The sequence below is a fragment of the Pongo abelii genome, chromosome 3, assembly GCF_028885655.2.
Source record: "Pongo abelii isolate AG06213 chromosome 3, NHGRI_mPonAbe1-v2.0_pri, whole genome shotgun sequence".
Lineage (NCBI taxonomy): Eukaryota > Metazoa > Chordata > Mammalia > Primates > Hominidae > Pongo > Pongo abelii.
The window spans coordinates 205,912,409-206,056,587 of record NC_071988.2 but is presented as its reverse complement, the minus strand read 5'-3'; the positions used below and the strand labels follow the sequence as shown (position 1 = coordinate 206,056,587).

Here is a 144,179-nt window from a genome sequence, read left to right as displayed (position 1 = left end):
GTCTAACGATTCATGCTTTAATCAAAAGCACAGGAGTAAACCCACTTTCAGGCCTCAGGTTTCAGTTAAAAGCTTCACTTGAAATCACTGTAAGTCTGGACCTACTTAATTGGATTTGAATGCCATTTATGAAATAAATTTAATTCTGAGGACCTTAGGCTCCTGCCCTGTGCTTGGTTGAAGGCCAGTCTGCACTCCTCTCTGATGACCCTATGACCTTGAACCGACCTGTTCCTTCCTTCTGAGTCCCCAGCTGACAGCAACTCTTTCCACAAGTGCCTTCATTTCATTAGTATTTTACTACCTTCTCAATTTCCATTTTTTTTTTACATTTTGCTTTTGAGTTCAGTTTTTCCTCAGCAAAAATACTTTCTTCCCAACATTCATGAGGGAGTTTTAAGTGTGATTCCAAAGTTAGACCCCAAAAAGGCACAAATTGATCAAACTAACATCAGAAATATTGGCTGAGTTGTCCTGAATCAAGACAGTTCTTCATATACCACAGCCACAGTAACATCACACACACACACGCACACACACGCACACACACAGACACACGCATACACACATGCACGCACACACACATGCACACACACACGTGCGCACACACACATGCACACACATGTGCACGCACACACGCACGCGCACATGCACGCACACACACGCACACACGCACACACACACCTCTGTTCACAAACACTAGTATACAATACACTTAATATAAAGCGGATACAATCCCCATCATAGGAGTATATGGTCTAATTAGAGGAGCAAAAATAAAATGTTCTACACATTTGTAGCAGGACTACATCTCAGTATGCTGTTTTCTTGCACACTGGGATACGTACAAAATACAGCTTTATTTTTCTTTAGCTCAATTGTTTTATCTTTCAAGCCACCATTACACCATCACCATTACATCAGAGTGATAGAAACGACATCTCATTCTTTTTCTCCCCCACCAAGAAGGAGTTTTGCTCTTGTCGCCCAGGCTGGAGTGCAATGGCATGATCTCAGCTCACTGCAACATCTACCTCCCAGGTTGAAGCTACTGTCTTGCCTCAGCCTCCAGAGTAGCTGGGATTACAGGTGCACACCACCATGCCTAGGTAATTTTGTATTTTTGGTAGAGACAGGGTTTCACCATGTTGGTCAGGCTGGTCTTGAACTCCTGACTTCAGGTGATCCACCCGCCTCGGCCTCCCAAAGTGCTGGGATTACAGGCGTGACCACCACGCTTGGCCATTCTGCCCTTTGTCTGGGGTTGTACCCAGGTTTTGAGTGGGGTAGAGGGGTCATGCCAAGGTATCCTGAAGTGGAGGAGAGTCCACCGGGCCCTCACTGTCACCTGTCCACACAGACATCAGCCTAGACATGTGTTTCCCTGCCAGGCCCTTGGTCTCTGGTCTACACAGGTCATCACAAAGACCGCGTCCCTTTCAATCCACTGGCTCCTCCAGGTTTTGAGGCTCTTCTCCTATGACTCCTGGGGCCCTCATGGATACACAAGAATTCTTCTGCGGTTTCCATGACATGCTGAGGTGCAGGAAGCTCTTTGCTACTAAGACCCCTCTGACAGCCATTTCTTCCCGGAAATCTGGTGATCCCCCTGGGAGCACAAATCCTCCCTGTCCTCTGACACACAGACTTGGGTCTGGGCTTGCTGCTGCCCCGAACTCTGATCAGAGAAGCAGAGCGGGGCTCTCCTTTTTGAAACCCACCAACCACAATGCTCTCCCTGCTCCCTGTCACCTTCATTCTACTCCCGTTAAGGATAAACTTGATCTTGTACTTTTTAAAAAATAACTGAAGTAGACATCACATTGCAATGCTATTTCTATTCCAGTGATACATTTAAAAGAGAAATACAATTGCTGTATTTGTAAACTACCTGGAATACTTTTACAATACTCTGGAAATCAAATCGTATACAACTACTCAAACTTTAAGAATATTGGGAGTGTCAGCTTAATTATCTGCAAGAGGCGAAATAGTTTTCCCAAATAATTTTAAAGGTTATTTGACCAAAAAGTGTGAAGACCAACTACTCTGGAAACCAAAGGAAATTATTAATTATGAATGGAAGTTAAGGAAGACTTGCATTTGAGATGGTTCTTGAAAACTGAGTCAGACACTGCAGGCTAGACATGTTTGGGAAGAGGAGGTCAAGAGAGCCGACCTTCAGAGTGTCCAAGGAATAAACAGCCCTGGTGCAGGCCGGGCACGGCGGCTCACGCCTGTAATCCCAGCATTTTGGGAGGCCGAGGTGGGTGGATCACCTGAGGTCAGGAGTTCAAGACCAGCCTGGTCAACATGGTGAAACCCCATCTCTACTAAAAATACAAAAATCAGCCTGGCATGGTGGCAGGTGCCTATAATCCCAGGTGTTTAGGAGGCTGAGGCAGGAGAATCAACTTAAACCTGGGAGGCGGAGGTTGCAGTGAGCCGAGATCGCATCACTGCACTCCAGCCTGGGTGACAGAGTGAGACTCTGTCTCAAAAAAAAAAAAAAAAATGGTAGCTAGTGTGACTGCCGGGTGCATAGTACCCACATGGTCAGGTTTTGCCACACTGATGAGCCTGGACTTGTTCCTTGGGCAAAAAGGAGAAATGACTATATCTTATCAAGATGGGTAACCCTGGGCAGACTCTGAGAGGACACAGGTTAACACTTCCGGAAATGTAAACCTCTTCCTTTAGATACTGGAAGAGCCCTGCCCAGGCTATGCACAGAGGCCTAGCTCATTGGCTGGCCCTATGCAGTGCTGTGGCCACGCCATCCATATTCGTCTCTTGTCCCTGATATCCTCCTCCTCCACCTGCTCTTCACACCATCCAGCCATGCTCACTACACACAGAGCTCAATAAATTCTTTGGGGAAAACAAATCCATATTCTCTGTTCCCAAGACTGGGTCATTCCTTCTGCAAAAATTCCCTCTGGCTGCCTTCCAACCTGCTTATGCCCGTCTTAACTGCATTGAAGTCTGTTTCCTCTCTTCCTCAACAGTTGCCAAAGCATCTCATTTACCTCTCTAAATAAGACAAAAGCAAAAAACAATTAAAATTAAATCAAACCCTGCTACGGTTTATTCCACATACATTTAAACTTAACTACATCAAGTTAAAGTTCAAATCTTTGTAACTAAGTTTCTTTCTTTCTTTCTTTTTTGAGATGGAGTCTCGCTCTGTTTCAAGAGTGAAGTGGCGCGATCTCAACTCACTGCAACCTCTGCCTCCCACGTTCAAGCGATCCTCCTCTCTCAGCCTCCCGAGTAGCTGGGATTACAGGCATGTGCTACCATGCCCGGCTAATTTTTTTGTAATTTTAGTAGAGATGGGGTTTCACCATGTTGGTCAGCCTGGTCTCGAACTCTTGGCCTCAAGTGATCTGCCCACCTCAGCCTCTGCGTCTTGTCCTTGTTTCCTGTTGAGCACTCCCTATCCTTTATTGAAATGCTGGTCCTCGACCAAACACACACACACACACACACACACACACACACACACAGATGGACCTATAGATAGATCACGCACATTTATGGGAATGTTTTAAGTTTTTGAATGTAAGTGGTAGATATCTGGGTGATCAGTACACTTTTAATTTTTGAGTGTTTGGAAATTTTTATAATTAAAAATTAGAAAACAGGATTCCCACCCTCCATCCAGTCTTTGATCTGTGATCTGGGATGTTCCCTCCATGCAGGGCACCTTTTGAGTCCTGTACTGTTTCATACCACCTCTTCCTCCAATAGCAAATCTTCTCGAAAGTGGAGAGCTGCCTATTACAGCGCCTCCTTAGCTTGGGGGATATTTTATACCTCTTACCCTTTTTTTTTTTTTTTTTTTTTTTTTTTTTTTTTTTTTTTTGAGACGGAGTCTCACTCTGTCGCCCAGGCTGGAGTGCAGTGGCGTGATCTCGGCTCACTGCAAGCTCCGCCTCCCGGGTTCACGCCATTCTCCAGCCTCAGCCTCCCGAATAGCTGGGACTACAGGTGCCTGCCACCACGCCCGGCTAATTTTTTTGTATTTTTAATAGAGACGGGGTTTCACCGAGTTAGCCAGGATGGTCTCGATCTCCTAACCTCGTGATCTGCCCACCTCGGCCTCCCAAAGTGCTGGGATTACAGCCACCACGCCCAGCCTATACCTCTTACCTTTCTAAGAATCATTCACGTCTTATCTCCCACTGTGACATAAAGATTTTGTGCCCTCTTAATGGGTTTCAGGATGAACAAATGAGAGAGGAATGGAGGGGTTGGGGAGCTGTCTCCCCAGAGCTACAATAAGCAGATAAAAGAGGCTGTGTCTGCTCTGTCTACACCCACGTTTGGACAACATGGTGTCCCTCTTTAAGCCACGTCTCAAATGGGCTCTGCTTTCAATCTGGTGCTGTTCCGAGTCCCGTGGCCTCTCCAGTCCAGACCACTCCTCGATGAAATGAGGCCTCTGTACCAGCTGGTTACTGGGCCAGCTCTCCTGGGCCACTTACCAAGTACGTGGATTCCCAGGCCTCACCTCCTGGGGCACACGGTCAACAAGACGAGAAACCCTGGACTGGGCGGCCTCCAGGACTCCCTCGAGCTGTGATACACCACAAATCTGTGGCAAAACAGTGTGGGCTGTGTCATCAGAGCAGAGTGCCTCTCTCATGCCTTCTCTCTCTCTCGACCCCCTCACAATCCCTCCTCCCGGGCCGCCATCCATGGCCTGGCCGGGATGCTGTCCCCTCACAAGGACGAGCTCTCCACGACACTGCTGACATGGGAGCCTGAAGCAGAACAAGAGAGTTCAGAAAGAAGCGGAGTCAAGGCTGACATTCCAACATCCGGAAGCATTTTCTTGGTCCTCCTTTAAAATAAAACAAAATTGCCATGTATCAATAAAAATAAATAAATAAAAACAAACCAAAGTGTCTTAGCTCTTTGTCAGTGCATTAAAACGTATTTTATAAGATAAACTACCTTAACTATGCGTTAAGATATATTTTCTATTGTTTGGAACATTCCTTTTTTAAATGTGTTTTTGGAGAAAAGCTTTGTAACAGCCTATTTCAGTCTAAAAATATAAATACTTTCCTTTAGGAAGTCACCGCTCCCTTCCCCTCACATATTTGAGGAAATACTGCAGATCTAACTGCAATCATGCTAAAAAAAAAAAAAAAAAAAAAAAAAAAAAGAAACCCAACCACAAAACAAATCCCCTTCCAATGTTTCCACGGGAGCCAGTAAACAGCTAAGGCCACGACGATGTGAGGTGGGCGGGGGCCTGGTTCCCCCCAGTGTCACGCACTACCTTCCGTTTTCTGCTGGTTGAATGTTAAATAAATCTACATGCAAATTCACAAAGAGCCCTTTCATTCTTGGGGCATACAAAAACGCAGAATTAGGCCTGAAGTTCTGGGTCCCTTCTACCTTCCATCGGCTGAATGAGCTACAGGAATTCACTTAATAGGCCTTTGGAAGGATCCTTCGTGGCAAACCCGACCGTGACTGCCACTGGGCCAGCCTTAGCGGGACCCCTCTGTCTTCCCGACTGCTCCCGTGCCCCAGCTTGTCTGAATTACGTGATGATCTGAGGCCAGTACAGAGGTAGGTCCTGGAGGGAGTGCCAACTGCTTTCTCTTTTCTTCAGCACATTTCAAAGAATGGCAAAGCACTTTAGAAAAAGGTTTCTTTCAAACTTAATGCTGCTTAGGCCACAGGTACACATGCCTTGCTGTGTGATTGTTCAAGCCCTTAAGTCAACACAACAAGAATTTACAAGGCACTGGCTGAGTGCACAACACTATTAACAGCCGAAGCGAACACACACACACAATGTTCATATTGTCGATCAAAGAGTTTTATATCCAATTAGGTAAGTCATTATTAATAAGTACAACACAATTGAAGGATAAAATAGTATGAATGCAATAAACTAACAACATCTGCAATATCACCTGAAAGTATCCCGTTTGGGTTGAGTGTTTGGGGAAGGCTACTGCAGAATGAACAAAACAGAATAGCAATTAGTATACATTGGAATTTGATTGCAAACTGCCTTGTCCAGAGCTTTGCTCTGACACTTACGAGCTACAGGACCTAGGGCAAAATACTTAATCGATTTTGGCCTTAGTTTTCTCATCTGTCAAATGGGGATAAGACACATTCCTATCTCAGAAGGTTCTTATAAGAAATACACATACACACGTACGTATTTACTCACTTATTGATAGACCCTTTCCTCACTAGAATATAAACCCCATGACAATAGGAAATACTGATTGTTTGCTGCTTTGCTCAACTTAGCCAAGCTGGGACTGCATTTCCAGCATTCTCTTCCCTGCATGTTGCTGGGTTAGGGCAGACCACAAGAGAATTTTGCCCAATATTTGGGAGACAAAAGCAAGGGCTCTGCCATAACTTTATGTTCTAAAGGTCAGTGCAGGCTCCAGGCAGTGTGGGAGCCACACACGTTGTCACTGATGTGCAAGCACATCCTGTCCCATGGCCACCAACCAGGTTCCTCCTTCTCCAGTTCCCACCAGAACGTCCCTGCAGCTCCTCTGCGTCCCAGGCCAGGTGTATGTGCAGCTCCTCGATGAAGGCTCCACAGCTCCTCCTGTTCAGTGTCACCATGTTGGAGCCAGTGAGGCAGACACAGGTTCCAGTTTGTTCTTGTGGGTCCCAGTTATCCTTGTGGGTTCCAGTGTGTTCTAGTGGGTTACAGTCTGTCCTAGCTGATGCCATTTCATATCTGGCTTTTCTTCCCCAAGTGGGTCTAGTAACCTACAAAGATTTCATCACCAGACGAAGAGGCAACAGCCTTGCACTGACTCCTCCAGCAACTCCCACAATTGTGTAACGTCTAATCCCCAAAATGAATCCATTATTCCGTACCACTTACAGTGATTCAGCATCTCTGACTGAACCCTGCCTTCTATGGAAATTCATGCCAGAAATCGTTTCAGAGGATGTGCCCTTGGAACCAGTTCTAGGCTACCTGAAATTGGTTCTCTGATCTGATTCAATTTTAAAGTGTTAGTGATTCTGTTTCCATTGGTAAAGAGAATAATGGTCATGTATGAAACAAGATGGCAAAAGTGATTTTAATGATTTACCTGTAGAGACCTGTCATCAAGTGCCTATAGACAGCAAGGCTTCAGGCTGGGCGTGGCGGCTCACGCCTGGAATCCCAGCACTTTGGGAGGCCAGGGCGGGCGGATCATCTGAGGTCAGGAGTTCAAGACCAGCCTGGCCAACATAGTGAAACCCGTCTCTGCAAAAATACAAAAAGTAGTTGGACATGATGGTGGGTGCCTGTACTCCCAGCTACTCTGGAGGCTGAAGCAGGAGAATAGCTTGAACCCAGAAGGTGGAGGTTGCAGTGAGCCAAGATCTCGCCACTGCACTCCAGCCTGGGTGACAGAGTGAGATTCTGTCTCAAATAAAAACAAAGGCAAGCAAGGCTTCAGGTGACTATGTGTAGCTCCTGCCATAGAACACTTTACACATAATGGGGTTGCTTGCTGATTTTGAAGTGTTCTGCAATACCTGGAGAAAGAAAATGATGAGCTTAGGGCTTTAAATTCCCAACTCAAGGTCTGGCTAAAGGACTAGAAATCTTCTATGACTGCCCTCCCCCTTGCCAAAAAAAGATTCTTTTCTTGTAGCTATAGAGTCAAGATTTCTGAAAACCAAACCCAAAGTTCAATTCAATTGAATTTAACCTTACAGGATCTCCTTTGCTAAAGTTAAGGCAATGATTGGAAAGGAGAGGGATTCATAAAAATTGGGAAGGGAGTACGTAGGCATATTCGATGTGGCAGGGGGCCTTAAGTCCCCAGATCTGCCAAGTCTTCTTTGCTGGTAGAAGCAGCCCTTTTTAGCCTGGTTAAGGAGATTATCGTCCTCATGGCTGAAGGTCCTGCAATGGTCTCTTCTGAAGTGGTTGCCTTACAAAGGACTTCTGACCCTCCTTAGGAGGAGCAGTGGGTCAGGGTCAGCCCCACCCCCACCCGTTTCTCATTGATTCTAGAACAGACACAAATCTCAGCAGGCCCCAACAGGTACGAAATATAAGCCGTAAGATTATAATACACCAATTTATATCAACAGAAACCAGAAGGACATGTGTGGAAGCCCAATAAGGATGTTGGATCAGAATGGAAGGAACACAATGTTGGACTGGACTAAATTTTTTAATATAAATATAGAATAATGTATGTTACATAATATAAATTGAAACAGATTATTGATTCAATGCATTAGCTCAAGTGGCTGGGAGTGGTGCTAATATTTTTCTTACTTGATTGACTGAAACTGGACCCAAGGGGCTACACTAAAACTTTAAAGAAATAGCAAAGAGAATACTTCTGGTACAGAATGAACATTAGAGGGGGAAAGGCAATATTTGTTTTAAACATGTTTGGTCTTTAAGAATGAATGAAAAGAAATTGGTTACTTTCTTACCCACAAGCAGGAGATTTAGCTCTAGTGAAGTTCATCTCACTTTCTACACTAATTCCAAGTAGATCATGGATCCAACACCACGGATCATTTTTTTCCCAGCCTTGTGCATCATTTTCCAATATTCTTGCCTACTGAAGTCTGTGAAATGTGGTTAATTTTAATGAGAGATTCTAATTAAATCATTTAGCCATGCCAACACAGACTTTCTCTTTCCAGGTCTCCCTCCTTTGGAACTAGTCTCTTGGGTTGAGTCCAATAAGCACATCATCTTCCCCAGCTCTACAGACTGTCTCCAGTTTTGAGACCTTTCAGACTTTTCCATTTTGTGATTTCTTAGCTTTGTGTGTTAGGGAAGTTTGGACTTCTTCATTTGTATTGTCGCCTTAATTAACATGGCTGGGACCAGAATCCAATAGACCACATTAGTCAACACTAGACAAGGAGGAAGAGTCGGAGGTGCATGATCTCAGCTCTGAGGGTTATATGCATTCTCCCTGCTCATGTCCCAGAAACGCTTCATTCCTCAAGAGTTTCAGCAGAAAAAAGCCCTCATGAATCTAGGGAATAGCATTAGCTACATGAGTGTTTTTAAGTGGATTTTTGTCTCCAGATACTGCTCAGCCTCTTCAATTCTACTTCTTAACTTTAAAAAATTACAAACTCTTTTTTTTTTTTTTTTTGAGACAGTCTCACTCTGTCACCCACGCTGGAGTGCAATAGTGCAATCACAGCTCACTGCAGCTTCCAACACCTGGGCTCAAGAGATTCTCTAGCTTCAGCCTTCTGAGTAGCTGGGACTTTAGGTGCGTGGCACACGGCTATTTTTTTTTTTCTTTTCTTTTCTTTTTGTTGTTGTTGTTGTAGAGATGGGGGTCTCACTATGTTACCCGGCTGGTCGCGAACTCCTGGCCTCAAATGATCCTCCCACCTTAGTCTTCCAAAGTGCTGGGATTACGGCCGTGATCCTGGTTTGGCCAACTTTCTTTTTTCCACAACTATTTTTTATATGAAGATTTGGCCGTTAGTATTAGAGCCTGGAAAGGGCAAGGGGGAAGGGAGGATGGGGAGAAGTTGGTTAATAGACACAGAATTACAGCTAGATAGAAGAAATGAGTTCCGGTGTTTTGTAGCACTGTAGGATAAATATAGTTAACTATCATTTATTGTATACTCTCAAAAAGCTAGAAAAGAGGATTTTGAATGTTCACAAGACAGAGAAATGATAATTGTTTGAGGCAATGGATATTCAAATTAGCCTGATATGATCATTATACATTGTACACATGTAACGAAATATCACTTATATCCTATGAGTATGTACAATTATCATGTGTCAACTAAAAATAAAACAGCATGTTAGCCCTCAAAATGAAATTTTTAAAAGGAGAACAATTATGCCATATCCTCTTAGGATCTGAATCTCAATGTGTCACCTACATGAAGGATTTTTTACAACTCTAGGTGTAAGTTGAAAGAGGAAAGTATCCTGAAAATCGTTGCCTAATGTTGGCATCCCTTATGTTCCATATAAGCACTGAAATTACTCAGGGGGAAGGATTTGGTCTCTTTCTCTGAACCTACATAGAACTTGTCGATTTAATTTAATTTAAATTTATTTTAACCTATAATTTTTATTTTAATTCATTATCACACCAATATCATAGTGAGAGATTTGAGCTATCAGAGTGTGTGAAGGTTAATTCTGTATCTATTATATGTTTAAAATATTTAATCAGAAATCTAAGGCTTGGTTAAATGTTGCAGCATGTAACTCCAACACATTCTAATTCCAACTGGTCCAATTATTAAAATCAGAGAAACGTATTGCAGTTTTATGTTTTTCAATTTATAAAATAAGAAAAATAATATTGACCTCTTTTACCCCTGTACTAAAAGTGTGAACAGAGTTTTACAGACACAACCTGCTAGTTAATTGCTTAATAATCTTGCATTGATTTATGCCACTGTAGCAATTTTATGCTGGTTTTTCCAGTATCAGAGCAGAGGTGTGGCTATTCTGTTAAAATGACCTTTATGCAAGTTCCAACTTTAAACAACTCTGCTTACCAGTATTTGCAAACTGAAACATCCCATTAAAACCAAAGCAAACATCCAGGGGAGGATGTTGTATATATATAAACTTTACTTGAAGAGATTTTCATTTTCTCCCATAAAGTGTAACAATAGTAAATCCCATTGTTTGACAATCACTATACAGTAAATATTTATACTAATTTCTCATGTACTCAAACAAGCCAAAAATTTTTTAAAGTTCCACACTCTTGAACTTCCCCATAATGTTTCTGATTTAATGGCAAGATTATAAGCTGTAAAGATTAGGAGGATCTTATAAAGTATCCAGTCCTTCTCACCTCTCAGCATTTTCTATGATTTTCTGTAAATTTTTTTTTTTTTTTTGAGATGGAGTTTTGCTCTTGTCACCCAGGCTGGAGTGCTATGGCTCAATCTTGGCTCACTGCAACCTCTGCCTCCCGGGTTCAAGGGATTCTCCTGCCTCAGCCTACCAAGCAGCTGGGATTACAGGCACCCACCACCAAGCCCAGCTAATTTTTGTAATTTTAGTAGAAACGGGGTTTCACCATGTTGGCCAGCCTGGTCTCGAACTCCTGACCTCAGGTGATCCACCCACCTCAGCCTCCCAAAGTGCTGGGATTACTGGCGTGAGCCACTGCACCCAGCCTGATTTTTGGAAATTTTTAATAATAAAGCTTAAAAGCTATTTTTTCCACCTTGGTGGCTACAAGTAGAATTTTTTTAATTAACATTAAATCAAGAAGTTCTCACTCTCAGTTAATTAAGCTTTTTTGATGCCCAAAGTATATAGAAGTCTCTTTAAATCTCATTTAAATGACATCACATGAACTATTTCTTCTTACTCTTGCTGTAGATTGATGCTTTCTGAGACATTTAGAAGCATAAATAGAGTTGCCAAATAAAATACCAGACACCCAGTTAAATTTGAATTTCAGATAAACAATGATTTGAATTTCAGATAAACAATGAAAATATTTTTAATATAAATATGTCCCAAATATTGCTTGGGATATACTTATACTAAATTTCTTTTCATGATTTATCTATTCATAAAACTCAAATTTAACTGGGTATCCTGTGTTTTATAAAACAGCTTTAAAATACTCATGGATTATAAAATTCCACCACGTTTAGTGTGCAGTTCAATGGAGTTTAGTATATTCACAGAGTTACTCGACCATTACCACAATCTAATTTTAAAACATTGTTATCACCCAAAAAGACACCTGTGACTGTTATCAAGTCACTCCCCATCCCTGCTGCGTCATTCTGCAGCCCTGAATGGCCAATAGTTTATTTTCTGTCTTTATAGACTTTCCCATTCTGGACATTTCACATACATGGACTCAGGCGGTATGTGGTCTTTTTTGTGACTGGCCTCTTTCACTTAGCAGGCTTCCACGGCTCACCCATGTTGTAGCATGTGTCGGTGTGTGCTGCACTTCTATTTGCGAAGCCTGGCACCCCTAATCATAGGCAGACAGAACAGAAGCCTTTTGCCTACAAGAAGGCCGAGGACTGATCTTTACCACCAGACTCAGAGCCAAACATCCCGGAAGCTGCTTCCATATCTCTTCCCTCTCCTTTGCACTCTCGGAGTTTCTCATTCTGGATTTGGAGACCTGGGCTCAAGAAAAGCCCCAAGGAAACAGCACTGGGGCGGTTAGTGAAGTCGCTGGGAGGCCGAGGGAAAGGGTGGAGAAAGGCGGGCGCCCCAGTTCAGGACCTGAAGCGGCCTGGGTTAATAAGCGGTCCGCCTTCCATACTGCCCTGGGGTTTTGGGGGTGGCTTCTGCCCTCCTCTTTTAGATCTCCCCTTGATGTCAGTGTCGCCAGATTTTCCCTCTATGGAATGTTAGGGAGGAAGGGTAAGTAACACGGTGGGACTGCCTCACCATCCGGGCTTGATTTCGAATCCGCCACCGTTGCTCTTTCCCTGCCCTGTCCCCAGCCTTCCCCACGCCCCGTCCCCAGCCTTCCCCACGCCCCAGCCCAGACTCCCCACCGAAGCTCCCTCCCTGCGGATGTCAGCGACTCTCACGGATGTGGCCATGAAGACCCACGGTCCCGCCTTTGATCCTGACAGCGCCTCCTGCTCACGGTCTTGGGAACTGCAGCCCACGCACAACCAGCCACCGCTGTCACCGCGCCAGGACGTTGCTTTCAGGTTCAGGAGGACAGCTTTAAAACCTCAGCAAACAGCTCACCCAAATGATTTCTTTGTTTTTTGTTTGTTTGCTTATTTGGTTTTTTTTCTTTGTGTGACTTGACTTTTTGCTTTCCTCAGAGTTAGAGACATTCACTGTCTTCGCCTGGGCAGAAGGTAGGTGGCTTTGCTCCTGAGGAGGCAGGCGAGAGGCCTTGCCTGGCAGAGATTTGAGGTGCAAGGCCAGCCTCCCCTTCTGCCTTGTGTGACAGGACACTTGGTGCGGGCTCGGCAGAATCCAGGACACCGCCCCACACCCTCCACTTGTAAAACATGTATTTCAAATTCCATGTCGCTTTCCGTTTAAGCCTTCCGCAAAGCCATAGCCAGCATCCCCAGCTCCCCCGGGACCCTCACTCTAACATATCTGTCTCCCGCAGAGAAAGTAACCTGCTCTCACCCCAAACTACATGCTCAGCTGATGGAGTGCATTGCTATCAAACTAAAAGAAAAAAAAAAAGAAACCACTAACTATAGGTCTTATAAACTCTTTTATTTTTTTCCCCCGAGATGGAGTCTTGCTCTGTCACCCTGGCTGGAGTGCAGTGGCACAATCTGAGGTCAGCTTTCATGCAATGCTTATCGAATGCACTTCATGGGAGTCCCGGCTTGGCTAACTTGTTCCCAAACTTCAGTTTGTTTGTTTGCTTGCTTTTTTGAGACAGGGTCTTACTCTGTTGTCCAGGTTGGAGTGCAGTGGCGCGATCTTAGCTCATTGCAGTCTTTGCCTCCCGGGTTCAAGCGATTCTCCTGCCTCGGCCTCCTGAGTAGCTGGGACTCCAGGCGCCTGCCACCATGCCTGGCCAATTTTTTTTATAGAGACAGGGTTTCACCATGTTGGCCAGGCTGTTCTCGAACTCCTAGCCTCAAGCGATCCGCCCGTCTCAGCCTCCCAAAGTGCTGGGATTACAAGCGCAAGGCACTGTGCCCAGCCCCAAACTGTAGTTTCTTAAGGTGTTGTGTTTTTAGTTTCCAATCCACTTCAGATTCCAAACATTTGTGGTTCCCAGGGAGCGGGCTGTCATGCTTTGTGGCTTGGCAGCCTGGAGGCAGCATTCTCACCTGTCAGCATTCTAGAAGTAAATGAAAGACTGAGGAGTAGGATCCACGGTGGCTGAGTTTGGGCTAAAGGAAGTGTAGTTTCTTCTGTGCCATGGGAACAAGACCAGCAAGCCATGCCACGCATCTGACCCCACGGGGCCACAGAAGCCTCGAGGTTCTGCAGAGAGGGGCTGCCGTCCTGCGTTCATCTCTCCCCAGCCACAGGACTCTACCCTCAGCTTACTCCTCAGAGTCCTGCCCGATTAAGTGAAGAAAACGCTAGCATTTCAAAAGAGTTCATCAGGATCACAAATTAACAACCACAAAATATATTGGGACTACATGCATATTGTATGGGTAAAAACGAAAAAACCCAAAAACTTAAAAGTGAGAAATGCATAGAAAACAAGACACAAAGACACTGAATTATCTAGATTTACCTTCTTTTTCTTTTTTTTTTTTTTTTTTTTTTTTTGAGACGGAGTCTTGATCTTGTCACCCAGGCTGGAGTGCAGTGGCTCAATCTCGGCTCACTGCAACTTCCGCCTCCCAGGTTCAAGCAATTCTCCTGCCTCAGCCTCTTGAGTATCTGAGATTACAGGCGCCCGTCACCACACCCCGATACTTTTTTTTTTTTTTTTTTTTGTACTTTTAGTAGAGACGGGGTTTTGCCGTGTTGGCCAGGCTGGTGTTCAACTCCTGACCTCACGTGATCCACCCGCCTCGGCCTCCCAAAGTGCTGGGATTACAGGCGTGAGCCACCGTGCCCGGCCGATTTACTTTCTATCCATGGACCCATATGTAAAGATATATATATGCATATATGTATCTCAGTAATTTCCAAACATATTATAATGAACCCTTATGTAGTTGTCTCAGTAATTCCTGAACATATTTCCCTCAAAAGCCCACTTGTAAGGCACAAATTACAGTTATTTTACCAATCTACCCATCAATCGTTGTATACTGAACATGCCTACAGTTCGTAAGGCACTGTGAAACTAGTACCTGAATTAAAAGTACTAAATGCATTTCTTGCAAGTACATGTAATTCTAAACTATCTCAAAATAAAAATTTTAATTAAGGCCAGTGCAGTGGCTCATACCTGTAAGTCCCAGCACTTTGGGAGGCCAAGGTGGGTGGATCACTTGAGCCCAGGACTTTGAGACCAGCCTGGGCAACACAGTGAAACCTCACCTCTACAAAAAATGCAAAAATTAGCTGAGCGTAGTGTGCGAGCCTGTAGTCCCAGTTATTCAGGAGGCTGAGGCCAGGGGATCGCTTGAGCCCAGGAGGTTGAGGCTGCAGTCAACTATGATTGTACCACTTCACTTCAGCCCTTCACTCAGTGACACAGAGAGACCCTGTCTACAAAAAATTGTTTTTAACTAACAAATACCGAATTCCAACATTTTAAAGAAACCAGTGGCCTCATAAATAAACAGTGAATTCTCATAGCAAAAATTCCTGAGGAAGATAATGGCTCACTAATCCCTCCTATTTGGTAGAATGTTCTAACTTGGGCTCCGCTCACTGAACCAAAAAGAGAAGATCATTTCAGCTGTGTATCATTTACTGGACAGATCGTATGAGACAGTAAATCTTGGATATGGAGTGATTGGGGGGACTCCCCCAAAGCACCTCTGTTGGATATTACTGCGTCATATGCTGCATAATGACAGGATATGTTCTGAGAAATGTGTCTTTAGGCAATGCCGTTGTTGTATGAACATCGCAGTGTGCACTTATACCCCTAGTTGGTACAGCCCACTACACTCCTGGGCGATACGGTGGAGCCTATTGCTCCTAGCTACAAATCTGTACAGCATGTGACTGTACTGAATATCACAGGCAATCATAACACAACGGTATGTATTTGTGTGTCTAAACCTAGAAAAGGTACAGTAAACACACAGTATTATAATCTCACGGGACCATTATTGGATACGAAGTCTGTGGTTAATCAAAATGTGGTTATGTGGTGCATGACTGTACATGTGTGTTCACAAGCATATATACACGTATACTCCCACACCAATGCTAACACATATGTGTACACACAGACCCCTTCTCCCGCTTTTTACTAAAATTAACTCCTCTAATTTATCTGTAGAGCTCTTTCAGCTTGAAAATCCCAGGAAAGGCCAGGCACAATGGCTCACGCGTGTAATCCCAGCACTTTGGGAGGCCAAGATGGGCAGATCACCTGAGGTCAGGAGTTCGAGACCAGCCTGGCCAGTGTCATGAAACCCTGTCTCTAGTAAAAATACAAAAATCAGCCAGGCCTGGTGGCGGGCACCTGTAATCCCAGCTACTTGGGAGGGGGCTGAGGCAGGAGAATTGCTTGAATCCCAGAGGTGGAGATTGCAGTGAGCCCAGATTGCACCACTGCACTCCAGCCTGGGCGACAGAGCAAGACTCTGTCTCAAAAAAAATAAGTAAATAAAAATTAAAAAAATCCCAGGAAGCTGTGTCAGGCTAGTCGGGGTCCCGCTCCACCTTGAGGAAACAGAACGCAGGACAGGGCAGATCCTTTAGAAACAGGACCCTCTGCCCGCCGGGTGCGGTGGCTCACACCCGTAAACCCAGCACTTTGGGAGGCCGAGGCAGGCGGATCACAAGGTCAAGAGATCAAAACCATCCTGGCTAACACGGTGAAACCCTGTCTCTACTAAAAAATACAAAAATTAGCCAGGCGTGGTGGCGGGCACCTGTAGTCCCAGCTACTCAGGAGGCTGAGGCAGGAGAATGGTGTGAACCCGGGAGGCGGAGCTTGCAGTGAGCCGAGATCGCACCACTGCACTCCAGCCTGGGCGACAGAACGAGACTTCCTCTCAAAAAAAAAAAAAAAAAAAAACTAAAGCTAAATTCCACAACTATAGCAAACATGGAGTTCTGGTTCCTAACTCACAGAAATTTAGAAATGAGAGAGAGGCTCTACGCTAACCCAAATGGCCACAGCAACAAGAAAGGACAAGTTATAGCCATAAATGGAAAGAAAACAGACAAACTCTAGTATGCCAATCCAAGAACCAGAGAGCATGGGTGCTTAAAACCTTGTCACAGACCTCTGTGCCAGATGACTGACAGCCTAGGTCTATAAAGGAAGTGCGACTGGAATTGGTATCTTTGATTTCAAAAAACTGAAAAGTGAGCAAAGACATTTGGAAATATTTTTGGCCAAAGGGTCAAAGAAAAATAATTTGTGCCTTCTAGAAAATTGGCTATCTAGAGCAAGTCGTCAAGGAATGTGGGCAATTGAGATATGTACTGGGCTGAATGAAGACTGTCCCCTCCCACCAAATTCATGGCCAGCTGGAGCCTGTAAATGTGACCTTATTTGGAAATAGGGTCATTGCAGATGTATTCCAGTTATGATGAAGCCATACTGGATTAGGATGGGCCCTCATCTAACTACTGATGTCCCCATAAGAAGAGGGAAATTTGGAAACATCACATAGAGGGAAGACAGCTGAGATTGTGGTTATGCTGCCAAAAGCCAAGGAACACCAAGAATGGCCAGCAACTATCAGAAGCTAGGAGGAGTCCAGGAAGGATTGCCCACAAGAACCTTCAGAGAGACTGTGGACACTTTGACTTCAGACTTCTGGCCGCCAGAACTGTAAGAGAATAAATTTATGTGTTGAAAGTCACCACATAAAAGGTACTTAGTTTTGGCAGCCCCTAGGAGACTAAGACAGCAAGGTGCTATTCTGCCTGGTTCATTCAATTAATTCTGACAGTTGCTTTTGAAAAAAGTAGATTTTGTTTGTTGAGTGGTTACCATTCTAAGCACTTTTCATGGGTCAACTCACTTAATCCTTACAATAACCCTCTGAGCTGATATTACTGTTATCAGATGAGAATATTTTCATCTATTTTTGAAACTCTGTTGTGACAGATGAGAACACAAGGCAGAAGGGAGTTGAGGAACTTGCTCAAGTCCACTCAGCTAGTACATTTTGGAAAAAGAAATTGACTCAGGCAGGCTGACTGCAGATGACGCTCCACTGCCCATGTGACACACTTTGCAGCCTAAGTCATCTAGATTTGTTGTTTCCAAAGAGCAAATGATCCAGATAATTCCCTTCGCATCCTTGTGGATAATTCAGGTCAAAGGTTAGCACAACAAAATATAGTGGATTTTATGGCTCATTGGTGATTCTCTCCTGCTATCTTCATATGGTGCTTATCATTCATTCCCTGACCATGCCAGGCCCTCTCATTCACTGGTGCCTTTAAAATAGTTATGCCTATTTCCTGGAATGTTATTCCTGGCTTTGGCATTTTAAAATTGCATCTTATCTTTCAGGTCACAGCTCACAGGCAATGGTGTGGTTAAAAGCATATGCATCTAACAACAGAACTTCAAAATACATAAAGCAAAACTAACACAGCTTAAAGGAAACTTGAGCAAATCCACAATTATAGTTGGCGATGTTAACATGCCTCTCTTAGTAATACAACCAGCAGACAGAAAATCAGCAAGGATTTAGAAGAATTGAACAATACTATCAATCAACTGGATCTAGCTGACGTTTATAGAACACTCCACCCAACAACAAAATACACATTATTTTCAACTGCATAGGAAATATTTACCAAGATAGACTATATCCTGAGTCATTAAACAAACATTTACAATTTTAAAGAATTTGTGCGTTAATTGTATAGATCAAAGGGAAGAAAAATAAGAAAAAATAAAATAAAATAATCTGTGGCTGGGTGCAGTGGCTTATACCTGTAATCTTAGAGCTTTGGGAGGTCAAGGTGAGAGGATCACTTGAGACCAGGAGTTCGAGATCAACCTGGGCAACAAAGTGAGACCTCATCTCTATAAAATTTTTAAAAATTAGTTGGGAGTGGTGGTGTGTGCTTGTAGTCCCAGCTACTTAGGAGGGTGAGGTGGGAGGATTGCTTGAGCCCAGGAGTTTGAGGTTACAGTGAGCTATGATCACACCACTGCATTCCAGCCTGGGTGACAGAGTGAGACCCTGTAATCCCAACACTTTGGGAGGCCAAGGTGGGCGGATCACCTGAGGTCAGGAGTTCGAGACCAGCCTGACCAACATGGTGAAACCCTGTCTCTACTAAAAAATACAAAAACCAGCCGGGCATGGTGGCAGGCGACTGTAATCCCAGCTACTCAGGAGCCTGAGGTAGGGGAACTGCTTGAACCCGGGAGGTGGAGGTTGCAGTGAGCCAAGATTGCGCCATTGAACTCCAGCCTGGGTGACAGAGCTAGACTCCATCTCAAAAAAAAAAAAAAAATTAAAAAATGAAGGTAAAAGAATAGAAGTCATACAACATATGTTCTTATGTTCTTGGACCATAATGGAATTAAACTAGAAATCAATAACAGAAAGATACCGGGAAAATCCTCAGACTGTTGGAAATAAAATAATTCACTTAATCCATAAAATACCCATGTGAGGTGGATATTATTGTTATCTTCATGTTAGAGATGAGAAGGTGAGGCAGAGAGAAACTGAGGAACTTGCCCAAGTTCACTCGGCTAGTGAGAGCTGGCGTCAGAAATTGGACTCAGGCAGGCTGGGTCCCGATCATACTCTGCTGTCCCTCTGACATATGTTGGAGCCTAACTTATCCAAACCAGTGCTTCCACAGATCAGATGATCCAGGTAATTCACTTGGCTTCATTCGGGACAATTCAGGACACTTTTACTAGTTATGAAATTCATGTTGACAGGTTTTTCCTCCCCCTATAAGCACTTTAAAGATGGTTTTCCATTATCTTCTGCCTTGTTTCTGATCTTTGTTCTCCTCTATGTAATGTGTCTTTTTACTTTGGCTGCTTTATCTCTGTTTTTTAGCAGTTTGCTGATGATTTGCCTAATGGTAATTTTCTTTAAATTTATCCTGTTTGGGATGTGCTGAGCTTTGTGGGTCTACAAGTTGAATTACTTTTTCTCAGTCTTGGAAATTCTGCCATCATTTTCCTCAAATAAATATTCTGCCACATTCTCTCTCTCTGCTTCTTCTAAGATTCTAATTACATGTTAGATATTGTCCCACAATTATTGAGGCTCTGCTCATTAAAAAATATATATTTTTGCTCAATGTGCTTCAGCTTGAATGATTTCTTTTCATCTGTCTTCAAATTCATGTCCTTTCTCCTGAAGTTAAGCCTATACAATTTTTAAAATTTTTTCAGGTATGTATTATTCCATCCTAGAAGATCCATTTGGTTCTTTTAAAGAATCTCTTAGCAGCCATTAGACTATAACCTCCATAAGGGCAGAGCTTTTTATCCATTTTGTTCATTGCATTATCCCTGTTCCCTAGAACTGGCATAATATCTGTTCACGGACGAACGTGTGACTCCATCTCCCTGGCTGTGACTGATGGGCTAAGGAACATGTGGATGTAGTAATGATTTGGGAACAAATGAGAGTGGCCCAGCTCTTCTTCTGTTCACTTCAAGGCCTGATGATCTCAAAGTCCACCAATCCTTCTCCTCCTGAAAATCTGTATTTCAGATGATGCCGATTGCCTTAGTTCGGGTTCCAAAGAAGCAGACCTTAAGAACCCCAACACCAAGATTCAAGTGCAAGTAGATTAGATTATTTTGGAAAGGATCCCAGGAAATATCTATTGGTAAGCTGGGAACTGAGACAGGGTAAGAAGGGCAGCTGATAAAGGAGGTATTATCAAAAGTGTCATTAAGTGGACAACTGGAGCCTAATCCCAGTGTAGAATTCTGAGAGTCAATGCAGGGTTTTCCCTCATGACACGAAAGGGAGCTGCGGCTTTTATACACCCATTCCCATCAGTCACTGGTTGATGGCTACTGGGGTTGGGGTGGGAGAGTTAATGTTCCCATGCTTTTGAAACTGACCCATGGATAGTTTTTAAGATAAACATAGAAATTGACCCTTCTGGTCTTAAAAAGCTTGAAACTTACATTTGTCTTCTGTGAGTTCCTTCCTCAGGAAATGACCTTCAGACCTTTCAAAAAAAAAAGTTATCAAAGAATTGAAACTCACCAGTTACCCACATCCAGACAACGAGATGCCAGGCCCCTCACTCCTCATGGGATTGCTTCCTTGCCCCTCCCGTTACTGTTTTCTCACACATTGTTATATTCCTTCCCTGCTATATACACCTCTAGTTTTAGTCAATCAGGGAGATGGATTTGAGCCTGAGCTCCCACCTCCTCAGCTGTAGCACCCGATTAAAGCCCTCTTCCTTGGTAATACTGTTGTCTCAGTGATAGGCTTTCTGTGCGGTGAGCAGCAGGACCTAGACTGAGCCCCCCAGTGTTTCTGTAACACTTTCAGTCTGTCATGTTAGTGTCGCTGGAGAGAACAGGAGCCAGAGATTTGACCTCAGGCAGTCAGAAGCCTTGCGAGTGCACTGCAGTGAGCCATAAGTTGATATGGATAGGGAACTTTCATCAGGTGCTATGCTGATTTGCCCTGAGAACAAGTATCCAGTAAGACAAATACTTAATGCAGTGCTAGGCCCTCATAATTATTAGCCTAGAATGGTAGCTAAATCACAGATTTGGGAGTCAACCCAACTTGGGTTCAGTTATTATATCTTCTATCAACCTGCCTTGTGACCCTAACAAAATTACTTAATTTCTTTGAGCTTTGGTTCCCTCACTTAGAAAAAGGTGTAATGCAGAAGAACGATGGAGAGTCAATAACAGATGCCTGGCACCCAGTCAACACTAGGAAGGAAAGCATGTGCATGGCTTCCTGGCATCCCTTCTCCTGGCTGTGAGCCAAAGCAATAAATGATGGAATTTCAGGCATCAGTGAGCCAGGAGGGATTTGTATGAAGGGCATGAGGAAAAGAGAAGACAATTTTCTGGCATTCCTGAATTACAATGTGGAGGGAACACCTCTTTGCCCTGCTTCCTGGTTTCCAGCTTGAGTACCCAGGAGAGTGGGGTACTATTTACAAAAAGGGAGAGACTGGAGAGAGAAGATGCTTCAGTGCAAGGGTGACTAAGCAATTCAAATATTGGGATATTTAGTCCATTAGAGGTCAAAACTCTGAATATTGCCCTAGATTTTGATAAAATACTAGCTCAAATTAAGCATTCTTTGCAAATGTATTTATACTTTAATGTACATCACTAGATTTGAGTTAGAAACTTGAGTTTAAACTCCAGCTCTGCCATTTATTAGCTATAAATGGACAAATTATTTAACTCTTATAGACCTGTTTCCTGGTCCACAAAATGAAATTATGCCTGCTCTGTCTCATAAAGGGATTAAGTGAACTGTGAAGTGCTACTATAAAAACATGACAATGTTACTTATTACTGTATCATAAAGACATGAGCACTGTTACCAATCACATTCCAAAGGATTTCCACAGGCTTCCAGTCCAGGTAAGACCATTACCAGTTTTTCCAAATATCCACAGCAATAGGATGACAACATTTAAACAACTCTCAGACAGTATTTTTAATAAAATTAGATGACAAAAGTTTCCCCAGGAACTCCAGAATAACTGTGAGGAGGATCAAACCACCACTATCAACAAAACCGGCTTGGAACCCTTGCAGTGTTAACACCTGTGTGAAGAACCTAAGGGAAGAAAGGAAGCGGAATCCTGATGGGGCTAAAAGCCAGTGAAAGCAGCTCTCCAAGACAAACAAACACAACACAACCAACCTTGACTTGTAGCGTTGGCTGGGGTTTGTGGTCTAAATACTCCCAATACAGCTCATGTCACTGGCTGCAGATCTGAAGCCAGCAGCACATGATCACCTCTTTTGGGCCAGAGTAAGCTGAGAATTTAGTCAGCCTGAGAGTCTCGTAACACAGCCCTTGCCAACAGCAACTCACCCTACATGAGTGGGCTCTGCTCAGAGGAAACTAGTGAGAGGTGACAGCGTGCTGGTAGCCCTCGCTCCCTCTCGCGCCTCCTCGGCCTCGGCGCCCACTCTGGCCGAGCTTGAGGAGCCCTTCAGCCCGCCCCTGTACTGTGGGAGCCCCTCTCTGGGTTGGCCCCCTCTGCTTGCGGGGAGGTGTGGAGGGAGAGGCCCAGGCGGGAACCGGGGCTGCGCGGAGCGCTCGCGGGCCAGTGCGAGTTCCAGGTGGGCGTGGGCTCGGCGGGCCCTGCACTAGGAGCGGCCTGCTGGACGCCAGCCCCGGGCAGTGAGGGGCTTAGCACCCGGGCCAGCAGCTGCGGAGGGGGAGCCAGTTCCCCCAGCACTGCCGGTGGGCCCGTGCCACGCTCAAATTCTCACCCAGCCTCCGCGGCCTCTGCGTGGGGAAGGGCTTGGGACCTGCAGCCGGCCATGCCCGAGCTCGCCCCTGCCCTGCGGTGGGCTCCAGCAGGGCCCAAGCCTCCCCTACAGGTATAGCCTGCTGCCCAGTCCCAACAACCGCCCAAGGGCTGAGGAGTGCAGGCACGTGGCATGGGACTGGCGGGCAGCTCTGCCTGCGGCCCTGGCGCAGGATTCCCTAGGCAAAGCCAGCTGGGCTCCTGAGTGGGTGGGGACTTGGAGAACTTTTATTTCTAGCTGCAGGATTGTAAATGCACCAATCAGCACCCTGTGTCTAGCTCAAGGTTTGTGAATGCACCAATCAGTGCTCTGTGTCTAGCTAATCTAGTCGGGACTTGGAGAACCTTTATGTCTAGCTAAAGGATTGTAAATACACCAATCAGCACTCTGTGTCTAGCTCAACGTTTGTAAACACACCAGTCAGCACCCTGTATCTAGCTCAAGGTTTGTAAACACAGCAGTCAGTGCTCCGTGTCTAGTTAATCTAGTGGGGACTTGGAGAACTTTTATGTCTAGCTAGAGGATTGTAAATATACCAATCAGCACTCCGTGTCTAGCTCAGGGATTGTAAACGCACCAATCAGCACTCTGTCAAAACGGACCAATCAGCTTTCTGTAAAATGTGCCAATCAGCAGGATGTGGGTGGGGTCAGATAAGGGAATAAAGGCAGGCTGTCCAAGCCAGCAGTGGCACCTGCTTGGGTCCCTTTCCACACTATGGAAGCTTTGTTCTTTCACTCTTTGCAATAAATTTTGCTGCTGCTCACTCTTTGGGTCCGCACTGCCTTTATGAGCTGTAACACTCATCGCGAAAGTCTGCAGCTTCACTACTGAGCCAGCAAGACCATGAACCCACCGGGAGGAACGAACAACTCCAGACGCGCCACCTTAAGAGCTGTAACACTCACCGTGAAGGTCTGAGGCTTCACTCCTGAAGCCAGCGAGACCACAAACCCACCAGGAGAAAACTCTGAACACGTCCGAACATCAGATGGAACAAACTCCGGGCACACCATCTTTAAGAACTGTAACACTCACCGTGAGGGTCCGTGGCTTCATTCTTGAAGTCAGTGAGACCAAGAACCCACCAATTCCGGACACACTAGGATGACCTAGGTCCTGGAGGACCTCAGATGTACTCAACAAAAATCCTCTGCTAGGAGGGAAAGAACCTACCCTAAACTGAAAAAAAAAAGACTTCTGGTAGTAGAATCTAAATTGATCAGATCAGGGCATCAGGTATAAAGAGAAAGACGATACAAAGGAGAAAGATCTCATAGCTGTGGAGGTGCAGACAGAGAATGGCCACTTTTGGGAAAACTTTGAAATAACAATAGAGAAGGGAGTTTTCAAGCCAGAAATCTACCTGGGCCTATCTCCTACTCTCTATGTGACAATACTGTCCTCAAATTACAGGAAAAAACTGTCTCATATAAGTATAAACATTATGGCCAGGCATGGTGGCTCAAGCCTGTAATCCCAGCACTTTGGGAGGCCGAGGTAGGCGGATCACCTGAAGTCAGGAGTTTGAGACCACCCTGGCCAAAAGGGCAAAATCTCGTCTCTACTAAAAAAAAACACAAAAATTAGCCAGGCGTGGTGGTGCACGCCTGTAATCCCAGCTACTACAGAGGCTGAGGCAGGAGAATCACTTGAACCCAGGAGGCAGAGGTTGCAGTGAGCCAAGATCACGTCACTGCACTCCAGCCTGGGCAACAGAGTAAGACTCTGTCTCAAAAAAAAAAAGAAAAAAGAAAAACTGAAAAAAAATATTGATTGTGCTAACAGATAAAAATGCACAGGAAGGGCAAGAAAAATATGTCCACAAAGCAAATGAAAAATGTGTCCTAATATAAAATGAACCCAAAGTAATTCTAAAAACTGCAGAAACTACAGAAACATATCATAAATACATTAAAAATTAGCTGAACAATAGAAATGTGTCAAAAGAGCTCAGAAAAAAATTAGAAAATAATATTTTATAAATTAAGACTAAGCTAGAAGTTACACGAGAGCAACAGGCATTACAGAAAGCATAGCAGGGACATTGAGATTAGAAAGGAGGAACCAAATATCAAACGGGACATTTTTTGGTTGTTGTCTCTTGTTTGTTTCTGAGACACGGTCTCCCTCTGTCGCCCAGGCTGGTGTACAGTAGCGCTATCACGGCTCACTGCAGCCTCAATCTCTCGGCCTCGAGCAATCCCCCTGCCTCAGCCTTCTGAGCAGCTGGGACTACAGGTGCTCGCCACCACACCCAGCTAATCTTTTTATTTTTTATAGAGATGGGGTCTCACCATGTTGCCCAGGCTGATCTCAAACTCCTAAGCTCAAGCAGTTCTCTCACCTCAGCCTCCCAAAGTGCTGGGATTACAGGCATGAGCCACCAAACCCAGCCCAAACAGAATATTTTTAAAAATATTTTTTAAAAGATAGATATAGAAGATTGGCAAAGGAAATCTATGACAATATGACATAGGAGTTTTTTTAAAAAAGAAATCAAATAAATACATCAGAACAAATAATAATGTAAGTAATCTTTTGACAAATAAAAAGATACTTGAGCTGGGCATGGTGGCTCATGCCTGTAACCCCAGCACTTTGGGATTCTGAGGCGAGAAGCACTTGGGCCCAGAAGTTTGAGACCAGCCTGGGCAGCATAATGAGAACCCATCTGTACAAAAAAAAAAAAAATTAAAAAGTAGCCAAGCACAGTGGCACATGTCTATAGTCCCAGCTACTCAGGAGGCTGAGTTGGGAGGATGGCTTCGGCTCAGGAGATCAAGGCTGCAGTGAGCCGAGATCAAACTACTGCATTTCAGCCTGGGTGACAGAGTGAGATCCTGTCTCAAAAAAAAAAAAAAAAAAAACTTGAATCTACAATTAAGAGGATATACTATGTACCTAGGAAAATCACTCAGAGATACATTTCACACTGAGATATTCTTGTTAAACTACCGGGAATTAGAGAGAAAGAAAAAATTATCTGAGTATCTAAACAACAACAAAATGAGAACTACAATGGCAAAAAGATAAAATTTGTATCCGACTTGTTAATAATAACACTTCATAATGGAAGACAATGCAACAATATATTTACAATACTCAAGGAAAGAAAATGTGAGCCAAGGATTTTACATCCAGTCAAACTCATCAACAATAAAGATCACCGCTATAAACATGCAAGACTGGCCGGGTGCGGTGGCTCAAGCCTGTAATTCCAGCACTTTGGGAGGCTGAAGCGGACGGATTACCTGAGGTCAGGAGTTCTAGACCAGCTGGCCAACATGGTGAAACCCTGTCCCTACGAAAAATACAAAAATTAGCCAGGCATGGTGGTGGCAGACTCCTGTAGTCCCAGCTACTCGGGAGGCTGAGGCAGGACAATTGGTTGAACTCCGGAGGCAGAGGTTGCAGTGAGCTGAGATGGTGCCACTGCACTCCAGACTGGGCAACAGAGTGAGACTCCATCCCAAAAAATAAATAAAAATAAATAAATGAATAAACAAACAAACAAACAAACATGCAAGACCTCAGATAATATTGTTCCCACATGCCTTTCCAAGAAATCTATGAAAATGAGCTCCAAACAACCATTCAAAATAATCATAAGAAGCTTCAGCACAAAGTCTTTGCTGAGCCTTAAATATATTTATCCGTAGAACTAAGAAAAAATAATGAGAATAAAAATGGAAGAAGGGTAGGCCCTGCATGGTGGCTCACGCATGTAATCCCGGTACATTGGGAGGCCAAGGCAGGAGGATTACTTGAGTCCAGGAGTTCAAGATCAGCCTGGGCAATATAGTGAAATTTTGTCTCTACCAAAATTTTCTCTTTTAAATTAGCTGAGTGTGGTGGCACATGCCTGTAATCCAATTTACTCGGGAGGCTGAGGTAGGAGGGTAGCTTGAACCCAGGAGGCAGAAATTGCAGTGAACCATGATCACACCACTGCACTCCAGCCTGGGTGACAAAGCAAGACCCTGTCTCAAAAAAAAAGAAAAAAAAAGGAAGAAGGTATTTCAATATTATATACTCTGAAAATATGGAAATAATAGAACTAATAAAAAATTGAGTTTGGGATGAACGAAGTACTTGGAAAGTAGAATAAGCTCAGTAAGTAACTTGCAGATATTAACTGTGAGTAAAAGGCTATCACTTTAATTTGGAAGCTGGATGAGAAAGAGTAGAGGAAAGAGTGGGTATTAGTTAATTTCATTATTACCCATACTTGGGAGCAAATAGACAGTGTATTAAAAAAAGGAACTCAAAGCTCTTATACAAAGATATGAATACCAAGATAACAATTAGAACAAAAATACAAACCTTCCTAAATATTAAGACATACCAAAAATTTTAAATCTACATTGTAAAAGAATATATATTGAGATATATGACATAGCTATCAAAAAGTAGTATAATAGAACTGAGACCTTTTGTATAAGAAAAGAGAAATAAATATAATTAGACATTTGCCTAAATTTGCAAAACAAAAATAAAAACAAAGGACGCAAAAACCAAAAACCAATAAAAATGGTTCCCTGTGGGAGTGGAGGTTAGAACACTACGGACAGCTGGGAGGCAAGCAAGGCTTCAGTGAAACTTACCAAGTGGTGTCATTTAGAAACTTCAGGAACATTACATGGTTCACTTGGTCAAAAAAATAAAATTAAATCACCAATTAAAAACAAAGCAAAACCAAAAATGGAAAACAAACTGAAATATAGCTGCCGTACATATAAAGCTGGTAGCACAAGCAGACAGAGAAAGGAATTATTTAAGTGAAACCATTAAGTGAATTAATAAGGTGAATTAACAAATTAAGTGAAATTATTAAGTGAAACAGAATTTTACTGTATATCCTTAGAGATGTATAATCTAAGGACACAAAGCCCCATAGAAATCTGAAATGCAGTTAATAGCATTTTAGTAATAATAGTATTTTTATTTTAAAACTATTTTAGGTGTTTGTAGAATAAAGCCAATAAGTAATTGCGTTATTGTCATTAGGAACTAAGATTGTCAATGATATAAGAAAAGAGATTAATTTAATTATTCAATTTAATTTTTTTTTTTTTTTGAGACGAAGTCCAGCTCTGTCTCCCAGGCTGGAGTGCAGTGGCACGATTTCAGCTCACTGCAAACTTGCCTCTCGGGTTCAATTGATTCTCCTGCCTCAGCCTCCTGAGGAGCTGGGATTACAAGCGCGTGACATGACGCCCGGCTAATTTTTATTTTCAGTAGAGACGGGGTTTCACTGTGTTGGTCAGGATGGTCTCGAACTCCTGACTTCAGGTGATCTGCCCACCTTGGCCTCCCAAAGTGCTGGGATTATAGGCGTGAGCCACCGTGCCTGGCCGATAGATTTAATTTTTTAAAAGTAAATACTCTGTAATCTTAAATCTGAATTGGAAATATCAGTATGAACTTTTATGAAAGTAAAAGGCATTTCTGAAAATTCCTTTGGAATTTCACATAAAATATATAACAGACTTAAAAATAAAACAAAAGCTATGAGACTTTCAGAAAAAAAAAATAGAAGAAAATCTTTGGGCTCTAGAGCTGGTTGAAGAGTTCTTAGGCTCAACCCTAAAAATAAATCCATAAAAGGAAAAAATGATAAATTGGACCACATCAAAATTAAAATCTTTTGCTCCGTTCTCCTCAAAGATGATGAAAAGACAGGTTACAGACTGAGAGGAAAAAAAAATAGGCAAACAACATGTCAAAGAACTGGTATCTAGAATATATAAAGAACTCTCAAAATTCAACAGTGTCGAAATTCCAGTTAGAAAATGGAACAACGATGTTTTCACTGAAAAGGATATACAGATGGCAAATAAGCACACGAAAAGATGTTCAACACCACTAGCTGTCAAGGGAATGCAAATTACAACCATAGTGAGCTACAGGTATCATTACACACTTATCCAAATGGCTAAAATAAAAAACGGTCACAATGCCAAATGGTAGCAAGGATGCAGAGACACTGAATTGCTCATGTATTATGGGTGGAAATGTAAAATGGTACAGCCACTCTGGAAAACAATTTAGTAGTTTATTGTAAACTGAAGCACATCATTACCATAAGACCCAGTAACTGCACTCTTAGAAATTTATTTCAGAGAAATGAAAACTATGTTCACAAAAACCTGTAAACAAATATTTATTGCAGTTCTGTTCATAGTATTTAAAAACTAGAGACAACCTACATGTCCTTCAATTTGTGAATAGATAGATAAGTTGTGGTCCATCCATCATGCAGTAGTAATCAACAATAAAAAGAAACAGGTTAGGCCAGGCGCGGTGGCTCATGCCTGTAATCCCAGCACTTTGGGAGGCCAAGGTGGGCAGATAACTTGAGGTCCAGAGTTCAACACCAGCGTGGCCAACATGGCAAAACACCAACCCTACTAAAAAAAAAAATCATAAAAATTAGCTGAGCAGGGTGGCCCGCACCTGTAATCCCAGCTACTCTGGAGGCTGAGGTGGGAGAATCGCTTGAACCTGAGAGGCAGAAGTTTCGTGAGCCGAGATCTTGCCACTGCACCCCCGCCTGGGCAATAGAGGGATATTCCTTCCCACCCACCTCCAAAAAAGAAAAAAAAAAAAAAATGGATCGGGTTAATCTCTGGGGAATTATGCTGAGTGAAAAATGCTAATCCCCAAAGTTACATATTGTATTATCCTAGTTATATAACTTTTTTCAAATTATAAAATGAAAGAAATGGAGAGCAGATTATCTGTTGCCGGAGATGAGGAACTATGTGAGGGTGGCGGTGGGGGTGTGGCGGGCAATGGTTAACAACACATGGAATCCTCATAGAAATGGATCTTTTCTGTATCTTTTTTTTTTTCTTAGAAAAAAAAATAGGTCTCACTATGTTGCAGGCTGCTCTCAAAAACTTCTAGCCTCAAGCAATCTTCCCACCTTGGTCTCCCAAAGGGCTGGGATTATAGGTATGAGCCACCGTGCCTGGCCTATTCTGTATCTTCACTATGGTGGTGGATATATCAACCACAGTGATATATCCTAGAATATATTGCCTAGGTGATAAAATTGCCTAGAACTAAATACACACACACACACCAAGTGAAAGTGGGGAAATCTGATTAAGACTGGTGGATTGTATCGGTGTCAATATTCGATTGTGATCTTGTACTCCAGTTTTGCAAGGTACAAAAGATCTCCCTGTAATATTTCTTACAAATGAATGTGAATCTATAATTACCTCAATATAAAAAGTTTAATTTAGTTTTTAAAAACTGCAGTGCTCTGGGTTAATCTATGTTCTTAAATCAATATTCAATTCAACATAAAGGAAATTTCACTGATGACAACGATGACAAAGCTGGAGGTGGCAGTGCTGATGATGCTGTCATTTGCTGAGCTGTCGCTGTGGGCTCCAAGATAGCTGAGACCTTGTCTGTGTCATTCACTGCTATACCCCAAACACTAGAGCCTCCTGAACCGTTGTTTGTTAGACAGCACTAAGCAAATAACTGTTGAATAAATAAATGAACAATTCTGCAAGATTTTTATTTTTTATTATTATTACCTATTATCATGTTTCAGATGAGAAAACTGGAATTCAAAAAGTTTAAGTAGGCTGGGCGCGGTGGCTCACGCTTGTAATCCCTGCGCTTTGGGAGGCCCAGGCGGACGGATCACCTGAGGTCAGGAGTTTGAGACTAGTCTAGCCAACATGGTAAAACCCTGTCTCTACTAAAAATACAAAAATTAGTCGGGCGTGGTGGTGCACACCTGTAATCCCAGCTACTCAGGAGGCTGAGGCAGGACGATCGCTTGAACCTGTGGGGTGGAGGTTGCAGTGAGCCAAGATCGTGCCACTGCACTCCAGCCTGAGCAACAGAACAGGACTCTGTCTCAAAAAAAAAAAAAAAAAAAAAAAAAAAAAAGTTTAAGTAATACCCCAACGTCAAACAACTTACAAGCAGAGAAGCCAAGATTGACTCATCACCATCTGTGCTATTAATAACTAATCACAGTCTCCCAAAATGCTAACATAGCTTCCAATAAACCAAAACGAATATTCTTTAACAATAATCACTTTAACTGCCTAACATCTCTCCACTGAACCTCCGGATGGTTCTTTAGTTCTTATTTATAGAACGGCATCACCAGCCCTCCTCCCACGCCCCATTGTTCTCTGAGCGTCATTGTGAGAGAGTGTTATTAGTGCTTCATGTGTGTGCAGAAAAGCTACCAATGACTAAAGCATTTTTAAAGCATGTTAGCCACTTTGGCAATGTCCATTAATTTCTGAGAATACACTTAGGAATCTTACCCTATGGGTTTGAATTACTCCAATTTAAGTTGGCCATGTAAACTGCAAATAAGATCGGGCATGGGGGCTCATGCCTGTAATCCAAGCACTTTGGGAGACCAAGGTGGGAGGATAGCTTGAGCCCAAGAATTTGAGACCAGCCTGGGCAACAGAGTGAGACAAGAATAAAAACTAAGAAAGTAGCCAGGTGTATTGACACTTGCCTGTAGTCCCAGCTACTCAGGAGGCTGAGGCAGGAAGATCACTTGAGTGCAGGAGTTTGAGGCTACAGTGAGCTATGCACTGCTGCACTTTAGCCTAGGTAACAGCATGAGACCCTGTCTCTAAAAAATACAAATTAAAAATCTGCAAATGAGTCTAGTGTCAGGCATGAGAGATAGTTTAAAAATAATAGGTCTGGCTGTTTGGGGGACAACTACTAGAAAATGAACACTCTTGATGCAAAGAATAAAAACTGGAAGAAAATTCTCCAAAAAGTTCAAGGTCTTCATCATTCAGTAATGGCTGGCGAATTATTTTCATTTTCTTATTTATATTTTTCTGCATTTTCCAAATTTTCTACTATAAGTATATATTCCTTCTATAAATAACATAGTAAAAATAAGAAGATGAATGGCCTAGGTCAAAAATTTTGCAAACACTGTTTCAAATTGCAAAAAGAATTCAGGGCCCAGAGTGGTGGCTCACGCCTGTAATCCCAGCACTTTGGAAGGCCTTGGTGGGCCAATCACTTGAGTTTAGGAGTTCAAGACCAGCCTGGCCAACATGGTGAAACCCCATCTCTTCAAAAAATACAAAAATTATCTGGGCATAGTGGTGTGTGCCTATAATCCCACCTACTCAGGAGGCTGAGGCAGGAGAATCGCTTGAACATGGGAGGCGGAGGTTGCAGAGAGCCAAGATTGCGTCATGTACTCCAGCCTGGGCGACAGAGTGAGACTCCGTCAAAAGAAAAGAGAAAGAAAGGAAAAGGAAAAAAAAAGGAAAGGAAAGAAGAAAAGGAGAAGGAAGGAAGGAAGAAAGAAGGAAGGAGGAAGGAGGAAGGAAGGAAGGACATTCAAGATCAAGATATTCTGGAATAAACTTATCTTAGCCCAGGTTCTCTGGAAACCAGAACCAAGGACAAGGCATTTGTGCTTATGCTTTACTAGGGAGAGCAATCCCAAAACGTATCAGTGAAGGAAGGAGGGAAGGAAGAAGGAGAAAAGAGGAAAGAAAAAAGGGGGAAGGGGGAAAAGAGGAAGGAGAAAAGGAAGGGGAAGGAGGAAGCAGGGAAGGAAGGAGGGAGAGCAAATACAAGCGCATTGCTGAGCTCCTCACAAAGCCGTGATTTTTCTGCCTTACAGGATGTCTCCGGAGAGGCTGACTAAACTATAACAGTATCATGAAACAGTCCACGAAGGAAGGCTGACTTTATCCACTGACTCCTGTCTGCCATTGACTGAAGTTTGTCTCACAGGACACCAACTCCTCGTCCCCTTATCTGGGCGGTCTCTGCAGGCAGCCACCGGGAAACCGGATCCCAAGCCGTGGTGGCAGCCTCCCTTGCCACCTGCAGCCTGCAACTTCCGGGGCCTGGTGAGGTGAGCAGGAGGGCAAATGTGGGCTCCGAGAGGTACAGGAGCCGAGGAATGTCCCGCAGGAGGGCAGAGGAGAGGCAGGCAGCGGGGTGCTATCCGATGGCGAACTCCCTGAGCACCCCGGCAGCCAGAAGCCAAGTGTGCAGGTGCAGCTCCACGTGCCATTGCTGGCATCATGAGGTGCAGATGCAGCTCTACAGGCCTCCCTCCCAAGAAGGCAGAAACGCCGTCTCTGGACAAGTGGGTTGTTAGGGGTCACGGACAGTCCAGCCGCTCCTGCAGTCCTGCTCGGATGGGCCCTCAGTACATGTGGTCAATGAGGGTGGCTTTTCGGGGCTTCAGGGGAGAGTCTGAGGCCCAAGGCTCTGTGCGTCTGTGACGGGTACGCAATCACTTCCCGGCACCTTGTTTTCAATGAGAAAATAAAGTTCATCCTGTGGTTTGCTGCAGAGAAAGTAAGAGCAAATCTTTCAGGTAGATTTCACTGAGAGGCAGAAATTACCCGTGGCCTGTGGGGATGCGCGGGGCTGCCCAGGCTCACCGGTGTAGCCTGTGATCACCCAGGGCCTCTGCCCAGCGAGCAGCAGTCACAGACTTGGGGCAGACGGAGCCGTGCGGCGTGGCAGCCCCGGCCCCGGTGCTTACAGTTACTTATGTCAGCATGGAAGACCAGGACTCATGCGCAGGGAATACAATTTTCTCACAAATAGGCGTCTGGACACACAAACAAAACAGAAGGTGAGGGAGACTCAGCCACATCTATCAGGGCCATCGTCCAGCGTCTGGTACAACTGTCCTGGTTATAGGGCTCGGGCAGGTGACTCAATTCCCATTTTTGTGATTGATGAAATACCATAAGGGGTTTCTGAGGAAGTTTCCAAAAAGCAAAATCTTCTTATTGTCTGCATCATACTTTATTTGAAGAGCCCTCCAAAGACGCCATCTTCTACTGTCTCCAGAAGAAAAAATGTCAGCTGGGGTTTTCCCTGGTGGGAGGACAAAGAAACGTGGCTTGGGAAAAAACAGAAAAACTTCTGCAAAGGGATTTAGGGCTAAAGCGCCCACGGTGAATGAACGACATGGGCCATCAGCCTGCAGTGTCTGATAGAACTCTCATTCTTACACTTTGACAGAAATTCTCGGTACCCTTACGCACGTTATGTAGGCCACGGCACATCTCCAACTTACCTGGAACTAGCCATGAGAATAAAGGGTGCACTCAGAATCACTGTGCTTCGGTTTCCGCTTTCTCTTTTCTTTTCTCTTTTTTTTTTTTTGTTGTTGAGACGGAGTCTCATTCTGTTGCCCAGGCTGGAGTGCAATGGTGTGATCTCAGCTCACAGCAACCTCTGCCTCCCGGGTTCAAGTGATTCTCCTGCCTCAGCCTCCCGAGTAGCTGCAACTACAGGCGTGCACCACCACGCCCAGCTAATTTTTATATTTTTAGTAGAGACAGGGTTTCACCATGCTGGCCAGGATGGTCTCGATCTCTTGACCTTGTGATCTGCCCACCTCAGCCTCCCAAAGTGCTGAGATTAAAAGCATGAGCCGATTTCTGCTTTCAAAAGCACCAGGACTTTGCTGTGACGGGACTTGGAAGCTTCCAGGTATTAGGGCATTAGATATGATTATGGCCAGTGATTTTACGGGCATTCATATGGGCCCATTATTTATTTATTTATTTATTTATTTATTGAAACAGGGTCTCATTCTGTTGCCCAGGCTAGAGTGCAGCAGCATGATCTCAGCTCACTGCAACATCCGCCTCCTGGGTTCAAGCAATTCTCCTGCCTCAGCCTCCCCAGTAGCTGGGATTACAGGCATGTGCCATGACACATGGCTACTTTTTGTATTTTTAGAAGACATGGGGTTTCACCATGTTGGCCAGGCTGGTCTCAAATTCCTGACCTCAGGTGGTCCACCCGCCTTGGCCTCCCAAAGTGCTGGGATTACAGGCATAAGCCACTGTGCCCGGTCTGGGCCTCTGTGGTTTGATTCTGAACAAATGACAAATGGACATGGGGTGGGGTGAGGGAGGAGTTCTCAAATGTAGATGTAAATGTGGAAAATGAAGAAGAAAAGCCAGGTGCAGTGGCTCACGCCTGTCATCCCAGCACCTTGGGAGGCTGAAGCGAGGGAACTGCCTGAGGCCGGGAATTTGAGACCAGCCTAGGGAACATAGCAAGACCCTGAAGTAAATAAATGGATAAATAAATAAAAAGATAATGAGAAAGAAAGGACAAGAAATAGGAAAGAAAAAAAAGAGGAATCTGAAACTGAGGAATAAATCATTTCTAAAGAGTAGGCCCAAATTTACCTATATGTGCAACAAATATTCTTCTCTTCTAATGCCCCATGGATGGTTCTCGGGGAGCTGAAGACGAGGCGGTGGATACAACATGTCTGTTTGGCACTTGCCGTCTAATGGTTCTGCTGGAAGGTCCATTTAGGAAGTTGTGGCAAGACTGAAGCTATCCCCTCCGGTTTAGTTAAGACTCTGAAACTCTTTAGGTCACTTGGCAGCATCCCCTAAGCCAGAGGCCTAAGTCTAGATCTGTCTCCTGCAATCTAAAGGCTGAGACACTTCAGAGTATCTGCTGTGAGAACCCCTCCTGGCTACATTAGACTGGAAATGTGGAAAGAACCGACTCAGTGAACATGCCAAGCCACAGATCAGTCACTGACATCCTCAGGAACCTTCTAGGTTAGAGAAAAGCATCATGGCTATAATTCCAGCCACAGCTCATCTGCTTCTTCCTGGAGTAGCCATCAGACAAGAGCAGATCTTTATCTTATGCAGAGTAGAAGCTTGCCAGGAATCCACCTCGGGTGCCTTCAGTGTCATACTGGTATCACTAGATGTGCCTTCGACAGAGAAAAAGGGTGTACACAAGAATTTTTGCAAAAATTTCTAGAAATCATATCCAGGTATCAGTGTGTGTAGCAAAGAGTGGATGTCTGATATACTACCTTCTAGCCCCAAAACATTTTCAAAAGAATGGTGCTGGAATGAGATAGCTAGACATATACTCAAATGCATTGATGCCTCCAAAACAACCAAAAATCACATGTGAAGCCTGCATCTCAGCATGGCCACGAGGTGCCAAAAGATTGAAGAGGAGGGGTAGTGGATTAAGCATGACACTGTAATTTGGGAGAATTGGGTTCTTACCTGGCTCTACTGCTGACTAGCTGTGTGACTTTGGGCAAGTCACTTCAGTTCTCTCCAGCATCTGAACACCTCTCATCAGTTCCACTGCCACTCCTCTCTCCAGGCCCCTGGGATCACCGTAATGTCTCCTCTACCTTTGTACCCTGACAGTCCAGGATCAACACAGCAGCCAGAGTGATCCTGTGAAAGCTAAGTCAGAGCGCATCACTCCTTTGCTCAAACCTCCCAGTGGTTCCCTATTCAGAGAAAAAGCCAAGTCTGTGCAATGAATGGCCTGGAAGGTCCAGCAAGATCCGACACCTCTGTGATCTCATCACCTTGCTCACTCTGCTCCCCACACTGCTCTGGAAATTCCTGTTGGGCATGCCCCTGCTTCGGGACATTGGAACTAACTCTTCTCTGTGCCTAGAGCCTGCTTTCTCCAACCACCTCAAAGCTAATGTCTTCTTCTACTTCAAGTCTTTGCTTAAATGCTAGTTTTTTGGTGAGTCCTGCTCTGACCTCCTATTTAACAATGTAATCCCCACTCACCCTGCTCTACTTCTTTTTTGCCGGGGGTTGGGTGGGGAAAAACAGGGTCTCCCTCTGTCACACAGGCTGGAGTCCAGTGGCGTAATCATGGCTTGTTACAGCCTCAACCACCCAGGCAGCAGTGATCCTCCCATCTGAGTCTCCCGAGTAGCTGGGACTACAGGCATGTGCCACCACACCCACCTAATTTTTGTATTTTTTTGTGTACAGATGGTATCTTGCTATGTTGCCCAGGCTGGTCTGGAACGCCTAGGCTCAATCAGTCTACCCACCTCAGCCTCCAAAGTGCCAGGATTACAGGTGTGAGCTACCATGCTTGGCACCCTGCTGTATTTCTTTTTTCATAGCATGTATCACCTTCTAAAATACTTTCTAATGTTTATCTATTATATTTGTGGTTTATTATCCATCCTAAAAGACCCATGAGGAGGGGAGTCTTGGTGTATTTTGTTCACCAATGTACTTGAACTGGCTTAAGAGAGCACCTGACACATTTTTAGTGTTCAATAAACATCTGTTAAGTGGCTGGGCGCAGTGGCTCACACCTATAATCTAAGCACTTTGGGAGGCCGCAGCAGGTGGATTGACTGAGCTTAGGAGTTCAAGAAACCCTGTCACTACTAAAATACAAAAAACAGCCGGGTGTGGCGGCGTGCACCTGTAGCCCCAGCTAATCAGGAGGCTGAGGCAGGAGAATTACTTGAACCTGGGAGGCGGAGGTTACAGTGAGCAGAGATTGCGCCACTGCACTCCAGCCTGGCGACAGAGCGAGACTCTGTCTCAAAAACAAATATCTGTTAAGTGAAAGAAAGAATGAACAGTTCAGAGTACAGTAAGAAAAGTCTCCATCCACATGCAAACCTGATTCCGGATGAGATGGTTACAAATGCCCAGCCAGTTTCCCACTCTGTCTTCCCAGGCAGTGGAAAGGCGTAAGTGAGCAGATGCCGGACCCGGTCAACTTCCAGGGAAAGCTGCCCCTCTGTAAGTAAGGAACGTTTGTTTCTGGTGCGAGACCCCAACCGAGGTTCCAACAGCCTCGGTGGGATTTGTGCTGGGCTCAGAGACCAATGAATGATGGATGGACTAACACTGGGTTGCTGTCAATCACAAGATGTCTGCCAGCCCCTCCCTCTCCTTACATACACAGTTCGGAGGCGTTCACTCGTGCCATCCCCTTCGACTGAACGGAATCCAGTGGAGAGTTGTACAGAAGGCAGAACAAGCTACTCTTTGGCAAAAATGGTATTCTTAGCATTGGCCAAACTGGGAATGTGCCCTTAAACAGCTCCTGTTAAGGTCTGGGATCTAGGCCAGGCGTGGTGGCTCATGCCTGTAATCCCAGCACTTTTGAGAGGCCGAGGCGGGTGGATCACTTGAGGTCAGGAATTCAAGACCAGCCTGGCCAACATGGTGAAAACGTCTCTACTAAAAATACAAAAAAATTAGCCAGGCACAATGGCTCACACCTATAATCCCAGCACTTTGGGAGGCAGATGCAAGCAGATCGCTTGAGGTCAGGAGTTTGAGACCAGCCTGGCCAACATGGCGAGACCCCATTCTCTCTCTACTGAAAATACAAAAAACTAGGCGTGGCGGTGGGCACCTGTAATCCTAGCTACTGGGGAGGTTGAGGTGGGAGAATCACTTGAACCCAGGAGGCAGAGGTTGCAGTGAGCCAAGATCGCACCACTGCCCACCAGCCTGGGTGATGGAGTGAGACTGTCTCAAAGAAAAAAAAATTCTGTTAAGGTCGGGATCTCTCCATATCTGTCTCACAAATAGAGAAAGGGAAGTCAGCAATTCTACAAGAATTGGCTGCTTTTAATTCCATTTTTAGCATTTGGGAAGTACATATTTTTAAAAATTCTGCTTGATCAGTGAATAAATCCTTATTTAACTGCACCAAATACTATGATCATTGGCAGAACACTTAGAACTGTATCCTGTAGCTATCCAGGACATAGTTCCCTGAAGATAGCCTGCTACACTTCTGAGTACTCTGGTGGAGAGCTTTCTCCCTGCTGACTGACTCAATAAGGCAGCTGACCTTGGGCCTCTATACTATTTGGATTCTCTCTAGTCACTGTATCCAGTTCAATCGCTGAGTTAAACCAGTAAGTGGTTGTTGACTGTAGCATTTCACAGAACTGTTTTTAGTAACAAGACAGCCCAGATTGCACTTTTGAGCAACTAAGTCATCCCCTGGCCATTGATGGCTGTGTCCACCCCATCTGAGCCCTGCGCTGGGCACTAGGGAGAAAAAGAGATACAGGACAAAGAGCTAGTTGAGAGACAGAACGCAGCCTTTTAAAAGGTGCAAGATGAGCTGGGTGCAGTGGCTCATGCCTGTAATCCCAGTGTGTCCGGAATTGGTGGGTTCTTGGTCTCACTGACTTCAAGAATGAAGCCACAGACCCTCGTGGTGAGTGTTATAGTTCTTAAAGATGGTGTTGTAGGGAAAAGAAAGATCAGACTGTTACTGTGTCTATATAGAAAGGAAAGACATAAGAGACTCCATTTTGAAAAGACCTGTACTTTAAACAATTGTTTTGCTGAGATATTAATTTGTAGCTTTGCCCCAACCACTTTGCCTCAGCCACTTTGACCCAACCTGGAGCTCACAAAAACGTGCGTTGTATGAAATCAAGGTTTAAGGGATCTAGGGCTGTGCAGGACGTGCCTTGTTAACAAAATGTTTACAAGCAGTATACTTGGTAAAAGTCATAGCCATTCTCTAGTCTCAATAAACCTGGGGCACAATGCACTGTGGAAAGCCGCAGGGACCTCTGCCCTTGAAAGCGGGGTATTGTCCAAGGTTTCTCCCCCATGTGATAGTCTGAAATATGGCCTTGAGGATTAGAAAAACCTGACCGTCCCCCAGCCCGACACCCGTAAAGGGTTTGTGCTGAGGTGGATTAGTAAAAGAGGAAAGCCTCTTGCAGCTGAGATGGAGGAACGCCACTGTCTCCTGCCTGCCCCTGGGAACTGAATGTCTCGGTATAAAACCCGATTGTACATTTGTTCAATTCTGAGATCAGAGAAAAACTACCCTATGGTGGGAGGCGAGACATGTTTGCAGCAATGCTGCCTTGTTATTCTTTACTCCACTGAGATGTTTGGGTGGAGAGAAACATAAATCTGGCTTACGTGCACGTCCAGTCATATTACCTTCCCTTGAACTTAATTATGACATAGATTCTATTACTCACATGTTTGTTGCTTTCTCCTTATTATCACCCTGCTCTCCTACTACATTCCTTTTTACTGAACTAATGAAAATAATCAATACAAACTGAGGGAACTCAAGAGACCAGTACCAGTGCAGGTCGCCTGGGCCCACTGTTGTTGTTCTATACTTTGTTACTTATTTCTTTTCTCACTCTCTGGTCCCACCCAACTAGAAATACCCACAGGTGTAGGGGTACAGGCCACCCCTTCGGTGTGTCTGGAGTTTCTTGCTTCTGGTGGGTTCGTGGTCTCACTGATTTAGGAGTGAAGCTGCTGACCTTCACGGTGAGTGTTACAGCTCTTAAAGGCGGCGCGTCTGGAGTTGTTCATTCCTTCCAATGGGTTCATGGTCGTGCTGGCCTCAGGAGCCAAGCTGTAGACCTTCGTGGTGTTACAGTTCATAAACGTGGCACATCAGAAGGAGTTGTTCATCTCTCACAGCAGGTTGGTGACTTCGTGGTCTCACCGGCCTCAGGAGTGAAGCTGCAGACCTTTGCAGTGAGTGTTACAGCTCATAAACACGGCATAGACCCAAAAAGTGAGCAGCAACAAAAATTTACTGGAAACAGCAAAACAACAAACCTTCCACAGTATCACAAGAAACCCAAGAGAGCTGCCGCAGGTGGCTCGCATGGCCTACTTTTTTATCCCCTTATTTGGCCCCACCCACATCCTGCTGATTGGTCCATTTTACAGCGAGCTGATTGGTCCATTTTACAGAGTGCTGATTGGTCTGCTTTACAGAGCACTGATTGGTCCGTTTTGACAGAGTGCTGATTGGTACATTTACAAACCTTTAGCTAGACACAGAGTGCTGATTGGTGCGTTTACAATCCTTTAGCTAGACAGAAAAGTTCTCCAAGTCCCCACCCATCCCAGAAGCCCAGCCAGCTTCACCTCTCACCAGCACTTCCGGAGGCTGAGGAGAGCGGATCACCTGTGGTCTGGAGTTTGAGACCAGCCTGACCAACATGATGAAACCCCGCCTACTAAAAATACAAAAATTAGCTGGGTAGGGTGGTGGATGCCTGTAATCGCAGCTACTTGGGAAGCTGAGGCAGGAGAATTGTTTAAACCTGGGAGGTGGAAGTTGCAGTGAGCTGAGATAGCGCCACTGCACTCCAGCCTGGTGACAGAGTAAGACTCCGTCTCAAATAAATAAAATTTAAAAATTTAAAAATTTAAAGGTATGAGATGGGCGTCCATACAGGAAATGCCAGAAGAGTCCATAAGACAAGAAGGACCCCTGAAGGCTGTGGAGGGAGGTGGAGTTTCAGCTGAGCCCTGCAAGGCTCCCGTGGCAGTGCTAATGCTATGTTTACCATACAGTCCCCTTCCTGAGCACCCTGCCTTCTCTGCAGTCAATCCTGGCCACTAGAATGGGGGTGGACTTTTAGATGGGAAATAATGAAGCCTCAAAAATGTATCTTTGTGTCTTCTCCTGGTTGATCTCCCTCCATACACAAGCTGCCCACTGTGCCTACCCTTCTGGGCTGGATGCATCTCAGGCAAGTCTGCAGTAACAGCTCACAAGCAAACGTGTGCTTCAGTGTTGAATAGAACACTCCTTGTCTGAGACACCTAACAATGCTTTCACCCAAAGAGAACTTCAGGGTTACATTTTTAGACAGGCAGGGCCTATGACCTTTGCTTAAACCATCTTGGTGGGGAGCCCTGTACTATTCCTAAGAGTAATATTTGTTCCAATGGGAACAGATTTCAGGGCTGGAAACAAACTTGTTAATGGCAACCCTCATCCTGGAACATTGATGTAGCTTGCACATCCTTTACCTCCTGGGTGACTTGTGGATCACTGGGGAGCAAGATTGTGCATAGGACCCATCTGCTGGGTCTCTTCCCTCTGGTGCTGTGATCTATGTTCCTTTTATTTATTTATTTTTTTGAGATGGAGTCTCATTCTGTCGCCCAGGCTGGAGTGCAGTGGCACCCTCTCGGCTCACTGCAACCTTCGCCTCCCGGTTCAAGTAATTCTCCTGCCTCAGCCTCCCAAGTAACTGGGACAACAGGTGTGTGCCACCGTGCCCAGCTAATTTTTTTCATTTTTAGTAGAGATGGGGTTTCACCATATTGGCCAGGATGGTCTTCTGACTCGTGATCCGCCCACCTCCACCTCCCAAAGTGCTGAGATTACAGGCATGAGCCACCACGCCCAGCCGATCTATGTTCCTTTCAAAAAATAAACATTTATTATCCCTTCTTCTTAGAAAAAAAAAAATGTTTACTGTGGAAAACCATTCGGAACAGATAAGTAAAATAAAGAAAATTATTATCACCTGTACAATCCAGCAATCCAAAAACTATCTTTCTAGAGAGAAAGAGAGAGAGAGAAAGAGATGGGGCCCAGCTCCGTCGCCCAGCTTAGAGTGCAGTGGCACAATCATAGCTCAGTGCAGCCTTGACCTCCTGGGCTCCAGCAATCCTCATACCTCAGCCTTTCGAGTAGCTGGGACTACAGGCCCACACCAGAGCCTAGCTAATTTCTTTTTAATTTTTGAAGAGACGAAGTCACGCTTTGTTGCCGAGGCTGATCTTGAACTCCTGGGCTCAAGTGATCCTCCTGCCTTGGCCTCCCAAAGTGCTGGGATTATAGGCATGGGCCACAGCCCCCGGCCCGAAAACAGCATTTTTATGCATGATCATTTTCCTTTGGGTTTGTATTTGTATAGTGTCTGTTTTGTTTTGTATTACAAAACAAGATCATTACCATATTCACAGTTCTGTCCTTGCTTGTTGCTTAACAGTACCTAGTGATCCTTTCCCCACGTCATCATTAAGTACTGAATCTCTTTATGACAGATCTCTATAATCCAAATAAAAGTGATTTAATGAAGGAAGAGAGTCCTTCTTACAAAGAAAGCCATGACTATCAAGGTTTCAGACCCCAGTGAGAGTGCTGTCATCTGCCAAACCAAACAGAACAGACAGAAGGAGGGGCACCTTGCACCTGCAGTGTGCACGGCACTAACTTCTGGGTAGGAAGCTCCAGGGCACCCGAGTTTGCAGAGGCAACAAAGCGGTGCAGCTGAGAGGCCAGTTGCAGCCAAGAGGCCAGGTGCAACAGGGGCCAGGGGCAGCAGAGAGGCCAGGCGCGGCAGACAGGCCAGGCGCGGCAGAGAGGCCAGGGCCAGGTGTGGCAGAGAGGCCAGGCGCGGCAGAGAGGCCAGGGCCAGGTGTGGCAGAGAGGCCAGGTGCGGCAGAGGCCAGATGCGGCAGAAGCCTGGTATGGCAGAGGCCAGGTGCAGCAGAGGCCAGGTGCAACCGTAAGTTTCACACTGCTGCATCTCCCAGGGCGGCTTTGCAAACCCTCACCGGACGTTCTGCATTGTGCTTCCAAAAAGCCACAGGAGTTTCCTGCGAACCGCAGCGGCGCGGGTGCAGGTGGCGACAGCCCCTATTGAAGGCCCCTGCAGCGTACGCGTCGGACGGGCTTCCCAAGGCGGGTGCTGGCGGCGCGGGGGGCGCACCGGAGTCCTGGTCCTGCCGCGGCCGCTCCCTGGCGGCCCCCGCCGGCCGCGTGCCCCAGCCCCAGGGCGCCCGCCTCGCTCGGCGCGCACGAGTTTCTGCAGGTCTCTCCTGCCAGCCGCAGGGGATCCTCTTCGCGGCGCGGCCCGGCTGGGTTCCGGCTTTAAAACAGAAAGGCTCATTGTCCCGAGGTCCCCCGGCCGGTCTAACCGCTGCGGAAACTCCCCGACGCCCCGCCCCGAGCCGAACTGCCCCGCGGCCTGGCCGGAGAAGCAGAGACCTGGCCCTGGGGCCGGGCGGGCGGGCGGCCCTCGCTAGAGAGGCTGGGCTGGTGTGGGTTTTTTGTTTGTTTCCTTTCTTGTGGGTTTTTTTTTTTTTTTTTTTTTGAGATGAGGTCTCCCTCTTTTGCCCAGGCTGAAGTGCAGTGGCGCCATCTCGGCTCACTGCAAGCTCCGCCTCCCGGGTTCAAGTGATTCTGGCACCTCAGCCTCCCCAGTAGCTGGGATTACAGATGTCTGCCACCACGAAAGGCTAATTTATTTATTTATTTTTTTTTTTCCGAGACGCAGTCTCGCTCTGTCGCCCAGGCTGGAGTGCAGTGGCGCGATCTCGGCTCACTGCAAGCTCCGCCTCCCGGGTTCACGCCATTCTCCTGGCTCAGCCTCCGGAGTAGCTGGGACTACAGGCGCCCGCCACCACTCCCTGCTAATTTTTTTGTATTTTTAGTAGGGACGGGGTTTCACCGTGTTAGCCAGGATGGTCTCGATCTCCTGACCTCGTGATCCGCCCGTCTCGGCCTCCCAAAGTGCTGGGATTACAGGCGTGAGCCACCGCGCCCGGCCTAATTTTTGAGACGCGGTTTCACCATTTGGCCAGGCTGGTTTGGAACTCCTCACCTCAAGTGATCCACCCTCCATGTCCTCTCAAAGTGCTGGGATTACAGGCACGCCACCGTGCCCGGCTAATTTTTTTAGTAGAGACGGTTTTTACTTTTAGTAGAGACGGTTTCACCGTGTTGGCCAGGCTGGTCTCGAACTCATGACCTCAAGTGAACCGCCCCCCCCCTCAGCCACCCAAAGTGCTGGGATTACAGGCGTGAGCCGCCGCGTCAGCCTGGGTGGATTTTCTGTGCACGGAAGGGAAGCAGCACCGGAACCCCTCCTGTTCCCCTAAGCACCGGGGACACTGCCACCTGACAGCGGAGGGGGAAGCAGCCGGAAAATAAAATGTCGCAGGGCGCAGTTACGCGTATCTGTCAGTGTTTGTGTGTGGTAAAAGATCTGTCATTCAATGAGCACCCGTTTTCAAAGAATGAACATAAAATGAACATTTATTAAACATAATTTAATCTCTTCTCCATGTCAGGCCCTTTCACTGATTTCCCAAGGTGACCATTCGGACCGTCCGTACATTAATATTGATTTTAAGTTGATAAAGTTTGTGTTTGAAGTCGCCTTCTTGATTTTATCCTTGCAGCTGAAGATACCTTGTGAACTTTTACTTTTCAGAGCAGAGCGTCTGAGCGGTGGGCAAGGCACAAAGCGCGAGGGAAGCCGCTGGAGGGAGCTGCTCTCCCGCACGGAGGGCGCAGGCGCCAGCCGCTGCCAACACCACGGGAAAGCCCTCACCCTAACCTGAGATTCCTGACCCCAGGCTCCTAATTTACATCATTATTCCATAAGAACAGGGGAGAAACGGAGAGGGCACGAAGCACAAACACCGAAGCTCTGGGATAACATTAGAGATAGGAGGGCCACCAACTCATTACACTGAAAATTAAAAATAGAGAGGCCGGCCGCTGGGGCTCACTCCTGTAATCTCAGCACTTTCGGAGGCTGAGGCGGGCAGATCACTAGAGCCCAGGAGTTCGAGACCAGTCTGGCCAACCTGGTGAAACCCCGTCTCCACTAAAAATACAAAGATTAGCAGGGCTTGGTGGTGCGCGCCTGTAATCCCAGCTACTCTTGGGAGGCTGAGGCAGGAGAATCACTTGAACCCGGGAGGCGGGGGTTGCAGCGAGCCAAAATCATGCCACTGCACTCCTATCTGGGTGACAGAGGCTCTGTCTAAAAAAAAAAAAAAAAAAAGGAAGAAAAGTACAAATAAAGAGAAGGAATTAGGTTATTAAAAATTATCTTTGCTTCCTTGTCTGATGAGCTGAATTAAGAAAAAAAGTTCTCTTTGCTGTAGGAACTATATTGTAGGGTAATTAAATAGACCTAGTGGATGAGGAAAAAAAATCTCTAAGAATTCCAGTCAATGAATGCAGAATAGCATTGTTTAATTACATTTTGCAACTTCCAATTGAAAAACTTCTAATTTTAAAACATTTAAGTTAAATATACAGTTCAGCTAAACAGTGATCAATGCGTCAATGCAATGAGCGTCATTCAATTCAGACAATTGCATTGATGGCTGTTTAGCTGAACCTTAGGATAAAGGAATTAGGCTGTCATCCTCCAAACCCATTGATCAATCTTACCACGAAAAGCGAGACAATGAGACATGAAGTGTGGCGATGGGAAATATCACCTATGAAATAGCCTTATCCTAAAAAAAAAAAAAAAAAAAAGGAAAGATGGAAGGAAGGAGTGAGGGAGAGAGAAGGAGGGTGGAAGGAAGGAGTGAGGGAGAGAGAAGGAGGGTGGAAGGAAGGAAGTAGAGAAGAGAAGAACTGGAGGGAGGATGAGAAAGAGAAAGAATTTGAGCTCAGGCTAGCTTGTAACTCTAACTCCCAGTCCATTGGAAAAACAGTAGATAGAGGAACAAGTTACATAAACACCCTGGGGTTGCAATTAACCAAACCCCGAATGTGGGATATTTTACAAAACAATTGACCCATTTCTTCATCAAGTCAATAGGGGATATAAAGGGGGACGGGACTGTTCTACATTAAATGAAACTTAATATAATGATGGACCTTGTTTGGATCCATATTCAAACAAGCCAACTGTAAAAAGACTTAGGGAAAATTGAATATGTTATTATACTAGACAATGTAAAGAAATAATTGATTAGATGTAATAATGCATTGTGGTTATGTGATTTTAAAAGTCCTTTTCTTTCTGGTGAAATGAGTTAGGGAGGATGGATGGTAGAGGGCAAGGCATTAATGGCTGAAGCTGAGTATAAGCATGGAAGTGTGTTACAGTCTCTACTTTTGTGTCTGTTCGGAAATGGTCACAATAAAAAAGTAAAATGAAATAAAGGATAGCAATCAGAAATGGAGAGAATATCGTAAATGTAGTCTGACCAACTGGTGTCACTAATGCCTTTGATTAAAAAAAAATCAGCTATTTGATTTTAAAAAGCTATCACAGAGCTCCTCCCATCCTATGACTGAATAATTCCGTATTTCATGTTTTTTTTTTTTTTTTTTTTTTTGATACGGAGTTTCACTCTGTCGCCCAGGTTGGAGTGCAGTGGTGTGATCTTGGCTCACTGCAAGCTCCGCCTCCCGGGTTCAGGCCATGCTCCTGCTTCAGCCTCCCGAGTAGCTGAGACGACAGGCGCCCGCCACCACACCCGGCTAATTTTTTGTATTTTTAGTAGAGACGGGGTTTCACCGTGTTAGCCAGGATGGTCTCGATCTCCTGACCTCGTGATCCGCCCACCTCGGCCTCCCAAAGTGCTGGGATTACAGGCCTGAGCCACCGCGCCTGGCCTATTTCATCTTGAATAAAGGGTTTCTGAATTGTTCCTGTTAAATTTAGCATTTGGAATTCAGTCCTTTGTTGAGATAGTGATTTTGAATTATTCTCCAAGATCAAATTTTTTTCAGACTACAGTTCTTCAAGCTGATGAGCATTACCAAAAAGAAGACCAGCTTCCTCCAAAAGCTCCGGGAGAGAAGCCCTGCTCTGCAGAGGCGCAGGGAGACAGCAGCAAGCACGCTTGCATTTTTAAGTGAGTTTCATCCCCCGCCCACCATTCTCTTATCACTGAATATCTAAGGTAGAAAAAAATAAAGGTTAGGTTTACTCAACAGTGGACAAGTCTGTCTATGTTCAAAGCACTGGCATGCCAGCGTGCCGCAGGGGTGCATGCCAACAGTCCCTTTCATCACCTGGAAAGCTCTTCCTTGATCTGTTTATTTTACAAACGTTTCTATGTCCTCCAAAATCCAGTTCACATAACATTATCTGTTCATGGATGATGGAAATGCATTCCCACACAACGAAAGCACAGAATCATTTTATTATGAACACAAAAACAAAAACAACTCTAATGTCAATGTCACTCCTTGAGGAAGCCCTACCTCCCCGCAGCTTCCTCCTCATACTCTATAAAAGTTAATCCTTCCCTGGGGCTCCTGTCTACCTTGTATCCTTTGTTATTTTTTTATTATGGAAATTTCCAGACATATCCAAAAGGAGAGTGAATGGCAAAGCCGCCACACCCACCCATCTTTAATGTTATCGACATTTTTCAAATCTTGTTTCATCCATTTCTCTCCAATCTGGGTATTTTGTTTCTTTTCAGGTATGTTAAAGCGAATCCCAGATATCCCATCCACTCACCAGTCTTGTACCCATTTCCACGGCACTAACCACACTATCAGAACCTGCTGCCATGGCAGAGTCTCCTGCTGGACCACTGGTCTTCAGGAATAGGGATTCCCTTATGGCCACAGCAACCAGCCCACAAATTGGCCCACAGTAGGCCCGCAATAAATACTTGGAATAAATTTGTGTAATTGAGGGAAATAGATTTACTGTCATAGAATCAAAGAATTTTTTTTTTTTTTTTTTTTTTTTTTTTTTAAGAGACAGGCTCTCTGTCGCCCAGGCTGCAGTGCAGTGGTGCAATCATGACTCACTCACTGCAACCCCACGTCCTGGGTTCAAGTGATCCTCCTGCCTCAGCCTCTAGAGTAGCAGGGGGGCACCAGCACTCCTGGCTAATTTTTCTGTTTTATGTGAAGACAGGGGCTTGCTAGCCCAGGCTGGTCTCAAACTCCTAGCCTCAAGCGATCCTTACCTCTCAGACTCCCAAAATTTTGGGATTACAGGCTTGAGCCACGGAGACCAGGCATGGAAAGATCTTAATTCATAAAAATGCCTAGTACTTCAGGCATACATAATTTAGCTCAAGACAAATTTATTTAGGACTAAGCCCTGGCAGCATTAGAATGGTGGCTGTGTAGTGTCGTGGCCTCTGCAGGACAGTACCTTGATTACAGTCCCAGCTCTTCTCCCACTTGCCATGTCACTGGGTACAGCAGATTTTGTTTTCCAAAGATGGAGGCAATAATACCTCCTTGTCCTGTACCTTCTGGATGAGGCCATTTCCCCCTCAAGAAGTGACATTTATAGTTTGTGTTCCCTCCCCTTGAATCTGGGTGGACTGTGACCCTAGCAGTGACGTTACGTGATATCGAAGGCAAGGTCAAAAAAAGGTGATGCAGCTTCCCTTGCTGGTTCCATTCTCACTGGAGGTTTGAGCTGCCAGGTAAGTAGTCCAGCCACCTTGAGGCAGCCATGCTGTGAGGAATCCCAGTGAACACACGGAGCGACCCTAACTAAATAAAGAGAGGTGCCTGGCTAGCTCCAAGCTGCCTCAGTTCCCCTGGTTCTCACAGTTGGCCCTATTCTAACTCCAGCTACTGTCTGACTACAACTGCATGAGTGACCCCAAGCCAGAACTGTCCATCTGAGTTGTTCCCAAATTCCTGCCCCACTGAAACCATAAAGATAATGATGGTTGTTTTAAGCTATTAAACATCGGGCAAATTTGTTTTGTAGCAATGGATAACCAAAACACTGGGCAAGTTAACCTTTCTGCGCCTCAGTTTTCACATCTTTAAAATGGGAATAATAAGAGTACCTAAAATCACATTGAGCTTTTATGAGTATTATATGAGATAAAAATATATCCATGCGGCACATCACAGTACTCAATAAATGTTAGCAATTATCATTTGGGAAAGATAGTTTAGAAATCCTGACCAACCTAACAAGGCAATATTTTTAAGTTTCCATTTACCATGCATGATGATACTATTTTTTTTTTCCTGAGACAGGATCTTGCTCTGTCACCCGGGCTGGAGTGTGGTGGTGTGATCATGGCTAACTACAGCCTTGACTTCCTAGGTTCGAGCGATCCTCCCATCTAAGCTCCCCGAGTAGCTGAGACTACAGGACTACAGGCACGAGCCACCACATCTGGCTAATTTTTTGTATTTTTAGTAGAGACAGGGTTTTGCCATGTTGCCCAGGCTTGTCTTGAACTCCTGGGCTCAAATGACTCACCCACCGCAGCCTCCCAAAATGCTGGGATTAAAGGTGTGAGCCACCGTGCTCTGCCTCATGTTGATACATTTTGGATAAGGGTGTATTCTGTAAATAAAAAACCAACTTCGAGGTTACTATGAGTTTTGTGTTCTTTCAACGGAGAGAAAATAGAAATAATGAAAAAAAAAACTGTTTGGAGTGAGCATAGTAAAAAAAGATTAAAAAGTTGCTTGGAGTATAACTTGGAGGGTACACAGACCTTGAAATGCAGCGGTACTTGGCAGTTTTGAGTTTTTTCCTTTTTAACACAGCTCCTTGCAGAGCAGGGCTAACTCAGGCAGTGCACCCTGAGTGGACATGCGTGGCAGTTTTGACATTGGTTCTACTTCCCCCGCTAGTAAAACATGCTTCAGAAAGCAGAAACAATAAGGCCTTGTGATCACCTTCTCTTTTGTTTGCAGACATAAGTAAATAGAGTGGAAGGGAATGTTTTTTCACCAATTTGATCTTTAAGGAAAACTTGAATATAATTGAACTATGCATTTTTTTTCATGAAAAACATGGAATTTTATACTCATTTAGTGAATTTTATGGAGCTCTTCAGTAGGTGTGTCTGAGAACGGCATCGCTTGCTAAAATAAACGGTATGGTTATGGTCACCAAAGAATGCCATGAGTATGGCCAGGCACGGTGGCTCACGCCTATAAATCCTAGCACTTTGGGAGGCTGAGGCAGGTGGATCACCTGAGGTCAGGAGTTTGAGACCAGCCTGGCTAACATGGCAAAACCCCATCTCTACTAAAAATACAAAAATTAGCTGGGCGTGGTGGTGGACACCTCTAATCCCAGCTACTAGGGAGGCCGAGGCAGGAGAATTGCTTGAAACTGAGAGGCCGATGTTGCAGTGAGCTGAGATCACACCACTGCGCTCCAGCCTGGGCAACAGAATGAGCAGAGTGAGACTCGGTCTCAAAAAAAAAAAAAAAAAAGAACAGCAGCAGTGTCACTCATTGGAAATGTTTCAGAACAAATCTGTAAGTGTAAAAAAGGGTATGTAAGAATACTGGGACAATAAAATAACGTAAAAATTTGTTTCCTTATATAACTGAATGCTTTTAGTTAGCATTCATTCATAATGCTTTAGCTAGAGAAGATTTAGTCCTGTGGGGTGAATCCATATGGCATGAAAAACCGAGGAGATGCAATAATGTGTACATTTCTATTTGGTTATCACACATTTGTTGGACCATCTCTAATTACTAATGCTGCATGCACGTAACTGCTTTGAAAATTACTGTCACTGCTATTTATCCACTCTACCATTAAATAATGCAACCCATGTCTAACTTTTAAACTGAGTTGGGACACTTTGGGTGCCTCTTCTGAATTTTAAGGCCAGGTGAAGAGGCTTCAGAAGGGTATTTGCTGGGACTGCATGGACCCTCCCCATTAAAAGGTGAACTTCACTTGTCTGCTTGCTGTCCTTTCCTTAAAAGCACTCCCTTTCTCATTACAACACCAACATGGAAATTACAGCTTGGAATTCTTCACAGCTATTATTTCAGAGTATCAACTGGGGGGCTTTTTATATTCTGGGTGGAAATATAACATGGTCCATGAAAGAAATGACTGAATTCGAACAAAAATAATGAATCTCCAAGTAATGTGAAGACATTTTGAAAAACGTGGAGAGCCATGCTCTGTAAAACCTCTTCATTCTCATAAGAATTCAAAGATAAAGAACTAAAGACATTATGAGGAAAACTGAGTTGAAGGGATCAAATTTGCAAGTTGAAGGATCACAAAAATATAAAATTAAGCAAATTAATAATTTTGTCCTTCCCAAAGACATTATCATCTGCATGCTCCTTTTGGTAATATTTGGATTATCCACTGGTGCTTATCGCATCATGTATACGAGTCAAACTTTTATACACACCTCCCCCACAATTTATAACACTTTATTTAAAAAACTGTATCCCTGGATGGTGCGAACACTGGCAGACAGCAATGTTGAGAACCAAACGTACAAAGACAGAAGGCAGATATTCTCATGAGGGACAGATGGTCGTGGCTGCTGGCAGAGAGAGGGAGAAAGAGGGTGAGGTCCTCCCTGATACTTGGAGCCTCAGTGAATGAAGAGCTCCTGCAACACTGTAACAGTTCTGAGTTTAGAACCCAGGGTAGATGATGACTTCATGTATTGTTGAATCAAAATTTTCAGTTTCAAAATAGGTAGATAGAATATATTCACAGTAGAATTTGTGATATGGGAGAATTCCTGGTTGAGAAAGGCTTACTCTATTGCCAACTCTTAGAGAGATCAAGAAGAAAAAGACCTGTTTGATATCCATACAGAAGCGCGCACAGGTACACAAATCCCACTGCCATCCATGTTGATCATTTTAAAGTGCATGTCAGTGGCCCACTGTTCAAACATGTACTTCGTTTGACAATGGCAGTGTTAACACATGGGATCCTTATTATGTAAGCACTGCATCAGACCATCTTAGAATTCAACAGCACCTTCAAGATCTTGGTCCAATATTTTTCAAACTGCACTTTACATCCTATTAGTGGGTCATGAAATCAATTCATCAGGTTTATAACCAGGGATGTTTTTTAAAAAAACAGAGTAGGATACAAAATATGTAAGAGTACACAGAATGCATTCTTCTATGAAACTTGTTTATAGTTTCATGTATTTACATACACGTGTATACTCATATATGTGGTAAATTATGTAAAATGTATCAACAAATTCTGATAACATGGACCTCTCCAGTAGAAAAGTGAATACCCTCTTCAGCCTTCCCATAAAAATATAGATGACACTGGCTGAGCACCCTCGTACGTAACTTTGGGTCTGGCACTGTTCCAAGCTCTTCTCATGTATGAATCTATATCATCCTTCATAACAAGCCTATAAGATGGGTGTTATTTACATCTTATGTACAAGAACGCTGAGATACACAAAGGGTAAGGAACTTGAACAACGTCACCCAGACAAAAGCAGCACAGGAGGGATTTGATCCTAGACAGCTGGACTCTAGAGTCTTGCTCCATGGCCTCTACCTGAAAAGCCATGTTACAACAGGGAGCTCATGTCCTCCCGAGATAGCACTGTCCAAGTCTCACCTAATGTTAGCAGAGCCAGTTCTAGAACACAACCCAATTTTCAATCCTGTGCTTGCCACTGCATCTCATGCAACAGTGTTCTTCGTAAAAGCTGTTTCATGAAGCTGCAATCAAACAAGCTCAAAATAAGATATAGACAGACAAGCATACTTGAAAGAGAACATGTTTATTTACATCACTATTTCCTTTTTACAATGCCTCCACCTTTTGAATAATACAATTTTCCGGGAAATCAGGTCGTTGTAAATTATTAAGGTATTTTAACAAATACAATTTTCACCCTATGATTTTTATTTACATGAGTTTTCAAGAGTTTTAAATAGTTCTTTTGAAACTGCACAATATAACCAAAAGGCCTGACTCAGACCGTGCATCTTTTCCAAAAACTTTCAGTCCAGGAAATTATGTTTATAATCAAATCCTTCCACTTTGGATCTTTTCAGATGAGGATTTTATTAACACCTCTAAAATATGAACCTGCTTCATAAATGATCCATATTTTGGCAGCAAGCTGAACCTATTTGACACTTTTTGATAGTAAGCAAAGACATTTTTGATACCTTAATTAAACTGCTTTGATTAAAACTTTCTGGAAGTTTTCTGTATCAGTCATACAACTCCCTATGTTGTTGTGTATGTATTCTGAGTACACACTGAATTTATGAGAATGATTTATTTCCGGTCTGGCCAGCTCTGAAAGAGACACATAGGGGATTCGGAACTTTATGGCACAGGCACTGGTGCATCTGCTCTCTTTGTCCAGTCATACTTGGGATGCTTAATTTTCCTGATATTATACATGCAAATCACTTACTTTTCGTAGAATTTACCATTCATCAAATGACTTTCAGCAATAACAACGGTCTGACATCCTTTCATGTTGTACTGAGATTTCAGATATTTATTAGAGAAACTATAAGACAGATTTTCCTAATATTTTTGAAGTATGAGTTCCTCTGAATAGTTGGTATAACATCCATTAAAAAATAGAAAAGATTAACTTTTTACCATGATCAAAGCTAGAGTTCACAATGAAACACCTGCATAGCTCTGCCCAACGTCTCTGTAACAACAGCCAAGGGCCGGTCTTGAACATCATGCAGCAGCAATAGAGGTATCATCCATGAGTCGACCCTGTGGCTTTAAAGTGGGAAAAACAAAGTGGGTTTACAAAGTTATAATATAATAACAAAAGCTCTATTAACTGGAAGAATTTTTAAATTCTTGAAACTGTTTTACAAAAACAGAATAAATGAGTGTAAGCATCAAAATAAAAATGGTGATATGGTGATTCTCCTCCTTTCACCCCACCTCTTTCTTCCTTCACTTGCACCTGGGGACGGCCACGGCACAGGCCGGCAGCCGCCCTCTCCTGTAGCATCACCAGCTGACTCTGCACTTCCACACGAAGAATCCTCTTCTGCCAGTACTTCTCTCTCAACCCTGCGTTCCAGCAGCTATTGCCAGGCCATCTCCCACATGTGGAACGGAACCTTGTTTATCATTCCTGCTTAACTGACAGTTTTATTCTCTCTCTCTTGCTCAGGGCCCTCCTGTGTCTCAAGCTTTAAGCAGGCCCAGAGCCTGAGCTGACAGGTAAGTTCCTTTTGGGGACTCAAGGTTGCCCAATCTCCTGTTTGAGAAAAAGTGTCTGCAGTGAACTCCAATGCATGCTGCAAGGATAAAAGTGGCAGATAAAAACAAAAACTGCCCTATCTCTAAGATCACTGATTGAAAGAATTTAAAACATCACATCAGAAAAGTCAAGACTAAGAATGAATAAAAGGTATCATAACTGTTTCTAGTTGTAAAATTTCTGGCAGGTCAACAACATCCCAGAGGGATAGCTAGTAGCTAAAAGAATACAACTCTTACAGGTAATTTTATTGTATTACACAGATACACAACAGCGGACCTTTGTGGGGAAAGCAGGAGAAGGATGACCAGGAAATGAAACAGAAGAGTGTCCACAATGAAAAGTGACTTGCTTTAAGCAGAAAGATTCTGAGGAATTCCCGAGGCAGTGAAGACAGCACTCCTGCGTTCAGTCTGTTGCTGCTGTGGTTGTTCAGATGTACATAGCGGTGTGTGTGTACATACATGCATACACATAGCTAAGTATAGCTTCCAGACATTCGCGGCAGGAATGGAGTGAGTGAAATAGGTTCCCGATCCTTGATTCTTGACTTTTTTTAGTACTGATGGAAGCTGCTCAATTTTAGAAATAAAATCATGGCTCAAGCTAGTGAAATCCCTGCCAAATGTAGCTTTTACAAGCAGGAGCAAAAAATGAGTGCATCATACAATTAGAAAACCAAAGTCTTTTATTCAAAGGAAGAAAAGTATGGATTTATCCTTGCCTAGGACGTCACTGTCTGGTATGGCAGTTGCTAGTCACATTCATCTATTGAGCACTTGAAGTGTGGCAGTGTAACCAAGCAAATTTAATTTAAACTGAAATCTCAATAGCCACATGTGGCTAGGGGCTACACCGGACAGCATAGCACTAAAGTTTAATACAGGTGCACTGGGACCTAAAATTTTAGTCAGTGATTGTCCAATAAGTGGGAAAGGGTAATCCTCAGCCACTGTCCTTAGTGTGACAAATAAAAAAAAAAAATTGTAGACATTTACGGTATACAACATGATGTTCTGAAATATGTACACTATATATACACTGTGGAATGGCGATTTTTTTTTCTGAGACAGCATCTCACTCTGTTGCCCAGGCTGGAGTGCAATGGCATGGTCTCAGCTCACTGCAACCTCTATCTTCCAGGTTCAAGCAATTCTCCTGCCTCGGCCTCCCAAGCAGCTGGGATTGCAGGCGTCCACCACTACACCCGGCTAATTTTTGTATTTTTACTAGAGATGGGGTTTCACCATGTTAACTAGGCTGGTCTTGAACTCCTGACCTCAGGTGATCCGCCCGCCTTGGCCTCCCAAAGTGCTGGGATTACAGGCATGAGCCACCTCGCCTGGCCAAAATTTTTTAATTATAAATTTTCCCTACTGATAAAAGAGCTGGCTCTGCGGAGTCCGGTGAACATTTTTGGCAGCAGTCAAGTTGCTAGAAGGTGGTAGCTGTACTCAGAAAAGGATCCCTGCAGTTAAAAAGGGCATGCTAGTCATGTTAAAAATGTTAGGCGTTGTAGCTCACGCCTGTAATCCCAGCACTTTGGGAGGCTGAGGCGGACGGATCACGAGGTCAGGAGATCGAGATCATCCTGGCTAACATGGTGAAATCCTGTCTCTACTAAAAATACAAAAAATTAGCCGGGCGTGGTGGCGGGCGCCTGTAGTCCCAGCTACTCGGGAGGCTGAGGCAGGAGAATGGCGTGAACCCGGGAGGCGGAGCTTGCAGTGAGCAGACATCGCGCCACTGCACTCCAGCCTGGGTGACAGAGTGAGACTCTGTCTCCCTGTCTCCAAAAAAAAAATGTTTATTTTCTGGAACCTTTCCTTGTGAATTTAAACACTACCCAGAAGAGGTTTACCTTGAGAGAAAATCAAAAGACTGAACTAGCATTAGTTGGGATTAGGTTTGGGTCTCCTGAGCACCAGAGAAAGGAATGAAAGAGAATAATTGATGGGACCAAAAATCTCTCCTTTTCAGTATTAGTTACTCTAGTATTTCAAACAAGCTATTTCTGTGCAGCTAGAATATAATCAAGTCTACATACATCTGAGTGATTCAAACAGTACTTCTAAGTTTAAAAATAGCAAACTTCAAAAAGTCTAACAGCTAAAGGGACATTATGGAGGCCACCTGTTCCCCTCTGTTCCCCCACCCAGTCATGAGACTCGTCCCCTGCAGAATGACTTCACCAGGAGAGTGTGGGGCCAATGGAAGTGTCTTTAGACTGAAGGGATCTGGTGAAAATGTTTAAAAAGCCACTGTTTAAACACAAGGATATCCAAAATTATGAGATTTTTCTTTTACAATTTATTTATTTTGAGACAGTGTCTCGCTCTGTTGCCCAGGCTGGAGTGCAGTGGCACAATCTCCACTCACTGCAAGCTCTGCCTCCTGGGTTCAAGCAATTCTCCTGCCTCAGCCTCCCAAGTAGCTGGAACTACTATAAGTAACTATAGAAATGAACAGCAATACTGCCAAATACATATAATAAAAGGCAAAACTATCACTGTTGGTCTCAAAATACTGTTCAGTGAAGTTTACATGAAAAAGAAGTCTGTTTGTTTTTAAGACTTTGAATTTAAAAAGCAGAAAATTGCTAAGCTTTACCTTGACAAAAATACTGGTAGGTATAAAACGCCTGAGCAGCTGATTTGTGAAGTTAGGAAATCTAAGCAAGTTGATGTTGAGAGACGGCAGCTGCTGGTATCCGGCCATCAGAGGATAGAAATTATATAGCATTTCCTGCTCCGTGCCGGGGAGGATACGTAATCGAATCTGCATCATAAAAAGTCACAGAGAAAGATAATCAAATACACGTATGTGCAATATCTATATGTTGTTACCCTCAATTATTTACAAAAGATTGGATAACCAAATCCTTCTACTGAAATATTCACTCTCTCCTAGTCCATCTTCCAAACAGATTCCAAAGTGTAGGGCTGAATTAGTATAAAGTTTAGGACACGGCAGACAGGAAATGTGTAAAAAATATATGCAAGATTTCTCGGTTTCTACCAAGACCTACAATGGGTAACTTATACCTCCTAAAGAATGAGCACTCAAGGCAGGTGAATATTTTCTCTGTCTTAGCTCAGGTAGTTTTTATGTTCACAATATGTAAAGGGATAATTTGTAAAAAGAGTATCTACTTGTAGACATTATGTCAATACAAGACAAATTAGTTCTTTCTAATTTATTTAGTAGTTTGTTTTGTTTTAAGGATTTTACCTTTGTGTTAAGTAACTGCAGGAGGAAAAAAAAAGATGTTTTGAAAATCTTTGACAATACTTTTAAAAAGTATACAAACTGGTAAGATTTTAGCATCTTTATATTTCCTACGATTTATATAAGTCAACACCGGAAAAAATCAAGACACTCAAGAAAAAAGCTTACTCATTTGTCAATATTATAGTTGGTATATTTAATACTGTATATTATAAATATAAAACAGACCTGAACATACAGCATATTTCGTATAAAATTCTATTTTGCATTTAACAACAAACACAGCACTCAGAATATGCAGAGCAGTTGATTAGTCAGGATAGACACTTCCAGGTGTTAAGACACATTTGTTCTCTAATTATGCCCTTGTTAATTAAAAAGTATTTCCTGACTTTGGAGGGGCATCTCTGTTATCCCTCTGACAGTGGAGGACAGGACTCTCACTGAAGCATGGTTTTGCCTGGGTATTTTGTTTGCTCATTTAAAAACTTGATGAACTTTTCCAACTCTGATTTGACTGAACAAATAAAAAAATCTAGATAATTTAAAGTATAGAAACAAAATTGTATCTAAACACACAAAAGGTTAAGTATATTCTACGCAAAATCAAAATTTCTATGAAACTTCACTGATAGAAAAATGGGCTGTTAACATTAGGACAGTGAAGTCTCCAGGCCTCACACACACACATACACATAAACACACACACTCATCACTAATAAGGGGACATTTTTAAGTTTTCCAGGAATTATAACATATTATAATATAGTCCAAGGATTTGTGGACTTCTGTTTTATAAGAAGAACCCACATGTCTGATCTCAATGATGTGACAAGGGTAACCCACCTTTATAGGTAGCTGTACTTAAGGTGCTTAAAAATTCACTATTACCAAAACAACAGGGACCACAGTCAGCTTTACTCAGTTCATTCATAAAAACTAAAGGTACAGCTCTCCGTTTCCTGGCACACTTTTGTGTCAACATAAGCATCACAAGATATGGCCTGTACCTGTTTGAGACCTGAGAACATGAAGGCATCACTGGGCTCCACAGAAATTTCTACATCTTGAACTAAGTCGGTCTTATTCTGTAGGTGATACTTGACAGGCAAGGACTCTCTGACACGCCCAAATGATGGCAGATCTACAGAGAAAGATGACACATTTCTCTTGGTTTAAAAAACAGCTCCCCACTTATGGCTTCGTTTTGTAAATGAATCTCATTCTATGGACATAGTATCATTTAAAGTAATGATGTTACTGTACTCTTGCCAGATAAGAAAATTCTTTGGACAACAGCAATAAGATTATGATAAAACAGGCTAAGGAAATAAGTGTCCTTCTAAAAATGACTGGCCTAGACAGGGTCTTGGCTATCAGGAACTGAATTATATTTTAGGGATAATTTCTTTTTTTTTTTTTTTTTTTTGAGGCAGAGTCTCGCTCTTTCGCCCAGGCTGGAGTGCAGTGGCGCTATCTCGGCTCACTGCAAGCTCTGCCTCCCAGGTTCACGCCATTCTCCTGCCTCAGCCTCCCGAGTAGCTGGGACTACAGGTGCCTGCCACCGTGTCCGGCTAATTTTTTGCATTTTTAATAGAGACGGGGTTTCACCGTGTTAGCTAGGATGGTCTCAATCTCCTGACCTCGTGATCCACCCGCCTCGGCCTCCCAAAATGCTGGGATTACAGGCGTGAGCCACCGCGCCCAGCTAGGGATCATTTCTTAAATCCATAAAAGATTTCCCAAAATATCAATCATGGTTCCTAAACTAGAATAAGCAAAAGCTGTGTTTCAGTGAAGTTATAAGTAAAACTTTCATTCATTCATTTGTGGATACACTGTTGTTTGGTGTGTGTGTGTGTGTGTGTGCGTGTTCTGGCAGTTCTGCCATTTTATTTTTCCTAGGATACAAAAACATGGAAGGTTTCATGAATTTGGGTGTCATCCTTGCATAGGGCCATGCTCATCTCTGCACCGTTCCCATTTTACATATATGCTGTTGAAGTGAGCACTATAAACAGTTTTTTCAAATTATAGACATTAGGATAACCAAACAGTTGATAAAGGGAAGTTTCTCTTGATAAAGTATTCCAGTAAAGAAAGAATGATGGACAGATGTTACCTAACTCCTGGTGGGAGCACACACACTATGAAGTATTCTTGCCAAAAACTTGACCCTGAATCTGATCAAGCCTACAGACAGGCTGCCAATTTATAGGGACACAGAAACATTTAAAAACAGCACCATGTAATCTCCGAAATCCAGGCTGTAGGAAACTCTATAGGACAAATGACTTAGTTTCTTCAGCAAGGAAGAGATGCGGGGAGGGAGGAGATGGACAAAGTGGTAGAGAAAGTGGTACTGGAAGAGGTGATGCAGGGGTTAATGGTGGGTGGGGAGAGGAGAGAAGGTATGGGGGAGGGAGAGGTAGTCAGCCTACCTGCCTACCTATAGGTTATAGGATAGTATAAGACTTATCCATCAGTTGCAGTGTATAATCCTCAAAATAAACTGAAAAAACATCCAGAGTTAACTAGAAAAATTTCAACATTGGAATTTGATGACATTAAGACATTACTGCTAATTTTTAAAGTCGTGATAATGGTACTGTAATTATATTTTTTAAAATAGCCATTATTTTTAAAACAGGCATATGAAAGTATTTATGGCTTTGTATTTAGGGATTTGTTCCAAAATAACAGGGGTAGGAGGAGTGTGTAGAAGTAGAGAGGAAACAAGATTGGCCATAAGCTACTTTTACAAATGTTGAAAAACTTTCATAATAGAATGTTAAAATAACTAAACTCTTAGAGGTTAAAATAACTATTATTATTGGGTCCTTCTTATCAAGTAAAATTTGAATTCCGCTACCTGCATTCACATGGAGAGGGATATTCTCCACAATCACGTGCGGCAGAGTGATGACAGTTGTGATGACGGGGATATTCTCCATTGCTGAGGTCCTGCAGCAGAAGAGGTCATCTTTTTAAACTCTGTTTAAACATCTTTTTAAACTATGAAAGAAGTTCATCAAAAACAGGAAACATGTATTCACCAACTAGTTTCAAAGGAAATATGTTACTTATCCATTTCCCAAAATATTATTATTATTATTATTATTATTTTTTCTTTGAGACAGAGTCTCGCTCTGTTGCCCAGGCTGTAGCGCAGTGGCGCAATCTCGGCTCACTGCAAGCTCTGCCTCCCAGGTTTACACCATTCTCCTGCCTCAGCCTCTCGAGTAGCTGGAACTACAGGTGCCCACCACCACGCCTGGCTAATTTTTTGTATTTTTAGTAGAGATGGTGTTTCACCGTGTTAGCTAGGATGGTCTTGATCTCCTGACCTTGTGATCCGCCCACCTCAGCCTCTCAAAGTGCTGAGATTACAGGCATGCGCCTGACCAATTTTTTTTTTTTTTTGAGACAGTCTCACTCTCTCACCCAGGCTGGACTGCAATGGTGCAATCTTGGCTCACTGCAACCTCCGCCTCCTGGGTTCAAGTGATTCTCCTGCCTCAGCCTCCCGAGTAGCTGGGATTACACCACGCCCAGCTAATTTTTGTATTTTTAGCAGAGACGAGGTTTTGCCATGTTGGCCAGACTGGTCTCAAACTCCTGACCTCAGGTGATCCATCTGCCTCAGCCTCCCAAAGTGCTGGGATTACAGGCATGAGCCACCGCACCAGGCCTCCCAAAACATTATTAATGGAAATATTTTGTGAAGTTAAGAGCTTTTAAAATCACACTTCTGGGTATTTCCAATTAACAAACTGTTATAACCCAGGGCTGCTGTGTGTTACCAGTGGGGGATAAGTCAGGAGGTGTGTCAGACTGTCAATCATGATGCACACGATTTAATACAGTGTTTTGATAGCAAGACTTTCTCAATTCAGGAACAGTGCAGTGATTTACATCATGACATAAATTCCTTAACTCACTGAGGATGGTTTACAGGTGGACCCCAGACCACTTTGAAGAGCACTATTGTAACTCACTACACATATATAGTAGAAACTGAAGCACTAAAAGTATTTTACCATCAACAAACATAGTGGTGTTCCAATATTTATGGAGCTGAAGTAACATTATGAAACTGTTAAATATTTTCTCTGTGGTACAGCTAAAGTGGGAACTACAGGGGTGGTGCCAGGGAAATCCCTTTTGAGCCTAAGGGTGGAGCAGCTGACATGATGTGTAAACTATCACAGAGCAAAAGCAACAGGCAAAGCATCTAAGCCCTCATCAATAAGAAATGAATATACCTCCTGAGCTCCAGCGATCCTCCCACCTAGGTCTACGAAAGTGCTGGGATTACAGGTGTGAGCCACTACGCCCAGCCCATGAACATTCTTATACATACACCCTTTGTGTACAGATTTAGTTTGGCTAAAATTTCAATAGCATATAAGTCACAAATTATGACAAGCACAAATTCATACTGTAGTATGATGGAATAATTCAGCAGTGCCTTTAAAATGCTATTTTGACACCTACAAACAAAAAAATAAAACTAAACATCAATATGGTAAATTCAGGAATGGAGAAAAGAAAGACAAGTTTATTTACTTCTTAGTAAAATTATGTATTTCTCCATTCTTAAAAAGTTTCTGCTTTAGTTTCCAACATGGTAAATATTTATGCATATAACTCACATAAATAAGCTGCTTAGGGTTCTCACTGATTTTTCAAAGTGTAAAGGAGTCTTGAGACCAAAAAGTTTGAGAACTGCTGGCCTACAGTTGTCTTTTTTATTTTCTGCCTTTGTCAGGTTTAGGTATGGGTGCTCTTCATGAACAAACCCAGGGAATTTTCCTTCTTGTTCTATGCTTTGCATATAATTTATAACATGAAAACAATAAATCATACCATGTAATTACATATACTAAACATATATTCTTTGAAGGCAATTTCATGAATTTCCTCCAGTTACTGGTTTTTTAGGTTAAAAAATTTTTCCTTTAGTCAATTTTGATAATTTATAACTTTTTCATGACAGCCATAACATTCAGATCTTCCTACTCATTACTCTGAGTTGTATAAACTAATATCTTCTGATTCCTTTCTCATTTTTAAGTAATACATTTTATTCCCTGTTTTAAAATTTCTGAAAATAACTAAGCCTCACCAACAGGATAACACATGAATATCATGTATCTACTTCCCAGTCTAAGAAAGAAATTACAACGATACAATTGAATCTTCCTGCAGAGCCCTTCCTGCTTGTATCCCCCCATCCCAAAGGTAACCACTATCCTGAATTGGGTATTTATCATTCCTATGTATTTTACACTTTTCCAAATTATGCATGTAGTCCTAAGAAATACATAGCATGTTTTTCAATGACATATAAATGCAATTTATTCATATTCTCATGAGTAGCTTGCTTTGTTCACTTTACCTTAAGATGTTGATGGTGTAGCTCTGGTTCATTCATTTCACTGAAATATAGTATTCCACTGTACGAACGTGCCACAATTTATTCTCTTTTCTACTGATGGGCATTTACGTTTTTTCCCCCCATTTTTTTCCTATTACAATCAATGCTGCTATGAACTTTTTTTTTTTTTAAACAGGGTCTCGCTCTGTTGCCCAGGCTAGAGTGCAGTGGCACAATCTCAGCTCACTGAAACCTCCACTTTTTGAGCTCAAGTCATCCTCCCACCTCAGCCTCCTGAGTAGCTGGGACTGCAGATGTGCATCAACAAGCCCAGCTAATTTTTGTATTTTTTGTAGAGACAGGGTTTCACCATGTTGCCCAGGCTGGTCTCGAACTCCTGAGCTCCAGCGATCCTCCCACCTAGGTCTACGAAAGTGCTGGGATTACAGGTGTGAGCCACTGCGCCCAGCCCATGAACATTCTTATACATACATGTTTTGTGTACAGATTTAGTTTGGCTAAAATTTTAATAGCATATAAGTCACAAATTACGACAAGCACAAATTCAGCTTTAATTATCTTTTTCAGGTTTGTGTTCATATCCACGTGACTTCTGCTCTTCAGAATGACAGAAACTCTCAAATATTAAGTGACAAAGATGAATAATAAAGGTATCAGAATAACAAAGACATTGAAGAAAAGACAGGATTGACGTAATTCTTACCGTTTCCAAGAGATAATATAATGCCCGGTTGCTACTCCACCTTCAACATTTCCAAGAGATGGGCATTGAAGACAAAAGCATTCACTAGCACTCTCTCCAGTCTGTAAGATAACTACAGGGAAAAGTCTTTATACTCCTTATGCAATGGTTTCATCTACGAAAGCAGAGTTTCACATCCAAGTAACAGAACAAAGAAAGAACACCTCACCCACTATATATTACTTGTAGAGACTTAGAAAGTAGGGTTCAGAGATGTTAAATGACTTTTTCAAGGTCACAAAGTCCACTGTTTTTGCTAATGTATCAATATTCCATCACAGTAAAATCCAATGAGGCATCTGTATATCTGCAAGAAAGTCCTATGGAAACTAATGCATGCAAAAAGCTTAGAGACAGAATCAATATCTTATGGTGATTGTTTTTCTTTTTCCAAATTATTTCATGCCTCCAAAGTAAACACTTTGGGGTAGAGAAAAAGAAAATAGAAAATTTCAGTTACTCTTAAAGTACTCAAAATATCATTCCAGAAAATTGTGGCTTTCTCTGAGTAAACATATACAGGTTGACCATCCCTGATCTAAAAATCTGAAACCAAAATGCTTCAAAATCTGAAATGTTTTGAGTGCCAACATGACACGCAAAGGTTTTTCTAAAAGGAACTGCATCCAGGTGTGGTGGCTCACACCTGTAATCTCACTTAGGGAGGCCAAGGTGGGAGGACTGCTTGAGCTCCAGGAGTTTGAGACCAGCCTGGGCAACACAGGGAGATCTCGTCCCTATAAATAATTTAAAAATTAGCCAGGTGTGGTGGCGTGCACCTGTGGTCCTAGCTACTTGGGAGGCTGAGGTGGGAGAATAGCTTGAGCCCAGGAGTCCGAGGCTATAGTGAGCCACGATCCTGCCACTGCACTCCAGCCCGGGTGACAGGGTGAGACCTTGGCTCCAAAATGAAAATAAAATTTTTTTTAAAAGAGGAAATGTTCTTTAAAGCATTTCAGATTTCAGATTTTTAGATGAGGGATGCTCACCCACTAAGTATAATGTAAATATTCCAAAATCTGAAAAATCCGAAATCTGAACACTTCTAGTACCAAGTACTTCAGGTAAGAGATACTCAGCCTGTATTACTAATAGCACTTATACCGCCTCACTATTGCCTCACATGGCCATTCACCTCTGTGCAAGAATGCTTTCCTCCTGCCAATTTTATAGCAAATTCCCTGATGACAAGATAAGTGCCCATTCAAACCAAGTCTTCTCCACCTTTCAGCTCTCCAGAGCCTGCAATGCCTCAGCTTCAAATGCAAGCAGGCAACAGTACTTATTTAACGGCAATTTTAGCAATCTGTGAGTGAAACTCCGAAGGAATAACAACAACAAAGTTTCTAAACATTAGGCTATTTTTATGGTTTTCTAATGAAGACGGTTGTGACAGATTAATGGAGGTCTGATTGTGGACAGATAACAGCAGTGAAGGGGAGAAAAGCTGGATCAACCTTTGCTTTAATTAAGTATTTTTACGTAATGTTAGAGACTTGGAAATAATATTGTAGCCCAGTAAATAAAATACACATCAATTTGAGCCTCTAGAGATCATCTTTTTAAAAACCTGGGCCATTCATATTAAACTCTACCAAAGTTCTTCTTAATTGTAAGAAGTTAAATAAAATGATCACAATGTTTATTAACAATTAACATTGGCCGGGCGCGGTGGCTCACGCTTGTAATCCCAGCACTTTGAGAGGCCGAGATGGGTGGATCACGAGGTCAGGAGATCGAGACCACGGTGAAACCCTGTCTCTACTAAAAATACAAAAAATTAGCCGGGTGTGGTGGTGGGCGCCTGTAGTCCCAGCTACTCGGAGAGGCTGAGGCAGGAGAATGGCGTGAACCCGGGAGGCAGAGCTTGCAGTGAGCCGAGATTGTGCCACTGCACTCCAGCCTGGGTGACAGAGACTCTGTCTCAAAAAAAACAAAAAACAAAAAACAATTAACATTAGGGTCAATTTGTGACAAAGAAGTGCTACCTGCTGGTTTTGAAGACAGAGGAAGGAGCCACATGCGGAGGGGTGCAGGTAGCCTCTAGAAGCTGGAGAAGGCAAAGAAATAGATTTTCCCTGAGAGTCTCCAGAAGGAACGCAACCAGGCTGACACCTTGTTTTTTGGCCTTCTAACCTGTAGAACTTTAATATAGTTGAATCTGTGTCATTTTAAGCCACTAACTTTGTGGTCGTTTGTTACAGCAGCAGTAAGAAACTAATATACTAGAAGTTCAAGCCAGAGATTATTCCTTAATTTAGTAAACACTTATTAGCTAATACTATGATGCCAGTGATATGAAGATGAATAAGACACAACTGAGGTTCTAAGGGAACACACAGTCTAGTAAGGGAGCCATATTTACAAATAAGAAATTGCAATATGATATGGTAAGTGTTACAATGTAGGTGTGTACAAAACACCATGGGAATAAAGAAGGTAGAGTACTTAGTCCTGCTTGGGAGAAACAAGAAGTTCAAGTTTACAAGAGCCCTGAAGAGCAAGCCAGAGTTCAACAGGTTGAAAAAGATAAAGGTTTTAGACAAAAGTTCCAAAGATATGTTCAAAAGTAGCTGGGGGCAATGTTGGACGAATGCCCTAAGTTTGTCTTGGTTGAAACCTGGGAGAGAGCAAAGGGCAGCAGACAGCCTGGGGTAGAGGCAGCTGGGATGGTCAGCCAGAGCCTGACCAGGTGAGGTCCAGTGTGTCACAAAGTCTAGCGGCAATATGAAAGGCAGGATAGGGAAGAGAATGACTGCCAAGGAAGAAAACAGTTAAGGACCTACTCCTATAGACCAGGTGAGAGAAATGGTGAGGATGGCACTGAGAATGGAGATGAAAAGCTGGATTAAAAAAATGTTTGGATGTGGGTGTGAAGGATGGATGTGCGTGTGAAGGAGTGTACTTTTTCTCTGCAGTTTCCAGCTTGGATCAAGTGTACGTACAACAATGCTTCCAACCAGACAACCCCCACAACTGGACAAGGGAATGCAGGCAGCCTAAGGTCATGTGGCAGCTGAAGACTTGTAGACAAAGAATAAGAGAACCAACGTCAGGATACTGGAAATGACCAACACTGAAAGAAAAGGAATCAGCAAGAATGGACAAATAACCACCTTTTATTGAGCTGTTAGAAAATGAGCACTGAGCTATTTCATATTTTCTCATATATATTACTTAATTATTTCACATACATCATCCTCTTTGACTCTAAGAAGTGATGAAAGGAACCATCCAAGTTCACGAAAGAGCAAGTTGTAAGGCTGAGAACTGAATCTAGTTCAGTCTGACCCTAGAGCTCATTATTCCCAATTAGCACAATAAGGACAATAAGGAAAAAGGGAAGGAGACAGAAAAACAAAGTAGGACAGAGACAATGATTTCCAAACACACAAGAGAAAACCGAGTTTCAAGGAGAGATGAAAAAAAACTCATGAAGACATTCTGAAAGCAAAAGATATTATTAGTACTTTTTAAAACCAGAAAGGTGTTGTCCTGGATTTGAATCAGTCTTACAAATTGTTTTAGTAGGGTGACCCAGAAAATGTAACTTCTATTTTTCTATATTTTCCAAAGTTTCTTTAATAAATACCTTTTCTCACTTCAAGTTATGAAAAACAGTAAACATTAAGAGTTAATGAAAAAAAAAATCTTTAAAAAGTTCAAAAATGAAAAAAGAATTCTTTTTGTGAAGTACATTTTCAAAGTATAACTTCTTTAGAGTAGGAAAAAAGTCTGACCTTTTAAAATCAGGTATACTCAAGCAAATGGTGTTATAAATGACACTAATTCCACCTTAATTCCATATGCATTTGCTTTCACGAGTGCAGGTCTCAAGTTCCCTCACTTAGCAAAAAGCTAATTAACTCTTCCATTGCCAGCTTATACACACACACGCATGCACACAATTCTCCTGCTCTAAGTGGGAATGAACCAAAGACTCACCATTGTCCACTTGAGACTCGAGCTGGTCCACTGTGGTCATGGATGGAGCAAGCTGGAGCTCACTGGAAACAATAGTGAGGGCCCAGGGTGAGGCACTTAAGAGGTCCGTCATCAACAGAAAGGGGATGTCAGCATAAACCCTTTCCAGGTGCTCAAACTGTCAACGAATGAAGATAAAAGGTCTGTTGGGAATTACCTTAATTCATTTTATCATTTCAGTCCATTTTTATAACCTAAATGATTTCTAGTATGCCTCAAAGAAACATACCTTGGTAGAAACAAATTTAACGGCAACATCAAATGGAAAGACCGTTTCAATTGTCACAGTTTCATCCTGCAAGAAAATGTAAACGGCACAGTCATGGATTTTCTAAATCTTTTTATATAAAGTTTTAAAAAACACAATCTATCACTGATCAATAAATAATCCCAAATTATACATACTAAGAAGTAAAGGCCTTTCTTTTAGATAACATTTGTAAAAATCTGTGTCGAGAGAACTCAGTACTATTTTTTTTTTTTTTTTTTTTGGAGACAGGGTCTCACTCTGGCAACCAGGATGGAGGACAGTGGCACCATCACAGATCACTGCAGCCTTGAACACCTGGGCTCAAGTGATCTTCCTGAGTAGCTGGGACTACAGGCGCACACTACCATGCCCGGCTACCATATTTTATTTTTTTAGAGATGGGGACTTGCTCTGTTGCTAGGCTAGTCTTGAACTCCTGGCCTCAAGTGATCCTCTTGCCTCAGAACCCCAAAGTGCAGGTACTACAGGAGTGAACCACAGCACCTGGCTAAAGTGTTTTCTTATACAATATTTATCTCTGGATCTAATGAAGTGGGCAGGGCAGGCATCATCACCATTTTACAGAGGAGGAATCAGATGTTCCACAAAGCTAGGGTCTTCCTTTTGTCTCAGTTCTTACTACACCTCAACTCAAAATGACTAATAAGAAAGATAATAATAATGTAATGTGACAGACACTGCTATCATCCGTATACATGTATTATGTAACGTTCATAATCACACACAGAAACAAGTGCTATTATGATTGCCACTTTAAGATGAGGTCATGGAGCCTACACTCTTAACCAACATGCTACATCTCCTTTCTAAAAGAGTCTGTTAGAAAAACAATGGGGGATGGGCACGGTGGCTCATACCTGTAATCCCAGCTTTGGGAGGCTGAGGTGGACAAATTTGCTTGAGCTCAGGAGTTCAAGACCAGCCTGAGCAATATGGCACAACCCTGTCTCTACCAAAAATATAAAAAATTTGCTGAGTGTGGTGGTGCACACCTGTAGTCCGTTACTCGGGAGGCTGAGATGGGTGGATTGCTTGAACCCAGGAGGTGGAGGCTGCAGTGAACCAAGATCGTGCCACTACACTCCAAGCTGGGCAACACAGTGAGACCCCATGTCAAAATAAAAAAATAAAAGCAAAAAGAAAAAAAAAACAACGGGGTTATTTCATCTTTCAAAACAAATAACACAACCTCTTGGTAAGAAACCTTTAAAAAAGATCATACTGGTTAAAAGCTCAGGCTGTAACGCCAGACAGAGCCGAATTCTAATCCTGGCTCAATACAGACTTACTAGCTGTGTGACCTTGAATCTAATGATGTGACCTTGGGGAAGTTATACAGGTTATCTGAAATGCTTGGGGCCAGAAGTATCTCAGATTTTTTGGATTTTGGAGTATTTGGATTATACTTACTTGTTGAGCATTCCAAGTCCAAAATGCTCCTGGGAGCATTTCCTTTGAGTCTCATGCTGGCATTCAAAAAGTTTCAGATTTTGGAACGTTTTGGATTTTGAGTATTCAGATTTGGGATGCTCAACTCATGCAGTCTCTTTAAGTCCCAGTTTCATAATCCTCACAGGCTTGTTAGAAAAATCAAATGAGATAATACATATAATGTGCTGAGATTGGCACCCTTATCTCCTAAGCTACCATATAGGACTCTATGTATTATACCAGGCTATGAGAAATTTTCGACAGTACATTACATGCCTTCTTCTCTCCCGCTTGGGAAATACTAACAATTTTGAGACGATTTTCTTTCCCAATGACTAGTAAATAGCCCACAGCCCAGACTCTGTGCAGTAACAAAACTACAAATCCCCAAATTGCTATAGGCCTTCTCCTCTGCTGGGCTGAAGACCCAATTCCTAAGAGAAAACTAAGACAACATTACTGTCAGGACCAAGAAGATACCAAATATCATAATGTTCTACTAACAAAAGAGAACATAAACATTATATACAGCACAGTTAAATCTATTTAGAAACATGGCCTGTTAAAAATCTCTAGAAGTAGAAAAGAGACCAATAAGAAATACAAAGAGTTAGCAGTTGCCTTCGAGTTGTGAACTGTAACTGTGATCGTTCCTATTTTCACTTTCATGTGCACTTACCAAAAACAATTTTTACCAATATTTTTTAATAACAGAAAAATGCTTTTCAAAGGGAGACCTCCTTTTCTCCAGAACCTTCTATATATAAGTCAACTTACAGATTTTATCTCACATGTGATTTGCTTGAGATCTCAAACCTACTGATCCTCTATACGAAAAGCCATATAGGCCGGGTCCAGTGGCTCATGCCTGTAATCCCAGCACTTTGGGAGGCCAAGGTGGGCAGATCACCTGAGGTTGGGAGTTCAAGACCAGCCTGACCAACATGGAGAAACCCCGTAGCTACTAAAAATACAAAAAATTAGCTGGGCGTGGTGGTGCATGCCTGTAATCCCAGCTACTCGGGAGACTGAGGCAGAAGAATCGCTTGAACCTGGGAGGTGGAGGTCGCAGTGAGCCAAAATCGTGCCACTGCACTCCAGCCTGGGCAACAAGGGCAAAACGCCACCTCAAAAAAACAAAAAAAAAAAGAAAAGCCATATAAGCTAATTTTCTGTTTAATGTTTGAGCAGTGAATGCCAGCCTAAACAAATCTCAATAAAAGTGATTTTAAAAAAAGCTTAATTAAAATTTATAACAGACTATAAGCACCTAAACTGCTTATTTTATGCTTATTTTATAGGTAAACTAAAATAACACAAAATGGGAATACTCTGCATACGATGCTTCATAAAGTAGCTATAAAAAAAATACCTTGTGACACTTGCAAACAATTTCTTTTTCTTCAACGGTGGTATTTATCAGGTAAGAAACATATACAAGAAACATTCTGGAACCCACTGTTCCACAGCGAACATACAACATTTTTTCCAGCTGTAACAAAATAAATGTTGTAATTTAATTAGTATTACGGATATTTCCTCTTGATGTATGTTCTAGGATAATGTTCCCACCTTCTAGAGTTTATTTATACCAACTGGCTAAATCCTTTATCACTTTTACAGAATGTTACAATGTAACCATCAGCGCTCCCACTGTAGAAGAGTGCTCTCATTACACTGTGGCCACAGCATAAGGGCGGGATCAGTACTACTGCATCTTTTAGAAATTATTGTTCTTTAACTTCCAAAAGATTTTTCTATCTAGTTTGGAAGCAGAAGTTGACTGAGAAGTTAACTGCACTAAGTTACAAACAACAGTTATTTTATTAGCCCACTAATTCATGTTAAGCATGTTTTCTAAATTCCCTTGTAGAAAAACTGCTTAAGACATTTTACACATTTAAGTATGTAAAATGTGTATGAAATGTTCATTAGTTAAATCACTTTTTCAGTCCTAGAATATGTGTTAAAACGCTCTGAACTGTTAAAAACTCACTATATATTTAACACTACAAACTAATTGATTTCCTCTTCAATCCCAGTTGACCAAGTTTACCTGTTCCCCTGGATGTAAGTCTCCAACAGGAATGTCAGTGAGTAAAGCCGGGTAGGATTCATCACACAGTTCTGTTCCATGAAGAGTCACGTGAGTCTTCTGAGTTAAATTGGCATCCTGTCCTAAAAGAGTTAATATTGGTTCTTCAAAACAAAGAATTCAAACATTATCCCAATACAATACTGTGTGAAGAGCACTATGCCATATCTTCTTGTAAACAAAAGTCCTAGAGTTGACATCACTGATGCTTATTTAATGTTGGATTAATACTGATCAAACTTACAAAAAGGAATGCTTACCTGGTTTTAAGCCAGCGGTGAGCTTCACATCTCTGATTTGGGTCTTTTCATGGGACTGAACAGTCACAACCAAACAATACATTTCATTAGTCAGTGCAGGGGGTCCGTGTTGCAGATGTACAGAAATGTTTGGAACTCTGGATATGATCCTTTGAAAAGAAATCTTAGCTAAGTAACTGATTTAAAAAAAAAAGCAAATAAATTATTTAAATAAAGTATTTAAAAGAAATAAGAGGCTGGGTACAGAGGCTCAGGCCTGTAATCCCAGCATTTTGGGAGACTGAGGCAGGAGGATCGCTTGAGCCCAGGAGTTTGAAACAAGCCTGGGCAGCATAGTAAGACCCTGATCTCTAGAAAAAATACAAAAATTAGTCAGGCATGGTGGCACCTGGCTGTAGTCCCAACTACTGGGGAAGGCAAGGGTAGCGCCTGAGGTGGGAGGATCGTTTGAGCTCAGGTGGTCAAGGCTATAGTGAGTCGTGATCACACCACTGCACTCCAGCCTGGGCAAGAGAGAGACTCTGTCTCCAAAAAAAATAGCAAAAGAAATAAGAGGATGACCTTTAATATCAGCTTAGCAAAGCAGACTTACATTGTGCTTGCCTGAATTATAATGCTGTCCCAGTGAACTTCATTGTCAGGTAGCTTAGGTCGCCTTTTGAAAGACCGAGCTGCCTGTAAGGCTTCTTGGGAGGAAGCAGCATCTCCTCCTCCTCCCTGCCAATTTAAAACCACGCATCTTCCTGTCTCATTGCCCAGAGCAAGATCCACTGAAGTAATCTAAAAAAAAAAAAAAAAAGGATGTTGGCAATGTCATCTCCTATGTGCTTGTCACCATCCCCTCTCACCAAAATTACATCGTTGACTGCTAGATCATGGAGTTCATCTAGAGACCCCCAGTGTGACAGAAGTCAGAACACCTGCTATTAGAGGTCTTACTCGGGCTGGGACAGAGACTAACTGTGCTCTGGGTTCCAACTTCTTCACCTTTAAAACAGAGACAATAACCTGACTTTCTGTTGACAGGCTGATTGCACAGTAGTGTTATGATTTTAACATCTGGCATAGTCCCTGATGTAACGAAGGTTCAATTAGTGGTTGCTGAATGAAATAAGTATTGTGATGGCTATGGATACATTATAACCTCATTTCCGATTCCACAAATATTTTTCCCAAAAATATTTATAGTATTAGCAATAAAATGCTTTATTAATTGAATACATGTTCTATTCAACTAAAACCATTAAAAAAAGGACTCAAATAGGATTACTAATTATAATTTATGTCTGGTAGGTTCCCTTAGGTACCATGAAAAAATAAAATATGCAATTAGAGCATTTAGTCAAAATCATGAAAGTTTTTTTTTTTTAATGAATAAGCAAACAATTCTGGATACTGGTGAATAATAAAATCAACATGTTCACAGAAACTGTTATGGGAACACTGGTTGTATAACTTTATATACCATTTATCTTAGCAATGGTCCCAAGTTTAGATTAGCTAACCATTCCCATTCAAGTCGTGAAAAACAAGCACTTAATGAGTGCTTACTGTGTGCTAATCACTATTCCAAGCAAGTTACATTAACTAGCTGATTTAATCCTCATGAAATCCTAAGAGATTAGTACTCTTATGATCCCCATTTTACAGATGAATACACTGAGAAGACACATAGAAGCTAAGTAACTGCCCAGGGCCACAAGCTAATAAGCTAGAGAGCTGTAATTTAAACCCATACAGTTTGGCTCCAGAGTTTATGCTCAATAAAGATATTACTTAGATCCTATATTTCTAAAAGGCATTTCAATTATCTATACTATATCAATCTTTACAAATATATATGTTCATTTTTCTTTAAAAATATGTACTCAGTAATGCTTAAACATCAAAAGATATTCAGTCGGAATAACATAAAAAATATATTTGCTATATTACATAATATACATTGTTTAAAACTCCTTAACTGATTATGTGGTCATTAAAAAACAAGATTGGTTTATGTACTAACAAGAAATAATATCTAATATACACTATTAAATGACAAAAGCCAGCTACAGTTTATTATGTACAGTATATTCTCAATTTTTTAATTGCAAAAAATTTTAAACTACAAATATGTTCACAGAAAAATGTCTGAAGGAAACTTCCCAAACTATTATGAATGGTTTCCTTTAGGAAGTCCAAGTAGCAGATTTTCATTTTTTACTTAATAAACTTTTGTATTATTTAAAATATTGATATAAACATACTACTTTTATTATTAAAAATATTTTAAAACAAAGTTCATAACTAACCTCAATTTTCTTTCCCACATCTTCAGTTTTTGCAACAAACTTAAAAAACAGTTTTCTTGTTTTACCAGGAACTAGGCACATCTTTCCTTGAGTCAGATTTTCTAAAACTTCATTTGCTTTGGATGCTTCTTCAATTACACAGAACTGGTTGTATTCCTGAAAAAGGTGAACAGGGGTCATCAAATGTCAGATGTCTGCTAACCCTAAATGCCAAGTGCTTTGGAGCTCATTTAGTATAGCTCCACAAACACTGAAACATTATGAAGGGTTACTAATAAAAGGAAGTATTTTTATGCCAAATAGAGGCACTTATCCACTTACTGCTGCCATAATATAACAGTTCACTACACACAAACTGTTTTCTGAAAATATTTAGCTATCCCTCTCCCAGAGAAACAGTTTGTTCTTTGTTGCACTGGACACTACTGTTTATCACCTCCTTTTCTTGAAGAGCCTTTTTTTACTTGGCGTCTGTGATGCTATACTCTTTCCTGTTTCTCATCCTGCTTGGTTACTTCCTGTTTTTCCTACCTGGAGTGCAGTGGCACGATCTCGGCTCACTGTAGCCTCAAACTTTTGGACCCAAGGGATAGTCCCACCTCAGCCTCCAAAGTAGCTGGGACCATAGGCATGTACCATCACACTCGACTAATTTTTCTATTTTTTGTAGAGATGGGGGTCTCACTACGTTGCCCAGGCTGGTTTCAAATTTCCTGGGCTCAAGTGATCCTCCTGCCTCAGCCTCCAAAAGTGTTGGGATTACAGGTGTTAGCCACCAAGCCCAGCCCCATTCCTTTGCTTTCTTTCAGGTCTTCATTTCTATGTTCACTTCATTGGAAATGTATTTGTTTCCACAATCACCATACCATTGTTGCTAGTATCTCTCACATACAGTTGTCCTATTCTGTCTTATTTCCTTAATTACAAGCTTATATCCACAACTGTCTAGAAGACAAGTCCACTACCACTGAAACTCAGCATGTCCCAAAGTGAATGTGCATCTGCCTTCCCAGAAGAGAACAATCCTCATAGATGAGTAAAGGAAGACATCTTTCGTGTTTCTATCTGTGGAATCACCATTCTCATCTGTTCAATAAATATCAAGACCTTTCCAAGAGCCATCTTCTATCCCAGCATATAAATTACCTTCTTAGAAATTCTTACACAGTTCAAGTTTTATACTTTGCTGCTAATTTTCATTTCTATTCCATGCTTATAAAACCTACTCTACTTTTTTTCTTATGGTTTATATCGTGAATTTCTTTTCTTTTAAGACGGAGTCTCACTCCATCGCCCACTAGAAATGCAATGGCATGATTTCAGCTCACTACAACCTCCGCCTCTCAGATTCAAGCAATTCTCATGCCTCAGCCTCCCAAGTAGCTGAGACTACAGGCACCCGCCACCACGCTCAGCTAATTTTTGTGTTTTTAGTAGAGATGGGGTTTCACCATGTTGGCCAGGCTGGTCTCGAACTCCTGACCTCCAGTGATCCACCCACCTTGGCCTCCCAAAGTGCTGGGATTACAGGCGTGAGCCACTGCGCCCCGCCCGTATCTTGAATTTCAAATAAGATATATTCAGAATATAATCTAAATTTTAAAACGAATTGCTTTATATTCCATTTTAGTGTTTTTATTAGTTTTTAATCATAGTAGTTTATATTTTTTGTTGGAAAAAAAAAGGAAATAAAAGAAATGAAATAGTAGGCTATTAAGGGAAAAGTAAAATAAGAGTCCCCATACTTCACTTGAGCCCAGGAGTTTGAGGCTGAGATGAGCTATGATCACATCACTGCACTCCAGCCCGGGCAACAAAGTATCTCTTTAAAACAAAAAAAAAGAGTCCTTGTGTTGACCCTCTAATTTCATAATGAACAAAACAAACAAACAAAAAAAACCCCTGCCCTTCTGCCCTTGTGGAACTTAGATTCCAGTAAGGAAAAACCGGTAATTTAGCAAATAATCACACAGACAATGGGGAAACCACAGTGTGATTAGCACTACCAAGGCTATGAGAGCCCGGCTAAGTGATTCAGTCACGTAAGTCAGGGGGGCTTCCCTGAAGAAGTAATGCTTTTCAGTGAGAAAAGGCAAGAAGGAGAGGAGGGCAAACCAGTTCAAGCAGAGGAAAGGGCAAGTAGAAAACCTCCTGTCCTTCATTCATTCTATCCCCACTTTTCAGCCGCTATATGCACTTGGCAATCCAGATTTATCTATTTTTAAATGCCTCTTGTATCCCTGAATCTCCATTCCCAACACCAGCAACTTAATTCCGATACTTGTACTTTTGTACGTGGATTAATATAAAGAGCCTCTAATTGCCTTCCATGATATTATTTCTATTTTGCTACTAGAATAAAGTTTCTTAAAACTTTAAGAATAAATTGCATGCTCTTGCTTTAAAATTCTCAAACTGGGCCAGGCACGATGGCTCACACCTGTAATCCCAGCACTTTGGGAGGCTGAGGTGGGTGGGCTCCTTGAGCCCAGCAGTTCACGACCAGCCTGGGCAAGACAGCAACACCCCATCTCTATAAAAAAAAATACAAAAATTAGCTGGGCATGGTGGCATGTGCCTGTAGTCCCAGCTACTCAGAGGAGGCTGAGGTGGGAGGATCACTTGAGCCTGGGAGCCTAAGGCTGCAGTAAGTCAAGATGGTGCCACTGCACTCCAGCCTGGGAGATAGAGTGCAGCCTTGTCTCAAAACGAACACACACACACTCTCACACACGCACACACACACTAAAATAAAATTCTCAAACGGATTAGAGGAAATCCCTGGGCAAGAGTCTGAAGTTGAATAAAACATACTGATCTTCAGGTGACCCAGCTTCATCTAATCATTTCTATTACAGAGATATTTCTCATTTCTTATGAATCAAATCCTAATAAAACAGATAACGTTTCTTTATCACCATCCAATAAATAGAACACAGATAAAAGAACAAATAAATCTTCAAAGACATCTGTTTACTAGCCTATCTCCGCTTAACTCTTCAAGGTTCCTTTAAGCCACCTGGCCTTATTTCCCACCACCCAGCACTATAAACCCTCTGTTCTAGTGAGGCGTGACTTTCTCAGAAACATAGATTGTGCACTTCTGTTTCCATGCAGTGTTTTCTCATTGCCAAACATGTTCTCCCCCTCCATCTTTTCGACCTATTGTAATTTCATCTTCATTCTTGGAACTCCCTCCCTTTTCTCTGGCATGCCTACTACAGCTGTCCTTCTTTCTAGCCTACACTACGTAATTTAGTCTTCATTACCTACTTGGGCAATCTTTGATTCTGTCCTGGCCCTTGTCCCCAAAATGCCTACATTTTAATGAGGTCGACATATGCTATACTCAGATTCAGCATGTTAAGAATATCATAACTCTCAATAAATGCTTGTTGGTGAAAGACTCACTATACTTTCTGGGTAATCAAAAGATGATTATCTACTAAGTGAGTTTATAATAGAGTTGTAATGAAGTACTTGACTATATACTATATAATGCTTCAAATCTATTCAAATGCAGGAAATATGATATGATCCCAATTCTGCAAGAAAAAAAGTTGCTTATATATTCATGTGCAGAAAATGTCTAGGTTATTCAAGAAGTTAACGTAGAGGGTGTGTGGGAGAATGGAGAAGAAAGAAGACACACATTTACTTTTCACATTATATCCATCTATTCCATTTCAATTTTTTAAATGTCAAACATAAATTAGTTCCATAATCATAAACTAATAACATTAACTAATAATGTTGAAGCAGAATATAAACCAAATGATTTTTTAAATTTTATTCATTCTGAATATACCTTATTTGGAATTCAAGTATACATTATAAAAAAAATTTAAGGCCAGATGTGATGCCTCACACCTGTAATCCTAGCATTTTGGGAGGCTGAGGTTGATGGATCACTGGAGCCCAGGAGTTCAAGACCAGCTTGGGCAACATGGCAAAACCCTGTCTCTACAAAAAATACAAAAGTTAGCCAGACGTGGTGGCAGGTGCCTGTAGTTCCAGCTACTTAGGGGGCTGAGGTGGGAGTCCAAAAGGTTGAGGCTACAGTGAGCTATGATTGCACCAATGCACTCTAGCCTGGGCAACAGCGCGAGACCCCGTCTCAAAAAAGACAAAAAAAAAAGCATATATATACTGTATGTGTACATATATATACACACACACACACACACAGAATTCTTAAGACTTTATAAACATGGAGTGAAAATAAAAATTGGAGTAAGCAAAGTGTAAACTTGAATTGCCAGAAGTTTAGAAACATATATATATATATATATTTTTTTTTTTTTTTGACACAGATCTTGCTCTGTCACCAGGCTGGAGTGCAGTGGCACGATCTCAGCTCACTGCAACCTCCACCTCCCAAGTTCAAGTGATTCTCCTGCCTCAGCCTCCCAAGTAGCTGGGACTACAGGCACGTGCCACCACACTCAGCAAATTTTTTTGTATTTTTAGGAGAGACGGGGTTTCACCATGTTGGCCAGGATGGTCTCGATCTCTTGACCTTGTGATCTGCCTGCCTCAGCCTCCCAAAGTGCTGAGATTACAGGCGTGAGCCACCGTGCCCGGCCCTAGAGATATATTTTTGAATAGACCTTACCAAAGTTCATTTGTTACTACGAAACCATTAAGACATAAAATTCACTAAGCTCGTTTTTAGTTTAACATAAGCTACAATAAGATAAATGTGGTAAAAACACATGAAATGCCATCATTACCTGATTATTAAAGCTGACACAGAGCTTGGAAAACCTAATAGGATGTGGACAATCGGCCTTCAGATAAATATCAAACTGAACAGGAACATCAACATGAAAACTTGGGGCATGAAACTTGGCTTTGCATTGTACTAGAAATAAAACAAAAGGGCTGTGTTATGCACAACCAGATACCCACGACCCACACACATCCTGTTAACCAAATTTATTCTTCAGAAAGACACATCTGCACTGACCATTCTTACTGACTTCTGCACTTAAGGCACTTCAAGAGACAAATGAGCTAACTTTTTATTATAAAAATAAAATTTAGGCTGAGCGCAGTGGCTCACGCCTGTAATCCCAACACTTGCGGAGGCCGAGGCAGGCGGATCACTTGAGGTCAGGAGTTTGAGACCAGCCTGGCCAACATGGTGAAACCTTATCTATACTAAAAATACAAAAATTAGCCGGGCGTGGTGGTGTGCACCTATAATCCCAGCTACTAGGGAGGCTGAGGCACAAGAATTACTTGAACCCAGGAGGTGGAGGTTGTGGTAAACGGAGATCGCACCATTGCCCTCCAGCCTAGGTGACACAGCAAGGCTCTATCTCAAAAAGAATAATAAATAGGCCAGGCATGGTAGCTCGTGCCTGTAATCCCAGCACTTTGGGAGGCTCAGGCGGGTGCATCACCTAAGGTCAGAAGTTCAAGACCAGCCTGGCCAACATGGTGACACCCCACCTCTGCTAAAAATACAAAAATTAGCTGGGCATGGTAGTGCATGCCTGTAAGTAATCTCAGCTAGTCAGGAGGCTGAGGGAGGAGAATCGCTTGAACCTGGGAGGAAGAGGTTGCAGTGAGCCGAGATCATGCCACCGCACTCCAGCCTGGGTGGCAGAGTGAGACCCTGTCTCGAAAAAGAAAAATAACATAAATGAACAAATAAATAATATAAAATAAAATTTAAATAAATTACAGCTTCAAAACCATCTTTAATTTTAAAAACACAGCTGCTCCTGAAATGTAGATGACAAGATTTTAAATGAAAAAGAACCATTTTATTATTTCAAAATACCTATCTAGACAGTAAAGCACAACCTTTTAAATAACTGTCAAGTGTTTCTAATAACACCTGAACTACAAATGAGCAAAGTATATTTTAAAACATAAATCAAGTATTTAAGATCCTAACTATCTTTGTAAGTCACTGAGGGGACACACAAAAAAATCAGTTTATCTATAACATGATTATACTTTGAAAATTCTTTCTTGAAAATTCTTTCTTGACTTTTATATTTATTATTCTGCACCTATTCATTTTGTAGAAATAAGACAATTTCTCTGAAATAATACTGTAGACGTTAGCTACCTACCAAATGGCACAAAGTCCTGTACTCCTATTGTGAAAATATTGCTGCCAGCCAGAGAAATTCGGTCTGCCCACAGCTTCTGAGCAGTTTTCACAGCTAAGATATCACAGTCGGGTTCTGGATCAGGACTTTCATTCTGCATCAACACAGAGTTAACATTCATTCAACTAGTTGAATAAAAACCATTACTTGCATTAGTTGATATAGATATAAGTACACATATTCCAATAACACACTCTATATAAACAATTCCAATCTACCATTAAAACATTTATGAGGTTCTTTTCTATCCGAGACTTCTGGTCATCTTTCAGAGTTGAAGCTAGTATGAAGAAAGAAGGAAAAACATTGTAAGTACTTATAATTAAGTCTACTACTCCCATTTATTGTTTTAAAAACTTTATATAATAATAAATACCTCTTTAAGATGACTAAGCACAGTGATTTGCACATAGTAAAAGTATACTAATTATCTGGGACTAAATTATTCTTTAAATTTTAAAAAGCTTAAAGATGCTAAATAATTTTATATATCAAGAATTTTACTCAAAAAACATCAGGTTACCTCTGCCAAGGAGTTCTAGGGAGTAAGTAATGTAATCCTTTAATTGGGCCATGAGGTAGGAGCACTTCAGAGCTGTAGTTAATATAGAAGTGAGCAGAGTCCACCATCCTTCACTCCGATAATCACACATCACATAATCCAGCAACCTCAAAGAAGACAAAATATAATACTGAACCGGCTTCACAAGAAAGGGTTTGAAGAGTTCATGGAGAAAAAAATACTTTCCTCATTTTATGTAAGTATAGAAAAATCTTACTGAGATGGTTGAACAGGTATTCTCATATTTAGCCAAACATGAGATTTCTTAAAACGCTGAAAAAGATTGTGCCATCAATAGCACTTGAAAAAAACATTACAGAAATGGAGTTTAACAACAATAGAAATAAACATGAAAATACGAACTCCTTCAACACTGATTTCTATTTCAGTTTCACTTCAGATAATCCAAACACTTGTAAAAGTAAATAGTGAACAGGACTTACTTCAAAGCTTTGGTATAATCCTTTGCGTAATAATATTCCTCTCCCATCTGAACCACTATAAAGGAAAAAAAGATTTATGTATGTAACTTAAAGTCATTCAAAGTTGCATGCAATGGTGACGTTTGTGGATACATACTTAGGTGACTTTTCATTCGCGGGCACTTATACTTCTTGAACTGTGCAACAGCATTGCTCAGAAGAGTTATGATTATTTCCTATTAGAAAAAGTAGAGTGTGAAACATTTCAATACAAATATTTTTCTTAAATACTGTAAAAAATAGTTTATATTGGATACAAAACTTACAGAGTGAACAACATTTCTCTCCTTCAGCTGAATGGCAAGAATTCCCACCTTTTCTTTTTCAGGATCAGAAAGATCAAAACCTGCGTAAGATGAGACACAACTCATTTTAGACAGCTCATTTAATATAAATCTTCACATGAACATTGTATGTGTACACTCCTTGAAACCTTTATTTAATATAATCATTTCAGACTCTTCAACATTCTAGAATTGTAAAGGTGCTAAGAGGCAGCTTTGTTAACATGGAAACTTCCGTGTTCTGTTCTGATGGGAACATTATTGAGCTCAATGTTCCTCTACCTACTGGAATCAACGATCTGAAAAGCAATGTCAATATCATCCTCTATAGAGGATACACTCGCTGGAGATTAAATCATTTCCTTTTTTTCTTTTTTTGAGACGGGGTCTCACTCTGTTGCCCAGGCTGGAGTGCAGCAGTACAATCACAGCTCACTGCAGCATCAACCTCCTAGGCTCAAGTGATCCTCCCATCTCAGCCTCCCAAGTAGCTGGGACTACAGGCACATGCCACTATGTGTGGCTAATTTTTGTATTTTTTTGTAGAGATGGGTTCTCACTATGTTGCCCAGGCTGGTCTCAAACTCCCGGCCTCAAGCAATCCTCCCACCTTGGCCTCCCAAAGCACTGGGATTACAGGCATGAGCCACCTCGCCTAGCTAGTAATTTAACAGTTACAGTTCAATTGCTTGAATTAAATTACATATAAAGTATTAAAAAATATGCAGAGAAATTGTTTTTAAGGTAATACGAGTTAATGCTGTTTTAAAATGTCAAATCAATTGTTAAAGTTAACTGGAATTAAAATATTTAAATAAGACAACAGTGGCATGTGTCATTTAAAACAACAGATGTCCAAATGTTGTATTTTTTTTGAGATGAGGTCTCACTATGCTGCCCAGGCTGGAGTGCAGCGGCTGTTCACAGGTGTGATCCTTCCACCTCAGTCTCCCAAGTAGCTGGGACTATAGGCATGTGCCACCACACCCAGATATATGTTTTAATCACATCAACAACTTTACCTATAAGTCACTCTAAGATGTAGTGATATATACAAAGCATTCTAAAAATAAAAACAATGTTTAAAAAGCACATATTTTTACTTCAACATAATTTCTTATGCATGTGCAGCCAGTGGAAAATCTATTATAGCTATTGTTGCCTTTTGAGGTTGAGAGGAAAGGACAGAGGGAAAAATTATTTACTTAGTATTCCTTGTCGCCATGATCTTTGTCCATAAAAGTCAAGAACGCCTGTTTGTGTTTCTAAGGGATCAGGATTGGGATACATTACAGAAGCCTGTAAATTAAAACACAAACCTAAATAATAGTTTATGGAACTCATCGCAAATCAACTCTTGCCCAATCTTTGGCTGAACAAAAAAGTTTTCATAAATACAACCACCAAACATATATTCAATTATCAAATTTGTGAATATTTTAACATAAATTTTAACAAAAATTAAGCTAAAAATGTTTCATAATATTTAGGTAGTCTCATAAAAATCGATCTGATTCTGACGAATGATTTCACAGTAATTTCTTCACTTTTTTAATCTTTTCTCTAATAAACCAGTAAAAATATATTACAAATTATGCTCTATATTTATTCCGCATGCATATATGCTCTTTGTGTAAATGAAAACAACGTTACAAGGAGTTCTACAGAGAAGACACTATTTTCCTTCTTTATCACTTCTGTATTAAATCTTGCTATTGTGGGGGAATATTTTTGGCACCAGAACTGACAGATTTACAGTGCTTTTTCTTCTTTTTAACTTTTCCCTCTGAAACCGAAATGTAATACATGAAAAATGCAGAAAACATCCAAAAGGAAAAGGATGAAAATCTAAATTACTTATAAACCTACTACCAACTCCCACTGTTAAGAATGTATGTTATCATTCTTCCAGATTTCACATGCACAAATTTGTTAATGATTAATTTTCAACCTGCTTCTTTCATTTAAATATATTCTGTATATTTAACCCAGCATTAAATATTCTTCTAAAACATTATTTTTCATGGCTGCTTACTGGTGCATATTTTAAGAAATTCCCTAGAGCTATTCATCTTATTTCTATTTTACAATTAATTAATAAATCTGTGAGAACAACTTTAAAAATAAATTTTGGTACTTATCTCAGAATTTATTAGCTGCCTTAGTATTTCCAAAAATTAAATTCTAGGTCAAAAGATATGCATAGTTTTAAAACTTCTCAAATTATTATTTGATGGAAATTTTATTTTACTTTTTTTTGAGACAGAGTTGTCACCCAGGCTGGAGTGCACTGGTGCGATCTCGGCTCGCTGCAAGCTCCGCCTCCCGGGTTCACGCCATTCTCCTGCCTCAGCCTCCCCAGCAGCTGGGACTACAGGCGCCCGCCACCAACCCGGCTAATTTTTTGTATTTTTAGTACAGACGGGGTTTCATCGTGTTAGCCAGGATGGTCTTGATCTCCTGACCTTGTGATCCGCCCACCTCAGCCTCCCAAAGTGCTGGGATTACAGGCGTGAGCCACCGCACCCGGCCCATTATTTTACATTTTAACCAATGATATTTATTAATGCCCAGTTCCTTACATTCTTATAAAACCTAGTTTTAGTCACTTTTTAAAATACTGTGTTCAAAATTACAATATGCCAAACTTTAGAAATATAATACACACAATAAAATTACAAATCATACAAATAGCATGGCAAAAACAGCTAAATCATCATTTTAGAGAAAAAAAGCTATTCATTTTAAGTACTAATATACAACCTATTTGTTTTTGGAACAGTTTTAAAAATAGTACTACTGATAATATTTACTCATCTTCAGAGAAGAGAACTGCAGGTTTTAAGTGAAAATAAACTGATGTAACGATATAAATATAAATATATTTATATATGTATACCATGTTCTTATTTTAAAGGTGTTTATAGGAAAACTGATATCTAAACATAATCTTCCAAGAAAAAGGCAAAATGAAACATCAAGAAACTATGCAATTAACACTACTCCTCAAACAGACTCTTAAGAGTCCAGGCCTCCTTAAGGAGGCCAGGTGCGGTGGCTCACGCCTGTAATTCCAGCACTTTGGAAGGCCAAGGCGGGCGGATCACCTGAGGTCAGGAGTTTGAGACCAGCCTGGCCAACATGGCGAAACCCCATCTCTACTAAAAGTACAAAAATTAGCCAGGCGTGGTGGTGGGCGCCTGTAATCCCAGCTACTCAGGAGACTGTGGCAGGAGCATCACTTGAACCCAAGAGATGAAGAAATGGAGGTTGCAGTGAGCCGAGACTGTGCCACTGCATTCTAGCCTGGGCAACAAGAGACAGACTCCATCGCCAAAAAAAAAAAAAAAAAAAAAAAAGTCTCCATACACGAAAACCCCAGGAAGAGAAAGAAGTCAAGTTATCCTCTCCAGTGGGTCAAAACAGATTTCCAAACTCTTACAGCAGTGATCATAGAAACAAAACAATGGATTTATACTGTGACAAGGATGAAAATGTGGCTTTTACTTTAAAGTAATTTTCTCTTGTCTAAATAGTCACTAACTTACTGCCAAAAATTAGTTCTTCAAAGTAAAACTTCTGCTCAATTCCCAGGTGAAAATAGAGTACTCAGGCTAAAACCAAAGATCAATGCAATTCCTAAAGCTATAAAAAATAAAAACTAATTAAATTTAAAGACTTGGAAAAAATCATCAACACCAATCAGTTCTAGCTTCTTTCAAAAGAAGAATAACTTTTCTATGTGCTAGATAATACGGAGTCAGTAACTTACTTCGTGGTTACAGAGGGTTTTTGCAAGCTGTTTCCGCTCCTGGGCATAGTATGCTGCCTGCTGGTAATAGAAACCAGGATTCTGAGTTTGAATAGCTGTTAACCCTAACTTAATAGCTTCATCAAATAAATCTCCAAAGGCCTGGAATCTTAAAGAAAAGAAAATCAAGAAATAAAGAGGAATGAAAAGAAAAAGAAGCTTATTTCTGGTAATTCATCCTGGGAACCTTAACCTCAGCAGACTGTATTAAAATAGTGCTATTGATGAACAGTTAATATTTGTTGTAATTTCTTTGTAAATATTAATACACACTAACTGTAGGTTACAGATAGGTTCTATATTTAAGTTATCTCTTCTAACAAGTCTTTATAAATATACCATCAAACTAGATCTCAACATAGTTCCTACCACTCAAATAAATACACCCAAGTTTCTGGGAACAATTTCATTTTAGCAATTTTTAAACTTCATTCTCAAACAGTAAGCTCCATGACAGCAGGAATTTTGTTTACCGCTATATCCCCAGGACCTAGACATATGGTAGAGACTCAATAAATATATGCTGAATGAAAAAGATGGTACCATGAATTAAATAATTCCCATTAAGGAACTGTATACAATATCAATGTACAATATTACCAGAAACATACTTATGCTACGTCATCAAAAACCTACTTAGTGACAAAAAACCTGGTTCAGTTTTAGAACCAAAGTCCATGCTATTTCTCCAAATACTATGTATTATTTAAAAAAAATTCTAAAACGACAATGTAAAACATACTGTTTAGACATCCATGCATCATGCTCAAAAGACAACTCTGCACTTCCAATCTTTTTCTTACACAAGTCGATGTGTTTTCGGAACTGAGCAATTGCATCCAATGGGGTGTTGTGTTGAAAACACAGCCTACAGATCTGCAAAATGTAAAATTTATCCCAAAATAAAGGAAAAAAAAGAAAGTCAAAAGGCATATTCATTTCAAAACTATTTTGAGAATAACATTAGAAAAAGACAATGAAATTTCCTTCTCTGAAGCTCTTTGCAATACAATTAATTTTCCTCATCAGAATGGTTATGCTAAAACCAAAGGTTATATATCCCTTTTAGAAATGAAATAAAATAACTCAGTATTTGTACATAATTTATTCTACACTTTAGAAAAGCTTTTAAAAAATATGGAACAGAATTTAAAAATTATCCCCAATGAAGAACATGGACTAAAACAAACTATGTCCAACAGGTAATTGAGATAAGATAGATCAATTTTCAGTTTTAGACTTGCCATAAAGCTAAAGATTTTCTGTAGCATAATTAAAGCAAAGTTACCTCCATATCAAACAAGTATTACAGAAATTCTTGAAAATTTTGTGTCTGGCATGCTATTTCAAAATAGTACTAATATGTATGTATTTGGGGCAAAAGGAAAAAAGGAAGAAACAAAGCCTAAATTTATTTCCATATGCTTGTTACAATTTTCACTTTTATTTTTTAAGTACAAAGGAACACATGAAAAGTCAGTCTCTCATCCATTCCTGTCCCTCAGCCATCTAATTTCCCTTTCTAGAGGCAATCAGTTTCTGCCATATGCTTCCTGATATATTCTACACACAGATAAGTATGTGTGTGCCTTTCTAGAAAACCATTGTTTTTATACAAATAACAACATCACACTAAATATGCTAATCTGTGACTTTATTCATCTTGCAATATATTTTGGGTATCATTCCGTATCACTACATAGAGCGGCCTCATTCTCAACAGCTTTTAATATTCCTTTGTTTACAGTTATAATTTATATAACCAATCACTTATAATTGGGTTGTTTCTAATCTTTTCCTATTAGAAAAAACAGTGAATTAAAGTATCTATTTGGCCATACATCACCAACACAGTGTCAGGCATCTTTAAGATGAACGTGAAAAAACTAAAAGCAAACCAAACAGCCGTTGCTTGACTTCTGAGGGCATCTATTCCTGTGACAGACAATCTCAAAATAAAATGCTCAAATAGTAGGTATAACAGTTTCCTCTGGCCAGGCGCAGTGGCTCACATCTGTAATCCCAGCACTTTGGGAGGCTGAGACAGGTGGATCACGAGGTCAAGAGATCCAAACCATCCTGGCCAACATGGTGAAGCCCTGTCTCTACTAAAAATGCAAAAATTAGCTGGGTGTGGTGGCGCATGCCTGTAGTCCCAGCTACTCGGAAGGCTGAGGCAGAAGAATCGCTTGAACCCGGGAGGCACAGGTTCCAGTGAGCCGAGATCCCGCCACTGCACTCCAGCCTGACAACAGAGCGAAACTCCGTCTCAAAAAAAAAAAAAAAAGTTTCCTCTAAGGTGAATAGATACTTCTTTTCTGTGCCATTAAACCAAGAAGGAGTCACATAGTTCTAATAATTTTATCTTTTAAAACTCAGTAATACAGGCAGCTTTCTTCTCAACTCCTCCTTGCTCCCACTGAAAAACAAAACCAAAACCAAAAAACCTTCCAAACGTTTAAAACCTCTAGAACTTATCAATTCAAAATATAACTACTATAAATAGCCTGCTAAGAATCGACGCCCTTCTGAGAAAAAGGATATATAAAAGGGGAGATCATAATTAATCAAATACTAACTTTTCAGAGCAAGAAATTAATTTTGATGTTCAAATTTTAAAAAGATAATTTAATATTGAAACACAAATTCCCTGTATTTGGAAGCAGAATTATTACCTTGTAGTTTATAAATCCTGCCATAGTCTTAATTTCCAGAATATTAGTTTCATGGGCTCTCAATTCGTGTACAAGATTATAGGCGGTCCTATAATTCCTAAATGGGGAGGGTGGTTAATAATGATATAAATTAGTTTAATAAACGATTTCTAAGAACCAAATCACTAGAAATAACAAAGAATATTTACTCAACATTTCTTAGTGCTCAACAGCTCAATAATGTCAATCTCTGATTTCCTGATAAATGAGCCATTAGTTATTAAATATATGTGAGAGGAATCAATGATTTCATAAAGAACAGAACCATGACATGTGCGTTGTTCTTTCTGTCATTAACATCTGTCAGTAACAAACAGATAACTTAAAAAAGGAAATTGGACAACTGTCCAGAAAAATCAGCATTCTGTTAAAAAACATAAGTATTTTAAAGTACCATTACAAGCTCTCAAACAAATAGAAATTTTATTAGCAAAGATGGTATCAAGACAGCACAGGTCAGCCGGGTGCGGTGGCTCACACCTGTGATCACAGCACTTTTAGAGGCTGAGGTGGGCGGATCACTTGAGGTCAGGAGTTTCCGATCAGCCTGGCCAACAGGGTGAAACCCCGTCTCTACTAAAAATACAAAAGTTAGCCAGGTGTGGTAGCACAAGCCTGTAATCCCAGCTACTCAGGAAGTTGAGGCAGGAGAATCCCTTGAACCCAGGAGGTGGAGATTGCAGTGAGCTGAGATCGTGCCACCACACTCCAGCCCAGGTAACAGAGGGAGATGCCATCTCAAAAAAAAAAAAAAAGCAGCACAGGTCAATAGCTTTTTAACCCCAAGTACCTCTACAAGTTAAGTGAATATTACTGGCCTCAGGTAAGGTCTACAGAGCAGGGAAAAATGTCCTTAGGGCAGCTCATGCTGAAGGAGAAGCATGGTGAGAAAGGAGGGCCTGCTGGGAACAGGGCCTACCTTGCACATGGAAGGTAATGAGAAAATCTCAAAACAGGCTTTTCATAGAAAAAGTTTGTTCATAGCTTCTCCAGGTGAATGTATTTCTCTCCAGAATTACGTTTGAACAGAACTGAAATTGAAGGATTTAAACTAATACCATCCATAAAAATGAACTATAGGCCAGGCGCAATGGCTCACACCTGTAATCCCAGCATTTTGGGAGGCCAAGGTGGGCGGATCACCTGAGGTCAGGAGTTCGAGACCAGCATGGCCAACATGGTGAAACCGTATCGCTACCAAAAACATAAAAATTAGCTGGGCGTGGTGGCAGGCACCTGTAGTCCCAGCTACTCGGGAGGCTGAGACAGGAGAATCACTTGAATCCAGTAGGCAGAGGTTGCAGTGAGCCGAGATCGCACCACTGCACTCCAGCCTGGGCAACAAGAGCAAAACTCTGTCTCAAAAAAAAAAAAAAGAACTACATTAAAGCCAGTTATATGAAGTTGTTGAGATTCAGGAAACACAACTTGGTGCTTTGGTACTAAAACATCTCAAAACAACAACAAAAATAAGATGTTTCTGCAATATTCCTGTGAATAATAAAATTATTTTTATTTATTTCTATTTTTCTTTCCCCTCCTCAATTTTGGGATAAATAGCTGTTTTTAATACCTTTGTCTTCAAAAACTGAGTTAAAGCTACAAAGAGGTCAAGTTTCATTAAATTCTGCTTGGTAAAAGCAAAGGACTAAAATATTTAACCACTGCCAACACATCTGCAACTAATCTTCAAGGCTCTAAGTAGAGACTTCAAATGGAAAATGATGCAGCTGACTGATATGATTAAAATTTAATTTAAAAAATTGAATTTAATAAATGTACTAGTGTATAAACCTATAAAAATCAATAGTCTGGTGCTCACTTCGGTAGCACATATACTAAAATTGGAGCAATACAGAGAAGATTAGCATGGCTCCTGCGCAAGGATGACATGCAAATTTGTGAAGAGGTACATTTAAAAATTTATTTTGGAAAAAAAGTCCGATTTAGATAATGTTTAAATCAGTCTCTTACAAGAATTTTACTGAGTATACACATAAAAAATAGTCAAGAAGATGGGGAAATTTTAATATTACATTTCTGTGGCTCATAAAATGTAATTACTCAAACCAGAAAACTTTATGACACAATGAAATTTACTTCCAATAATTAAATGAAAATTTTTTAGAATCCTAAAATATTATATTCCATTCATCTCTAGATTAATTCCTAAATGTAAGCAATATGAACACTTTAAAATTAATTATACTTTGGTTGAGATTCAGAAATTGCCATTACATGTTATTGTTAATATAAAAATAGGAAACATTTAGTTTGAAAGCTTAACAACTTACTTCAGCGCATTTTGTGTATCTTGTTTCAACTCACTGAAGAAAGCTATTTTGAACTGATGCCTAACAAATAAAAGCTAAAAAGAGACAAAAAAATTACTATTATACATATTCTATTTAAAATGTGAAAATTATAATAATGTTTATTATGAGGAGACATAAAAGAATGAAGAAAAATATTCAAAACTGAAATCCAAGAATTATTCCCACAAGTAAGGGCACAGTTAAGAAGGCTATAAAAATCTACCTTTAAGAACTTTAAGAGCAAAGAGTTTAATTTAAAAACAAATTAATTTTTAAAAGCATTGAAAAAAACTTCAGAAATGCTGAAACCATTTAAAACATTAAGTTATTAAGAACATGTAATAATCACCTCAAAAATAATAATAATCCGCTCTAGAATGCTTCTATTATTGCAAAAAATCATGTACCTGGTGTGTTGTTTTATTCAAAAATTCTTTATGAGATTTCACTCTTCTGATCTCAGTGTAGTAATAAGTCTGTGCATGTTCATAAAAGGCATTTTCCAATCTGTAAAAAACAAAACCAAATAAGCATTTAAATATTAAAATTATTTTAAACCAAACTTTTCAAGAATGTTTGTGAGACCTGAAAGTAAAATGGTGACAGAAATATCTATTTTACGTTATGAATAAGACAAAGTGAAGCAAAAGATAACCTGAATTTTCAGATCAAAAAGTCTAAAATCAAGACCATCCAAAAGCCATTCAAAATTATTTATAATACAGGATATAACAAATAAAAATATGGTAATCTCTTTTTTTTTTTTTTGAGACAGGGTCTGGCTCTGTCACCACCCAGGCTGGAGTGCAGTGACGCAATCTTGGTTCACTGCAACCTCCACTTCCCTGGTTCAAGCGATTCTTGTGTCTTAGCCTCTCGGGTAGCTGGGACACAAGGCATGTGCCACCATGCCTAGCTAGTTTTTGTATTTTTAGTTTAGGTGAGGTTTTACCATGTTGGCCAGCAGGGCTGGTGTCGATCTCCTGACCTCAAGTGATCCGCCCACCTTGGCCTCCCAAAGTGCTGGGATTAGGATCACAGGTGTGAGCCACTGCTCCCAGACTAAAATTTGATTGGAATCTCTAAAAGTACATTCGCCCCTGTTTTATATTTTTATAAAAGGTCTGAAAAAAAAATTATTACTCAATTAGATTTCACTTTTTTTGTGATTTTAGTATTTAGGATTTAAAAGAATAAGAAAACTAATGGGGAAAGAACCAAAAATGAGAACTGGCAAATGAGGTGAAAACATTTGTGTGATTTAAATCCTCCATCATTCTATAACTTACATAGCAACAAGAAAATCTGACCAGAGATGGATACACAACTCAAGCTTTCTTTGGTGAAAAGAAATTATCAGGAGTTATCTGCCTAGGGCATGAAAGAAAGCAGAACTCATAGCCAGATAAAAGACGAACTTAAATATCAGATATTATATTTTAAATTTGATTTTCTAGGTTAAGATTTTATTTTATTTCACTTTATTTTATTTTTGAGACAGGGTCCCGCTCTGTTGCCCAGGCTGGAGTGCAGTGGTGCGATCAAGTCTCTCTGCAGCCTCAGCCTCCTGGGCTCAAGTGATCCACCCACCTCAGCCTCCAGAGTGGCTGGAACTACAGGCATACACGACCATACCCAGCTAATTTTTGTATTTTTTGTAGACACGGGGCTTCACCATGTTGTCCAGGCTGTTCTCAAATTCCTGGACTCAAACGATCCAACTGCCTACAGGCATGAGCCCTCATGTCCAGCCTTTTAAGATTTTTCCATTTTCAAAACTGTAGTTTTAAAAATGTTAAAATATGACAAAATTAGAATCTAACCTTGAACCAAATAATGTGTGAAGGAATGTATTAACCTAAGCTGTCCTTTAAATTTTGCAAATGGGGGCCGGGCGCAGTGGCTCACACTTGTAATCCCAGCACTTTGGGAGGCAGAGGCAGATCATGAGGTCAGGAGATCAAGACCAGCCTGGCTAACACGGTGAAACCCTGTCTCTACTAAAAATACAAAAAATTGGCCAGGCATGGTGGCGGGCACCTGTAGTCCCAGCTACTTGGGAGGCTGAGGCAGGAGAATGGCATGAACCCAGGAGGCAGAGCTTGCAATGAACGGAGATGACGCCACTGTACTCCAGACTGGGCAACACAGCGAGACTCCATCTCAAAAAAAAAAAAAAAAAAAAATTGCAAACGGGTAGCAACAAGGCACTGACTAGAACGTCTAATGTTATGGCAGCCAGAAATATGTCTACAGGCTATTCTGAATGATTAAAAAAACAAAAACAAAAAATCCTTCTCAATAGAGAATCGGTATTATTAATCTAGATTGTCTCAGTAAATATCAAAGATAAGTGTGGTTTTAGTTTTCAAGCTGAATGTGTACTTAGAGATAAAACACCTGTTAAACAGTCAATACAGAAGACTGAGAGTAAGTAGGCTTGGTAAGTGCTATTACTTCCTCTAAACTGAGGGATACAGAGTCAAATCTTTTCCTTGCTTTAACCGTAACAGGCTACAGAGACATCACGGGATAGAGCATAAGTGTTGTATGGCTTCCACTTTTTAATTCATACACTTCTTTATTATTTGAGGCTTATTTGGAGAAAACCTTATAACCAGTTTCACAAACATAAATAAATAAATGACAAATCTAGTCAAGACGTAAGGCGGTTAGTGAGAAGACCAATTCTCTTACCAGATACTCAAACATTACACTTTTAAGGCAATACCAAACATTAAGAATGCTCTTTTAAGGAAAGAGACCTTGAGTTTTTTTGTTCTACAATAAAAAAAATCCAACTGATTCAGTCTTCCCGTTTAGTGATTTAAACTAGCTGAACTTCAAATGTCTATGCTTTTTTATGACATTCCTCTGTCCAAAATAACCACTACTTCCTCCCACTAATCCACATGTTCAAGCACAGTTGCAGGCCTTTCTCTTCCTTAAAACTTCCCAGATCACATCTATTTATTTCTTCTCTGAAATCCTGTAAGACTTACAAACTGTATTACAGAATTTATACTTGCAGTGCTCTGTGGACTTTAACATGGATGCTTTTGGTTTCCACAATTAAATCAGCTTCTTTATGAAGGTAGGAACCTGATCAACTTGCTTTGAGCTAGACAAGATGCACACGTACGTACACATGTACAAATACGCACACAATTATATATATTTTATTGTTTGACCTGTCTCGAAATAGAATTTATCCTACCAGATAATTTAGGTTAAACTTTTAATTACAAGCTGCTCCCTATTCTAACTTTTTATTAGAAAACATGTATATTTACTCTTAGCAATATTCATATAAAGATCACCTGGAGTCCGTTTTCTGCTACCACTGCACTAGCATATCAAGTAAGCACATTTTTCAGAGCATACAAACATATATTTTAGCCACTGCAACTGAACTTTGAAAAACTAGCACTGATTCCAGGAAAGAGAGCTACCGGTTTTCAGGTGAAGGACATTCTAGCTTCTAAGTTATAGATGCAGATTTATGTCTAAAAGGGGTGTTCCTGAATTTTGTAAAGTACCTAAGAGACAAAAATATTCACACAACTTTGGAGGACAAAAGGAGGAACTACTGTATACTTAAAAGGTAGTTATATTGAAGGTAGATCCTGTGCTAAAGGCTGCAAATAAAAGGCACAAGAGCAGAAGCAGGAGCAGAAGCAGGAGCAGCAGTGGGGGCTGGGGGGGATGAGGGGTGTGGTCCTTACATCCTTTCTTCCTTTCTCCTCCAGCCTTTTCAGTAAAAGGGGACAGAAGGGAGAGTGAAACACTGCTTCAATACTGTCTCGCCCAGCCAAATGCTTACGGCAGTTCCAATTTTTTTTTTTCCAATTTTTAATTTATGGAAAGACGACGATCAGAGATAAAAATCTAACTGCACGGATCTGTACATCTGCATACATCATTTTGTATTTTTAACAATGGAGTTCAGGCCCATTGAAATTCTTTGCTTCAAATAATTTTAAACTAATTAGAAAACCGCTTCCAGGGCTGGGAACAGTGGCTCATGCCTGTAATCCCAGCACTATGGGAGGCCGAGGTGGGCGGATCACCTGAGGTCAGGAGTTCGAGACCAGCCTGGCCAATGTGGTAAAACCCCGACTCTACTAAAAATACAAAAATTAGGCCGGGCATGGTGGCTCACACCTATAATCCTAGCACTTTGGGAAGCCGAGATGGGTGGATCACGAGGTCAGGAGTTCAAGACCAGCCTGGCCAAGATTGCCTGTAATCCCAGCTACTTGGGAGGCTGAGGCAGGAGAATCACTTGAATCTGCGGGGCAGAGGTTGCAGTGAGCCAAGACCACGCCACTGCACTCCAGCCTGGGCGACAGAGTGAGACTTTGTCTCAAAAAAAAAACAAAAAACAAAAAACAAACAAATTAGCCGGGTGGTGGTGCATGCTGTAGTCCCAGCTATTCAGGAGGGTGAGGCAGGAGAATCGCTTGAACTTGGGAGGCAGAGGTTGCAGTGAGCCAAGATTGTGCCACTGCACTCCAGTCTGGGTGACAGAATGAGATTCCATCTTAAAAAAGAAAAGAAAAGAAAACTGGTTCTAATATTTTGCAGAGCCATTTTTGGCATATTCTCTCTATAGCACAACTTTCCTTTGAGAAGCATTTGCTTTCTTACTCATTATTAAACTGTCACCTTTGTTTTGAAAGGCAAAGTATGTGTGTGGTTTTTAAACAGTTGCTAGTAAGCATGACACAGACAGCCTATTGTCCTAAGAGAAAAGGTCTGAACGTTGGGAACACTTACTTTTTAATAAAAGAAAAATGCTTACTCGAATCATTAACTTGGACAACTCCTGTATTTTGCCTTGAAATGATCAGCAAACTTCTCCAATATAAAAGATTTTCACAATCACTCCCAATGCATTACAGAAGTTTTATCAAGATTCTAACATTTTGACACTTAAAAAAACACTAATGAAATCATTGTAGCATGTATAGGTAATATCTGAAAAGGCTCTGAAAGCACAGGAGTTAAGTGTGCCATCAGTAGCTCTGCTACTTCCCTCCCACATCATTGAGATGAAGATGTCCTGATATTCAGATTTACTCTCTCTCTCTCTGAAGATAAAATATATATATCTGAAGAAAGGGTCTATGAGTTTCCTCATCTCCAACGGACTGTCTTATGCACTCCCCATCTTATATCCACATACTGGAGGCTATGGACCCAGGGCACTTGCTTTTTACATCAGTTATTTTGACAATGTACTCCTTATTGAAATGTTTCATCATCCACAACAAAACTACAAGTGATTAAGGGCTGAGGCCCATCCTCTGTTTCTCTTGAATCCATGACCGCCTAAATTTGAAAGCTGTGGCGGGCAGGATCACTGATGGTTGAGGCAGGGTTCTCAAGCTCAGCACTGCTGACATTTCGGCCAGGTAATTCCTTGTTGTGCAGGGCTGTCCTGTAGGCTGTAGAGTGTGTGGCAACATCCCTGGCCTCTACCCACTGGAAGCCAATACAGCAACCCCCTCAGTTGTGGCAATCATAAAAGTCTCCAGGCATTGCCAAATAGTCTCTGGAAGGTAATGCTGCTCGGTGAAGAGTCATTATGGCAGGGTATAGCACAGAGGACAACGGCTTTCTAACAAAGGCTTTGTTGAAGCCTTAAATGTTGAGTAAGAGAGAGCCCACAAAAGGAGAGCTGGCAAGTGGACATGACTGTGAAAGCATCTGACAAGGAACAGCACCGTGAATAGGAAAGCACTGAAGTGCAGAGTCAAAGGGGAGCTATCCAGGCCTGGAGAGCTGAGGCCAGGTGTGATGCCGGGATGAGCCTCGGTGGAGAGAAAAGCTGCCTGCGTGTGCTACCAGCTGCCCCTCTCTTCTCTCTGTTCCCTATTGGTCATATGTCTGCATTTAAGGAACAAAACTCATTCTTTTCCTCTGAATTCCAAGAAATTATCTCAATGTTATCCTGGGCACCACTGACTTATTTTCTGTGGTGTGAATTCTACTGTTTACTGCCAGTGTGAAGATTTATTTTGCTAATTGCATTTAAGTTTCTTTGCAATTCATCTTTTCATTTGATCCTATTCCTCTGCATGTTCTCTGCTAAATGTATGCTTCTTTCTTAGAAGCCTGGTCATTTATATACCAGTGAGAAGGCCAGGTAACCTCCTGCAGCGGATCATTTTCAGAGGTTTGCTTCTGAGAAATAAACAAATGCAAGAGAGGCAATACTCAAAAATAAATAAAACTGTTCATGAGTTAACAAAGGACACTTACGCAGAATGAAAAGGAAAACCATTTTACAGTCAAAGTCAATGAAAATATTCATATCTAAATAGATCCTAGCATAAAATGTACTACTACAAAACTTGTGTGTGACAAGAAAAGCTACAAAACAATGAATAATGGCCACATAATTTTTGAGGTAATGTTGTGTCTCCAGGTAATCTGCCCTTTATACACAAAGGCTTCAAGATATGATAGGGCTCAGACCTTCCTAAAAAATTAGTGACATAGATACATCAACAGCTCAAGAATGAAGCAAAAACAGGCCAGAATGGAATGGAGACTCTCATAAAAAAGGACAGACATGTCACTCAAGGAAAGTATAATGGAAAAACATATAAACTTTGTTTCTTTAAATAAAGTTGACCTAGATGCACATATGGAAGCATGTTAATGAGGTAATGTTAAGTGGAAGATCACTGTGTATCATATGAGCACATTTATGTTTTTGTGTTTGTGGGTGTGGTATGGATACTATAAAGAAATACATATATTTGTTCCTATACAAAAAAGACATTTTTTTGGAAGGGAACTTGAGAAACTGTTGAGACTGGTTACCTCAGGGAATTGGAGAGGGTTAAGAATTTAACAAAAAAGACTTTTATTTTTATCCCATAGCCTCTGTATCATATGAATGTTTTTCATGAACATGATTTTTTAAAAAAATAAATGGGTCTAAGCTACCAATTTCTCAATTCTTAATAATCTAAAAAAAAAAACAAAACTTCAAAAGACCTCTACTTACCTTATAATATAACCCACAAGGTGGTCAGTGTGCGGCAGTACAAACAAAGACTTCCCTGAGAGTTCACATGCATTGCATAAAGCTGCAGCCCTTTCGGAAGCAATGACATCTTCTCCTGTTGATAATCCCCATCAAGATGAATGAGAAATAAAATAACTAATGTAGCTTCCCAAATATATATTTCCCCAAGTCTGAAAAATAGAATTAGGAATAAAAACCCAAACGGCTTTTCATCACACCAACAGGACTCATGGGCTCCTTGAGAGCTCTGTGTGGTTCTTAGAGGTTACACAGTATATGCCTTTTAGGAAAACACTGTGGAATTTTCTACTGAGCCAGGATAGGCGGCCAAGTAATGCCAACAGATATACCACATAACTATTTCAAAAAACATAACTAAAACTGGAAGCAATAATTCATGAAAGAAGTCTCCAAAACCATTTTGGATGCTATAAGTTTCAACACAGAAACAAAAATATATTTTGGTCTACAAAAGTCTTGGAAAAGTGGAAATAAGAATCTGAAACTAAGACATTTTCCAAGAGAAAACTACAAATCCTGTAGCCTTTTTCTTTGCCCTACAGAAAATTAATGAAAAAATTTCATATAAGGAATACAGTTTCAAATAGATCTTAGATAAGTAAATTATATTCTTTTTCGGAAAGCTTTGGAAGCCAAAAATATATATATACTCTTATAAAAAAATCAAGCCAATTGTTGTGTGAATTAAACTCGCCTTCCTATATCCCCTACATAAGAAGACAAGTGGAACTAGAAGAACAGGATTTAAGATTTGCATTCTTTACTATCTTTAATTTTTTACAATAAGCATTTGTTCATGTATCATTTGTGCGTTTTAAAGTTAACACACTATCAGCCCCATAACTGAATGCATAAAAGATTTAAACATCCAAAAAAAACCCCATCTCCCTTCAATAAGAATTGGAGGTATAAAACAATTAATTAATTAATTAGACTTTTGATACCTGGGGGCAAAGGGGTTTTCTTCTGAATCAGAACCACTGCAACTTTTGTGTTTCTTCCTTGTAAACTTTGCCTACAATGAAAAAGCAAGAATAAAATTAATTATTTTAACTTAAAAAATGTATTCATGACTTCACATAAAATACAACCTTGGTAATTCAACCGAAGATAAATTTCAACTAAAAAACCCAAGATCAGAAGAAATCTTTTCCTGCACACAAAGCACATATATGTCACAATGATTTAAATTCTAAAAGTATGATCTCACATCTTCTAATCTTAAAAATCTTCCTTAAAAGCAAAAGATTAATGTATACTTTTATGTAAAAGTTATAATGCAACTTACTTCTTTATGGTGATACACTGCAGAGTAGTCATCCAAAAGAATTAATTATTTGAAACTTAAATAGTGATAAAGCAAAGCGTTTTAAGAGACTAAACAGTAAATTACTATGTCTCCAAAAAAGATAGTAAATACAAGAAAAACGTTTGGAAATTCAGACCAATTAGTCTTCTAAATTTCTTCACATACCCAGCATTATATACAGTCAATAATTTTGCTACCTGTGAGGAAGTGAACAAGATTCACTGGAGGTCAATCTGCAAAGTGACCACTGCAGTCTGAATGGTACTCCATTGCCTTCAAGAAATGTTAGTGAATAACACACATGTGCAAACTGACATAGCTGCCCTGACACAGAAGATCATACCTGACTATTTCCACTCTGGTGGCGCACTCAGACTGCTTTTCTTTCCACTGAGGCTCATCCCAGTCCAGTTCATAGAACACAACCACCAGGGCTGGCACCAGATTCAGATGCTTATTCATCCAGCCAGTCTTTAAGATCCCTTTAGGGATGTACCACTCATATGAAGTTCTCTGCAAACATTGGCAGAAATTGAAAAGTTACCTGACAGGAGCAGAAACCACCTGTTACTGAGTGCCAAGCACTTTATGTGCATTGATCTCATTCAATATACACACCTCCCATTTTTGATTAGGAAACTCAGGCTAACAGATTCAGTAAGAACTAGTAAGTGTTGAAGGCGGAATCTCAACCCTGGAGAAGCTATACTTCCCATTTAAAGAACGACTAAAGCGAGAGAGTTTCTATCAGCCCCATAACTGAATGCATAAAATGATGGTGCATGTCTAATGATGTAAAGGGTCTCAAATACTTTGTAAAAAAAAAAGTAGCCCATTTCCAGGTAAATTCTACATATATTCTTCACCATTCCAGCTTCTGTTCTTATAAAACTGCTCAAATAAAATATTATCTAAAATCCAATATGGCTTTGTTTATTTCAAAGACATATTGCTGTGATGGCATTTCACCTCACTTGTGGACGAAGTAAAAAGCAGAGAACAATTCTTAAACAGAAGCCTCACAGCAGCCACTTGGGTCTGAGCACTGAGTGCCACGCAGTGGGAAGAGGATGCTGTAGATTTGAGTGTTAGCCCTGAAGGATGCAGTTGAAACCTCACATTCCTTCCAAATCACCTGTGCTGGCTCAGACTACTCCACTTCATGTTGATCCAATGTCTACCTCCAGTAAGGAAAGATGAGGGCAATAAGGAAGCCTGACACAAAATAACATGGGGACTCAGCCAAAAGCTGGGAATAGAGAAATGAAAAGCAGCTTGAATTCGAGCACTAAGAGGAGAAAAGAGGGCTTGTGCTGGGCTCCCTGCCTTCTTGACACAAACATGACACTAAAGAAAAATAACCGTGTAGGCTGGGCGCGGTGGCTCACACCTGTAATCCCAGCACTTTGGGAGGCCGAGGCGGGCAGATCACGAGGTCAGGAGATCGAGACCATTCTGGCTCGATCTCTACTAAACCCCGTCTCTACTAAAAATACAAAAATTAGCCGGGCGTGGTCGCGGGCGTCTGTAGTCCCAGCTACTCGGGAGGCTGAGGCAGGAGAATGGCGTGAACCCAGGAGGCGGAGCTTGCAGTAAGCCGAGATCGTGCCACTGCACTCCAGCCTGAGGGACACAGCGACACTCCATCTCAAAAAAAAAAAAAAAAAAAAAAAAGAAAAGAAACATAATCGTGTAAGGGCCAGGGCTAGGATGCTATTACTTGCACAGTTTCAGACAGCTCAGTTTCCAGGGCTGGGTATATGAAATGGTGTCTCCTTTGTGTGGTTCTCAAACATACACAAAAATAATCAGCTGGTGACCAAGTCCTATATTCCCAGAAACCAACTGAGGAGGCCTGCAATCTACATTTTTAATAAATACCCCAGGTTATGATGACATACTTGGTCCAGAGACTACTGTGACAGAGACACTGCTCTAGGGCAAAAGAAAAAAAAAGGATAAACTGTTTTACTGTTTTTTTACAACTATGTTAGCTATTAGTGATGCTATCGTCATGATAATAATTATTGTCTAAGGTAAAGTAGTCTTTACTATGTTGTTCACCTTAAAAGTCAGTTTTGAACTTAATACCTTTCTTCATTCCGCAATGAATAAACTGCCTTAGTTTATGTATAACTCCTCAAGAATAGGGAACCTGTCTTACTGAAATTCATATCACTAGCTTGTTGCATGGTTCCAGGTACCTGTCACAAAGCAAGTGCTCAAAAAATCTGTGAAATTGAGCCAAATTGCACAGACCATGGGATTCAAAAACGACATTAGTAATGATGGTGGGGAATGCAAGACCTTCCTTTTAGAGGTGACTATGTTGGGTTTTTTTCCTAAAAACAAAAAAGGAAAAACCTAGGCTCATAGGATAGAAAACTTTATAAAGTAATTATTCCTCTGGAGTTTAAAAAAAAAAGAACTATTATTAAATATACATGCAGTGTATTACATGAAAATGCCTAAGGCTTTCTTTATGCACCACTGTGACCACTGTCTTGATAAACTCCGCACACACAACAGAACAAAAAAGACACACACACACACACACACATAGAGAGAGAGGGAAAGAACACATGCCATCACAATGCCATTACCTTGGGTCTACATTTGGGATACTCATGGTCACCTGGGAGCACCTTGAAAGAAATTGGTACTCGATCAGCTCTCCGATTGGCACAGAAGGCATCCCAGACAGCTCGATGGACTGCATTATAAACTACATCCAGGCCCGTAAGAGTAACAAAGGCCATAGGCCGGCAACATAATTCCACAGGGAAGTCCCACTGTGTGGGGCTCATGTTTACGATGTCACAAAAAACCTGAAATACAAATGTTAATACACTCATAATTAATTTTTAAAAACTCATATTCATTTCTTCAGCCTGGGCAACAACAGCAAAACTCTGTCTCAAAAAAAAACAACTCATATTCATTTCCAATATATGAATCTCTATTTAAAAATCATTACAAAAAAATAATCATTACAAGGCCAGGCATGGTGGCTCACGCATGTAATCCCAACACTTTCGGAGGCCAAAGCAGGTGGATCACTGGAGACCAGCCTAGCCAACACAGTGAAACCTTGTCTCTACTAAAAATACAAAAAATTGGTTGGGTGTGGTGACTCACTCCTGTAATCCCAGCACTTTGGGAGGCCTAGGCGGGCGGATCACAAGGTCAGGAGATCGAGACCATCCTGGCTAACACGGTGAAACCCCATCTCTACTAAAAATACAAAAAATTAGCCAGGCGTGGTGGTGGGCGCCTGTAGTCCCAGCTACTCAGGAGGCTGAGGCAGGAGAATGGCGTGAACCCGGGAGGTAGAGGTTGCAGTGAGCCAAGATCGCGCCACTGCACTCTAGCCTGGACGACAGAGCGAGACTCTGTCTCAAAAACAAAAAACAAAAAATTAGCTGGACATGGTGGCACACGCCTGTAACCCCAGCTACTTGGAGGCTGAGGCATGAGAATCGCTTGAACCCAGGAGGTGGAGGCTCCAGTGAGCCGAGATCACGGCACTGCACTCCAGTCTGGGTAACAGAGTGAGACTCTGTCTCAAAAATAAATAAATAAAATAATCATTACAAAAAGGCAAAAGGCTTTGAGTATCTGCAAACTGTCAAGCAAACAGAAGAGAGAAAAAGGGAAAACTTTAATTCCTGAATTAGATCTATTAAAATGTAATAACTATATGACATTTAAGAAAAAATCTTTCATGTTAAAAACGTTGAAGTCAACTTTAAGACAAATCGGTGTTTTCAGTAATGTCTCAAAATGCACACAGAACTTTGAAATTAGTAGACCAAGAAAGCAAGGTGATAAAATTAAAATAGATCTACATGATCTATTTCAACTATAAAAGAAAAATATATTGAAAGAAAAATATAAAAGAAAAACAGTTGACTTACACATAATAAACTTCCTCTAATTTCTCTGTAATTGCTAATATTGAATTTCTGAATACCTAGGATATTATTAAAATAGCCTTTAATTTATGTAATTATCTAAATAGTAGCTATGTTGTCTCATTTCCCACAATATAAAATTTACTCTTTAAAGAAAAATCTGTAAGGGAAAAACTAACAATGAATGGAAACCTCTCAGAGGATGTTTCCACTACGTTCTTTAGCTAAGAATCAGTCCATAATAAATCTAAAGTATGCCCTGACTTTGTAAGTACATAAAACTATGTTTATCCCAAACAAGATTGTCATTAAAATATTTTTAATATAATCTTACTTGCAAAAGGATGTAACAACATGAGGTTCTTTTTTTTTTTTTTTTTTTTTTGAGACGGAATATCACTCTGTCACCAGGCTGGAGTGCACTGGCCTGATCTCAGCTCACTACAACCTCCATCTCCCGGGTTCAAGTGATTTCCCTGCCTCAGCCTCCCTAGTAGCTGGGACTACAGGCATGCACCACCACGCCCAGGTAAGTTTTTGTATTTTAGTAGACAGGGTTTCACCATGTTGGCCAGGATGGTCTTGATCTCATGACCTCAGGCGATTGCCAGCCCTGGCCTCCCAAATGAGGTTCTTTTAAAAGATAATCTATACCAGCATATTACAGAGAATTCAGGTAAGGCACAAGTGACTCGTGCCTATAATCCCAGCACTTTCGGAGGACAAGGCCGGAGGATTGTTGAGGCCAGGAGTTCGAGACTGGCCTGGGAAACATAGTGAGATCCTGTCTCTAAAAGAAATAAAAAAGAAAATAGCCGGGCATGGTGGTGCGCACTTGTAGTCCCAGCCACTTGGGAGGCTGAGATGGGAGGATCACTTGAGTCTAGGTGTTTAAAGTTACAGTGAACTATGATTGTGCCACTGCACTCCAGCCTGCGTGACAGAGCAAGATTGTGCCACAAAAAAAAAAAAAAAAAAGTTATTCCAAACAAAATTATCACTATATTTTAAATATAATCTTATTTGAAAAAGAATGTGTCATGAGGCTCTTTTAAAAGGTAATCTGGCCAGGCGCAGTGGCTCACGCCTGTAATCCCAGCACTTTGGGAGGCCGAGGCGGGCAGATCACAAGGTCAGGAGATCGAGACCATCCTGGCTAACATGGTGAAACCCTGTCTCTACTAAAAACACAAAAAATTAGCCGGGTGTGGTGGTGGGCACCTGTAGTCCCAGCTACTCGGCAGGCTGAGGCAGGAGAATGGCGTGAACCCGGGAGGCGGAGCTTGCAGTGAGCGGAGATCGCGCCACTGCACTCCAGCCTGGGCGACAGAGCAAGACTCCGCCTCAAAAAAAAAAAAAAACGTAATCTACACCAGTATATTATAGAGAAGTCTAATACAATCTTTGTGAAAAGTGAGGCACACTTAGGCTAATACCTGATCCCCAAAACATGGAATATTTTCAACTGAAAGGTTAATTTAGGAAAGACTATTAGTTTTCTCATGTTTACGTACTGAAAGAACAACAGGTATTGAATAAATGATTTGCAAAGCTTGCCAGAAATGTCTACAACAGATTGTTTTAGAATTGTTTAAATATTTCTAGGGCAGGATTAAGTTATGAGGGCAAAGGATTGCATGTTCAGAGAAAGAAACAGTCTAGTTCTGGGTAATGTAGGAATGAAAATTAAAAAGGGGTGACCAGGCTGGGTATGGCGGCTCATGTCTGTAATCCCAGCACTTTGGGAGGCCAAGGCGGGCGATTCACGAGGTCAGGAGTTTAAAACCAGCCTGACCAATATGGTAAAACCCCGTTTCTACTAAAAATACAAAAATTAGCCGGGCATGGTGATGCGTGCCTATAGTCCCAGCTACTCGGGAGGCTGCAGCAGGAGAATTGCTTGAACCCAGGAGGCGGAGATTGCAGTGAGCCGAGATCGCACCACTGCACTCCAGCCTGGGCAACAGAGCAAGACTCCGTCTCAACAACAACAACAAAAAAAAGGTGACCAAAATACAATACGGGCCCCTTTGCTTAATACGAACAAGTCTAGACTAGAGACCATTTCCTGTAATAACTCCAGAGGCCCAAAAGACATAGCTGTGGTCTTTGAATATGGAGTTGAAATAAGAGGAACTAAAAATGACTGTCATCCAATAGAAATACGAATCACATAAATAAACTAAAATTTTCTAACAGTCATATTAAAAAGTAAAACGTGGATGGAATTCATTTTAATATTCAATTTAACGCAGTACAGTATGTCCAAAATATTATCATACTGACACTAAAAGTTATTAATGACATATTTTACCTTTTTTTGTACTGAGTCTTCAAAATCTAGTGTGTATTTTACACTCACAGCACATCTCAATTCAGACTAGCCTATTTCAAATGCCTGATGTAGCTACTGGCTACAGAACTGGACAGCAGAGATCTAAATTATGGGAAATGTGTCCCAAAATTGCTGCATGAAAACTGTATCAGAAATTCTTGCCACGTTCTCCTATGTCACCTGAAATGGTAGTGCTTATTCTGCAGCAAAGGAATTTGAATGAGAACACCGATAACGCACAGACGCAGATTGAATGGATCTCAATGACAGGCTGGAAGGAGAAATTTTCAGATATTCAATGGAGCAACCAACGAAACTACACACGAAAGGAGGCGCAGCTATAGGTCAGTAATGGATGGGAGATCAAGTAATGCAAGGGAAGTAAACTGGAAACTAGCGTGAAAGATAAGAAAGGTGACCCAATCAAATTGGCAACTAAAAAAACCCCAAAACCTAATGTGGTTACTTTTTTTTTGTTTTAACTAACTGGAAGTTCAGGGTGTAGGACAGAAGGCTGCTAAGAATGGGATTCAGAGATGTTCAACTACAAAACGAACAAAAGAGGAACGACAGTGTGGGGACGAAATGATGTTTCGATGTTAAAGATGAGAAGCAATAATCCAACCTAGGAGAAACACCGTCCCCATGGTCCCAGTATCTGCTCTGGTAGCTCCAGTGAGGAAAGGTAGAGAAATAACCTTGCAGTCCCTAAAGGCAGATATCTTCCTCCTCTTATTCCCCTGTCTTAAACCTGGGAGGCCCTAGAAACGGGTGCGTCTTTCCTCGGGTCTAAAAGAGAAGTGCCAGGATTGCACGCGTCGAAGGGATTGCAAAACGCAGGCCCCCAAACCAGCATTGTTAAGAGCTAGCTCTCTTCCTCGGCGGTCCCGCCTGGCCCCGCGGGTCTCCGGGCCCGGACTCACCCAGGCCCCACGCCCCGGGCCCGCTGCAGCTGAGGCCGGTTGCCGCCAGCCGGGACAAGACGAGGGGAGGCGGGGGGATGTCACAGAACGCCGGGGCCCGTCCCCACCGCCGCGGCCCGTCCCCACCGCCGCGGCCCCACAGCCAGTTCCAACAGGCGAGACTTCCCGGTACCCACCTCCCCCGGCACAGGAAGCACTTTCTGGGCCTGAGTGACAGCGCTCTACACCAATCGCTGTCCCGGAACTTTACGCCGCTCCTCCAAGCGTCAGGAAGACGCTGCACTTCCCAGGCCCCACCAGCCGCGGCTCCGGCTCGTAGCCCACAGCCCACCGCCTGCGGCTGGGCGCTGCCGAGGCTCGGGGCGCGCGCAATTGGCGTCTGCCAGTGCCAAGACTGTGCCGCCCCCACAGCCGAGGCGCGAAAGGGGGACGCCCGGCCTCTGGGCCGCTGCCCTCGCTTTCTCTTCGTTGTTGCGAACGCCGTCCGCTCAGGAGGCGCCCCGCGACCGGCGCGATGAGTGCCAACGAGGACCAGGAGGTGAGCCCCCCGGCTCAGGGCCCTCTCCCAGCGCGGGCGCGGCGCGCAGCCCCGGGCCCCGGTGACACCTGGTGCCCGGACGGGCTGCCCGGCACGTGCCCTGTGCCCTCGGAGCCGGCCGGGGTGCCCCGAGTTCACCGGCGTTCCACCCAAGCGCACGTGAATGGGCAAGAGTCCGCCTCTGCCTCTCTTCCCCCCTGATTTTTCATTTTTGCAAACCCGGGAGTCTCCCCTGCTTACTTAATAACAGGGATGAGCGTCCTTGGTGCACGATCCAGTGCTCTTGGCTCTCCTTGAATCCCATGTGTTCAGTGCCTGTTTACTGAGTTAGGCTGATCACCTTTAAATTTTAGTCTGGTCATCTTTAAATCTCTTGGCTAGTAGAGGGCTAATTGAGTTAGTTACATTTCTCATGGAAGAAAATGACACTAGTGGTGCGTCTGAGTTTCTGTCCATATTGTTTGGGGAAATCTTTTACCCATCTGTCAGTTTTGAGCATTCATGTACCACCTGAATTTATGGTTTATGCTCAGATATTTCCTTGTGAGATGCCATTTTGACATTGAATCATATAATATTAGAGTTGAGGGGTGGGTGCTACAGGCCATCTGTAGGGGAACTTTCTAACTTTGATAGGTGGGTCGATGATAGCCGCAGGGCTGCACAGTAAGTACGTGGTAGAATCGGGACTAGAAACCAAGGTCTTATTGGGTGGTAGATAAGTTCACTGTTAATTTAAAGTATAATGCTTGAAACTCACTACTTTTACATGATAAATGTAATAGAATCTCTGGATTGGAAGTTAACATTTAAAGGACCCAAAGTCCAACAAGCTAGCTAGTTGATATCTGAATCTCTTCTAAAATATTCTTGCCAGGTGAATTTCTAAGTGAATGCGTTAATAGCTTCGTCTCCCTGCAAAGCAAAGAACATACAGTGTAATGTTTCTCAGAGTTGGACCATAGTCCCCTACCTTAGAACCATTTAGATGGTTACTAGAAAACAGATGCGTGCACTCCACCCAAGACCTACTGAATAAGAATTTCTGTGGTGGGCCCAGGAATCTCCAGTTTAACAAGAAAATTTCATTCTTCTTTCAGATGACCGATGTTCTGATCTTTGAAGATAGTTTCCTGCCCAGTTTCTCAGACCTTCTCTGAGGAAGTGGTTCCTTTTAGCTTGTCTTCATATATCCATTCTTTGTTAATCTCTTCACTATCCTGGAACCACGTGTTTGTGGACAGATTTTAATTTTTTAAATGTCCTGTTTCAAAATTGTGGCATCATGCTGTTTTGTCTAGTTAAATTTACTGTCAACTGAAACCTTTTAAGTGCTTTATACAAAGCAATTTGTCTTTCATCTTCAACTTCTACATTTAGGTATGTGAGTATTAATACAAGTTCTACTTACCCTGCTAAATTTCATCATTAGCTTGCTTTTCAAAGACTTTTTGGATTCTTATTCAGCCATCAGCATTATTCACTGTCCCAACAAATTGTCATCCACAAATTTAATAAAGTTGCCTCCTATTTTTGTACCTGTCCAAGTCATTAATTAAAATATGGGAAAGGATTAGGGACAGAAGGAGTAGTACTATATCTTGAGTAAGGTTTTTGTTCCAATCTAATCTTAGTTATTCTTGAATCCAGCTTGAATTTCTGTATTTTGTTTTGTTTTGTTTTTTCTGTAAAGGTAGCAAGAGAAACCTGTGGAGCCTGGCTGAAATCTATATAGTCGGTGTTTTATGCCTTTCTTCATTGTGCCAATCAAGTTTCCCTTTCTAAGAAGGGTATATCTTGTTTTTCATATGCTTACTAGGTCTTGGGGACTACTCCTTAATCTCCCAATTCCTCACACATTATTTCTTCAACAATTTCTTTTTGCTGTTGTTGTTGCTGTTTTTGAGACGGAGCCTCGCTCTGTAGCCCAGGCTGGATTGCAGTGGCCCGATCTCAGCTCACGGCAACCTCCGCCTCCCGGGTTCAAGCGATTCTCTTGCCTCAGCCTCCTGAGTAGCTGGGACTACAGGCGCCCATCACCACACCCGGCTAATTTTTGTATCTTTAGTAGAGATGGGGTTTCACCGTGTTGGCCAGGCTGACCTCGAACTCCTGACCTCAGGTGATCCGCCCGCCTCGGCCTCCCAAAGTGCTGGGATTACAGGTATGAGCCACCACGCCCAGCCAATAATTTCTATTCTAAAATTTTGACCGTAGATCAAGCCCACTTTCACCATCTTTAGTTTGTAGAATTCATGACATGCATCTTTTTGAAAAACTCAAACGTGTACGCAAGTGCTTTCTTTCTTTACTTCTTTTCTCAGGTATTCATCGGTGATCACAGTGATGAACTTCTCAGTTGTAATACCAAAATGTTCTAAGATCTATGTCCAAGCAAGGATTACTAGTTACATTTTCTCTGACAGTCCTGTCTCATCTTGGGTAGATACTTGTCAGCCTTTTTCTTAAGTTCTTTTTCTTGCCCTTAGGTGTTTTTTAGAGCTTTGTATCACTGTGGGAAGGATTACATATAAAAGAAATATGTATAAAAGAAGTATGTAAATAATGGGAAAGTATTGTTTTTCATAGTTATTATCTTCAGGTTTAATGCTCTTTGCACCCAGGTTCCTCTTTAGCAGAGTGCTAAGAGCACTTGCTCTGGAGTGGCTTTAAACGGAGACTTCCTTGCTTCTGTAGGAAGGAGAAAATAATAGGAGCCTCTTGACAGGGTTGATTTGAGAAGTCAGTGCGATAATACATTGTACAATGCTTAGCAGTCCCTGACACAGAGTTTGAAAGTAAGTATCATTGGTAGTAATATTGTCATGTGTTGCTGCATGCACCTATGTGGTGAGTATCTAAGGTTATGTAAGTTAAGCTTTTACATAGTTGAGTGGGCTTGAATGAGAAAGTAAAGACCCTCTATTTCTAATTCATTTATACCACTAAACAAAACTCATTCAGTTCTTTATTTCAGATGGAACTAGAAGCATTACGCTCTATTTATGAAGGAGATGAAAGTTTCCGGGAATTAAGTCCAGTTTCTTTTCAATATAGGGTAAGACATGGCATGAATAAGAGCACTTAGAACTTTGCTAGAAAAGACTGAAAGTGGCTAAAAATGCTTATTTTGTTTTTTAAACTTGTTTATTATGTCTGTATTTTCTGTAGCATTTAAATGGAAACATCATCCTAACATCAGTCATTTTTAACGTTTGAAAACTTAATTCAGAAACTTTTAAAAACCAGGATAAACTTGTTTTTATTGTACCAGAATCATAAGATATTAGAAATGGAAAAAACCTTAAAAATTATGTGATCTTATCTTTAACATAAAATAGTAATGGTAGGGCTGGCTCACACCTGTAATCCCAGCACTTTGGGAGGCCGAGGTGGGTGGATAATGAGGTCAGGAGATCAAGACGATCCTGGCCAACACGGTGAAACCCCACTGTCTCTACTAAAAATACAAAAAATTAGCCAGGCATGGTGGTGGGTGCCTGTAGTCCCAGCTACTCGGGAGGCTGAGGCAGGAGAAGCATGAACCCAGGAGGCGGAGCTTGCAGTGAGCCGAGATCAAGCCACTGCTCTGTCTCAAAAAAAAAAAATAGTAACAGTATTTTATTTTGTAAATAAGTCATATAAACCTTTTATTCAAATGATTATAAGTAGGCAGGGCACAGTGGCCCACACCTTTAATCCCAGAACTTTGAGAGGCTGAGGCAGGCGGATCACCTGAGGTCTGGAGTTCTAGACTAGCCTGGCCAACAAGGTGAAACCCTGTCTCTACTAAAAATACAAAAATTAGCCAGGCATGATGGTGCATGCCTGTAATCCCAGCTACTTGGGAGGCTGAGGCAGGAGAATCACTTGAACCCGGGAGGCAGAGGTTCCAGTGAGCAGAGATTGTGCCACTGCACTCCAGTCTAGGCGACAGAGCGGGACTCAAAAAAAAAAAAAAAAAAAAACACACAAATGATTATAAGTAGCAGAATGGGGAAGTTTTTTTGTAAAAGATTTAGTTATTATTAACATTGTCACAGTTTAAACTATTAGAAATTATCCTTATGCATTATCGATGGAGGACCATCACAGAAAATAAGTTTCTGTTCTCAATTCCCTTTCAAGTTTAACAGTCCTTACACCATCTCCAAGTATGTAATAACCAGGGACCTCAAATGTCCAAAGTTAACAGTGGAGCTAAGTCCTAGGCCCTTCGGTTTGAATCCAGTTGCTACTCTCTCCTTAGCAAATGGGAAGTTGAGAATTTCCCTATGCTTTCCTAAATGTCTCATTCACAATGGCAGTGATTTAGAGCACATTGTGCAGAATGCTCTAGGACATTTATATATACTATAAGATGGACACTGATGTGACCCATAGGATGGATTTAAGAGGAATGATACATGAGATTAGGAGACAGTGTGTTGATAGTCAAAGGGCCAGGGGTAAAGCTCTTCCTGTGTCCTAAGTCACACCCCTCAGTTCTTGCACAGAATAGTCTGGTAGCCTCTTGGTTGACTTCCCTGGTTTAGTACTTTCTTTAGCTTCCCCCTTATACTCCACCATGAGTCCTCCAACAGTACTAGTTGGCGCTCTGAAACATTTAAGTCGTCATCCCATTCTGTTCTTTAAAAATGTTTTTCCCTGGGTTCCTCTTACCTATAAAATGAGGACGAAATTTTTTCCCTTGACACTCCAAATCCTTCTGTTTGTTTCTGTCTCTCCAAACTTTCCCCTCCACTCACATGCCTTAGACATAATGGGTTGTGACATTTTCCCCTGTGTATTTTTTTCTAGTACTATGCTTTTGCGCACATTGTTTGATCTTTCCCTCACCTCAGGTCCATTATCCTCCTGCCTCTCCTTTAAGGCCTAACTCAGGCCTCCTCTGTGAGACATTAATATTTGGGCCATGTCTCTTGTCTCTGCTCTGACTTTGAATCAGAATTAGCCATTCCCCATTTCTTCATACTTTGTTTTGTTACTTTTGAACTATTATTCATATTGCAGTTTTGTAAGTTATATAAATATCTGTCTTGAAGATAGGAATAGCCTTGTCTCTATCTTTGTATCTTCGGTACCCAGCACAGTGTGAGGCATTAATTTATTCCTAAATGCACCATGAGTAAGGACGTAGTGATTGCATCAAGCAGGTAACTTTTATCACTTTTTGTCATCTATATTTAAAACATAAACATAAACCAATGACATCTATTATGCAGATAATCCTTATCCAGGTCTATCAGTAGATCCCTACATTTATTTTAATAACAATACAGAGGAGATTAGCATAGCCCTGTGCAAGGATGAGATGTTGATTCATGTATCATTCCACAGTTTTACTAGAAGATCACCATTTTGCAACCACCAGTATGATAATTGATTCAGTTACAGTTAAGGACTGTTAATGAAGGCTAAAACCTTTGGGTGAAAGGTTGTTGAGAAACAAGGTATTCATACAGTTTTGTAGTGTTGCCCCACAGACGACGATGATTTTTTTTTTAATAGAGACAGGGTCTTGCTATGTTGCCCAGGCTGGTCTCTAACTCCTGGCCTCAAGTAATCCTCCCACCTCAGCTTCCCAAAGAGCTGGTATTACAGACATGAGCCACCTCACCCAGCGAGATTATTCCTTAATTACAAAATGAAAAGGTTTACGTTGAAGAGATCTGGAGAAGATCCCCTTAACCATGTGATCAATCTTAGTGTCACCAATGATGATTCTGGAAGATCTTGTGTGCCTCTTTATATGATGCTATGGGAAGATGCCACATCACCTCTGTAGTTTTCTTACCAAAAATGTTTAATTTGAATCAGTTCAGATCTGGGGACATTATACAAGAAAACTAGCCTGTATTCTTTTTGGCTTAAAAGGCAGGGGAAGCCAGGCACAGTGGCTCATGCCTATCTATAACCCCAGCACTTTGGGAGGCTGAGGCAGGAAGATTACTTGAGCTCAGGAGTTCAAGACCAGCCTGGGCAAAATAGGGAGACCTTGTCTCTACAGAAAGTTTTTAAAAATTAGTCTGGCATGGGGCACATGCCTGTAGCTCCAGCTACTTGAGTGGCTGAGGTGGGAGGATTTCTTTTTCTTTTTTTTTTTTTGAGATGGAGTCTTGCTCTGTCGCCAGGCTGTAGTGCAGTGGCGCTATCTCAGCTCACTGCAACCTCTGCCTACCAGATTCAAGCGATTCTCCTGCCTCAGCCTCCTGAGTAGCTGGGACTACAGGCACATGCCACCATACCCAGCTAATTTTTGTATTTTTAGTAGAGATGGGGTTTCACCATGTTGGCCAGGGTGGTCTCGATCTCTTGACCTCGTGATCTACCCGCCTTGGCCTCCCAAAGTGCTGAGATTACAGACATGAGCCACTGTGTCCAGCAGATTTCTTTTTTTATTTTTTATTTTTTTACTTTTGCCACAGACTCTTGCTCTGTTGCCCAGGCTGGAGTGCAATGGCACGATCTCAGCTCACTGTGACTGCCCTGTGATATGCTGGACCCCAGCCTGGGCAATGGAGTGAGACCCTGTCTCAAAAAAAAAAAAAAAAAAAAGCCAGGTGAGAGCACTGGGGACTGTTCTAAATTAAAGCAGGATAAAGAGGCATTAACAACTCAGTGCAATCCATGATCCCTCAATGGATTATGGATTTGTGGGTTGAGGTGATGTCTATTAAAGGACACTTTAGATATGATTGGGTAGTTTTCAATATGGTTTATGTATTAGATAGCATTTTTGTAACAATGTTGAATTTCTTGGGTGTAATAATGATCTTGTGGTTATGAAGAAGATTGTCCTTTTCTTAAGATACTTTACTCAAATATTGAGGAAATTTCATTACTGTTAGATGTTTAAGCAAAAACCAAAGGGGAAAAAAATCACATTGGGAGAGTAGGGGTTGATTCTATGGTGGAAAGGGGGAAAGATAAAGTAAATGCAGCAGAAAGTATTTGGTGAATAAGATGAATGTCAGAGTGTTCGTTATACTATTTCAGTTTTTCTTTAAGATTAAAAAAGTTAACAGCAGAGCGGAAGAAACAAGGGCGTCTTTATTCAGAAATTGTTATCAGCTGAAGGCATTCCTTTCCCTTATCCTTTGCCTTTTCCTTCTTTCTCTCAGTTTTAAATTTCATTTTCTTGACTCTTAGGGTTGTGCCTCCTAGGATTTAGCAGTTGGATAACTTAAAACAAAGATGAGGTGTGTCAAGTTTGTGAATTATTTTTGTCCATTCTCTTTCTGTATCCCACAGATAAGTTGATGTCTTATTTTCATCCTCAGAAAACTGGTGAAAACACTAAAAAATACCTAAGATGTAGGCGTGGTACTAGGAAAGCTGCTAGGCTGGTTAGGGACAGGTCATGGGCGTAAACTGAACCTTTGAAGGCATACTAGGACTAAATTAAAGTCAGACTGTCCTGAGACTCCCTTCACCCCTGCTCAGTACTAGCCTGTGTCCCTGGACCTTTCAAAATATTACATTTCTGATCTGAGCATGAGTATTGGAAAGAATTCACCCTTTTGAAGATTATAATTTCGTTTTCTGTCTTTTTATCACTTTTCACAAGCCTAAGATTTCCCCTTCTCTTCAGATAGGTGAAAATGGTGATCCCAAAGCCTTCTTAATAGAGATTTCCTGGACAGAAACATATCCCCAAACACCTCCAATTCTATCTATGAACGCTTTTTTTAACAACACCATGTGAGTAGTGTCTTGTTTTTACTGCTTTTCATTTCACTCTCTGTTACACTTTTCTCTCAGCAAGGTATTTTTGTTGTGCATTGTAGATCACCAGCTGTAAAGCAGAGTATATTAGCCAAGCTACAGGAAGCAGTAGAAGCTAATCTTGGAACCGCTATGACCTATACATTGTTCGAATATGCCAAAGACAATAAAGAGCAGTTCATGGAGAATCACAATCCCATTAATTCCGCAGTGAGTATGTGATTATTTTTTTGCCAGATTCTTTTGTTGTTTTGGTTTTGCTGTTAGCAATAAATTTGTACTAGTTAATATATATTCAAAGTTGGAAGAAGACTTTTGTTAAAGTGAGAGTTACACCTGAGTTAAATGAGAACAATGGATTTCAGATTTCTTCTATTTAACCTAGAAAATGATATTCTCTAGATTTTTATCCTTTATCAAAGACTAGAATACGTCTCATGCCCACCAAAACTGAGATATCGTAGAACCTAGTATTTTTAATATTTGTTTAATCTCTTCATAAAGCTTAAACAGCTAAGGGATCTCTTATGCAGTGCTAAAATAAGTATGAAATTGCCTTCTCCATGAGGCTTGTTTCATTGTAAATAGTCTTGCCACAGTTCAATTTGTAGATGTTGCAGCATGTGGAAACTTTATTGAATAGAAAAAATTGTTTTATTATTATTTCTGGAATAGTTTTAGGAAATATTTCTTTCATGACGTTAAGCATCTGTGTATGAGACCCCTTTGCACCACGTCACGCACTAAAATACTTTGAGTGGTGCAGTATAATTTAGTGTTGTCTTGTAAACCAAGTGATAAGCTTTTGGCAGCAAGGCCTGTCTTCTGTGTGAGTGGTTTTGGCTTTCACATTCCCAACAGGACACAGAACCCCAAGAGGCAACTGGAGGAGCAGTGGAGGGTGGTAGCTAAGATCATGGACTCCGGGCCAGACTGCCTGGGTTCACATCACTGCACCACTTACCAACTCTGTGACTTTGGGCAGGTTTCTTAATCTTTCTGTACCCAGTTCCTCATCTATAAAATGGGGGTTATATAGTATCTACCTTCTAAGATTGTGGTGAGGATCAGATGTGTGGTATATGGAAAACATTTGCAGCAATGCTTAGACCTAGTAAGCATTTTACATTTTAGCTATCATATACCCTGACTGCATTAACCCAAATGTCTTAAAATTTTTCTTCCGGGAACCAGGATGTTTTAGGTAGGTACACGTGATTTTTCTAAAGACATGTTTAAATTGTCAAGTGTTCACACTGAGACAAGCTCTGTAAAGAAAAAAAAGGTTTTAATTAAATTTCCAAATAATAGCAAGTTAACTGAATTGTAAAACTACCTTGGAACCTCAGATCTTCAACATAATGCTGATAATCAGATCTTCCTTCCCAGGATTTTGGTTATAACAATTGAACTAATATTACGTCCTTTGATCTGAACTTTTAAAAGAGTGAAACCAATAATGTGTTAAGGGCACTTGATTTTAAAAATGAATCATAATAATATAGGATTCTTTTATTTCATAAGCGTAAAAATTATCAACCCCACTTCAGGATATAGCTGTATTTAGTATAACACAAGTTGTAAGGTATGAGGCTGAGAATTATTTCTTTTTTTTTAGACATCAATAAACAATATCATCTCAATTGAAACTCCTAATACAGCCGCATCAAGTAAGAAAAAAGACAAAAAAGAACAACTTTCAAAAGCCCAGAAGCGTAAGCTGGCAGACAAAACAGGTTTGTGTGTGTTTCTTTTCTTTTCTTTTCTTTTCTTTTGACAGAGTCTCACTCTTGTTGCCCAGGCTGGAGTGCAGTGGCATGGTCTCAGCTCACTGCAGCCTCTACCTCCCAGGCTCATGCGATTCTCCTGCCTCAGCCTCCCGAGTAGCTGGGATTACAGGCGCACGCCACCATACCTGGCTAATTTTTGTATTTTTAGTAGAGACGTGATTTCACCATGTTGGCCAGGCTGGTCTCGAACTCCTGACCTCAGGTGATCCGCCTGCCTCTGCCTCCCAAAGTGCTGGGATTACAGGTGTGAGCCACCATGCCCAGCCGTTTTTTTTCTTTTATAACCCAGATAAATGGATTGCTTCTTAGTGTGATATGGTGGATATATTTAGATTAATTCTCTACTCTTTCTTCTTGGAACATTTGGGCCAGTGAACTTTTGGGTCACTGACCTTTTGGGTCACATATGTACATTGAAAATATTTCGGGAGGCTGAGGCAGGAGAATTGCTTGAACCCAGGAGGCAGTCGTTGCAGCAAGCCGAGACTGTGCCACTGCACTTCAGCCTGGCAACAACAGCAAAACTCTGTCTCAAAAAAAAAAAAAAAAAAAAAAAGAAAGAAAGAAAATATTTACTACTACTTCATCACAAGAGGTCACCATTTGAAAAAAAAAAAGGTAACTGAGTGGCAAAGTAACTATAAATGAGTCTAGAGATTGAGGAACATTTAAATAGTCTACAAAAACATGTTCTACCTGGAGCTCTAACATGTTTGGGATTTGTTTACCTCTTTAGTAGGTAAACAAAAAATTTTTTGAAATACAGTTTTCATTTGAAATGGATACTGGTATACCATTAGGTCTTAGTGTGATAAGTAATTTAACATTTTTGCCTGTAGTTAACTTAATTATACAACAATAATATTTAAGAATAGAATTCTCATATGTTCTAAACAAGAGTTCTTTAGAAGATTATAAACTCCAGCTCATATCAACAATAATATTTGATTGCTTTTCTTTATTTAACCTGAAAACTTGCAAATTGATAACAATCTGTAAGCTTTTTCACAGTTAGGGAAAATGAGGACGTTGTCATTTGTGCACTTGCGCATTTACACTTGTGTAGGTATCTATGTGTGCACTACTACGTGAGGTTAAAAAGTTTCTCTTTATTGAGAGGAACTGACCCTTTTATTTTGGTGAGGGCCTTTTTTTTTTTTCTTTTTCTTTTGAGACAGAGTCTCACTCTGTTACCCAGGCTGGAGTGCAGTGGCGTGATCTCGGCTCACTGCAACCTCCGCCTTCTGGGTTCAGGCAATTCTCCTGCCTCAGCCTCCCGAGTAGCTGAGACTACCAGCGCGTGTCACCACGCCTGGCTAATTTTTGTATTTTTTGTAGAGACGGGGTTTCACCATATTGGGCAGGCTGGTCTCGATCTCCTGACCTCGTGAGCTGCCAACCTCGGCCTCCCAAAGTGCTGGGATTACAGGCTTGAGCCACCGTGTCCGGCCTGGTGAGGGCCTTTTAAATGTCCTTTCTTTAGTAATGGAATGGCAGTTTTTTTATGGTTTATGTTTTGTTTAATGTCTGTCTGTGGCAAATAGCAACTCTGTGTTTGTTTCCAAGATACATTTTTGAAATGGTAATGGTTTGTGAAATAAAAAAATCTAGGAATTCATTCTACCTAATGTCAGAGCAGCATTAAACTATAAAAACAACTGAAGCAGTAAGTTGTTAGCCATTACAGTTTGTTGTCTAGAATTTGGTTTATCTCTCTTTGAATGTTGTAGCATCTATGTCAGTTAGGTACTATTGCTTTCATACATAATGACCTGTGATCACTCTATTTCATTAATATCTCCCTACCTTCATCTCTTTGATGATGCCCACCTAAAGCCATTACCTTCCCATAATGACAGTATAGGAGTTTGTGACTTGGAGCTTTCATTCTAAATAAAATTTTAATGGGACAGCCATGGCACTGTGGCTAAGTTTTAGTTAACCAAAATTGGTGCTGTGCCCCCTATAACCAGTAACCAGGGGGATACGATTCTTCTTGGCGTGAAAGAGAAAAGAACCGATAGCATCTAAAATTGAGCTCCAGTAATATTGCTTCTCTCCTGTAAGTATCATGGGTTAATTTCTTTTTCCCTAGCTGGAAAATTCATATAATGTACTTGTTTTGAGTTTAAATTTTTAAGGTTTCATAAAGTTGAGACATGCATGGCATACATCAAGCATAAAGGAAATCAAGCCATTTTAAATTGAAGAATTTTTAGATAATATTTGTTAAACTATTCTTTAAATTTGAATATTCTGTTAAAAGAATAAAAGCACTTTGCAAACTATGAATTATAAGCTAGTTTCCAAGCAATCCCAACAGATTAAAGCCCTTTTTAAAGAATGTTAGATTAAATAATGAATATTTTATCAGAGCATATCAACTAATACATAAGTTAGCCAGCCCTTCTCTTAGTCTTGAAGCCAGGCCAGACGTGTATTTGTGAGTCCGCCTGTCTTGAGCCTAGCTTCTGGGTTTAAAACGCTAATTTATTAAACAGAACAATACAACTTATTACTTAAATAAGCAGTGACCTCTTATATAAAGCAGTAGCTTCATGCAAATGCATGAAACTAATAAATGGATTAATTGCTTTTCTTGGCATTACCAACCCATCTCCATATTTTTTCCTTGTTATCAGGTTTTGTCTTGGATAGCAATATCATACATGTAAAAAAGGAGTATACCTAAAATATTTTGCAAGTATTCCTAGGAGAACAGTATCGATTCATAATGATAAACTCTTTTTCCAACTTAGTAATATGTCATTTAAATTTTTAACCTATTTGTTGTGTACAATAGTATATAAAATCTTATATTATTATAAAACTAGCTGGTTGGTCTTAGAAATAAAGTTACTATTTTTTATCTTCTAGATCACAAAGGAGAACTTCCTCGAGGCTGGAACTGGGTTGATGTTGTGAAGGTATATAACATTTATATTCTAGTCTTTAAACTTGTTATAATTATTACCAGCAAATAATGAAATTCTTATTTTTTGTTTTCCCCTTCACAACCTTTGGAATTCACTGGGATGTCTGTTTCCTTTTTTACATTCAGCATGTAAGTATTTTTGAAATACCTTTTACATTCTTCTCTTCCCTACACTCTCAATTTTAGATCTTTTTTTTTTTAAGTAATGGAAAATTTGCAGAAGTTACAACTACAATATAGTATGACTATGTAAGCACATCTTAAGAATGCAGATGCTTAGGAGACAGTGGCTCACACATGTAATCCCAGCACTTTGGGAGGTCAAGGTGGGTGGATCACCTGAGGTCAGGAGTTCGAGACTAGCTTGGCCAACATGGTGAAACCCGGTCTATACTAAAAATACAAAAATTAGCTGGGCATGGTGGCGCACACCTGTAGTCCCAACTACTCAGGAGGCTGAGGCACGAGAATTCGCTTGAACCCAGGAGGCGGAGGTTGCAGTAAGCTGAGATCGTGCCACTGCACTCCAGTCTGGGTGACAGAGTGAGACTCCATCTCAAAAAAACAAAAAAAGAAAAGAAAAAATAATGCAGATTCTTAAATATGACTCCAAGTTATCAACAATATATGGAAACTGAAGAAAACCAGATATGGAAAAGAATGTTTTACTTTCTTAGTGGAAATTACTTTTAAGTTTTCGTTTTTTGTTTTTGAGACAGGATCTTGCCCTGTCACCCAGGCTAGCTGGTGGCATAATCACAGCTCACTGCAGCCTTGGACCTCCCAGGCTTAAGTGATCCTCAGCCTACTGACTAGCTGGGATCAAAGGCATGTGCCACCATGCCTGGCTAATTTTTTTTTTTTTTTTTTTGCAGAGACAGATATGTTGCCCAGGCTGTTCTCGACCTCCTGGGCTTAGGTGATCCTCCTACCTCAGCCTCACAAAGTGCTGGGATTACAGGCGTCAGCCACCACACCTGGCCTCAGTTGTTGTGGGTTTTTTTAAGGACAGATCTTAAATGTAGTTGGTCATCATACCAAGAACAATTTTCTGTTTTTGCTTACAATTGTTTGCTTTCATTTTGAATTTTTCTGCCTACATGTCTCAGATTTTTCTTGTATTAGCTGTAGTTTCAAATACGTTACACTAATATTTAACATAGTAAATTAATTCTCTTTGTAGGACTTCATGAAATAAATTTTGCATTCCATTTAGTGCCACAGCTCCTGTGAGAAGTGTTTAATGTGATGCAAGGGTAGTTAAAGATTAGGATTTTAGTGAGGACCCACAAATACAGGTAATTTACAAGTAGTGTATTCTTAAACCTTTTTGGTTTTTGTTTTGGGTTTTTTGTTATTGTTTTGTTTTTGAAGACAAGGTCTGGTTCTGTTGCTCAAGCTGGAGTGCAGTGGCGTGAACATGGCTCACTGTAGCCTTGACCTCCCCAGATTAAGCGATCCTCTAACCTCAGTGTCCCATGTAGCAGGGGCCACAAGCATGCACCACCACACCCAACTAATCTTTTTATTTTTACTAGAGACAGGGTCTCACTTTGTTGCCCAGGCTGCTGGTCTCGAAGTCCTGGGCTCAAGTGATCCTCCCACCTTGGCCTCCCAAAGTGCTGGGATTACAGGCGTGAGCCACTGCTCACACTGCTCAGGGCTATTTTCTTTTCTTTTCTTTTCTTTTTTTTTTTTGAAGCCAAGTCTCGCTCCGTCACCCAGGCTGGAGTGCAGTGGCGTGATCTCAGCTCACTGCACCCTCTGCTCCTGGGTTCAAGCAATTCTTGTGCCACGGCCTCCCAAGTAGCTAGGACTACAGGCATGCACCACCACACCTGGCTAATTTTTGTATTTTTAATAGAGATGGGCTTTCACCATGTAGACCAGGGTGGTCTCAAACTTCTGGCCTCAAGGGATCCCCCTCGCCTCTGCCTCCCAAAGTGTTGGTATTACAGGTGTGAGCCACGGTGCCCGGCCCTGGCCATTTTCTTAAACTTTATTTTAAAGCCAGCTGTTTGTTCCATTGAATGCATTTTCTATTGAAACTTTAAAATAATCTTAGTGCTCCTAGTAACTAGTACAAAAATATTTCCTGGGAGTTGGGCCCTACCTTACAATTGGAAGAGACACAGTATTTCTTCCTCCCCTGTGTAAGATACTGTATGAGTGAAGCCTCTCCGGCATTCTCTCATTTCCCAGGACTTTCTCCGCTGGTGCTTGATGGATACTTCATGTTGTCCTACGTATACCAACATACAGCCTAACCAACTAAATTCATTCTTTCCTCCAAATATGCTGTGATCCAGAATGAGCAATTTTCTTAGTCAAAATGTTGCCTCTCTTAGTGCAGCTCTAACTAAGCCGAAAGTGAGAAGAAAAAGAATCTGATCTAAAGGTGTTGATAGTGCTCCTCCTTCCCTAGCTCCAGAAGTTTTTAAGAGTCCCTGATAATAGAAATAAAATTCCAATTTGTAACAAAGAGTAAAATTCAAATTATCCAGTAATCTTGGGAGATAAAAGAAGTTTTTTTTTGTGGTTTTTGTTTGTTTGTTTGTTTTTGAGACGGGGTTTCGCACTTGTTGCCCAGGCTGGAGTGCAGTGGTGTGATCTCGGCTCACTGCAACCTCCACCTTCCGGGTTCAAGTGATTCTCCTGCCTCAGCCTCCCAAGTAGCTGGAATTACAGGCGCTCACCACCACGCCCGGGTAATTTTTTGTATTTTTTAGTAGAGACGGGGTTTCACCGTGTTAGCCAGGATGGTCTCAATCTCCTGACCTCGTGATCCGCCCGCCTCAGCCTCCCAAAGTGCTGGGATTACAGGCATGACCACCGCACCCAGCCAACCCATTTTCTTATGAAACTTCTCTGGCATTTTCCAGAGGCTGCATGACATTTGATGATGCCATCACTAATACTCTTAAAGCACTAAGAGAATGTGTGCTTGTATTTTCTTGTGTTTACCAGAATTTTCTCGATCAGTAGGTTGAGGATGTGCATATTAACCCAGGTTGTTCTTAGTACTTCTACTGTGCTGTTGTTAGCTGTCTTCCATTATACCTGATTAACTGTTGAAGCATATTTGTGAGAAGCCAGCTGTCTTCCACTGAGCTAGATAATAAAGAGATTTGGGGTGGGGCGTGGTGGCTTACGCCTGTAATTCCAGCACAGCACTTTGGTAGGCCTAAGCAGGAGGATTGCTTGAGCCCGGGAATTCAAGACCATCTGGGAAACTGGTGAGACTCCCTCTCTACAAAAAGTTTAAAAATTTTAAGAATGGGAAGAGGTCCTCAGGCCGAAATATTTGAGAACCAGCACCTTTAGTAGTTTCTGCTTTTCACGGCTTCCCACACTCTCTAGTGTTCTTGGAGTTGTCAGGTGCGGTGGCCTTTCTCAGTAGTTGAAGGACTAGTCTGATCAGAATCATCTTTGTATTTTATCTGCCTCCCCTTACCCCAAATTTGCCAACCCCTGCCAAAGATTTTTCTTAGAAAAAAATTGCAATGCAAAAATAAGACTTTTATCATATTTTCAAAACTAAGAATTTATTGTCTGGTTAAGATGGTAAATCTTATGTTACATATTTTTTTATTTGACCACAATTTAAAATTATTTTTAAAAAATTTTAAAAAGAATGTGTGATGGAAAACAAGAACTTTTGAAGAGTGTCATTCATTTTATAGATGGTACCTTCTATTTGTATATTCTTGGTTCCAGTTTACTTCCTAGAAAGCTTCAAGAGTGTCCCGCTCACCCACCCACACACCACCTTGTTCTGTTGAGTTTAGATTTTTGTCGAGGTTACATTTTGAAACCCGTTTGAAGTAGCTGAGCTTGAAGTTGAAAAGTAGCTACATGTGGTAAAAACTGTAGGTGATTTAAGTTACTTAAACCTTGTTGCCTATGGTTTAATTTTGATACTCCATGGAAATAATGAACTCAGAAAATACCACTTAAACTTGTTGACTATTTTCTCTCCTTTTTTTATAGTTAAGCAAAACTGGCTCTAAGGATGATGAGTAGCACTTGGAATTTGAGACGAGGAAAGAGCATTCTTTAAAAAGTAAAACTGGGCTCAAAGTCTTTCATTACTATTTTCTGGTATTGAGGCGGCTTTTTATAAAACACAATTTTTTGTATGTTTCTTACATTAAAAAGGTTGTAAGTTGAAAGTTCATGAAGAGATCTGGTTGTATTAAATTATTTTCACAAACTTGCCTTAATAAAAGGTGAAAATGTTACTGTTCAGTATACTTTATGAAGCCTCTTGAGCTTTATAAATGGACAGGCATGGGGAATAAGAATCAGTGTTAATTTAAATGATCTTATCCTGGTGGATGTGCTATTTTCTTAAAGGAGTATGAAGCCCTTTTCAAACTATCATCCCAGTGGAGCCGAGTACTCAGTGAACAGTTACTCCATAGTGCAATCCATATTAATAGGCTTCTTATTTTAAATAAAGTCTTCATCTCTTCTTTTGCTTAATTACTGAACCGTAAATTGCTTCAGAGAAATTTAAATGCTGATATTTGAACTTTATACATGATACTTTTTGTAGTTCCTTTTAATTTTTGAAAGGTGAACTGCTTCCCTTTAATAAATTAATATCTATTTATACTTTTCTCTTGATTTGGGTCAAGATGTTTGATCATGAGTGCTTTGAGTGATATGTGGAATAGGAGAATATAAAAACAAATCTGCCAAATACACTAGAAAGCATTTTAGTAAGAAATGCTGGCCCTTCCTTAAAACATTTCTCGTGCATATACCAGGATGGGAGTAAAAGATGCCTTAATATTTAGTTTTTGTATTGTTGGAGACATTGATTTTAATAAAATCCTATTTATCTGCTGTTGTGTGCTTTTAGTTGTTGGATAACTGAGGTCTCCTAAATGGTTCAACATAAAACCACATTTCAAGTCTTGTTTCTTTTTGGAGTGTCTTTTCGGAGTGTCTTTTCAAGTATTCAAATGTATTTCTCAACCTGAGCATCTTTTTAATCATATACATGGGAGTCTTTTAAATGCTGAACTGTTACACATGCTTGATTTAAAAATAATAATAATAGAGGAGACTATTGGTCAAGTTGTGCCAAGAAAAGTTTCTGATGTTTGTGTGATGTAAAGTGATTTTGTATATGCACCCAGCTTTAAGAACACATAAAACTGTTATGTCTGGTAGGGAGATTGTTAGTGCCTCACGTTACACCTGTGCAGCTTGGGTCTGAGTGTTGATAGAACAGTAAACATTTAAAGAAGTTAAGAGCAGTTTGAGCTGTATCCGCGGTTTTTACTCGTTAACTGACTTCAGCTAAATAGTTTGAATTATAGACTAAGTATAATTACAGCAAAGGAGTTAATCTCATTTACAGAGCTGTTTCACTTTTTATTTCTTGAATTAATGTAGAGCAAAACGTTAAAATTCAGGACCACTGGAATATGGCAACTTATGTTTCAGGGTTGTGTGTGGGTACTATTTGTGGTTGTATTGGTTTGTTTTTTGTTTTTGAAGAAACATCTGCTAGTGGAATAAAATACTTTGTTTTGCTCTGAAGAGACTGAAATTGTTCAGGCTTATTTTGGCTCATAGATTACAGAGAATGATGCTAGTTACATGCCAATGAACTATTTTTACTCTTTTTATATGAAATGTACAAATTTCTAGGGGTGATGGTGATGGTGGTGCCTCTTATTACCTTATGTAAAACACCTGGACAGCCTCATCAATATTGCCGTCATCTGTTTAACACTCCCAGTATATTTTCTCAATGTCTGTTTACTTAAAATTTTGTGGAGTGACATAATTAATAAGCAATAAAGTCTGAATTATACACAGTGATTTTTCTACACATTTTATTTCAGATCACTTCAGAGAGAATTGTTGATTTTATAAATCTGTATGGCCTTATGGTGCAAGATGTACCCTCCTACTAGAAACTATTCAAAACGTTGGATTAAAAAATGTTTTTCAAATGAGCTCACAGGAGATAAGGAATGCCTAGAGGCTAAAAAATTCAGTGAAAGTTGGAACCTAGAGGTTAAGGACAGCTTTAGTTTTCAGCTTCAAGGGCCCAGAAGACAAGAGGTGAAGGCCAGGATCAGCCTAGGTTAGGGAGTCATACCCCTGAAACATCTGTAAGACTGAGGCCATCCTCCAGTGCGAGCCCTGAGGAAATTTCTGTCTTGGAACTGTGGTTCTGGATGGAAGAGTAAAATACAAGTATATACATATATACACATATACAAGTGTATATACACACACACTCCTGACAGTTTGTGCCCCCAAGTTACCTCCCACTTGGATTTCAGCCCAAATTCCTTCCCCTATGTATGATTTTAAAACAGACAAAACCTCAAGCCAATATTTTAGTTGAAAGTAGAACCAAATCAGTAGGGGCTCTAGGTAACTGTTAGAAATGAACACACATCTCTTCTTTAGAACTCAACTTGAACCCAGGCCACCAGTGAGGTGCCCCATAAAGAGTTTATGGAATGTGTCCTCACAGTCAAAAATCACAATACATAAAAGCAAGGCATGAGAGCCTGCCAAAAAAATCTTAGGGGAATAGGAGCCACAAGGGTATAGTGACACTATACAGACTCGAAGTGTGTTTTAAATAAATAAGAAACTGAATAGCGAACAAGACAATGATCAGAAGATTTGAAAACCAAAGAGAACTTCTTGAAATGAAAAAATTGAAATTGAATTTAAAGATGACAAATACGCTTGCAGTGAACCTTGACAAATCTGATATGTTTAAATATCCTATGGAATGAAACTGGTACTAGCCGGCATTTTGGATTTTCTCTTTTTGGTTGCAGCATTAGAATCATTCCACACCATTTCTTCACAGGCCACAGCTTTTTTTTATTTGTTGCTTGATTCAAGCTTTCACCAAGCCCTGCTTGGTACTGTAGATGTGCCTAACCCTGGATCTTGGAATTTTTTTGGAGGGTTTTTCTTTTCTTTTCTTTTTTTCTTTTTTTCTTTTTTTTTTTGTAGAGAGATAGGGTCTTGCTCTGTCACCCAGGCTGGAGTGCAGTGGCACTATCATAACTCACTGCAGCCTCCCCAGGACCTAGGCTCCCGAGTAACCAGGACTCCAGATTCACAGAAGAGAGCAGTTTTGAGGATTCAGCCAGTGTTTCCAGAGGGCTGTCTGTGATTGCTTTAACCATAAATTTGGCAGGGTGGGGTGGCTCACTCCTGTAATCACAGCACTTTAGGAGGCCGAGGCAGGCAGATCACTTGAGGCCAGGAGTTCAAGACCAGCCTGGCCAACATAGCAAAACCCCGTCTCTACTAAAAATACAAAAAAACTAGCTGTGCGTGGTGACAGGCGCCTGTAATCCCAGCTACTCAGGAGGTTGAGGCACGAGAATTGCTTGAACCCGGGAGGTGGAGGTTGTGGTGAGCAGAGATCACACCATTGCACTCCAGCCTGGGCAACAGAGCAAGACCCTGTCTCAAAAATAAATAATAAATATAAAAGTCATGCTATGTAGTAACAATAGAGATTTGTGTTTGCGTGCTTTTACCTTTGAATATTCAAGAATGAAAACAGAACAAGAGGGATTGTCTGGCCATCTAAGAGTCAAAATTTCAGTATTTTCAGTTAATGTGACAAAAATATAAGTAATATGTAACCTAGAGTGATTTTCAAATTTGTGTTCCTTTAGTGAGGAAATTAATTAGGGGTCTTACTAACATTTTTTAATGGAATGGGAGACAATAAAATTGAACAGAAAATACCAGCATGCACTACCTGTTGTAAGAGGTTTTTTTTTCCCTGTGAAAATTTTAGTTTGGGGTGTGCGTGTATGGGTACTGAGTCACTATGTAAAATTTTTATTAAAATGAGTCATGAAAAAAGTGTGAAAGCCACTGATCAGAGCACGCGAAAGATGAAATGACTTTTATATGAAGATTGTTAATTTTCAGAGGCACAAAATGTGCCTGTCAAAGGGCTAAGGACTTTTATCATTGATTTTTGGATTATTCCTGAAGATCAATTAAGTAAAGCTACATTGCACAGTATGAGGAGAGGAGCAAGTGTTTGATTGAGAATGAGATCTTTAATGACTTTGTAAATTTGTAATAATGAAAATTCTTGCATGATAATTTTTGCTTATATGAAGAGCTGAGAACATTTTAAGAGGCAATGCCTGAATAAATAGATAAGTAATTTTAATAGCCTTAATTTCTCACTAATGAGAACCAAAAATAAGAAAATTAGTTTAACTTTCCCATTTCTAGAAGAATACCATTTTTGATTGCTGAGCTTCCTGTATAAATCTAGTTTCCAGAATAAATTGTCGTAATAGGTTGATGGTGATACAGTAAGGCAGGAAGCGTCCCCACCCCTGCCCGTTTTCTGTTTGTTATTGCTGGCACCTGGGAAATTTTAAGTGCTCTTGCCTGTTTGGCTGCAGCCTTCTGGAGCTATAATAGGTCCTTTTCTCTGCCTGCCACGAAGTCTGGCCTGTTGGGAAACTATTCTTGATATTTTAAATAACAAACCACGTCTATGGTCTGTTGTTAGTGAAAGAGAATCCAACTTAGAAAAGGAGGAAACTGTTGGGGAGTGGAGGGAGGATGCAGATCTAAAATATTTTGCTTCATAATTGGTGATTAGAAATCAACCTTAAAAGTTTAACACTGGGACAGTTTTTTAGAGTACACAAAGCAATCAGGGAAAATCTTTGTGTTTAACGTGGCTGTGGAATTGACTTAGGAGGAAGCTTTTCCTCCTAACTGCTTCGTCTCTTCACTCTCCTGCTCCTACGGCAAGATGAAGCTGCATGCCGTATGTTTGTTTTTACAGAGGGCAGTAGGTGTTCTGTGTTGCTTACAGTCAGTCTCATCTGTGAAGGAACATATGAAGATTTGGACCCTGGAGCCTATGGGAGATTTTCATCTCTGGGGCTTCTTCACAGAAAGCCAACACTTTAGCTTTCATATTCTCTTCACTATCCTTTGTATTCCTAAAATCACACTTTTTTCAAATATCCACCCAACAGTATGATTATTTTTAAAACACAAAACTATTGGCCGGGCGTGGTGGCTCATGCCTGTAATCCCAGCACTTTGGAAGGCCAAGGCAGGAGGATCAGCAGAGGTCAGGAGTTCGAGACCAGCCTGGCCAACATGGTGAAACCCCATCGCTACTAAAAATAAAAAATTAGCTGGGTGGCCTGCAGTCCCAGCTACTCGGGAGGCTGAGGCAGGAGAATCGCTTGAACCCAGGAGGCAGAGTTTGCAGTGAGCCGAGTTTGTGCCTCTGCACTCCAGCCTGGGTGACAGAGACAGACTCCGTCTCAAAAAACAAAAAAAAACTAGCAAACCTTTTCCTCCCCCTTCTGTTTTTCTGAAGATCGCTAAACCTACCATTGTCACTTTGCCATTTCACTTGATAAATTACACTAACAAAATATTCTTTACCTCCCAGGGGCATCTCACAAATTTTAAATTGATAGATGTTAGTTTTTTGTTTGAAATCCTCATGATAACTCAGGAATCATGCAGTTTTGGTTATAAGAATGTCCGTCCATCTGCTAAAGGAAAGCTGAACTCCCACTGCATGCTGACAAATACCATCTGTTACATTTTTCCGTTGGTTTCTATATTTTTCTTTTTGTATGTCAGTGTTTTAAAATTTCTTATTTTTTATTTTTATCAAAGTCATACATGTAGATAGTTTTAGAAGGCAAGTAGTTCTGCAAGGCTTTTAATTTTGTTTAAAAAAAAAAAAAGATCTTTTTCCCTTCTCTCACAATCTCCACCCCGCGGGGGTAACTAGTTTCGGCGCTTTTAGCGCGGACTGGTCTCTAAGGCCATAGACTCCTGCTAGCCCTGGCCCTCCCCTCCTGCTCTTCCCCAACATGATCCTGCCTGTAGCCTTTGTTCTGGCTGTTTCCTCTGCTCCAAGTCCGCTTTTTACCGAGTGAGGCGGAAAGCCTCCAGAGCGTATGTATTGAGTGGAGGAGTGAGGGGATCTGACTTGTGTGTTGAGAATAGTCAAGCAAGAGGGAAGGCAGGAAGGCCAGTTAGGAAGCTGTTGAGGAAGTGGGTGAAGAATGACGATTCCTTACAAGGGTGAGAGGTGGGAGTGGATGAGAAGCGGTCAGTTTCTGGATATATAGTGAAGGAACTGCTGACGGGCTTGCTGGTGAATCAGATGAAGGATGTGGGAGAGCTAGAGGCATTGAAGCTAACTCCAAATTGGTTTTTAGCCTAAGCAATTGAAAAAAAATCAATTGATAATGATACTAGTTCTGTTTAACTGATCCTATAAATAAGGCCATCCTATAAATAAGTAAGGTAATCCCAGTGAAACTGCAACTGGATTTTTAAAAGAAGGAAAAGCTGATTCCAAAGTTCTTAAGGAAAACTAAGCATACCAGAAGAGACAAAAAAAATTTTTTTTTCAAAAACAGTGATGATGTGAGTTTAGTTCTTTCAATTAGTCAAACATGGCCCAGTGCAGTGGCTCAGCCTGTAATCCCAGCACTTTGGGAGGCCGAGGCGGGCGGATCACTAGGTCTGGAAATGGAAACCAGCCTGGCCAACAATAATGAAACCCCGTCTCTACTAAAATACAAAAATTAGCTGAGTGTGGTGGTACACACCTGTAGTCCCAGCTACCTGGGAGACTGAGGTAAGGAATTGCTTAAACCCGGGAGGTGGAGATTGCAGTGAGCCGAGGTCACACCACTGCACTCCAGCCTGGCGACAGAGCAAGACTCCATCTCAAAAGAAAAAAAAAAAAAAATTTAGTCAAACATTTCCAGCAGCAAGAATTAAAGTGATACTGTACTGATACCTGCTCAGATCAATGAAAGAAAATAGAGCCCAGAAATAGACCTAAATATATATATATGAGAAAATTTAATATGCAGTTTCTTCAACGTATGGTATTGGAGAACCAAAGAGCCACTGAGGGAAAAAGGAAAGGTACTCCTGTCTCACTCTTAACATCGCAGTAAATTCAGAGAGATGAAAAAAACTTTTAAAATAAAATGGATTTGTAATCCCAGCATTTCGAGAGGCCAGGATGGGAGGGACGCATCAGCCTCGTAGTTCAAGACAGCCTGGGAAACATAGTGAGACCCCCATCTCTATGAAAAATTTTAAAAATTAGCCTGGTGTGGTTGCATGCGCCTGTAGTCCCAGCTACTCAGGTGGCTGAGGTGAGAGGATCGCCTGAGCTGGGAAGGTCAAGGCTGTAGTGAATCTGTGATCACGCCCATGCATTCCAGCCTGGACAACAGAGCAACACCCTGTCTCAAAAAAGAAAAGAAATGGAGATTTTAAAAATAGTTTCAGGATGAGACAACCTTCCCAAAGGATGACACAAGACTCTGAAGCCATAAAGAAAATGTTACATTTGATGACATAAATGTAAAAAATTGTGCGTGGAAAAAAATTGCATAAATAAAACTAAGAAAAAGTACTTTTAGTATACTTAAAAAACTCTTAGATGTGACAGTTTCAGAAAAGGAAATGTAAATTTCTCTTAAAAGGACACACCCTCATCACAAGAGAAATTAAAACCGCAGGGAGATTGTTTTTCTCCTGTGACGTTGGCGAAGACTGAATAGCTTGGTGACATATCAAAGGTGTGAGGAAACCGGTTCTCTCTCACAAGTTGTTTTGAGTGTAAGCTGATGCAACCTTGACAAAGGACAATTCAGCAATATCCATCAAAATCACAAAGGCCTTTGGTCCAGAAATTCCACTTCTAGAAATTGTTTCCACGTCTATGCTGGTCTGTGTGAAATGATCCATGTACAGGGATAATGTCTTGTGTCATTACTTGCCCATACTCATCAGTATCTTCAGGTATGTCCTGGGTCAAAGGAGCCAGATTAGACAGGGGATCAAAGAAAAGCATTTGCATCAGAGTAAGGGGGATGTACAAGAATGGATACTCTGCCACATTATTTGTGTAGATGTAGGAAAATGATGTCTTTCGGCCGGGCAAGGTGGGTCACACCTGTATAATCTCAGCACTTTGGGAGGCCAAGGCAGGTGGATCACCTGAGATCAGGAGTTCGAGACCAGCCTAGCCAACATGGTGAAACCCCGTATCTACTAAAAATACAAAAACTAGCCAGGCATGGTGGCAGATGCCTGTAATCGCAGCTACTCAGGAGGCTGAGGCAAGAGAATCGCTTGAACCCGGGAGACGGAGGTTGCCATGAGTCAAGATTGTGCCACTGCACTCCAGGCTAGGCAACAGAGCAAGCCTCGGTCTCAAGAAAAAAAAAAAAAAAGAAAAGAAAAGAATGTCTTTCCACTATAAAGTGGAGAATTATTGAGAGAGTCAGTCCACCACAGGCCCCGGGACCCTGCAGGTCTTTGCAGACTATGCCAACCTGCAAGGCCCACCACCCTCTGACCAGGGTGTAGCCATTTGCGTAGCTAGTCGTAGAGGCAACCACAGCACGACTGCCAGGCCACTGTTTGCCCCATGGGGAGGAGACTGGCTTGTTACCACTTGCTATCAAAGGTGCAGAGCCTGTGCCGTGGGACTTGGGGTCAGGAGACCAAGCTCTGTCATTCTGAGCTGCTGTCGTGTGCTGTGCTGAGAGTAATGAATTGTCTCGCTCAGATCCACCGAGTCTCATCTACTGCCAACAACCGTGCGCTGTGGCAAGTCCATCGGCTTGCTTGCTCGGTCGTCTCCTTTGGGTCTTGTTACTTCTGGCTATCCTCTGTGAGGTTGGGGTTCATCCCTTGATGGGAATGAGAGTACCGTAAATTACAAGGTTGTTTAAGAGATTCGAGAAAATGTTTGTAAAGAGCCTAATACTATAAGAGGAGGCAATAAGTGGTGGTGATTATTTTTAAAATAAATACTTTGTCACCTTTGTTCTAATCAGATGTCCTTGAATATTAATATCAAATGTTTTCCAGTTTATAAAATCTTGGCTGTTATTCTAATACATAAATGATTAAAATAGAGAAAAATACATTTTCTAAACCTGTGTTTTTCAGGCAGGCTGGTTTGTAACCCAATAGTGGATAAAAATTCAATTTAGGGCTGGGCACAGTGGCTCACACCTGTAATCCTAGTACTTTGGGAGGCCGAGGCAGGCGGATCACCTGAGGTCAGAGTTTCGAGACCAGCCTGGCCAACATGGTGAAACCCCTTCTCTACTAAAAATACAAAACTTAGCCTGGCGTGGTGCCAGGTGCCTGTAATCCCAGCTACTCAGGAGGCTGAGGCAGGAGAATTGTTTGAACCCAGGAGACAGAGGTTGCAGTGAGCTGAGATCATGCTATTACACTCCAGCCTGGGCATCAGAGTAAGACTCTGTCTCAAAAAAAGAAAAAAAAATCAATGTAGTAGATTTTTAGCAACATCTTTTTTAATGAACAAAACAGAGTTGAATAGAATATATTGATCGGAATGCAATACGTGTTCTAAGAGTAGACACCGTTTGTGAAACATTTTTGGCTTGCTTTAGAATGAGCGTGTGTATGTTTAAGTACTGGGTTGTGACATAAAATCTACTATGAGTTCTATTTTAAAAAATTGAAAACCACTTTTCTAAATCTTAAGTTGCGCTCGACTTCAATGGTTGTGAGGGTTTCAATGGAATCAAATCAGACGACCTTGAATTGAACCAAAACAGTGCTTAGATTGGGCCAAAGGTGGCAGGGAGTCAGTCTGGTGAATTCTAACAGTCCACTAGTTGGAGTGTCCAGAGCGTTTTCTCTCCGGCAGCAACCCACTTAACAGGGCAAGTGTCCTAGAGAGTCTAGTCTGAGACTGAAAAAACAAAACAACATGTAAAAAAAACCTGACCACTTTCCACTGTCAGCAAATAACCTCTTTAAAATTTTATTTTTTTCTACCTATAAAATGGAGCAAACTATAATATAGAGCAAAATCCTGCATTTTACTTAAGCCTCCTGTTTCTTTCTTTTTTTTTTTTTTTTTTTTAGACTGAGTCTTGCTCTATCGCCCAGTCTGGAGTGCAGTAGCACAGTCTCGGCTCACTGCAACCTCTGCCTCTGGGGTTCAAGCGATTCTAGTGCCTCAGCCTCCTGAGTAGCTGGGACTACAGGCGCCCACCACCATGGCAGTGAATTCTTGCATTTTTAGTAGAGACGGGATTTCACCATGTTGACCAGGCTGGTCTCGAACTCCTGACCTCAAGTGATCCACCCACTTTGGCCTCCCGAAGTGCTGGGATTACTGTCATGAGCCACCGCAACTGGCAAGCCTCCTGTTTCTTAATAAGCTGCAGAATTTGTCGTACAGTGTTTTCCACTTGAGCTGTGCCTGTCATTCCAACTGCGTCATGCTTGAAATCAGGACATCTGCTTGACTTCTGCATTGAGTCAGTGATTAAAAACAAAAATATATTCAATTTCTGCACTTATGTTGTAATTCTTTTTTTTTTCTTTTTCTTTTTCTTTTTTTGAGACGGAGTCTTGCTCTGTTGCCCAGGCTGGAGTGCAGTGGGGTGATCTCAGCTCACTGCAAGCTCTGCCTCCCGGATTCACGCCATTCTCCTGCCTCAGCCTCCCGAGTAGCTGGGACTACAGGTGCCCGCCACCACGCCCGGGTAATTTTTTGTATTTTTTAGTAGAGATGGGGTTTCACTGCGTTAGCCAGGATGGTCTTGATCTCCTGACCTCGTGATTCACCCGCCTCGGCCTCCCAAAGTGCTGGGATTACAGGCGTGAGCCACTGTGCCTGGCCCTTTTTTTCTTTTTTTTTAAATTTGCAACCCTATTGACTGACAAGTTGTGATTTATTTATTTTTTTTTTTTTTTCATTTGATACAGAGTCTCAGGCTGTGTCACCCAGGCTGGAGTGCAGTGGTGTGATTTCGGCTTACTGCAACCTCCGCCTCCTGGGTTCAAGCGATTCTCCTGCCTCAGCCTCCCGAGTAGCTGGGATTACAGGCACACACCACCATGCCCGGCTAGTTTTTGTATTTTTTGTAGAGACGAGGTTTCACCACGTTGGCCAGGCTGTTCTTGAACTCCTGACCTCAGGTGATCCACCTGCCTCGGCCTCCCAAAGTGCTGAGATTACAGATGTGAGCCACCACGCCTGGCCTCCATGTTGTGATTCTTTAAGTGAAAGGAGAAACGTCATTCTGAAGAAGTTGAAAATCAGTTTAAAATTTCCTCATCTTTCTAAATGTCACCTTTAAATCATTTCCCTTTTGCACATTCAGTGATATTTGTTATTGAAAGAAATGCTGAGTGACTGTTTCAGACGGGAAGACCTGGCAGACATCTCCACTTAGATAATGGGCCCGGGTCTGGCTGCAAAGTAAACACTTGACCCCATGTCTAAATCTGGCTCCAGGGAATTCTGTCCCTCTTCTGAGGCCATTGGGCTGGGCAGCTTCCCTAGCAATTTTCTTAACTCTTCCCCGTGGTGGAAACTTTTTTTTTTTTTGAGACAGAGTCTTGCTCTGTCGCCCAGGCTGGAGTGCAGTGGCACAATCTTGGCTCACTGCAACCTCCGTCTCCCAGGTTCAAGTAATTCTTGTGTCTCAGCCTCCCAAGTAGCTGGGATTACAGGACCACACCACCATGCCCGGCTAATTTTTGTATTTTTAGTAGAGATGGGGTTTCACCATGTTGTCCAGACTGGTCCTGAACTCCTTGTCTCAAGTGATCTGCCTGCCTCGGCCTCCCAAAGTACTGGGATTACAGGTGAGAGCCACTGTGCCCAGCTGAAACTGATGCTCATTGACTGGCTCAACAGAATTTGGTTTCTTGGATTTACAGCTTAGATCAGGAATAGGCAGATCTATGGACACTTAAGTAAAAGATTTCGGTGAAAAGTCATTAACTCAAAATTTGCAGCACTATCATAGACAGCCTAGGCAAAACTTACTGTAAAGAATGGCAATTCTGGTTCCCACCTCTCTTCCCTGTCCCAGCACAGACGCACTGTTCCATAGACACTCAGAGCCCACATGCTACAGTAAAACCCCAGATTCCAACTTCATGTCCCATCCCCTTACCTGCCTCTCTCAACCGTATCCTAAGTTCATGTCCCCTTTCCCCATGAAACTCATATTAATGCCTCTGATTAAGTGCCATTCTATGTTTGGAGGAAAACAACTATTTGCTTTAAGTAACTCATCTGCCCAGCACCACAGCTACATCCTGGTTACAGGAGTATCCATATTTGATTTCCTGGTGCACAGGATCAAACGCCTCTGCTCTTACCCGAGGCCCACATCTTCACTTGGGTTCTTTCTGTTTTTTTTTTGAGATGGAGTCTCGCACTCTCGCCCAGGCTGGAGTGCACTGGCACCTTCTCGGCTCACTGCAAGCTCTGCCTCCTGGGTTCACACCATTCTCCTGCCTCAGCCTCCCGAGTAGCTGGGACTACAGGCAGCCGCCACCACACCCAGCTAATTTTTTTTGTATTTTTAGTAGAGACGGGGTTTCACCATGTTATCCAGGATGGTCTCGATCTCCTGACCTTGTGATTCACCCGCCTCAGCCTCCCAAAGTGCTGGGATTACAGGCGTGAGCCACCGCACCCGGCCATCTTCACTTGGGTTCTAAACCCCATTGCCTCTAACGTTCTCAAAGGCTTCCACAAATCAACCCTTTCTCTCTTGTATCTGCTTTCTATCTACTGAATCATTCCCTTCAGCAAACAAGCATGCTCTAGTATCTCTCAACGAAAATGGAAGCCCTTGGTTGATCTCCCACCCGTCTCCAGCTCACTACCCCCCTTTCTGCTGACCTGCACAGCAAAGCTCCACTTTAATATTAATAACTGCCCAGTCTGATCTCCACATGGGGTAGAAACCGGTATTAATCCCACTTCACGTGGATCCATTTATTCTGGGTTGCCTCTGACTTGCCCAGGCTGGTGCGTCTTTCCATGACACACAACAGCTGGCATTTTCGTGCCTCTGAAGACCTGCCGTTTCATGTCACTGGGGACTCACTGCAGTGCAGACAAGCATGTTCCCTGAGTCAAAAGGGACACACCAGCTCACACAGCGCGACCTCTACCTGATTGGAGCCCATAGTGTACCGAGAAGGACACAGCAATGTCTTCCCTGATTCTGGACGTCCACTGGAGGCCAAGGGCTGTCAAAGCCCCAGAGGATCCATGTCACGTCTGGCTTCCTTGGAGTAAGTTCATTTTTGTGTGTGTGTTTCTTGGGAGATCCCAACAACCTCGCATTCAGCATTCAGAACAGATGGCCTTTATTTCAGCAGGTGTTTCTGGCTGACAGCTTATAGAAGATGGGCATCACAAATAGCATCAGCCTCTACACAAAGGGGGAGAAAGACAGCCGGGAAAGTTGTAAGGAGCCCCAGAGTAGCTTGTTCTCCCTCGCTACGGGCAGTTGGTTCTCCCTTGGCCCACGTCCTCAATCTGAAATACTCATCCCGCTCCTCTTGTTCTTTACCTTCCTCTAAATATGGCTCAGGAGCAATGTCCTCCTAGAAGCCTTACTGTCCCTGAAATCTAAACACAAACACAGTGGATACATGATCCTTCCTCCAAGCCACCAGAACCCTAAAGACATGCATCAAAAATCTGAGGTTGCTAACAAATGGAAGTACAAAAATACAACATTCGTGTGCTGTTGGAAGGTTTGGTCTGGGCTGGGTGCGGTGGCTCACATCTCTAATCCCAGCATTTTGGGAGGCCGAGGCAGGTGGATCACCTGAGGTCAGGAGTTCAAGACCAGCCCGACCAACATGGTGAAACTGTGTCTCTACTAAAAATACAAAATTAGCCAGGCGTTGTGGCGCATGCCTGTAACACCAGCTACTCGAGAGGCTGAGGCAGCAGAGAATCGCTTGAACCCGGGAGGCGGAGGTTGCAGTGAGCCGAGATCACGCCATTGCACTCCAGCCTGGGCAACAAGAGCAAAACTCTGTCTCAAAAACAACAACAACAACAAAGGAAGGTTTGGTCTGGACTTAATAAGAACCAGTAGTATGCAATGAGATTTGGCAGGACTCCAAGTAAGATGCTCTTCCTTTCTGGCTTAAGCCAAGAGGCTGTAAGGTTTGAACTTGCTGCAGTCTGACCTTGTGACCAATGGAGAGTCAGATAGTAGCAGGGACTGAATGCTAAAAAACCGACAGGGAGCTGGGCACAGTGGCTCAACCTATAGTCCCAGCTACTCGGGAGGCTGAAGCAGGAGGGTCGCTTGAGCCCAGGAGTTTGAGGCTGCAGTGAGGTATAATCACGCCACTGCACTCCAGCCTGGGTGACAAAGCGAGACCCTGTCTCAAACAGACAAAAACCACAAAGCCTACAGGGGCTGGGCTGTCACAAAATGTAAGCAGGTTCGGTTTAGAGAAAAAAACAACACAAAGCACTAAGGAATGATGAGTTTCTACTTAGCCTCCAAGTCAGTGACAGTCAGGGGTAATGGGGAGTACGGTGATTTGTGGAGTTCAAAGTTAGCCGCCGCCATGTGACTCCAGCCTGTTGTTGCCATGGAAGAAGAAAAGTAGAGTATTACTAGATCTTTTAAAGAGTAGCCAAAAAGTCGTGTTTTTATTTTTATTTATTTGGAGACGGAATTTCGCACTTGTCACCCAGGCTGGAGTGCAGTGGCACAATCTCGGCTCACTGCAACTTCCACCTCCCAGGTTCAAGCCATTCTCCTGCCTCGGCCTCCAAAGTAGCTGGTATTACAGGTGTGCACCACCACACCCGGCTAGTTTTTGTATTACTAGTAGAGACGGGGTTTTGCTACGTTGGCCAGGCTGGTCTTGAACTCCTGACCTCAGGTGATCCACCTGCCTTGGCCTCCCGAAGTGCTGGGATTACAGGCATGAGCCATCACACCTGGCCTAAAAGTTGTGTTTTTGTGTAGACTCTCCGGAATTTTACACATTGGTACTTAAAATATTCAAAAAATAGGCCTAAAAAAATATGGCCATCGGCTAGAATTCAACCCCTGGATCATGAGTTTGTGATCCCGACAAAGCAAGGCCATCCTGTATGTTTGTACTTGCTCAAGGGGCTCACATGAATCACCAAACTGTATGCCCAGGCTTGAGACAGTCTCAATGTGGACGAAGAAACCTTTTTCCTGGTTGGGCTGCCAAAAGGATGGGTCTCCTTTTCCCAGTTTGTACAAAGGTGCCTGTGTGTACCAGCAGTTGTCCTGCAGCCAAGATAAACCGCCCAATAGTAAGGCTACTGAGGGGTTTCCCAGGACACAGGACTTTCAGTGATAAAACAGGTGCAGTGGCTTGTGCCTGTAATCCTAGCACTTTGGGGAGGCCAAGGCGGGTCTGACAAGTTGGTCACCCTCAACATGACTGTGCCCAGCCTCTGTTCATGATGTTAATTTCTTTGGTTCTTTGGTTAATTTCTTTGAGGGATCTGTGCAAGCTGTTCTGTTAAAAGTTAAGTAGAAGCACATTTGCTTATAATCACAACTTACAGTAGATTTTATGAAGGAAAATACAGGGTTTTATGAGCTAGATTGATGGGAAAAACCCACACTTGTTTGGCAGTAGCCAGGTGGCAAGTACTCATGCTGAGAAAAGGGTGCCAGGTGCCTGTAGCCAACCTCTGCATCCCCTATTCCTGCTCTAGGCAGGCAGCCTCCTGCCTAGGCCCCTGTGACTCCAGCTGGGCCAGGCCAGCCTGGAGTGGCATGTAAGACATCCAGGTCAGCTAGTAAATACTCCTTTTTTTTTTTTTGAGATGGAGTTTTTGCTCTGCTGCCCAGGCTGGAGTGCAATGGCATGATCTTGGCTCACTGCAACCTCCACCTCCTGGGTTCAAGCAATTCTTCTGCCTCAGCCTCAGCCTCCCGAGTAGCTGAGATTACAGGCACGTGCCACCATGCCCAGCTTATTTTGTATTTTTAGTAGAGACCATGTTGGCCAGGCTGGTCTCCAACTCTTAACCTCAGGTGATCCACCCGTCTTGGCCTCCCAAAGTGCTGGGATTATAGGTGTGAGCCACTGCACCCGGCCTACTCCTGCTTTTTTTTATTGTCATTGGTGGGTACTAGTGTTTGGCCCAAAGACCACATTTCTCTACTCAGCCTCTCCCCTGCAGACAGTTTTTAAACTTGTGTGTGTGTATGTGTGTGTGTATATATATATACACACACACATATATACACACACATATATATATACACACACATATATATATACACACATATATATATACACATATATATATATACAGTCAGCCCTCCGTGTTCATGGGTTCTGCATTGCTGGATTCAACCAACTGTGGATCGAAAACGCTGGAAAAAAATTGTGCCTGTACTGAACATGTACAGACATTTTTTGGGGGCTTAGTATTCTCTAAACAATAGAATATAACAATTGTTTACATAGCAATACATTGTATTGGGTATTATAAGGAATCTAGGGATGATTTAAAGTGTACGGGAGGATGTGTATGGTTCTAGGCAAATACTAAGCCATTTTATATCAGGGACTTGAGCATCCTTGGATTCTGGTATCTGAAGGGGTCCTGGAACCAATCTTCTGTGGATACTGAGGGATTCCTATATCTATATTGGTCTTTTTTCCCCCTACACAACAGTAATGGAGAGAAACAGCCAGCTCTCCTACTCCTTTAACATCTTGGATTAATCAAAACAAGTCAGACAAAGACTTACCTGCTTACTCTAGCTCAGGGTGGGGAGTGGCCACACAATCCTTCACAGCAGCCGAGGGCACCAGGTGGGACCCACCCTGGCCAGAACACCCTCCTGTCCTAGGGCGACTCATAGTCACCCACATTCACTCACACTCGCTCACACTCACACTCACCCTCAGTCACACACACACCCACATTCACCCACATACCTTTGCCTCGTCTGTGACTCCCTAACAATATTTCTCTAGCCTGGAAGTCCTCCCTTCCCTGACCCAGTTCTTCCCTGGTATCATATGTGAGAGCATCATCAATAAATGTAATGGGGGCCGGGCGTGGTGTCTCATACCTGTAATCCCAGCACTTTGGGAGGGCGAGGTGGGTGGATGCAGGCAACTGAATCCACAGAAAGTGAAACTGCCAATAAGGGGGGATTACTGTATATATGTACATGTATATATAGAGAGAAATACATTGGGAGAGAGACAGAGAAGGAGAACAGTAAAGTAAATATATGGGAGGCCGGGCATGGTGGAGTTGGAGACCAGCCTGGCCAACATGGTGAAACCCCATCTCTACTAAAAATACAAAAATTACATGGGCGTGGCGATGTGTACCTGTAATCCCAGTTACTCAGGAGGCTGAGGCAGGAGAATCACTGGAACCTGGGAGGCAGAGGTTGCAGTGAGCTGTGATCGCACCACTGTACTCCAGCATGGGTGACAGTGAGACTCTGTAAAAATAAACAAATAAATAAAACCCCCAAAAATAATGTAATGTGTTTCAATTATTTATACAAAAATTTCAGGAAAAATATCCTTTATTTTGCTAAAATTCTTCTTTTATTATATATTTCCACATGCTAATTTTAAAATTGTTGCAATAGGCCGGGTGCGGTGGTGGTGCACATCTGTAATCCCAGCACTTTGGGAGGCCGAGGTGGGCGGATGGCTTGAGCCCAGGAGTTTGAGACCAGCCTGGCCAACATGGCGAAACCCCATCTCTACTAAAAATACAAAATTTAGTGGGCGTGGTGGCGGGCGCCTGTAATCTCGGCTACCCAGGAGGCTGAGGTGGGAGGATCACTAGAGCCTGAGGAAGTTGAGGCTGCAGTGAGCCCAGAACACACTACTGCACTCCAGCCTGGGCAACAGAGCAAGACGCTGCCTCAGAAAAAAAAAAAAAAAATTGTAACAATATAATGTGGCCGTGTATTTATTTTCAAGATGTTTAACTTGCCTCAGCCAACTCTGCACTGAGATCTTCGTGCAAACGTGAAGAGAGCTCGCTCCCTCTGTGATTCTCACCTTTGAATGGTGACGTGGTTCCAGTCTGTTAACAGTGCTGGCTGCATGGGTTCCACCCTTGGCTCTCCGGCTTTCTAAGCTGGTGAGCTTGTGTGCTCCCTAACTTCTCAGTGCTTCAGTTTGCCCGTCTGTAAAGTGGGGACAGGAGCATGAGTCGCCACCTGGTGGGGTTTTATGTACAGTATTTTGTATTTTTAGTAGAAACAGGGGTTCACCATGTTGGCCAGGCTGGTCTCGAACCCCTGACCTCGGATGATCCACCCACCTCGGCCTCCCAAAGTGCTGGGATTACAAGCATGAGCTGCCGTGCCCAGCCTACAGAATGTTTTCTATAGGGTCCTCCATGGTCACTATAGTTAGCTAGAAACTACAGACACTACTTAGCCCTGAGCTTTCTGAACATCAAGGATAAAAGGGAAACAGTTTCATACTTTAAACAGGCAAAAAGAGAAACTCTACAACCTTTGGAAAAAATTAAAGCTGTTATAGGTTTTAATTGTAAGAATTTGCTCATATGGAGTTTCATAATTGGAATGCAGAGGTTTAAGCCTCCCACAAGTATAGTAATGGATTTCATAAGATTATTTCTTCTATTCATTTCATTTTTGAAGTAATTTCAGACCATAAACAATTGCAAAAAAGGTACAAAGAAGTTGCTAATACTCTTCATTTAGATTCCTCAATGTTGTATTTTCCCATATATTCACTTTTTTAAATTTTTTTGAGATGGAGTTTCACTCTTGTTGCCCAGACTGGCATGCAGTGCCTCAATCTCGGCTCACTGCAACGTCTGCCTCCCGGGTTCAAGAGATTCTCCTGCCTCAGCCTCCCAAGTAGCTGGGATTACAGGCATGTGCCACCACGTCTGGCTAATTTTTGTATTTTTAGTAGAGATGGGGTTTCACCATGTTGGCCAGGCTGGTCTTGAACTCTTAACCTTAGGTGATCTGCCTGCCTCAGCCTCCCAAAGTGCTGGGATTACAGGCGTGAGCCACCATGCCCAGCCTCCCATATATTTACTTTACTGTTCTCCTTTTCTGCCTCTCTCCCAATGTATTTCTCTCTCTATCTCTCTCTATACACGTACATATATACAGTAATCCCCCCTTATCAGCAATTTTACTTTCTGTGGATTCAGTTGCCTGCATCAACTGGGGTTTGACAATATTTTGAGAGAGAGTGAGAGACAGACCACATTCGCATAACTTTTATTACAGTATATTGTTATAATTTTTTTTAAATTAACTATTGTTGCTAATCTCTTACTGTGCCATGTTTCTTCTAAACTGACTTTTACCATAGGTGTTCCCATACAGGAAAAATATAGTATACACATGGATTGGTTCCAGACATCCACTGGAGATCTTGGACTGTAAGAGGGGATTACATATTTCTGAACCATCTGAGAGATAGCTGGAGACAGTATGCCCCTTTACTCCTGAACGTTACAGTGCATACTTCCTAAAAACAAGAATGTTATTTTCTGTAACCACAGTGCAATGACCAAAATCAGGAAGTTAACATGAATACAGTAGTATTTCCTAATATACAAGACTTTTCAGATGTTATCATTTTTCTTAAATACCTTTATGGCAAAAGAAAAAAAGATTTTTTTTTTTTTTTTTTTCCTGCTCAACAATCTTATCTAGGCTCAAATTTGTACTTGTTATCATGTCTCTTTGGTCTTTAATCTGGAACACTTCCTAAATCTTTCTTTGTCTTGGAAGCCCTTGACATTTTGGACAGCACAGGCCAGATGCTTTTGTAGAGTGTTTCTGAGTCTGGGTTTGCCTGTTCTTCCTCATTAGATCCAGATTCAGTATTTTTGGCAGGAACATCTCAGAAGTAGTAGTGAGTCCTCAGTGTATCCCATCAGGGGGCACAAGATATCTACTTTTCCCATTACTGGTGATGTTATCTTTGAATGCTTGGTTAAGGTAGCGTCTGCCGTTTCTCCACTGTAAAGTTACTATTTTTTACCTTTATAATTAATAAATACTTATCAGGAGACACTTTGGTGTCATAAAAATCTCTTGTCTCATATCCAACCCACCAGTTTCTTTGCTGACTCTTCCATGAAACAATTATGTCTACAACAATAGCCAAGTGGTGATGTTCGAATTCCATTATTCCCTCTGCATTCATTTGTTGGCATTCCATGGTTAGAAACAACTTCCCATTCTCCTCCATATATTAATTTACGTCAGTACAGGCTATTTCTTTTTTTTTTTTTTTTTTTTTTTTTTGAGACAGAGTTTCGCTCTTGTTGCCCAAGCTGGAGTGCAATGGTGCGATCTCGGCTCACTGCAACCTCTGCCTCCTGGGTTCAAGTGATTCTCCTGCCTCAGCCTCCCAAGAAGCTAGGATTACAGGCACGTGCCACCACGCCTGGCTAATTTTTTGTATTTTTAGTAGAAACAGTGTTTCACCATGTTAGTCAGGCTGGTCTTGAGCTCCTGACCTCAAGTGATCCACCCACCTCAGCCTCCCAAACTGCTGGGATTACAGATGTGAGCCACCTCGTCCGGCCAGTACAGACTATTTTCATGCTGGGTTAATTCTGTAATCGATTTCATCATTATTTATTTTGCTGCTCAATTTCTTTCAGATTTGTCCAGCAAATGCCACATCAGGCTAGCACATCTGTCCTTTGACAGGTCCCCATGATGCTTAATTCTTTACTTTTTGCACAGCAATACTCACGAGGTTATTTCTTAATGAGTTCTTGGACAAAATCCTAAAATGTGGCTCCATGAAAACAGTTTTCTAGAGCGCCAAGACTCTGTGATCCAGAAACACTGCCATGGTCTTGCTTGATTCCAAGCTAAAACTCAAATAAATTATAGAGATGGGCACCCTTCCACCAATCGTCCATAAATATTGCTTCTCCTAAGCAGGCTTTTTCTTTTCTTTTTTATTCTGCCCATTTCTGGTGTAAACAGGCTTTTTATGAAACCTGGACACCAGACAATTCAAGACTTTGTTTCCTGCTGAAGGTCAGCAACGCTGTCCAATGTAACTTTTTGCTATGATGGAAGTGTCCGTTAGCTGTGTTCCCTGATAAAGTAGCCACTAGCCACATGTGGCTATTGACCACTTGAAATGTGGCTAGGGTGACGGAGGAACTAACTGTTCATTTAAACTAGTTAATTGTAATTTTCATTTACATAACCACACGAGGCTGGTGGCTACCTTATTGGACACACAGGTCTAGAGGGAAGGTTTGCTATGGTGTTGATAGAGGATGGATTAAAATATAACAGAGATGAAATAATGAAATGTAGCCCTAAATGATTAAACAAAGAGTTCTGTGGCGTAGTGAACATACACCACTTAAGTAGTTTGTATTTATTGCATTATTTAAACAGTAAATTGTAAAACTACCACACTCCATTGAGG

At 41.6% G+C, this 144,179-nt stretch overlaps 2 protein-coding genes, 2 non-coding genes and 1 pseudogene across 4 annotated transcripts; 3 read left to right on the top strand and 2 right to left on the bottom strand.

The window, feature by feature from the left end:
• Positions 1-52,848: 52,848 nt before the first annotated feature.
• TRAPPC11 (trafficking protein particle complex subunit 11) lies at positions 52,849-106,072 on the bottom strand. Its single transcript, XM_002815336.6, has 30 exons — positions 105,881-106,072; positions 101,312-101,536; positions 99,052-99,221; positions 98,344-98,414; positions 97,358-97,472; positions 90,744-90,843; positions 90,316-90,389; positions 87,983-88,079; positions 86,050-86,183; positions 85,269-85,416; positions 82,702-82,795; positions 81,479-81,558; positions 81,310-81,388; positions 81,174-81,228; positions 80,692-80,837; positions 80,387-80,448; positions 80,130-80,262; positions 78,774-78,904; positions 74,041-74,196; positions 72,339-72,526; positions 71,747-71,895; positions 71,448-71,569; positions 70,764-70,883; positions 67,919-67,984; positions 67,651-67,807; positions 63,667-63,778; positions 60,435-60,526; positions 58,573-58,706; positions 56,945-57,112; positions 52,849-53,838 (listed from the first exon to the last, which is right to left on the bottom strand). The coding sequence occupies exons 2-30, from the start codon at positions 101,513-101,515 to the stop codon at positions 53,794-53,796; spliced, it is 3,402 nt and encodes a 1,133-aa protein (XP_002815382.4). The 5' UTR covers positions 101,516-101,536; positions 105,881-106,072; the 3' UTR covers positions 52,849-53,793.
• On the bottom strand, positions 59,473-59,574 carry LOC112133231 (U6 spliceosomal RNA). The gene has a single exon (XR_002914911.1). It is a non-coding gene; the product is annotated as a U6 spliceosomal RNA (small nuclear RNA).
• LOC112133185 (U6 spliceosomal RNA) lies at positions 89,836-89,948 on the top strand (annotated as a pseudogene).
• Positions 106,073-106,128: 56 nt separating the features above from the next.
• Positions 106,129-124,706, top strand: RWDD4 (RWD domain containing 4). Its single transcript, XM_063723748.1, has 7 exons — positions 106,129-106,418; positions 109,396-109,476; positions 114,013-114,122; positions 114,209-114,356; positions 115,765-115,882; positions 118,814-119,000; positions 122,862-124,706. The coding sequence occupies exons 1-6, from the start codon at positions 106,395-106,397 to the stop codon at positions 118,918-118,920; spliced, it is 588 nt and encodes a 195-aa protein (XP_063579818.1). The 5' UTR covers positions 106,129-106,394; the 3' UTR covers positions 118,921-119,000; positions 122,862-124,706.
• Positions 111,658-111,762, top strand: LOC112133232 (U6 spliceosomal RNA). The gene has a single exon (XR_002914912.1). It is a non-coding gene; the product is annotated as a U6 spliceosomal RNA (small nuclear RNA).
• Positions 124,707-144,179: the final 19,473 nt, after the last annotated feature.

Excerpts from the sequence above, each read along its gene's own strand:
- TRAPPC11 (XM_002815336.6), bottom strand. The coding sequence starts at position 101,515 with ATGAGCCCCACACAGTGGGACTTCCCTGTGGAATTATGTTGCCGGCCT. Across the intron at positions 90,844-97,357 it reads CTTGTGGGTTATATTATAAG|ATTGGAAAATGCCTTTTATG; the intron begins GTAAGTAGAGGT and ends TGTTTTTTACAG. Across the intron at positions 57,113-58,572 it reads TGTTCTCAGGTCTCAAACAG|ATTCGATTACGTATCCTCCC; the intron begins GTACAGGCCATA and ends TTTATGATGCAG.
- RWDD4 (XM_063723748.1), top strand. The coding sequence starts at position 106,395 with ATGAGTGCCAACGAGGACCAGGAG. Across the intron at positions 114,123-114,208 it reads GCTTTTTTTAACAACACCAT|ATCACCAGCTGTAAAGCAGA; the intron begins GTGAGTAGTGTC and ends TGTGCATTGTAG. Across the intron at positions 114,357-115,764 it reads ACAATCCCATTAATTCCGCA|ACATCAATAAACAATATCAT; the intron begins GTGAGTATGTGA and ends CTTTTTTTTTAG.